General features: G+C 61.7%; 3 protein-coding genes and 1 long non-coding RNA gene across 4 annotated transcripts in view; all 4 read left to right on the forward strand.

Annotated features, from left to right (window-relative positions):
* The window catches only part of LOC126930582 (uncharacterized), a 2,813-nt gene extending 2,734 nt beyond the window's left edge, over positions 1–79 (forward strand). Inside the window, exon 4 of the long non-coding RNA XR_007717626.1 lies at positions 1–79. This exon is cut by the window's left edge and continues 108 nt beyond it. This is a non-coding gene — a long non-coding RNA (uncharacterized LOC126930582).
* Positions 80–15,478: 15,399 nt separating this feature from the next.
* Positions 15,479–111,372, forward strand: FBRSL1 (fibrosin like 1). Its single transcript, XM_050747734.1, is given in 20 exon segments — positions 15,479–15,769; positions 33,519–33,716; positions 51,749–51,838; positions 54,170–54,205; positions 73,300–73,329; positions 93,501–93,546; positions 95,937–96,267; positions 96,346–96,551; positions 97,315–97,532; positions 98,308–98,364; positions 98,564–98,659; positions 100,167–100,235; positions 100,395–100,424; positions 100,569–100,640; positions 101,916–102,048; positions 107,748–107,825; positions 108,049–108,132; positions 108,368–108,572; positions 109,177–109,717; positions 109,719–111,372. Coding segments are annotated over 20 exon segments (3,081 nt in total). The 3' UTR covers positions 109,989–111,372.
* On the forward strand, positions 73,390–83,409 carry LOC126930572 (uncharacterized). Its single transcript, XM_050747785.1, is given in 3 exon segments — positions 73,390–78,862; positions 78,865–78,947; positions 78,950–83,409. Coding segments are annotated over 3 exon segments (1,254 nt in total). The 5' UTR covers positions 73,390–77,799; the 3' UTR covers positions 79,058–83,409.
* LOC126930573 (uncharacterized) lies at positions 87,169–93,494 on the forward strand. Its single transcript, XM_050747786.1, has 2 exons — positions 87,169–91,271; positions 91,494–93,494. The coding sequence occupies exons 1-2, from the start codon at positions 90,250–90,252 to the stop codon at positions 91,591–91,593; spliced, it is 1,122 nt and encodes a 373-aa protein (XP_050603743.1). The 5' UTR covers positions 87,169–90,249; the 3' UTR covers positions 91,594–93,494.
* Positions 111,373–117,544: the final 6,172 nt, after the last annotated feature.

Genomic DNA, 117,544 nt, shown 5'->3' on the forward strand with positions numbered 1-117,544 from the left:
CTCTTCATATTGCATCACCCGTGGGACTGGATCAGGGTCCACCCCAACAACCTCGTTTTACCTTGACGGACTCATTAAAGACCCCTTTTCTGAATGCAGTCACATCCTGAGGTCGTGGGGCTGGGGCTTCAGCATGTGGATTTGTGGGGGACATAGCCCAGCCATCACAGCTCCCAAGCCCACATCTCCTCAGAGCCCCTGGTGGCCCCCCAGGAGTCTCCTCACCCATGTGCTCGGAACTGAACTGGGGACTTCTGCTCTATGTCCAGCAGAACCTGACTCCATCGCAGTCTCCAGTGCCCATGCCAGAGACCCCACAGCCCTCATCCTGCAATCGCAAACCTCACGGCTGCCACCCCCCACACTGACCATGCAGCTTCTGACCCCACAAGCCTTCCTGAAGAGGCCCTCAGACCCATAGCTATGCCGGCCAGGGTGTCCCCACGCCCTGCGCCCTGGCAGGAGCCCCCAGAGGCCAGGACGGCTGGAGTGCCCCCAGCTTCCATCATGGTGTCCAGCTCTCCCCAGCCCGCCCTCTCCTTCCTCCGACACGTTCTCCCCACGACACCTGGCCTGTTGGAAACAACCCCAGCCCTGAGCTCCCCTCGGTGCTTCCGGCGCTTCATGGGGTGCAGCCTCCCCACCGGCCCCCAGGCTGGACCGCACCCCTCCCACTGCTGGCCCCCAGGCTGGACCGCACCCCTCCCACTGCTGGCCCCCAGGCTGGACCGCACCCCTCTCACTGCTGGCCCCCAGGCTGGACCGCACCCCTCCCACTGCTGGCCCCCAGGCTGGGCCGTACCCCTCCCACTGCTGGCCCCCAGGCTGGACGGCACCCCTCTCACTGCTGGCCCCCAGGCTGGACCGCACCCCTCTGCTGGCCCCCAGGCTGGACCACACCCCTCTCACTGCTGGCCCCCAGGCTGGGCCGCACCCCTCCCACTGCTGGCCCCAAGGCTGGGCCGCACCCCTCTCACTGCTGGCCCCCAGGCTGGGCCGTACCCCTCCCACTGCTGGCCCCCAGGCTGGACCGCACCCCTCTCACTGCTGGCCCCCAGGCTGGGCCGCACCCCTCCCACTGCTGGCCCCCAGGCTGGGCCGTACCCCTCCCACCACCAGCCTGACTGCACCTTCCTCCTCCCTCCAGGTGGCTCCCGGCTCCACTGGCCTCCCCGGCTCTGGGCCTCCCTGCAGGGCCCCCTTCACCCCGAGTGCCTCTTCCAGTGGAAGCCCTGGAACGCACAGGTCAGATCGGCTCCTGCCCCTGAGCTTCCCTCCCCAGCCCTGCTGCAGCTGCTCCGGTTTGCTCAGGTGGGGCCTGTGCCCCTGGGTTAGCATCCACCCCCTGCACGCCACAGAGGCTCTCCAAGTCCCTGCAGAACTGAGGGCCGATTCCCAGCCTGACCACACTGCAGCTGTCACACAGCCTGGTGGAGCAGTGACGTTTGGGCTGACTGTGGTGGCTCCTCCCAGGTTGGGAGCCTGAAAGTGCCCTCCCATCCCCCGCCCCACCTCCCTACAGCTGAGGCACTAGGAGGTCCTCCCCAGTCATAATCACCAAGATGCATCCCCGACTCTCCTCTCACCCCACCTGCGTCTGTCTCCCCTGCCTCCTCAGTGGGCTAGTCTGGGCTCCTCCTGGAATCAGTGGGCTAGCCTGGGTGTGTCCTTTTGGGGCCAGTGGACTAGCCTGGGTGCATCCTCCTGACATCAGTGTCTGGAGTTGGGCTTGTGATAGGTTCACAATCACTTCCATCCCTTCTGTGAAGCACCACAGCTGGCCGGGCCCTGAGGTGGGGGTGAGAGAAGCCTAGGTGGGGGTGGGAGAGGCCGAGGTGGGGGCGGGAGAGGTGGGAGTGGGAGAGGCCGAGGTGGGAGTGGGAGAGGCCGAGGTGAGGGTGGGAGAGGCCAAGGTGAGGGTGGGAGAGGTGGGAGTGGGAGAGACCAAGGTGGGGGTGGGAGAGGTGGGAGTGGGAGAGGCCGAGGTGGGGGTGGGAGAGGCCGAGGTGAGGGTGGGAGAGGTGGGGGTGGGAGCGGCCGAGGTGAGGGTGGGAGAGGTGGGGGTGGGAGAGGCCGAGGTGAGAGTGGGAGAGGTGGGAGTGGGAGAGGCCAAGGTGGGGGTGGGAAAGGCCGAGGTGAGGGTGGGAGAGGTGGGGGTGGGAGAGGCCGAGGTGAGAGTGGGAGAGGTGGGAGTGGGAGAGGCCAAGGTGGGGGTGGGAGAGGCCGAGGTGAGGGTGGGAGAGGTGGGAATGGGAGAGGCCGAGGTGGGGGTGGGAGAGGCCAAGGTGAGGGTGGGAGAGGTGGGAGTGGGAGAGGCCGAGGTGGGGGTGGGAGAAGCCAAGGTGAGGGTGGGAGAGGTGGGAGTGGGAGAGGCCAAGGTGGGGGCAGGAGAGGCGGCCATCCCCAGCACCCTCCTGCTCCGCACCTGAGGATCCACCGGGCCGTGCACCTTGGGGGCCCTGGGCTCCATCCATGACACTTGGTGCTCGACCGGGGGCTGATTCCTGAGCTCTGGCCCTGGGGATTCCCCTTCTTGATACACGTTTTCTTCTCTCCTGACTGCACAACCCCACACAAGTCAGGGCATTCTGAGTTGTGACGGAAAAGGCAACACAAAGTGGTTGAAGCCAAGGGAGAATTTAGTGACTCACATAACCAGGAAGTTCTGGAGTGGGCGGCTTCGGTCTAGCTGGATCCAGGGGCTCAAAGGACATCATGGGGTCCTTGCTTCTGTCTCCCTCCCACCTTCACTCTTGGGGTCAACTCCACTCTCAGACCAGGTCACCCTTCCCGCACGATGCCCACAGGGGCCCAGTTCCTATCCTCCCAGGAAACGCTCTCCCCAGGAGCCTCCGGGAGGAACCCCCCTGCCCACACCTTGATCTGGGCCTCATGAGCACCTTTCAGAGGCCTCCCCCTTCGAGGTGTCCCACACACCATGTTCTCTGCTGGGAACTGTTTCCTTCATGACACTCACGTGAGCAGCTCCCTGTGCACTGGGCGATGTTCCAGCCACGGGGGTCAGCAGTGAAGGGACAGAGTCCCTGGGGCTCATGGTGTAGTGCGGGCAGCACTAAACCAGTGAAAGCCACCATTGGTCCCGTGGGCACCAGCGCGGGGCAAGGTGGCCTGGTGCCACCCTGAGGGGCCCGGCCACGCCCCTCTGAGAAGGCACGAGCGGAGGCTGCCAGCAAGGAGAGAACACGGGCAGAGGCCCCGAGGCAGGAGCCGCTATGAGGCCTGCATGCAGGGTGGGCAGGGGTGGAGAGAGTGCCCAGAGGTGGGGGGGGGTCCCAGGACTCAGGCCGCGTTGGGAGTCAGCATGTGCTTCTGAAGATGCCTGTCTGTCAGTGCAGGCCACAGGGCGCTGTCCAGCCCGGCAGGAGCATGCTCTCAGGAGGGAACCTGCATTGTGTGACTCACAACCTCCCAGACCCGCCTTAGGAACGAAATTCAGACCTCCAAACTGACCAGGACACGGGAAGGGTGGGAGTGGGCCAGAGTGGACTGTAGGAGGCCGGGGTGGGCCGCAGGAGGCCGGGGTGGGCCAGAGTGGACTGTAGGAGGCCAGAGTGGACTGTAGGAGGCCGGGGTGGGCCACAGGAGGCCGGAGTGGGCCAGAGTGGACTGTAGGAGGCCGGGGTGGGCCACAGGAGGCCGGAGTGGGCCACAGGAGGCCGGAGTGAGCCGCAGGAGACCGGAGTGGGCCAGAGTGGACTGTAGGAGGCTGGGGTGGGCCACAGGAGGCCAGAGTGGGCCAGAGTGGACTGTAGGAGGCCGGGGTGGGCCGCAGGAGGCCGGAGTGAGCCACAGGAGGCAGAAGTGGGCCGCAGGAGGCAGAAGTGGGCCGCAGGAGGCTGGAGTGGGCCAGAGTGGACTGTAGGAGGCCGGGGTGGGCCACAGGAGGCCAGAGTGAGCTGCAGGAGGCAGAAGTGGGCCGCAGGAGGCAGGAGTGGGCCACAGGAGGCAGGAGTGGGCCGCAGGAGGCCAGAGTGGGCCCTTCCTTGTGTTGCCTGCATGGTGGGCTGCTCTTCTCACCTACGCTCCTGACGCGGGGGGTTGCAGCCACCTGTCGCTGGGACACCATCTCCCTTCCTGCAGCTGCCATAAATGAACCACCACAGACTGGGTGGTTTAAAACCACACACTTACCCTCTCACAGCCTGAAGTCCCAGAGGGCCTCCTAGGGCTGACGTGGAGGTGTGGGAGGCCGGGTTCCTCTGCAGGCTGTGGGAGGGTCCCACCCTTGAATCTTCCAGCATCTGGAGGGTGCCGAGCCTCCCACAAGGATGCTTGTGAACAAGTCCAGGGCTGCCTGGACCACAGAGGGCTCCATCACCATCTCAAGATCCTCAGCTCAACCACATCCACCAAGTCTCCTTGCCACGGAAGGTGCCACATCACAGGCTCCCAGGACCGGGCATGGAGCTCCCAGAGCCCAAGGCTGGTCCCCACGGCCTCAGAATCCTCCCTCAATGCCCTGAACAGACTGGTGAGGGGTCAGGACTGCACCTCCGGCTGCGGCCATCAGCTCTGCCTCACTCCCCAAACAGCCGGGAACAAGTCCTGTGGGAAACACTCCCCTACTGCCCCGAAGTGAGGCCCCACGCCGGACAGGTACAGGCCACCGCCGCCTCTCCCTGGGCCCTGTAGCAGCCTCCTCAGCCCCTCAGCACTTCTACTTTTGGCCCCCGGCCCACGGTCCACAGAGCAGTGCAGAAACCCTTCTAAATACAAGTCAGATGTCGGCAGTCTCGCCCTAAACTCAGACTGGAGAAATGAGGAAAGGGCTCCAAGGGCCGTCCCGGGAGATTGTGTGGGCTGCACACTCCATGACGCTGGGAAGCGCATGGGGGAAAGAGGGAAGTGGGGAGATCAGCTTGGCCCCTCGCCCCACCCCTGACCTTGCCGGAGGATTGAACTCCGCAGGGGCAGCCCCTCCAGGGTCGCCAGCGGCCCTCACAGAGCCTCTGGGAGAGCCACAGGGATGCCTGGGCTGCCGTGGCATCTCCACCTCACGCACCCCAGGACACATGCCCGTGTCTCGCTGTGCTCCGAAGCTCACACTTTCGAGTGTGGCAGCAGGGGGGCACCTTCCAGACCTTTCTCCGCACTTTCAGACGCTCCCAGGGACCCTCAGGAAAGGCACAGCTCCGTCCCGCTGGGCTCCTCCCTCTCACACGAGCGGCTGCAGCCCTCCTGCTGCATGGCCTCTTCCCTCCGTGACATCACCTCCAGAGTGACCTCATGCCTTTGCCGCAGCAGCGTTTGCACTGAGGATGCTGCCGCGCCAGCCTTTTCCATAAGGAAGGCCACAGGGAGTGTTTCTAATGTTCTATCACAGACGGGGCTCTGAGGCAGCTGCTCTCCTCGGGGGTTTCTAATGAAACTCCCAGCTCTCAGCTGGGAGTGTCCCCTGTGTCCTCCAGGAAAGACACTGGCTTCAGGGGCCCGCCTCACCGGAGCTGCTGCGTCCAACACGCTGGTCAGCTTCTGTGGGTGAGGTTTGGGTTTGTGGGATCTTCGAAGGGCTGATTATGCATTCAGGAAAGAGAAACTTCCAGACCATCCATAAGGCCCCAGGCCTCTGTCATTTCCTCCTGGTGGCCCTGCCACCCTGGCCCTGGGGCATGGTGCATGTCCGGGGTGGCTGTCCATACCCTGTGTGCCCCAGGCTCCCCTGCAGCTGGGGTTCTAGGCAGCCCTGCCAAGTGGAAGGGAAGCCGTTCTGGCCTCCATGCCGGTGAGGTTGCACCCCCGGGGACCCAGCGGCCCCTCCCATCGGCAGCCCTGGCCCCTGTGCACTGTGGGCCTCCCTGAGGCTGTCCTGCTGGGCTCTCATCTGCATGGGGTAGAAGCTCCCCTTCTTGGGAGCACCCCATGGCCGTTTTCCAGGCTCCATAATAAAGTACAGCAGAAGGCTGGGTGCAGTGGTTCACGCCTGTAATCCTAACACTTTGGGAGGCAGGCAGATCACTTGAGATCAGGAGTTCGAGACCAGCCTGACCAACACGGTGAAACCCCGTCTCTACTAAAAATACAAAAATTAGCCGGGCTTGGTGGCAGGCGCCTGTAATCCCAGCTACTCGGGAGGCTGAGCCAGGAGAATTGTTTGAACCTGGGAGGTGGAGGTTGCAGTGAGCCAAGATCATACCACTGCACTCCAGCCTGAGTGACAGAGTAAGACTCCGTCTCGAAAAAGAAAAAAAAGAAAAGTACAGCTTAAAGCACAGAGACCCGATGTCCAGAATCAGTGTTAGCAGAGACACGCTGCCTCGGGAGGCTCCAGGGGAGGACCCGTGGCTTCTCCCGTTCCTGGTGGTTTTGGCCTTCCCGGCTGTGTGGATGCGTTGCCGCAGCCTCTGCTCCCATCCCCACGTGCTGTCTCCCCTAGGCCTGTGTCTCTTTTCACAAGGGGACCGATGTTTGGATGTAGAGCCAAATCTGCGAACTTCATTTTAAGATTTGCAATTACATCTGCAAAGACCCAATTTCCAAACAGGGTTACGTTCTGGGGTTCTGAGGGTTGGGACTTCAGTGAGTGATACTGAGGACACAAGGTAACCCGTAACACAGCCTCCTCACTTCCTTCACCTGCAGCGCATCTGCGTTAGTCAGGGGTCTCCAGAGAGACAGAGCCAGCAGGACACGGAGAGAGACGTGCGCGGGGTCTGTTAGGGGAACCGGACGATGGAGGTTGGGAAGTCCCACAACAGGCCGTCTGAAGGCTGGGCAACGCCGATGCTGCTAGCGTGGCTCAGCCCAAGTCAGAAGGCATCAGAACCCAGGGAGCTGAGGGTGCGACTCAGCCCCAGGCCACAGGCCTGAGACCCGGGAGCTGCCGGTGCAAGTCCTGGAGTCCAAAGGCTGGGGCGCCTGGAGTTCTGGTCGGAGGGAAGGAGAGGAGGCCCAAAGGCTGGGGCGCCTGGAGTTCTGGTCGGAGGGAGGAGAGGAGGCCCAAAGGCTGGGGCGCCTGGAGTTCTGGTCGGAGGGAGGAGAGGAGGCGTGCATCCCGGGGGGCTGCCGTGGGGAGATACGCATTCCCCTTTTCTGTTTCTGTTCTCTCCGGCCCCCGGCCCACCAGAAGGTGCCACCCACACTGAGGGCAGGTCATCCTCACCCCTGCCACTTGGACACACACTGCAGTCTCCTCTGGAAACACCTGCACAGAGGCAGCCAAGAGTCACACTCTGCAGGTCACCAGGAGCTCCCCATCCAGTCCCGTTGGCCCCGAGAGCGTCCCAGCCCCCTAGTGCCCGGGATGGCTGCACAGCCCTTCTAACGTTTATGCGCCTGACCCAGTGTCCCAGCCCCCTGCTGTCTGGTCTCATTGGCACCGAGAGCGTCCCAGCCCCCTAGTGCCCGGGATGGCTGCACAGCCCTTCTAACGTTTATGCGCCTGACCCAGTGTCCCAGCCCCCTGCTGTCTGGTCTCATTGGCACCGAGAGCGTCCCAGCCCCCTTGTGTCCGGGATGGCTGCACAGCTCTTCCGACATTTGTGTGCCCATCCCCATGTTAAATGCCTCTCTGCCTGAATACAGACATATTTTTGTTTCCCCAAACTGATGCTGCCAGATTGCAGCCAGAGGCCAAATCCAAACAGAACATCCAATGAAGAGCGGCTCAAACTGTACAGACAGCCACTTCCCGGATGAAATGTCTGGAGGCAACTGATCCAGGCCGCCCGCTCCCCATTCTGTTATCTCTCTTTCTGCCCCACTGTCTCAGCACGCTGGCTCTTCCTCCTGGAGCTCGCCGCCTCATGAGTGCAAAAAGGCTGCCGCAGCTCCAGGGAGTACCTGCTCACAGGGCAGCATTCAAAGCCAGGAGTGGGGCGAGTGGGCAGGATGACAAACGGATGACATCTTTGTGCGTCCTTCTCTCTTCATCACAGATGGCATCTTCCCCAGATGCCCTTGCAGACGTCGCCTTACATCTCACAGGCCTGGCTCACCCATCCCCTGGTCTCACATGGGGAAACACAGTCACCCAGGCTCCAGCCAGGCATGACTAGGGTGGATGGGAGCCTGCAGCTGACCCACAGAGCTGGGAGGGATATGAGCGCTCACGGCTGCAGACACTGAGATTTGCCTTCGCTGGGACGCAGCAATGACTGACAGATGTGCCCAGACATAACTGGGACCTAACCAGGACCTAACCCGGACATAACTGGGTCCTAACCAGGACATAACCCAGATATAACCCGGACATAACCAGGACATAACCCGGACCTAACCAGGACCTAACCGGGACATAACCCGGACATAACTGGGACATAACCAGGACCTGCTGGCCGTGGGAGGTGGGAACAGCTCGGGCCCAAAAACCAACAGTGCGGCACAAGCAGCACAAAGGTGTCCAGAGAGCTGCCCGGGCCCAAGAGAGCTGCGTGGGGTGGCTGGGACACCTGCAGGGAGGTGGGTAGGTGGGGTGTGGACTCGAGCCCCAGTGCTAGCCCAGTGAGGCAGGTGGGCCTCAGGTGGGGATCTGGCCCCCTACAGTGTCCGTTCCCATCTAGTTTTAGGGCCTGCCTCTGCCTCCTCAGTCTGTGGTCTGGGTAGACTGAGGCCTCTCAGTCACAGCTTCACACCCCCCAGCCATGGGGGCTCGGTGGCCTGAGATGAGCCTGTTCAGAGAGGACTCAGGACTTTGTTCAGAGCTTCATAAAACTCTATTTTTCCTGTTGACATTGAACCCCTTAACTCCCCACTTAAAGATGAAGCCACTGGAACCCCTGTCCCTGAATCCAGCCCTGCCTGAAGCTGGGGGCGTGTCTGGAACCCCACAGGGTATGGGCTACTTTGGGTTTGCATTTTTGCCATCTTCAAGGGAAACAGCCCACGCTCATCCCGGCTGCTTGTCCCTGGCCTCTCCCCCTTCCCGCAGCCTGATCCCACACCGGGCTGGGCACCCCACTGCAAGGGGCAGACTTGGGGGCCGGGGCCCAGCACAGGGACCCTCCTCCCGACCCACAACGTCCCTTTCTGGTGTGAGCACCTGTGCAAGCTTGTGCACTCTCACACTGCACACAGAGCGTGGCTGGCTGAAACACTCTCCAAGGAGAGCCAGGGAGTGGCCGCCAGGAGAGAAAGGTGAGTGTGGTAATGGGGAGAGCCAGGCGCACGGGAGCTCATGGAGATCACGGTGACGGTGACGCCATGTCCTGCGGAACTGACTTCCTCAGGGAGACTCCAGCGCTCCTGACCCAGACTGGGAGGGGCAGTGGCGGGCGGTGGCTGGAGCCCACGGTGCTGCAGGCCTGGAGTGGCCCAAACCCCCTGGGGTGCAGAGGACGGGGGTTTGCAGCAGTCTCACGATGGCAGGAGTGTAACAGGCCACTCCGTGTGGCTCCCTCTGCCCTCTGCATTCCACTCCTGCCTTCCAAATGCCTGCTGGTTTTCTGTGGTCAGCCCTAACCCAGAGCCGTCTGGCGAGGAAAATTCTAGGAAATTGTCTGCTGCTCAGCAGGGCCCACGTGGCACAAAGCCACCATCGGCGTCAGGAAGGAGTGGCATTGGGTTAGAGCTTGGGGGACAGAGAGGGCCCAGGGGAAGGGACGGCAGGTCTCAAGCCCCTGCGGAGAGAAGACACCTGCTCCACTGGGTGAACAGGGAGGGGGCGGCCCGCAGAGCTGCAGCAGGCTCAGAACCAGGCAATAGCATATCTTCAGGAGCAGGATGACTGCAAGGGGGCACGCTGGGGACCCCAAATTCTCAATTGCCTTGACACGTGGCTCAAGGCACATTCTAACTGCAATTCCAGGAAGAGGCCACCTGATTGGTGTCACCTGGGTCGCCTGCATGACAAACTGGGCCACCACACCCCATCAGAGCAGAAGGCACAATTTCTCTGCTCCATGGAGGCTGGTCCTAGCCTTGAAACTTCCTGGACAGACACAACATGAGGCTTCAAGCATGGGCTTCTCCTAGGCTTCTGTGGCTCTGCTCAGCCTCCTGAGCCATTGAGGGAGAATAAACGCCTGCATCCCACAGAAAGAGGCCTGTGGATTACAGCTGGGCCTGACAAAAGTCCGAATGAAGAAGCAAAGCCCCTGTTGTCACCCTGCAGCCCTGTGAGCAAGGCGTCGTCACTGAGAGCCCAGGGGCTGTTTGTTACACAGCATTCTCGAAGTGAGAGCTGACTGACATTCCTTTGTTCCTTTTCCAGGGGAGCATGGGGCCTTGGGACCTGCTGTGTCACCAGACGGCACCCACGAGAACAGACTATGCATCTAAAATCCACTGAGATGCCATTATGGGAAGCAAGAGGGGCGGATGCGGAGGGCTGGAGCCGACAGCTGGCTCAAAGGTGGGGCTGGGGGCTGCAAGAAATGGAACATACTTTCTGGCTGTCATCCCACAAGCAAGTTTGAAACCCAAAGGACAAATGGCTTAGCTGATTTATAGGGCCTAATTTGGATCTGTTGGAGCAAATTGAATTTTGAATACAATTTCATGTCAATTAACTTTGCACACAGCATTACAGACGGCAGTGAAGAAATCTCCAAAGCAAAGGCCAGTGGCTAAGACGGAGGAGCTGACGCGCCATGCCGGAGACACAGACGCTCATAGCACCACTCAGGGCTCTGCCAGAGGACGCTGTGCCAGGGAGCAAGGGCCGTGGATGGGTGAGGGTCTGGGCTGGGGGCTGTGGCTGGGTGAAGGCAGGGGCTGAGGGTCTGGGCTGGGAGGGCCATGGCCATGTGAGGGTTTGGGCTGGGAGGGCCGTGGCTGTGTGAGGGTCTGGGCTGGGGGCTGTAGCTGTGGCCGTGTAAGGGTCTGGGTTGGGGGCCAGGGCTATGGCTGGGTGAGGGTCTGGGCTGGGGGGCCAAGGCCATGGCTGGGTGAAGGTCTGGGTTGGGGGCCAGGGCTGTGGCTGGGTGAGGGTCTGGGCTGGGGGCCGTGGCCATGTGAGGGTCTGGGCTGGGAGGGCCATGGCTGTGTGAGGGTCTGGGCTGGGGGCCGTAGCTGTGGCCACGTGAGGGTCTGGGCTGGGGGCCGTAGCTGTGGCCGTGTGAGGGTCTGGGCTGGGGGCTGTAGCTGTGGCCGTGTAAGGGTCTGGGTTGGGGGCCAGGGCTATGGCTGGGTGAGGGTCTGGGCTGGGGGGCCAAGGCCATGGCTGGGTGAAGGTCTGGGTTGGGGGCCAGGGCTGTGGCTGGGTGAGGGTCTGGGCTGGGGGCCGTGGCCATGTGAGGGACTGGGCTGGGGGCAGTGGCCGTGGCCATGTGAGGGTCTGGGCTGCAGGAGGATGTACTCCAGTGAGCCTGTGCTTCCTGGCAGGCTGGGGTGGGAGACGCAGCTACGCTTTGCAGAACCCCTGCCTGCGAGTCGCTGTGCGTGGAGGATGGACCCCCTTCCTGGGTGACTGGAAGGATGAGTGCTAAGGGGTGTGATGTGAGCAGGAAAGGGACCTGGGCTGGTGGTGGGGCCAGAGAGCTGAGCCCCAGGGGCCGGGAAGGAGTTGTGGGCAGGATCTGTGGGCCTCCAGCAGTGCGGAAAGAGAAGGGGCTTCACTGGCAAGAGCTGGGGAAGAGAGAGTGAGGAGGGGGCTCGAGGGCTTGATGGGCGACGGTGCGGTAGGGACATGCCAGGCACTCACCTATGGCCCTGACTGTGCCCAGGGCCCTGACTGTGGCGCATTTAAACCCATAGTTCCCAAAGTGTGGTCCCAGACCAGCAGCCCCAGAGAACCTCAGACGTGAGGGGTGGGGAATCCTGGGGTGGGCTCAGACATGTGTGCTCACACCTCCCTCCCGTCACGGATCTGAGGCCTCTATTGACTCACACATGGATTCACACACACACCCAGGGGCTTTCAGACCCCCGACAGCGGGATGCCTCGTCACCACACCACCCCCACTTTATAGATGGGACAACGGAAACACAGAGATGTTAAATCATTTGCCCAAAGTATTCTGAGTGGGTGGCAGAGCTGAGGCTGGGGCTGAGGCAAGCCGGCTCTAGAACTTCCCGTCCAGCGTGGTAGCCATCAGCCCCACTGGCTATTATATTTTAAAGTCTATAAATAAAATTTATAATCCACTTCTTCAGTTGCACTTGCCACGTTACAAAGGCTTGAGCCACCTGTGGCTGGTGGCCACCATCAGAACAACCCAGCCGTTTCCCTCCACTTCCGAGCTCTGCAGGCTGCTGGTCTAGGGGTCTCCTAACCGCCGCAGTTTCTACCTTCCAAAGCACCCCATCCTGCCTGGGGCAAGAGAGGGCAGATGTGTGAGCACACAAACTGAAAACCAAACAAGCACAGGAGGTCCGCCCTGCACCGCACCAAGAAGTCAGTGGGAGTGGTGGGGGGGCTCGTGGTGCAAGCTCTGCCCAGGGCCCTGGCAAGCCCCGGGGAGGTTCGGAGTCCTGGGTGGGATGTCTGGTCACTGCGATGCGTGCTCCTGGAGACACACAGCCCGGTCCACAGGCAGGCAAATACGCATCTGTCAGAAACCACCCCCAGCCCGGCCTCCCTCCCAAGGGCTTCCCATCCAGCACGTAGCCCAGCTGCTTTCTCCTGGAAGAGAAGGTTCCCAGAGCAAGCCCTCTCTGGGGAGCACCTGAGCCCAGAACTCCAGAGATGGCGGCTGGTCCCTGGTTGGCCATCTGAACACCTGGAAATGGATCAAAGGAGAGAAGGCACCTGGGGACGCCTCCCCCAGGACAGCCAGGGAAACCCAGGGACAGTCCAAAAAGGAAGCCCCTGAGGAGGTCTACAGAGCCCCTGCCCTTCACTGGGGTCACGCATCTGAACGTCTTCAGAGACCAGATAAAGAAACAGCGTATTTCTATAATCAGAAACTTCCGGCTGGGCGTGGTGGTTCATGCCTGTAATCCCAGCACTTTGGGAAGCTGAGGCGGGCAGATCACCTGAGGTCAGGAGTTTGAGACCAGCCTGGCCAACATGGCGAAACCCTGTCTCTACTAAAAATACAAAAAAAATTAGTTAGACGTGGTGGCACGGGCCTGTAGTCCCAGGCACTCAGGAGGCTGAGACATGAGAATGGCTTGAACCCGGGAGGTGGAGGTTGCAGTGAGCCGAGATCACGCCACTGCACTCTAGTCTGGGTGACAGAGTGAGAACCTGTCTCAAAAAAAAAAAAAAAAGAAACTTCAAAACCAGAACCTCAGACCTTCCCAAGCAATTGTTCTGGGGAAATGGGGTGCCCACAGGATGCCCCCTGCAGTCTGACTGACCTCTGGGCCCAGCCTGGGGTGGGGTGGCCTCTGGGAGCCTCAGGAGCAGGTGAGGACTCCCAGGCTGCTCGGGAAGGGGTCTGTATCTAAACAAGAGCCTGAAATGCCATCTGGGTGACCCTCGCCCACATTTCCTGGCCTTCTGTCCAGGGAGGGGAATTCGGGAGCAGGCGTGCATGGAGAAACTGCTCCCGGTCCGCTTCTGTCTTCCTAATGAGGCTTTTAAAAATCAAAAGGGAGGATGCTGGAGGGTGAAACTACGGTTTAACAAAACCCGGAATGGGAAGAGGGGGAGGCGGGCCCTGCCCCCACCCTGGGGAGGCTTTGACGGGGAACCAGAGAGCGGCCTGGGTGGACAGGAGGAGGCTGGGTGAACAGGAAGTCCCCCCACACCAGTAAGCTACTTTCCCGACTGCCTCAGCCCAGCAAACAGCCCGTGATGCCCGGACCACACCCTTCCTGCCCCGCACAAAAGGCCGCCAGTCGCCTCTCCCAGAGGCATGGTAATGTGGACCCCGCAAAGTGGGCAGGGACCCCTTCCCACTAAGGGCAACCGAGGGCACCCTCCCTTCCGCCCTCCAGCAAACCACCATTCTCCTCCGAGGGCCTGTGCAGGGCTGTGGCCCCGAACTGAAGCAGAGTCCCCATGACTGCGTAGGGCTCGAAGTCGCCATTCCTCGGGGAGGCCCTCTGGACCAACCAATGCCCACTCTCTGTGACACCTCCCAGTTCGATTTTCTTAAGATTATCCCTGGCTGATATTCTACTTGGCCCTGTGTTCAGGGTCTCTCTCCCACTTCTAAGAGGGTCATCTGTCTCAGCCGCTGCGGGGTCACCAACAGCGCCTGGACACAGGAGGCATCCGGCGAATACGCGCTGCGTGAATCAATGACTCCAGTGCCCACGCGCAAGGGGCCCCGGGGCTCAGGAAACCCCACCGGGCAGGCCCCTCCGAGCTCGGCCTGTCCTGGGGGTGGAGGAGGAAGTTCGCCCCGCGCCTGCCTCGCAACCGCAGCCGCCCCCGTGCGCTTCCTGCCCGCGCCGCCCTCCGCACTGCGCTCCGTGCCAGGCAGCAGCCCCCGCCCCGCTGGGCGCGTTCCCGGGGGTCTCGGTGGCTGGAGTTGCTTTCTTGTGGGACTTGGGGGCACGTGGCGCGGGGCGGGGACGCGGGCAGACCCCTCCCGCATCCTAGGAAGCCCGGGCGGGTCCGCAGGGGCGCGGGGAGGGGGCACTGCCTGGCCGAGGACCCTCCCCCGGTCCTCCTCGCCCTTTCCCCGTCCCTTCCACGCTAGCCGAGGGCAGGACTTCGGTTCCGCAGGACCGGAGGCCCCTCGCCTTCCTCGGAAGCCGCCCGCGGCCGAGGACCCCCGCCCCGCAGAGGAGGCTGGCGCTGCCCCCGCCTCCCGCTTGGAGAGTACCGCCCGCAGGTGCCCGCGGAGGGGCTGGAGGGGCCGTGGACGCCCAGCGCCCTCCCCTGAAGGAGCTGTGCCGACCACCGCGGGCTGCAGGAGAGGTCGGGGCGCCGGGGCGGGGCGCGGCTAGGGGGCCAGGCCGAAGGGCGGGCACCTGCAGGCGGGGCGGGGCCTGAATGAACTAGCGCGGCCGGCCGGGGCGGGGCCGGGGTCTGCGTGAGCGGGTCGAGGAGGGGGCGGAGCCTGCGGGGCGGGTAGGGGCGGGGCCAGTGTGAAGGGGGCGGGAAGTGGCGGAGCCTCGTGAGCGGGGCAGGCCGCGTGAACGTGAAGGGGGCGGAGCCTGTGTGAGCGGGGCGTGGTCGGGGCGTGGTCGGGGCGGGGCGCGCGGGGGCCCGCGGCGGCCCTCACTTCCTCTGGCGAGCGCAGCCGGGCGGAAGTGCGTCAGTTGTTATCTGTTCGGGGCGCCGCCGCCGCCGCCTCACGAGCCCGGTGCCCAGGAACCCGGCCGCCTGCCCGCCTGCCGCCCGCCGCGCCCGCCCGGCCCCGCCCGCTCGGCTCGATAGCCGCGCCGCGCGCATGGGGCGCGCCCCCGGGGGGGCGGCCGAGGGCCGCTGAGCGCCGGGCCCGCCCCCGCCGATGCGCCCAACCGCCCGCGCCGGGGGTCCCAGGCCGCGCCGGGCCCGGGGCTGAGCCGCCCCCCGCGCCCGGCATGCCCGGCCCCCGGCCCGCCGCCCGCCGCCGCCCAGGCCCCGAGCCCGCGCGGCGCACACTCAGTCCGGCGGCGCCGCGTAGCCGAGGGAGCCCGCCTGCCGCGAGCCAGGCGCCAGGCGTCAAGGTCACCGGCCCGACGGGGCGCACGCGCCGCCATGGAGGCCAAGGTCCGCCCGAGCCGGCGCTCGCGCGCGCAGCGGGACCGTGGCCGGCGCCGGGAGGCCGCCCGCGACGCCCGCGCCCAGAGCCCGTCGTCGGGCGACGAGCCCGAGTCCAGTCCCGGCAAGGAGAACGCGGGCCTCCGCGGCGCGCCCCCCCGAGGCGCCGCCCCCGCGCCCCGCGCAGCGCGTCCCCCGCGCCGCCGCCGCCGCGAGTCCAGCTCCCAGGAGGAGGAGGTCATCGACGGCTTCGCCATCGCCAGCTTCAGCACCCTGGAGGCCCTAGAGGTAGGTGGACGGGCACAGCTTCGCCCGCGTCGGGGCGAGAACGGGGCCCGGAGTTGACGCGTTGGGCGGTCCCGGGACCCCTGGACTTGTGACCGCCCGCGCCGTGGGCACCCCTGAGGGAAGCCCCGGCCACTCGGCCCCCGTTCCAGGGACCCTGGGTGCTGACCGCTCTCCCAGACCGTCGCATCTGGAAGACACAGCAGCGTTGGGTGGGTTTAGGGACGTTTTGAATTTCAGAGGCAAAGAAATCCACGCTTAGAAATCGTGGGCTGTCTGACAGCACCGTCGGCCTTTTATCAGTTGTGTTTCTGTTGCCAGCGTATCGCTCTGCTTGGTTCAGGACGTGCTAGGGAGCAGTGCTGGATCTTAGGGAGGTGGTGATAAAATGGATACTCCGCGGGCCATCCCGTTCCCCCCTCCCTTCGAGGGCTCTGCTGAGAAGAGGAGAAGGAGGGTTAATCCCAAGACCCCTCTTGGTGACTGTTGCTTGCTGCATGGTTAATAGGTTGGCAAAAAATACTGCTTGTCTGGCTGATGGACAATATTTGCTGAGCAAATACTGCCCCTCTTGCGTGAACCCAGCTGAGCAGCGAAGGAAATTAAATGCTGTCCCAGAGTTGGGGCGGGCACTGTCTCCCCAGGACTGGCCTGGGCAGGAATGCTAGCCAGGTGCCCTCCAGCAGGGCAGAGACCCCCTCAGCGAGGTGTGTCTCGTGTGGCACTTACTTTGGGGGATCCTCATCTGCTGGACTTTGATTCCCAGAATCACCGTATTTCCAACCCCTCTCACTTTTCCAGGGGCTTGGGAGCCCATGGCCTGAGATCCCCCTGTCTCGGAAGCTGAGCTTTGGGAAAAGGGGAGATGGCTACTGCAGGCCCTTGAGGCAGCAAGTCCTCTTCAAGTTCTCATCCAAACTCTCCAAACTAGAGAGCCTTGGGTCAGGGCTGGTGTCCAGGGAAGTGGCCCCAGAACAGGTGCCGCTTCATGTCCCGAGTGCACGGGCAGAGCTGGGGCTTCGTGTCCCGAGTGCATGGGCAGAGCTGGGGCTTCGTGTCCCGAGTGCACGGCAGAGCTGGGGCTTCGTGTCCCGAGTGCACGGCAGAGCTGGGGCTCCTGTGGGCCCAGGACGCAGGGGTGGTGCTAGGCCCATCACACAGCCTGGCCATCCTCTGTCGTGCACACTGGGTGACTCCAGGGCTGGCACACGCCATGCTCTGTGCTGGGACGGGGTGGCCCTGGGGCTGTCTTCTGCTCTCTCAGTGGTGATAATGACATGGACTGCATGTGTACTGGGCACGTAATGCAAGCCAGGCCCTGCGCTCGGCTCCTGCACTGCGGCTGAGACCACGACGATGCCCACCTTCCGGAGCCGTCACTGCCCGCCCGCACCTCCTGGGTCCCTAACCGCGGCCTCCTTGCTGCTCCAAGCGGGTCAGCCCTTGTACCCTGCTGTTCTCTGCCTGCTTGATGTTTGGTGCCTTTGTGTCTCTGCAAAAATGTCACCTCGGACTCCTCTGAAGTGGTGCCCCCCACCCCCGTCAATGTTGCCCACCTTCTTCCTGTCATCCGCGCTCTGCGAAGCTGTTTTAGGATGTCTTTGCTCTCCATGTTTGTCTCCCGCAAGAACTTGTAAACTGAAGGAGAGCAGACACTGTCCTCTGTGTCTCCTATGGGGTCTGGTGCTGGGAAGAGCTCGGCGTGTAGAAAGTGCCCGGGAGACCCAGGGCCAATCCCAGGCCCATGTGCTTTGCCCGCAGTGGCTCTGACTGGCTGTCCACCTGCTCCAGCAGGGTCACGTGCCGCCGCCTGCAGGCAGTGGGTTCAGTGGGTTTTGGTGACTTCGACTTAGACCAGCGGTCCCCCAGGTCATAGTGAGACAAGTCTGTTTCTGCGTGGCATTAACACAGCCACGGCACCCCGGGGTGGTTTCATGCCCCTTCCTCTGCCCTTCGGAGCCTGCCTGGGAAAGTACGGGGCTTCTGCACAAGTCATAACCTCATGATCGTCCCACACGTGTCTCTTGGTTGACCACATTTTTTGTCAAAGTGTAGTGGTTTTTCCCCAAAGTTCAGATAAATCATAATCATGTAAATAGTAATGACTGATTAAGTAAGTATTCTCTCCACCTGAGCTTTTACTCCTGGCATCAACTCATTTACTCCTGGAGGAGCAGCCTGCCCTCGGCTCTGCCTCCTTCTCTCACAGTCTCTCTGTCCCCACCCACGTCTTGGGGGATCTTCCTACTCTGGGATGCTGGAGGATGGGACACTCAGGAGTCGGAGGAAGCCCTTGTAACCCCAGAGGCTGGCTCGTGCCCGCGGGACACTGCAGTGATGTAAACAACCAAACACAAGTGTAGACTTGCCGGGGAGGTGTAGCCTGCCTGCGGGAGTCCTGTTACCTCCTCCCAGACCCCACATGTGCTGGGACCAACTCCCAGCCCCGGCCCCTGGGGCAGGCCCCCCACTCACAGCCCCTTCTTCCCCCAGGCAGACCACCCTCCCTGCCTGTCTCAACAGGGCCCCCTCGCCCTGTGCCTGGGGCAGGTCTCTGTACCTCTTTTGTGCCCCATGCAGGTCCCTGCCCCTTTTCTGTGCCCTGGATGGGACACATAGGTCGTTCTGTGCCCGAGGCAGGCCCCCACACCCGTTCTGTGCCCTGGGCAAGCCCCCGCCCCCTTTCTGTACCCTGGGTGGGACCCACAGGCCATTCTGTGCCCGAGGCAGGCCCCCCACACCCGTTCTGTGCCCTGGGCAAGCCCCTGCCCCCTTTCTGTACCCTGGGTGGGACACACAGGCCATTCTGTGCCTGGGGCAGGCCCCCACCACCTGCACATTTATATGTGCTCCTGTAGCGGAGGAGGAGTCCCCCCTTGTCCTGTCCCTGTGTCTGTATGTGCTGTGAACACAGCAGGCACTCCCTAAATGTTGGCGGTGGTGGTTGTGGGCTGAGGAGGGCCAGGGTCTGGCCTGGCTCAGGGTGTGCTTGCAGCCCTGGAGACAGCATTAATGATTAACGGAGGATGGAGACAGGAGCCCTGTGGCAGGGCTGAGGACCTGCAGAGGGGCGTGCTGGACTGGGTGTGCTGGGGTGGGTGGGGCGGTATGGCTGACCTGAGCCAGCCGTCTTGATTTTCTACTCTCAAACCAGGGGCAGTGGTTTGTGGGGACAGGAGGCCTGAGGAAGCCCTGCTGGCCTCTCCCTTGCTCTTGCTCTTGCTCTGACCGGGGACTCTGGGTGCTTGGGAATATGGCTCTTGCTGTCCCTTTTGTATCCTGTGACGGCTCTGTCCCCTGGTTGTACTGACCAGAGGACACAGGAAGCCCCCTGCCCTTGAAGCAGTGCTGTGACCGTACGTGCCCGGTCAGTGCTGCTGTTCTCTGCCTGGGGTCCTTCCAAGAAGGCTGGGGTCTGAGAGGTGTATCCAGGGCTGCGTCAGACCGCGTCTTCCCAGATAGCAAAGGCCATCCTTATCTGGCCTCAGGCCACAGAACAGGTTGTGCTGGTCCCTATATCTCCCGGGAGATAGGCCAGGCCCGCTTAGCCCAGTGGGCTGCACCGCCCATTCCCGCATGCTGGCCACACAACCCCAGCGACGCTGGCCACGGTGCTCTGGGCTGGGCCTGGGCCACAGGGAGGTGGCAGAGTGCCCGGGAGTACATTGGCCACCAGCTTCAGGCGGACACCACCATTCTGGTTTGGTGTCTGTGAGTTTTTGTTGATTTGTATTTTTCAAACGACAAATCACTTTCACCTGGTGACTTTCACCTGGTTCACACATCAAGCTCCGTAAGAAGGTGTGTGCTGAAGCTTGAGCTGTTCCCTGACTGGCAGACAGCCACTCAGAAGGTCCACGTGTGTCCTGGGAATAAAGGCGGAAGGAAAGCACCCAGCATCCCAGCTTGGTGGCCAGCGGCCTCCTCTAACGCCTGTGCTTCCACATTCTCTGCTCAGTATAAACCACAGGACATCACCCAAAACGCTGCTGAACCTGCCGCTGCTGAACCATGCACAGACAGGCGGGAAACTTGTGCTCGAGAAACCCCAGGCTACTGATTGTGTGCGGCCCCCGGCCTCCCAGGGCTGTCCATGGGCTAGCTGTGACCCCTGCTGAAAATGGCCCAGAACGCTGGTGGGCTTAGGGTGTGAGCCTGGAGCCAGTGGGCCTTGGCCAAGGGGAGGGTACAGTTTTTTGGACACAGCCCGTGGTGGGGAATGTGAGAGTGTGAGGGACTGGCCCAGGCACCTTCCTGCCCTGCCCTGCATCCTGGAGGCTGAGCCAGGTGGTCTGTCTGTGAATCCCTAGTGGGCCTGGTGGGCTTCACAGAGTGGCCAGGATTCCAGGAGCAAAGGCCCAGGCATAGAATCTGGGCTGGCTCTTGGCTGCTTGGGGCCGGAAGTATGACCTGGCCATGTTGGGGCTGGGCCCGGCCCGCCGAGCACTGCATGTGGGGCCTGACAGTGTCACTTGGACCTCCGGGCACCGCTGAGACCACACTGTTGGTGGTGCCAGTGGGGGCTGAGTTTGTGCCGGGGGCGCTGTGAGTCCACACCTGGCTCAACTCTCAGACAGATGGGGGTGGGGCTGAGACCGCAGACATTTGGGCTCAGTGAGGAGAGCCAGGGAGAGGGCAGGCTTCGGCCCAGGGAACTCCTTGTGGCTGCTTCCTGGTCTCCAGGTGGGGAAACTGAGGCCCAGCGAGAGGAAGTGCTTTACCCACAGCCATGGGGCAGGGGTGCGGAGCTGAGCCAGGGCCCGCCCTGTGACAGTGAGGGGCTGCCTGGAAGCTGTGTGGATTCCTGTTCCTCCCAGAGAGTCTCACAGCCGTGGGCAGGGGCTGCTCCCTCAGGGGAGGTGGACGCAGGGGCCATGAAAACAGTCACTGGCCCCTCGGTCCACGTGGGTGCCCGCCACCTGTCCAGGCCCTGTCTGGGGGCCAGCAGCTCCCCAGGCCCTGCCATGGCTGTAGCGGGGCCTGCACCTGGCCGCTTTGGCTCTGAGAAGGGTTCTGCGTCCTTTGCCTGTGGCTCTGCCCCTCGCGGGCCCTGCCTGGTGGTTTGCTGGCCTCGGGGTCGGGGCTGTTACAGTAGGATGGTCCCCGGCCCTCTTCCCCATCCCCTCCCGCCTGGATCCCCTCCCGCCTGGCTGCTTGGCCCTGTCACTTCTTGGCTCAGGTTTCCAAGGCCTTCCCGTCCTTGCTGTGGCTACGCCACGTGCCTGTGCATCTGCACGTGCTGCGCACCTTTGCGGTCGGGGTCTCCCAGGGGTCCCTGTGACTCACTGCACAGTCCTCCAGCAGGGAGCCAGACCCACACCAGACCCGGGCTGGCCCCACCCCCTCTTTCCCGGACTAGACTCTCATGCCCCAGCTGCCCCAGCTGCCCCAGCTGTCCTGACGGGAGATCTGTCCCCAGATGTCCCCCATCTCCTGCCTTTGTGGGATTGCTTCTCTAGAGAAAGAGAAGTGCCCTGAACTGGCCCTGCTGTCTGTGGGTGGCAGTTTTAAGGCTCCTGATGGTCGTGAGGGCCTGTTCCCTGCCGAGGGGCCCGTGTTGGGTATTTACCCGGGCTTGTGTTTTTGTCACTCTGGAAGCCTCGTTTCGCTGTGTTTTCTGGCTGGTTGTTGCTGTTTGTCTAAGAAAACTTTTTCCCACCTGGCATCTCTACCTGGGCACTTTGTTGGATTCTCTCGTCAGCACAGACAGTTTCTAGGGGACTCTTGGGGGGTTCCCATAGGCCCTGCTGGCATCTGCACATGGCTGTGACGTTGCTGCTTCCCCGCATCTGTGTTGCGGGACTCTTCGCACCTTACTGCGTTTGTGTGTCCGGAGCGTGAGGATTGGTGTTGCTGTTTGCGGGTATCTGTGTCCCTCCCTCCTTCCCTGTTTCCCGGCATTCTGATGGGCGCCCTGTGTTTTGCGGGATGCGTCTCTGGTCCAGCATCAGGTAGGGGTGGCCCTGCTCACCCAGCTTATGCCGCCTCCCTGCGCTTTCTTCACAGGCCCCACGGCACCCGTGCTGCTGCTGTCGGTCTGCCCTTGAACTCCGGACGTGGCCCTGGTGTCTCCTGTGTTGGTGGAGTCTCATTTTGGGTTGCTTTGCCGATGGTTCAGAGTTTTGCCGCCCTGTTTCTAGTAGAGTTACTTCCGCTGGTTCTGCATTTTGGTTGGGAACTTTTCATCTTTTTCTGTAACGACAAAATGGCATAAGAATTAACCGCTTTCTCAGCACCTGGACAGAACATTTGGGTCCCAGTACTCCAGCCCATTTAATGGTGACCAGTTAGAGACCCTAAGTCAGCATGGTTTGGGGTGGGGACATGGGTAACGAGGGAGGGGCCACGGGACCACCTCATTAGAAGTGGAGGCTGGGGGAGAGGAGCCCGGGGTGCCCTGGCCAGGTCAGGAGGGCCTTCTAAGTAGGAGGACCACAGAGCTGGGCCAGGGTCCCGGGGCGGACCCAGCTTGGCTGCTCTGAGTCAGAGGCAGCCACAGGAGGAGCCCAGCCCACCTGAGTCCCCAGGAGCCCCCTGAGTCCTGCAGGAGGAGCCCAGCCCACCTGAGCCTCTAGGAGTCTGAGTGACCCCTGTGTCCCAGGCTGTCCTCTCCCTCCGGGCTCCCCCTCCATTCTCCCCTACCCAGATGGCACCAGGACCCCCTCTGGCCTCAGCTCCTGCATATTTCAGGAGCCCACAGGCGTGACCATCCTTCAGTGCTCCAGCCTCCTGCCCCTGTCAAGATGAGCTCAGTGAGTGGCCCCAGGCTAGAATCCAGGCTCTGGGCCTCGGGACCCCTGGGGCACCACCTTACCCCTGCTGAGGCAGTCCCGGGCTGGGGATCTAACCCTTCTCAGTGGCCCAGGGTCAGGCCCTGACTGCCCCTACGTGGCCCATGACAAAGCCATTTGTCCCTAAACAAGGGTCAGCATGTAAGCAGCCCCCAGGTCTCTGAGGGAGGGCCAGGGCTTGTGGCATGCGATGTGTGTGTTTGTGCCCTGCATGTGCCTCCCCGAGAAACCCCTCGGGCCTGATGTCCTCCCCGGCCCCACCCCAGGAGCATGTGGCATCTAGAGTGGTCGTGTGGAAGCAGCTGGGAGGCCCGTCGCTGAGCCTGGCCTGCACTCCCTGGGAGAGCTGGCCCACAGGGCCTCTGGGGAGGGTGCCTGCTGTTTCTTTGGGAACCTGGGGAGGTGGCCGGTGGGGAGAGCTGGCCATCCAGATCTGTCAAGCCCCACAGCTGCGTGCCCCCATGGGTGTGGGTCCCTCTCCGGGCCCCGCGCTCACGGTGAGGCCTGTGCGGGGGGGCACGGGGCCGGGGGCTGTGTCAGGATGTGACAGCAGTCAGAGTGTTCCAGTGGGGAGGCCTGCAGGACCCACAGGCCCCCAGCCACCCTCGCAGAGGCTCCACAGCGGCCACCTGCCTGTCAGACACCTTCTGGCCAATCTCTGGAGGTCCCAGCTGGAGGCTGAGCTACAGGCTGTCCAGGACTGCAGCAGAGTGGATCTGTGGCTGCCCACCCCTCCCGGCCCCTAGCCCTCCACTCTTGTCCTTCTCCAGACCCTCCAGGGAAATGAAGAGGATGGACCATCCCCACACACATGTCCTGGTCTGCCCCTACCAACCCCATGTGGGGATGTGGGTTGTGGAAGTCTGGGGTCTCCTGCTGTACAGCCTGGAACGTCCAGATCCCGTGGGAGCTGTGAGAGGTGCCGGGGCTCCTCGAGGCGCTACTGCACAGGGCCCCCCATCCTGGTCAGCAGGGTGGCCCTGGGTGGGACTTGGCTGTGCCCCTCCCTGGGTGGGCCTTGCAGAGCTGGGTGGGGCTGTGCTTGGATGGACACCTACCTGTTCTGGGGGAGGGAGGCTGGAAGCTGAAGAACCATCAGGTGTTGGTGTCCCTGTGGGCCAGGACATCTGGAGGTGCAGCTGCGGCTACCCTGTGTGATGGATGGAAACTGAGGCTTGGCCATGGTACTCAGCCCACTGTGGGCTGGGCAGAGAGGCCGACAACCCCAGCCAGGTCCTGTGGCCACCTGCTCATGCTCCCGTCCGCTCAGCAGGCTTCCTCCACCCTCACCACGGCAGGCTGGGCCCCTTCTGCCCGTGTATGTGACCAAGGGTACCTGCCACCTCTGCTGTCCCCCGGGACAGTGCTCTGTAAGGCCTCCAGGAGCCTGGGTGGCCAAACTGGTCCCTGGGACTGGTGGGCCTCATCCGGCCTCAGCAGCTGCCCCGCCCATTCCAGACCTCTGCCCAGGTCTTGCTGCTGCACAGTGGAGCCTCCAGGGCCAGCCCGGCAGAGTGGTGCTGGGCAGCAGTGGTGCTGGACCTCTGGGAAAGGCCAGGTGAGCTGCTGGCCAGCAGGGAAGAATTCTGAGCTGTTTTGCTTTCCCTGACGGACTCTACAAGCATTTATTGAGCCCTGGCTGTGTGCCAGGCCCTGGGCCAGCCCCCAGGATACACCCACAGGCCCCGTTGCCACTGAGTATTGGGATGGCAGTAAAGAGGCTGTCGTTGGAGTCACAGAGGAGACCGTGAGGGCTTCTGGGGAGGAGTGCAGGTGTGAGGGGCAGCACCGAGGGAGGAGTGCAGGTGTGAGGGGCAACACCGAGGGAGGAGTGCAGGTGTGAGGGGCAGCACCGAGGGAGGAGTGCAGGTGTGAGGGGCAGCACCGAGGGAGGAGTGCAGGTGTGAGGGGCAGCACTGTGGCATGGCGGTTCCTGAGATCCCGTCAGGAAGGGCACGGGTGGCAGGTGGTACTGGTTTGGGGTGCCTGTGGCAGGCTGTCTGGAGACGGCTGGGGGCTGTGGCTGGGGGACTGCAGGGCTGGGGGTGGGGCACTGCGCAGTACCTAAACTCCGTGAGATCAGGGCAAATGGGGCACTTGGTTCCACGTACCTGTAGAGGACGACAGGCGCCCTGAGGAGTGTGAGGGACAGAACAGCCACCGAGCCCCAACTCTCTTGGCGCAGCAGAGCTGTGCTGATCTGGTTTGTGTAGAAAGCTAGCCTGTGGGGTGGATGGGGTTCCCCAGAGCTGTGCTGATCTGGTTTGTGTAGAAAGCTGGCCTGTGGGGTGGATGGGGTTCCCCAGAGCTGTGCTGGCGTCAGAGAGCAGGCTGGGTGGGCTGCTGGTCCCTCTGCAGCCCAGACAGGCGTTGAAGTCTCCATGCCTGTCTTCTCAGCCCACGTGTGTACCGTGTGTGCACCCAGGACCCTCTGGCCAGAATCCGTGGTGTCTGGCTCAGGAGGCACAGGCACTGCCCTTTGGACTCTGCAGGAGCCATCAAGTGTCTGGGGCTGGGAGCCGCACGCTGTGACCCTGCCCCACTGAGGCCAGAGGGGTGCCTGCCCAGTCTGTGGCCACCACCTTCCCTCTGTTGAGAACTTGGTCCTGGCTGGGCGGCTGTAGATAGCAGAATAACTGAGTGTGTCCCAGGCTTACGCGCGGCCCCACCACCAAGCCTTGCTACTGAGCGGTGGTGACAGTGATGGAAAGGGCAGCAGTGCCCCGGCTCCAGGCTCAGGCACAGCTCCAGGACTTCGTGTGCGTCACGCCCACTCCCCTCGGCAGCCCCCATGGCGGGTGCTGTGCGGTCCCCATGCTACAGATGAGGAACCTGAGGCACAGCCATGCAGTCACTTCCTGCATCTACACTGCTGGCGAGTGGCTGAGCAGGATCAGAACTCAGGCATGGGCTGGAGGCTGGGGCTCCCCCTCTCTGGCCTGGGCCCATGGGGCTGGCCTCTCTGCTCCCTGTCCTCTGTCCCCCGTAGGGCCCTGGTCCTGCTGTGTGTCCAGACTGGCCTCCAGGGAGTCCTGGCCCTGTGGCTGTCCCCTGTCCTGGTCCCTCCACCCACCCAGTCTACAGTTTTCTTTTTTTTTTTTTTTTTTTTTTTTTTTTTTTTGAGACGGAGTCTCGCTCTGCCGCCCAGGCTGGAGTGCAGTGGCCGGATCTCAGCTCACTGCAAGCTCCGCCTCCCGGGTTCATGCCATTCTCCTGCCTCCACCTCCCGAGTAGCTGGGACTACAGGCGTCCGCCACCTCGGCCGGCTAGTTTTTTGTATTTTTTAGTAGAGACGGGGTTTCACCGTGTTAACCAGGATGGTCTCGATCTCCTGACCTCGTGATCCGCCCGTCTCGGCCTCCCAAAGTGCTGGGATTACAGGCTTGAGCCACCGCGCCCGGCCAACAGTCTACAGTTTTCTAAATCAGACGTCGTCTAACTGCTTCCCTGCCTGGGAGCCCAGAGCCCTGCAGACTCCGTCCAGCCCGGGACAGCCTGTTGACACTCTTACAGGGAGTCCAGGCCCTGCAGACTCTGTCCAGCCTGGAAGAGCCTGTTTGTGCCCTCACAGGGAGCCCAGGCCCTGCCACAACCCCACCCTCACTAACCTGTCCTGCTGTGGCATCCCCCACAGCCCTTGGCGCCTGCCCCAGTTGCTGCTGCTCGTACCACAGCAGGTCTCTGGCTGTCCTTGGCCAGACCCTAATCCCATGCCCCACTTACCTGCCTGCTACACCCTGTCCTATGGCCGGCATGGCTGCGTGCCTCTCCCCAGGGACCGTGTGGCTGGGAGCCGGTCGGGGAAAGAGCCCAAGGGGCCTGCAGCGACTGCCCAGGGAGGGGGACCGTGATGTGGACCAGGCCCCCGACGTGGACTGGACTGAGTGGGGGCTACATTGGTTCCCCTATGACTCTCTTCCCCGAGACCCTGAGGTCAGAAGTGGGTTGGCCTCTCAGTCCTGTTCATTCTTGGGGCTCAGCCCCTACCAGCCCCCAGCCCTGGGGGTCGTGAGTTCTGTGGGCGCAGCTGGACTGGAATCCCGGGATAAAGGTGGGGCCGAGCGGCGGCTGCCCCTGTGGTCCTCGTACCCCAGGCCTGTGGCTTTAGCGACACCTGGCTGGCGTGGGCCCGGGCCGCCCCCCCGTGGCTGAGGAAGAGGCTCTGTGTGTCCCAGGCTGCTGCGTGGGATCGCCTGTGGCAGCTGCCAGCAGGGGTGAGTGGCTGGGGGAGGGGCTCCCAGGGCCAGGAGCCTCAGAGACCAGTGTGGGCTGACAAAGCCCAGCCCCGGTGGTTGGTGCACTAGGTGCCCTTGCTGCTGTCGTGAGTTCACAGGGGCCAGAGTGAGCCACAGAAATGAAGCCTGAGCCTGCCTTCTGCTCGGGGCCAAGGCCTTGGACAGGAGTGAGAGAGGCTGCTGTGAGCAAATGCACGGCCCATTCCTGTGCAGGGGCCGGGACAGGGGTCTCTGGAGAGGTTGGGGCCCCAGCAGTGGACTCCTCGTCATCCCAGCAGTGGTGGCCACACAGCAGGGCCCAGCATGCAGGACGGCCCTGGAGCAGGACACCCAAGCTGGTGGCTCCTCCCCTTCCTTCGGCTGGCTGCCCACACGTCAGCTCACAGGGTCCTGCCCTGCATCCCCTCTTTGGGGACAGCCTCACCTGCCCGGTGTCTCCATCTCCTGGCTCCTTTCTGTTCTCTTCATCTAAATCTAAATCCAAAAGATCTCCCTTTCTTTTTATTCTTTTCGTTGTGAGGAAGTCCGTGTGTACAGAGAGTGCACGGACGGGATGTATGTTCGTTTTGAAGTGTTGACCTCCGAGGTCTGAGTGACGCGTCCCTCTCAGTGTGTTGACCACCATCCTGATGTGTCCTCATGCCCCAACCTGCGGCAGCCCCCCAGGTTCTTAGGGACAGAGGGGTCAGCTGCCTGCTTTCCCCCGCTGCCAGCATTGGTGTGGGCTGTCCCTCCAGGGGGCCTTTCTAGAATCCTTGGCAGACCCCACTGGTGGCCGGGACAGGCTCCAGCCCTTCGTCACCTCCCTCCTGGCAAACTGCCACCCTGGGCCATCTCCCTGGTGCTGCCTCAGCCCTCCATACCCGGCTCTCCATGCCTGGCCCTCATGGCCACCCAGAGGAATCCTGCAGAAGGCCTTTGGTTTGAAGGGCGAGGCTGCAGGCCACAGCCAGGTGTGATCCGTGGCCTTCCAGTAAATTGGAGCTGGAGGGAGGAATGCATCAGTGAGGCTCCGAGTTCACAGCGGGACTGACCTCCAGGCGTGGCACGTGACAGTGGCCTGCTGGTTGGGCTGGTCAGAGGGTAACTGGGCAACCTTGTTCACTCTCCAGGCTCAGCCCCTATCAGACGGTTCTCCAGGCGTGGCTGGACTGGAACCCTGGGATAAAACCAGGGCCAAACAGTGGCTCCACTGTGGTCCCCACACCAGCCTGCCCCTCACACCATCCCCCACTTCCCTGCTTCAGGCCTCACGTCCACTATCCCCATGCACGGAATGGGCTGTGCATTTGCTCATGGCAGCCCTTCTTACTCCTGTCCAAAGCCCTGGGCCCGGAGCGGAAGGCAGGCTCAGGCTTCATTTCCGTAGCCCACTCTGGCCCTGTGAACTCACAACAGCAGCGAGGGCACCTAGCGCACCAACAACCGGGGCTGGGCTTTGTCAGCCCACACTGGTCTCTGAGGCTTCTGGCCCTGGACCAGAGGACCCCTCCTATCCTCTCCCACTTCTGTCCCCACCCCCTCGTGTCTACTTGCCATGCACCCTGCATTCACACCTGTCCTGGCACCACTCCATCTCAGGCAGCACTGCTGTTCTCCCTGGCACCGTCACCAATGGCCTGGGTCTCCGACTTGTCTCCAGGTAGCTCTTCCCGGCCCACACAGGGCCAGGCCACAGCCTCCACAGCTCCCAAGGAGTGGGGTGCAGCAGTAACGGCCAAGCTGGGCCTCACAGCTCCCCACCTCCACCCCCCCCCCCCCCCGGGAGCCCTGACCCTGCCTCCCTGACCCTAGAGTGCAACCACGTGCCCTCACTGGGTGTTCGGGAATCTCAGCCGTCCCTGAGAGGCAGCAGCCACCATGCTTGTGGCGGTCCTGCAGGGGCAGCCCAGCTCCCAGCTGCTGGTCCCTTGCTAGGCGAGAGCCGCAAGCCCGCAGGACCACATCCTGGAGGCCATGGGAGCAGCTGGGCACAACCTGGAGGCCTCTGGAACAACTGAGGTGTCAGTGAGGCTTGCTGGGCAGTCCCCGTGGGTGCTCGATGTGGGGTCCCCATGAGAAAAAACCGGCCAAGGTGACATTGGGACACCCTGGGCAGGGGGGAGACGTGGGGGCTGTCGCCCACTGGGTGGGTGTGAGCCAAGGGAGAGAGAGGTCATGGTGGGAAAGGGTCCCATTCCCACCTTTGCAGCTGGAGGGGTGATAGACCCAGTCCCCACACGGGGCTGTGAGTGGGGCTCCCTGTAGGGTCTCCTGTGTCAGCTTCTGTTCAGCTTTTGACCCCAAGGCAGAGGGGATGGCGGGGCACAGGCCGCCACAGGACCTGGGTATGGGAGGCAGCCGTGCCAGCTGGGCGCTGAGCGGACGCTCACGTGCTCTGCAGAGAGAGCTGTGGGGTTTGCACCCAGACTGAACACAGTTGAGAGGCAGAGGCTCTGGGCTTTGGGCCTGAGCTCTTGGAATGACAGAGACAGACCTGACGAAGGTGTGAGCCAACAAGGTTCTGGGAGCCAAGCAGCTGCATCCTTCCTCAGCCTCCTGCCCCCAGTGGAGAGCAGCTTCCGACCCATCCGAGAAGATCCCTGGGGGCTCCCTCCCCATGGAGAGCAGCTTCCATCCCATCCGAGAAGATCCCTGGGGGTTCCAGGCCTGGCTTTACCTGGGGGAACGTGGTCATCACTCTGGGTGGGAAGCAGAGGGGCCTGCCAGGGAGGTGAGGTCTTGGGTAGGCGGTTCTCCAGAGCCTCCTGCCTGGTGACAAGGAGGGGAGAGGCCCCTGCTGTGGTTTCAGGAGCAGGGCGTGGCCACCTGGCTGCAGGGGGTAGGCCAAGCCTGGGCGGGAACAGGCAGCCCCGTCCCCAAGAGGGGGCAGCAGTGCTCTGTGTGTGCTGGGGTAGAATTATTTTATCTCTGTTTGCGTCATTGTAGTGTAGTTAGGAATGTTGATGGTGCTGTATAGTAATGACATTAAGAGAGCCAAAAGTAGTCACATAGAATTGCTACAGGAGAATCTGTCTAGCAGTGTCACATAAGCCTGCGCCCAGCCCTGGTGGTCCTCCCGGGAGGGGAGCAGGGAGGTCTGGGGCCCTAGCCACTACTGGGGGTACTGGAAGCCACTGCAGGGAGGGCCCCCACCGCGCTTTCCTGGAGGGCCCCTGTGTGGTGCCACGTGTGCTGACCCCGGTGTGCACTGCAGACCTATGGGGGGGTTCAGGGCCTCCACTGCCTCAGCCTAGCAGGGGTTCTTGCAGCTGGGACAGTGGCCTGAGGCGGCCGGCTGGCACCTCAGAGCTGGGCTGGGTGGTGGGTGGTGCTGGGGACACAGCTCCTGAAGCCTTTCCAGGCCTCTCGTCTGTGTCTTCATTCCACACTGGGGTGGTCACTGCGGCCAGCACGTGGGGTCCTGTGTGTGTGGATTAGATAATCAGGGCCCAGGCCTGGTGCGGTGGTGGCTCACACCTGTCATCCCAGCACTCTGGGAGGCTGAGGCGGGCAGATCACCTGAGGTCAGGAGATCGACACCAGCCTGGCCACGTGGTGAAATCCCATCTCTACTAAAAACACAAAAAAATTAGCTACACATGGTGACCTGTAATCCCAGCTACTCAGGAGGCTGAGGCAGGAGAATTGCTTGAACCTGGGAGGCAGAGGTTGCAGTGAGCCAAGATCGTGCCACTGCACTCCAGCCTAGGCAACACAATGAGTCTCCGTCTCAAAAACAAACAAACAAGAAGATAAGCAGGGCCTGACCCACCACTTAGCAGAGTGCCTGGCACAGCCTCACTGCGGAGAACACGACGAAGTGGGTGAGCGCGTGGCTGCTGCTGGTCTCCCTGGCTCCGTGCAGGGTCCCTACCCAGAGCTCATGTCACTTCCCGGTGCGAACCTTCTGGGCCTTTCTTCCGTGGAGCCCAGGCACCTTGGTGTGGTGGTTGGCGCCACCCATGGGGGTGGGGCCGTTGCCCAGTTTACAAATGAGGACCCTGGGGCTGCCCAGGGCACGCACTGTTCCTCAGTCCCTGGGGACTGCCCCCCATCTGGCCTGGACTCCTGTCCCAGCCCCACCCCCACCCGTGGTCTGCCCCAAGGGGGACTCCAGTCCTCACAGGAGCGGGGGTGGCCACGCTGCTGCCTGTCATGGTGGCCTTGGACGGGATGCTGTACGGTGTCTGAGCTGTACCACCAACCCCTCAGGTGTATGTGCAGTGACTGAGCCACTGGGCAGAGTGGGGTGTCAGGTGCAGTGGTGGGGCTGGCAAGGGTCCCTGCCTGGGCCTCCTTGGTCATGCCTCTCTCAGCAGCTGGGCAGGGCAGGGCAGTGCTGTGGCATTGCTGTGGGGCCTCTGAAACCTGCCAGGTGCAGCCCACAGGGCCGGCCTCACCCTGGAAAGCCCCGGAGTGGCCAGGAGAGGGGCCAGCCGCATGGCTATCCCAGGCCTGGGTACCTTTCCCACTGTCTCAGGGCAGCAGGCAGAGCGCTGGCTCACACCTCAGGAGTAGAGTCCTGGGACAGCCCTCCCAGAGCTTCCTGGGAATGGCCTCCGTTCTCTGCAGTGAGCGTGGCTGCAGCGCTGGCTGGGGGTTTGTGGGCACAGGGGCTGCGCCTGGAGCCGGAGACGTCGGAGGCCTCTCCTGCCCGGTGTGGGCACCCACTCCTGTGCTGTCTGTTCTCTAGAATGTTCACTCAGCAGCGCTTGTGAGCCCTGCCTGGGGCTAAGCAGGGGGCAGGACAGATGGACGTTCTGGTGCGCGTCAAACGGGACAGGAAACTCACTGCCTTGTGCTGGGTGTGGGGCCGGGGCCGGGAGGGAGCTGGAGGGTGGGTCTGTGGACGGGAGGAGGGGCAGGCAGGAATCTTTATATTTTTTTGAAAGCAAAGTAACACTAAAGCAGGTTTACAGAAAATGTGGTAAATGTAAACAATTTGCCCTTGACACATGCATCCTTCTGGGCAGCTGTGAACACTGGCGATGGAGAGAGGTGTGGAGCGGGCCTGGGGGAGCATCTGTGCCCTGAGGGCACCACTCGGTTGTGCCTTCTCATATCTGCCCTTTGCTTGTCTCCTCTGACTCTTTGCCCATTAGAAAGACAAATCCTAGCTCAGCGGTGCCCTGCATGGCAGGCTGCCCTTGCAGGTTTCATAGTTACTGTGAAAGGTAACACCTTGATTTGTTCCTACTTTTGATCCAGCGCTGTGACCAGCCGTTCTCTCGGCTGCAGCCTTTGATTTGTCCAGGCTTAGACCCTCAGAGCTCAGTGGGACTGGGATTGGATCCACAGCTGCCTGGGACGGGCAGCCCTGACGGATCCTGGGTGGATGAGCAGGAACTCTCGAGACCACGGGCTCTCGGGCTTGAACAGGCCGCTCACAGCAGGGCTGTGGGCCTTGAGTGGTGGCTCTGCAGAGAGCACATGGCAGGAGCTGGGTCTTGGGGAGACAAGGAGGCTTCCTGGAGCCGGAAACAGCGGAGTTGGAGTGACAGGATCAGCCCTCATGGGCAGGGGGCCTGGAAACGCTGCTGGGCCTCTCAGGGCCTCCAGCTCAGACTGGTGGGGGTGGTGCTTGTGTCATGGGGAGGGCTCCCAGCCGGGGAGGGCGTGGCCGGCAACGCCATGGCTGTGTCCCTGTCATCTGTCCTTACTGGAGGGACAGCCAAGGTCCTTCTCCCCAGGGACGCCGTGGCCCTCTGTGGGGGTGGGTCCTCCCCGGGGACACTGTGGCCCTCCTTGGGGGCGGGTCCTCCCCAGTGACTTCCCAGGGTCCTTGGCAGCAGCTCTGACGTGGGTCCTGTCCTGGGCTTCACTGCTGCTGTTTTTCTCACAGCCGTGCTCTCCCCGAGAGGATTCTATCCTTTCGTGGATGCTTGTCGCTGGCCAGCTGGCTCCTCTGTATCCTAGACTTGATGCACCGTGTATGTCTGCACCAGCCCTAGTGCTAGGAGCTGAGCCAGCATACAGAAGATGCTTACTAGTGGTTTACTAGTAAGTGTAAACCACTAGTAAGAGTGTGGGGGTGGGGACCCCAGAACCTGGGGCTGCCCGATGTCCACCGGCAGGGCGGGAGCTGGAGTGTCCTGGGGCTGTCCACAGGCTAGTTGGTGCTCTGAAGGGGTTGACATGGGACGAGAGGGACCAGGGGAGGCCAGCAGGTTTACAGGGGACCTGGGGGTGTCCCCAGGGTCTGATAGCCCAACGGTGAGCCCTGGGAAGCATCTCTGTCCCAAATCCACAGACCCATCTGGGAGCACTGGCCAGACCCCCTCAGGCCCTCTGGAATACAGTGTCACCTGGGGAAGCACTTCCCGTGGGCTGTCGCCTGGAGGAGCACTTCTTGTGGGGCCTGGGTGTCCCCTGGAGAGGCTCCTGTGGTCCCTGGCCCCCACTGCAGGGCACTCGCTCAGTGTTGAAAGACAGCCCTGGTCTCAGCAGGGCTCAGAGGGGGCAGTCCTGGGCCGCCCTGGGCTGGCCTCCTGTGAAACTTACTGGAGATTCCCTGCTGGGCTAAGCTTTGTCGGGCCCCTTTGCTGGCTGAGCCCTGGGAAACTCCCACCCCGGTCCCACTTCGGCATCTCACCTGCCGTCTTCCTTCCCCTCAGAGATGCCCTTCCCAAGTCTGGAGGCTCCTTCCCCTGAGAGCTGCTGAGGTGGGTGCTGTCCCAGGTGCTGTCCTGGGCCCAAGGCCCTGGGGTCCCGCCAATTAACTGGCGTTTCCCTGTCTCCCTGCAGAAGGATATGGCCCTGAAGCCACATGAGCGGAAGGAGAAGTGGGAGCGTCGCCTCATCAAGAAGCCCCGGGAGTCGGAAACCTGCCCCCCTGCGGAGCCGAGTGAGAACAGGCGGCCCCTGGAGGCAGGCAGCCCCGGGCAGGACCTCGAGCCCGCCTGCGATGGGGCGAGGAAGGTCCCACTGCAACCCTCCAAGCAGGTGAGCAGGTCCCTCCCCGACCGGGAGCTCTGCGTCGGGTCAGTGCTCACCGCCCCGGGGCCACGCCAGCACCTGGACACCACCCCATGTGGCCCCCGGGCCTGCCTGGCAGCGCGTCCATCGTTGTCAGGCTTGGGGTGCAGGACACGTGGACAGGGCTGGGCTGAGCAGAGGCAGGAGCCCGCTGGGTCACAGAGGGGTCGTGACGTGCCTAGGGTCACAGCAGGAGAGGTGCCTATCTGGGGCAGCAAGGCGTGCGTGCCGGGCTGGGGCGCCAAACTGATAGGCCGGCCCCGTTTCCCTGCCGTGTCCATCAGGCTCCGCCGACTACAGGTGTCCAGCGTGTCTATAAGGAGGGTCCAGGCGCATTGCCGAGGGCTGTCCTGTCCACACGCAGCGCCATCTGCTCACGTGTGCGGCGTGGGGAGGGGAAGCTTGGTCCCGGCGGTGGCTGCAGGCACGTGACTGTGGTCAGTGGTCAGGTGCGTGGCCCAGCTGGGAACAGGGCTCTGCCTGCCCTGCCCAGGGGCCTCCTGCCCAGGAGGGGCTGTCAGAGCAGGTGGGGGCTTCCCTGGCGCGTGGGGCTCTGTCCTGGGTGCGGCTCAGCCTGCAGCTGCTTCCTCTGCAGGGGGTCCACTGGTGTGCGCCTTCCTTCCTTCCAGGGTGGGGCTCTGCGCGGTGTCCTCGGCTCCCCTCGGCCCCCTTGGGAATTGGGCTGCTGGAGAAGGACAGCATGCCTCCTGGGCCCGGGCTGGACGGGGGTTCCGCGGGCGGTGACACCTGCCCAGGTGGACACGTGCTCTTTCTTCCATGCAGGTGTGCTCCCCAGAAGGGGGGCCGCTCCCAGCCAGCCACTGGGACCAGAACGGCCCGGCCCAGCGCCAGCAACAGCTCCAGCCCAGCCAGCCCAGCCAGCCCCAGGGGTCCCTCCCAGCCCCGTCGGCACTCCCGGACCCCGGGCAGCCCTGCCAGCCCTCCCAGCGGCCACTCCTGGGTCAGCGCAGCTGGCCCCAGCGGTCACTTCTGGGCCTGAAACAGCCCTGCCAGCCCCGGCGGTCACTTCTGGGCCCCGGTCAGCCCTGCCGGCCCCAGCGGCTCCTTCCAGCCCCAGATCAGCTCTGCCAGCCCCAGCGGTCACGCCTGGCCCAGCCCTGCCGGCCGCATTGGGCACTCCCAGGCCCCAGGCAGTGCTGCCGGCGCCTGCGGTCACTGCTGACCCCGTGTCACCACTGCCGGCGCCTGCGGTCCCTCCTGGCCCCACGGTCCCTTCTGGTCCCCTGCCTGTACTGCCGGCGCCTGCGGTCCCTCCTGGCCCCAAGGCACCGCTGCAGGCGCCTGCGGTCCCTGCTGACCCTGTGGCACCGCTGCCGGCCCCTGCGGCCGTGGGCCAACCCGTGTCACTGTGGCCAGCCCGGCAGGGCATCCTCAGGACAGCGCAGCCGGCCCCTGTGGTCGCTGCTAGCCCAATGCCAGCGATACCAGCCCCCACGGCCACTCCTCACCCTCCGACCACGCCGACGGCCCGCCAGCTTCCTCCCAGGACAGTGCTGCTGCCCCCGGCGGGCCTTCCTAGCCCCGTGTCAGTACGGCCAGCCCCGAAGGTCCCTGCTGGGCCAGCCCAGCCGTCCCCGGCGGTCACTGCTGCGCCCCAGGCAGCCCCAGCGGTTAGTGGAAGCCCCAGAGCAGCCTGGCCCACTCACGCCTTCACTCTTGGGCCCGGGACGGCCAAGGCAGCAGAAGCAGCCGCTCATGGGCCCGGAGCAGCCCTGCCCACCCAAGCGGCCGCTCATGGGCCCGGAGCAGCCCTGCCAGCCCCTGCGGCCGCTCATGGGCCCCAACAAGCCCTGCAAACCCCAGCCGTTGCTCCCCATTCCCGATCGCCCTTCACTCCTGGGGCAGCCAGGCCCACCCTGCCGGCCTCTCCTGGGGCTTCTCTGCCAGCCGCGGCGGTCCCTGTTGGATCTGGTGCCAGCCCGTCAGCCGCGGCTCTCGCTTCTGGCCCTGGGCCATCCCTGCCGGCCCCTGAGGTCACGGTGGACCCGATCCTGTGCCCCCGGGGTGGCCCGTCAGGCCCCATCTGTGAGCCCTGGAGCCTGATGCCTGCAGGCACCTCTCCATATGGGTTTTCCAGCCCACTCCAGTGTGAGCTGCACCCTGGCAGGGCCCTGAGGGCCAAGGCTGCCTTGCCCTTCGGGCCGGAGATGCTTTGCTGGACTAGCCTGAGGCCTTCTCTAGATAGGGCTGGGCTGTTTGTCATTGGAAATTGAGGCTCGGCTGGAGGCGGGAGCCCCTGCAGGGCCGTGATCAGGCTGAGGCCCACCACACCAGGAGGAAAGATGAACCGGCATCTGCGTGCTGCCCCGCCATGCTCCCTCTCCCCCCACTGGTGTCACAGTGCCCCCACCCGCGTTGCTGCCTGTGGTGTGCGTGCCCTGGGAGGGGAACACAGCCCCCGAGGGCGGGGAGCTTGCAGGGGGCCCCTCAGCGTCTTTCTGTGCCTCTGAATTGACAATACTGTCCTTGCATCTCTGAGTCTGCGTGCACGCTTGCCCCAGGCGTGCCACCTGTGCAGAGCGCGTGAGCCTGGTGTGTGCGTGCTGTGTGCGCATGCGCGCTGTGTGCACGTGCGTGCGAGAGAGGGCGTGAGTGAGTGGTGTGCTGGGCAGGAAGGATCTGTGGGGTGCTGCAGTTCCTGCAGAATAGCCCAGTGGTGAATGGTGAAGGTGTGGGTTTCAGTTCAGGCCCTCCCCCTGGTAGGAGGTGCTGGTGTCCACCTCCAGGGCCCCCAAGCTGCAGGGGGCACATGGGCCTATCTGGTGGGTCAGGAGCTGCAGGGGACCCGGAGGCTCCCACCCCCACCTCTCAGGACTCTGCCTCTACCACCCCCGTGGGCATGTACCGATGGGTTGCCCGCAGGGTCTGCAGGTGAGGGGGAGCCCATAGGGTGGGCAGCGCCTTCTCCTGGCTTCCCCACAGTCCCCCGCAGTGTCCCGTCTGACTGTTGACCTGCATGCAGTCGGGCACACTTCACACTACAAGGCTACCCCTGGGCCCATCCCTGCCCCTTCCACGGCCCCCACCTGTGGTCAGGGGTTTCCACCCCCTCAGGACTTGGTCTCGAGGCAGCCCCACTCGAGTCTTCTGGAATCTGAGGCACGCCACTGGCCCAAAAGGGAGGGGGTGTTTGAGGGGGCTCTGACTGTCTCCAGACCTTAGGGGAGCTGGGCAGGCTGTAGCCAGTGGCCCTCCAGAGAGCAGCGTTGACCACCTGGACGCCTGCGCCAAGTGACAGGAGACCCTGGTCCCGCAGGCCTGGTCTCGCCCAGCTGGGCGGCCTCGGGTGTCAGAAAGGGGGGTGGGTGTCCCTGGCTCCCAGGCCAGGCAGCTGCTGACCCCCAGTTCCCTGCACTTGCTCATGAGGACTCCACACCCGCAGGCCCTCCCGGGTCCTGACCAGCCTCTGGTGCAGCATCTGCTTTGGCCTGTGGGCCCCCTCGCTCCCCACCCACGCAGGCCCCTTCCTCCGGTGCTCACTTGGGGCCTCCATCCCAGAAGCGCAGGGCTTATTTTTCTGATTAAAGAAAATAAAAAGTGCCGTGCCACTATTTTTTATAACAGCATCAGCGTTTGTAATTTAAACAGACGAGCTTGTGTCTTACGTGATTTATTCCCACAAACGGCTTTTGTGCTGGGCTTGGCTCGGGGTTCATTGCACTCTGACCAAACAGGGGAGACCTGGAGCATCTGTTCTGGCCTTCCTGCCCACCCATCTGAGGCCTGGAGTGGGGGTCTGTACTGTGCTCGGCATGCAGGGTGCTGGCCTCCAGATCCCCCCACCGCAAGGCTACTGTGTGGGCCAGTGTGGCAGGGGTCGAGATCCCCCTCTCAGCTCGTGCCTGGGGGACACCCATCCCCGGGGTAGGTGCCCTGGGCACTGGTGAGGGAGGGTGGTTCAGCCCAGCGTCCTCTGCGCGGCCTGTCAGATGCTTGTGTTCTCACAGAAGGCCGGGTCATGGAGGGGCCGAGTCCTGGCTGCGGCACCCTGGCTGAGCTCCGGGCTAGACCTGGCACACTTGGGGTGCGGGCTTGGAGGGCGGTGCCATCTCAGTCACCCACACAAGCCATTGTCTCGCAAAGGGGCTGGAGTTGCCTTCAGACGTCTCTGTTGTTATGCATGGGGGACAGTGGTGATTTAAACAGCCTCCTGCCCTCCTTCCACGCTCGGGCCCCCGCCCCCACTGCCAGGCTCCTGAGAGTACAGAGGGGGCCGAGTGAGTAGAGTCATGTCTGGGGCAGGCCCCAACGGCTTGAGGGAGTGGGGAGGGGCCATTCGTGCTGGAGCTGAGCAGTGGCACTTGGCTGCCCCTTAATGGGGAAGGCCAGGCTGCCAGGGAGGGCTGAGGAGGGCTGGAAACTGCAGCCTGGCTCCCCGTGACCAGCAGCTGGGGGTGCAGAGGACACCTGTGGAGGAAACATTCAGGACCCAGAGGGGCTCCCAAGGCCTGGCCATGATTCTGCAGCCTCCAGCTTGAACCCATTGTCTGCACTGGCCTGGGGTCAGGGTGCCACCATGGGGAGGGCAGAGACACCAGAGCCCTACGGGGCTGGACATCTGTGTTGTGTCCTGAGGCCTGCACCCTGGTGGGGACACTGCTGCCAGGTGTTGCCCTGGGAAATGCAGATTCTGTGTGGCCAGATCTTTGATGTTTCTGAAGAGCTGGAAATCCAGGTTTCTCTGGATTTGGCAATGTTGAAATGTTGGTGGTCAGTTCTAATTTTTATGATTGACTTTGCTGACCAGAAGACACAGCTGCGGGCCTGCCAGGCCTCCAGCAAGTGGGATTTGGCTCCCATCGCAGGCAGCAGATCGGAGCCTGAGGCCTGGGTGGGACGTGGCTTGTTCTCTTGTTTCTGGAAGGGGTCAGTACTCAGTGGGAAGGTGGGCTTGGGTCCTGGCTGCTGTGGAGAGGGTGGGGGCAGCGCAGCCTGAAGGTTGAGGATGGAGGTGTCTTCCGGGGGGTGACTGGGGATATGGGGGAGGCTGTCCGCTGCCTGACTACAGAGACCCTGTTGCTGCCTCAGGAACCCCTCTGGAGACTGGGGCCTGGGTGCAGTGCTTTAGTGACCGTCAGCCTTCTGGTCACCTCTGCGGGGGCCTCTGCCCACCTTGCTGTTGTTGGCACAGGCAGGCTGGTCCCCTCCCATCTGCAGAAGGGGTGTGGGGAGGGCGTGAGCCTTCTGGGAGAGGCCGAGGCATGTTCCTGCAGAGCCCGTGGCAGGTGAGGGCAGTGGTGGTTTTGTTGGGGGCGGAGAAGGGGAGATCGGGGTGGATTCCTGGAAGGTGGGTGACACTGAGGCTGTGGCAGTGGGGCCAACCCCACGAGGGGCCTGGAGCTCTAAGGCCCTCAGGTCCTCCCCAGGTCAGGCCAAGTCCATGAGCCATCGCTGAGCAGCCCCCAGGGAGGGCGGGGTTGAGCGTGGGTGACCTCCCGGCAGCTGGCCCAGCATTCGCGCCTGGTGTGTGGGCCTCTGCCTGCCAGCCCTCTTCTGAGGGCCCTGTCTCTCTGACTGAACCCCTCACTGCAGGTGAACAGCCGCAGTCCCACCCCCAGGCCCCGCCCTGCGTGTTAGAAACGCCACCTGCTGGGCCTTCCCCATTTGCTCATTCAGGACCCTTATCTAGGCACCTAGGACGATGAGCTCCGCCTCTTCTAGCGTCATGGCTCGGCTCCTCCGTGTGTGGGGAGACAGGCTGGGATAGCGTGCTGGGCGACTGTGGTGAGGGCAGAGACGCAGAGGGGATGGTGGGGTGGGGGGGTACCTGGATGTGCAGAGGCCGGAAGGCAGGACCACCCACAGGTGCCCAAGGGAGACCCAGGGCCACCCAGAAGTCCAGGGGGAGTCCTGGGGCCTCGGAGGGATCTGAACAGGGCCGCGACCTGACCCGGGATCTCCCTGGCTGCCCTGGCGTCCTCCCAGGTGGCCCGTACCAGACTGAACTGGACTGGCATTGACCGGGCCGAGGCCACCAGCCATCCTCCTCTAGCCAGAAGCTGCAGTGATAGGGGACATCCCTAGCAGTTCACAAAGCTGTGGGAAGACTCTGAGGGAGAAGGGTTTCCATGCGGAGCCATAGGCCCGGCCACGGTGCAGGGATTTGGTAAGAAGCCTCTCTGAGGGCTGGTACACGCCCTGCAGGGCTCCCTCGGGGTACCCTGGGACCTGGCAGAGGGCAGCTTCTCATCCAGCAGGGGTGGGCAGGGCCCTGGACTCTCCTAGGGCAGCACTGTTTAATAGGAGTATTGTGTGAGCCACATACAGAATTAAAAAATAAAGTAAAATTCATTTTAATAGAATACTGCGTTTCACTCCATGTACTTTAAAAGTAGTAGTTCAACAACGTGATCCATATAAAAATTATCAGATCTTTGTTACTCTTTTTTTTTTTTTTATACTGAGTCTAGGAAAGCCAGTAGGTGTCTTACATTTACAACACTTTTGAGTTTAGACTGGTGGCTTCTGTGCGCAGTGACCACAGGGCTGACAGCAGGGAGGTGTGGGGGGCCCAGAACGATGTGCCCTCTGTGAGTGCTTATCTCATGCCCGTGCTGTTCCCAGGCGCCTGCTGTCATCTCCTCATCCTCTACCTCATCGGCTGTATGGTTTGAGTGTCCTCATGCATTAGCCCAGAGTGTCCCGCCGGGACCCAGGATGCCCCCCTCACTTGGCACGGACAAACCAGACGCACCAGCTTCTGTCTTTCCCCATTTCAGTGGGTGAACCTGGAACCGCCCAGATGACGGGCTAGAAGTTGACAGGCATTCTCCTCTCCTCACTCCCCTGTCCTCCCACCCAGCACACCCAGCCAGGCAGGTTCTTAGCTTCCACCTCCTGAATCTCCCTCTGAGCTGAATTTCACTGGAAAATAAGGAATACTACGTCAAAATGTATGGGATGCAGCTAAAGCAATGCTTAAAGGAAAACTAGCTTGTGCTTATAATAGAAAAGAAGAGCTCAAGCCTGTAATCCCAGCACTTTGGGAGGCCGAGACGGATGGATCACGAGGTCAGGAGATCGAGACCATCCTGGCTAACACGGTGAAACCCCGTCTTTACTAAAAAATACAAAAACTAGCCAGGCGAGGTGGTGGCCGCCTGTAGTCCCAGCTACTCGGGAGGCTGAGGCAGGAGAATGGCGTGAACCCGGGAGGCGGAGCTTGCAGTGAGCTGAGATCCGGCCACTGCACTCCAGCCTGGGCGACAGAGCGAGACTCCGTCTCAAAACAAAAAACAAAAAAAAGAAAAGAAAGATCTAGAGTCTTAAGATTTTGCCTTAAGAAACAAAACAAAAACAAAAAAAAGGAAGTAAACCTATAAAGGAAAGCTGTAGTATAGACAAGAACGGAAATGCAGAAATTAATGAGGCAGGCCGGGCGTGGTGGCTCACGCCTGTCATCCCAGCACTTTGGGACCCCAAGGAGGGTGGATCACCTGAGGTCAGGAGTTCAAGACCAGCCTGGCCAACATGGTGAAACCCGTCTCTACTAAAAATACAAAAAATTAGCCGGGTGAGGTGGCGGGCATCTATAGTCCCAGCTGCTTGGGATGCTGAGGCAGGAGAATGGCGTGAACCCAGGAGGCGGAGCTTGCAGTGAGCTGAGATGGCGCCACTGCACTCCAGCCCAGGCAACGGAGTGATAATCCATCTCAAAAAAAAAAGAAAAAGAAAAATTAATAAGGTGGGAAACACGATAGAGGAAATAAAGCCAAAAGTTGTTCTCTGAAAACATTAACAAAGTTGAGAAGTCCCTAGCTAGATGAACCAGAAAAAGAAAACACAAATTACGAATATTAGGAACAAAAGAGGAAATACCATTATAGGCACTGTAGACACGAAAAAGGTGACATGGGGACAGTTTTATTCCAACAAATTAGGTGAAATGGGAAAATTACTTGGAAAACAAAACTGATGCAAGATGAAATAGATGATCCGAATAGTTTTTTTTTTTTTTTTTTTTTTTTTTTTTTGGAGACGGAGTCTCACTCTATCACCCAGGTTGGAGTGCAGTGGCATGATGTTGTACAAGCTCCGCCTCCCGGGTTCAAGCAGTTCTGCTTCAGCCTCCTGAGTAGCTGTGATCACAGGCATGCGCCACCACACCCAGCTAGTTTTTATATTTTTAGTAGAGATGGGATTTCACCATGTTGGCCAGGCTGGTCTTGAACTCCTGACCTCAGGTGATCCACTCGCCTCAGCCTCCCAAAGTGCTGGGAACAGGTGTGAACTACCATGCCCGGCGTAGGTAATCTGAAGAGTCTTACATCTGTTCGATGGAGTTTCTGGATGTCCACATTTACTGTCTTCAGTGCCACCTCCCCCAGCCCGCTCAGCATCCTATCACCAGCCTAACACATGAAGTCTTTTCTGATTGTCCCAGGCACGTTTCCACCGGTTAACACGCGTCAGCTTGTTTAACTGCAGCCCCGTAACTATTCCCATTTGCCGGATGAGGATGCCGAAGGAAAAAAGCCGCCTCTAAATAACTTGCCCAAGGTCCACGCGGTGAGCAGCTGGACTGGGATTCAACCCCAGCGGCTTGGCTTTGTTGTGGAATCTGCACCCGTGGCCATTCCCTGGAGGGCAGCTTTCTGGGCCTCAGTTTTCTTCTCTGTAAAGTGGGGATGTTACTAAATAGTCCATTTGTTTTCGGGTGGTTGAGATGATAAAATGAGCTAACATGCAAGGTGTGTGCTGTCTGCATAGCTGCGATTATGATACCGGTTCTTGCTTTTATTACTATGAATTCTCAGAGTAATTTCTCCCGCCTCCTGGGCCCGGCCTGGCTGGTTTGAGGCCCAGACGCCAGAGGCTCGTCTTTGTCCTGGTTGCCGGGCGGGCGAGGGTCTTCCCGTGCGGGGCCTGTGGAGAGAGGCCCTCGGTTAATCAGTGCCTTAGACTCTGGGCCTGGACCTGCCACCTGCAGGGAGCAGCAGGCTGGGTCACAGGGTCCTAGAGCCTCCTCCCACCCGACAGGGCCCTCCTGCAGACCAAGAGTCGGCCCAGGGGAAGGGGCCGCCCGGGAGGCTGGGGGCCTTGCCAGCCAGGGTGCTGTCAGGTGGGAGTGGAAGAGGAAGGCTGAGCACCTGGGCCTGGCAGGCACTGCTCCCCACAGCCTGGGGAGAGCCAGTCCGGGGTGGGTGTGGCCACCTCTGCTTTCCCAGCCTCACTCTGTTCGGGAAGGCGCTTCCGTTCCGCATCCACTTTGTACTTTTGGTTATTCAGCCCCTGTTCTGGGCCCGGGGCTGCAGCGACAGACAAGACAAGTAACCGTGCGGCCCTCGGGAAGTTGAATGATAACTGGGACGATGGCAGAGCAAGTGGAGACTGTTCTGAGTGTGAGCACAGCCGTGCCTGGGAAGGAGAGCAGGACCGTTCGACCAGGCGGTCAGGGAAGAGCGCTCTGGGTCTGAGTGTGAGCACAGCCGTGCCTGGGAAGGAGAGCAGGACCATTAGACCAGGCAGTCAGGGAAGAGCGCTCTGGGTCTGAGTGAGAGCACAGCCGTGCCTGGGAAGGAGAGAAGGCACTGTTCAACCAGGTGGTCAGGGAAGAGCGCTCTGGGTAGATAGCACAGCCGCCCAGGCCTCTGGTGGCGTGTGCCTGAGGAGCCGAGCGGGCATGGGGTGGGCAGATAGGGCTAAGGAGGGACCTGGTCTCATGCAGAGGGAAACCACTGAGGGTTTTAAGCCAGGGAACAACGTGAGCTTGTGTGTTGCTAGAAACTCATGGTGGAGGCAGCACGGTTGTGGAGGCGTCGGCGCCAGTGGGCGGGCTGCTGCAGCTGTTCAGGAGAGTGGCAGTGGCTCGAATTAGGTCATTCATCTGTCGGACAGATGGGGCGTAGTTGAGCAAGACCAGGTGATGCAGCCCAGGTGGCCCTGGCAGAAGCGGTGCAGCCCGGGAGTCCAGAGGGGCCAACTCCAGACCTGGCGACACACACCTGCTGGAGTCCACTCTGACACGGAGCATAGCTGCTGCTCCCACCCCTCCTCCAGCACACAGGACTGCACGGGCAGGGCCTTGCAGACACTCACATGCACTCACCCAGACACACTAGTGTCCCCAAGAGCCTGCTGGCAATGTGTCTCCTAGGCCTTAACTCGCCAGCATCCCTCATATCATCTGTAGTGTATCTCATCCATTCATCTACCTGTCTCTCCATCCATCCACCCATACGTCCATCATCCATCCATCTGTCCATCCATCCACCATGCATGCATGCATCCATCCATCCATCCACCCATGTATGCATGCATGCAGCCATCCATCCATCCACTCGTGCATCCATCCATCTACCCATCTGTCCATCCATCCACCCATCTACCCATCTGTCCATGCATCCACCCATGCATCCATCCATCCATCCACCCATCTGTCCATCCACCCATGCATCCATCCATCCACCCATTTGTCCATCCACCCACCCGTCTGTCCATCCATCCACCTGTCTGTCCATCCATCCACCCATGTGTCCACCCATCTACCTGTCCATCCAACCACCCATGCATCCATCCACCCACCCGTCTCTCCATCCATCCACCTGTCTATCTGTCCACCCATGCACCCATTCATCTACCCGTCTGTCCATCCGTCCACCCATACGTCCATCATCCATCCATCCACCAGTCCATCCATCCACCCATGTATGCATGCATGCAGCCATCCATCCGTCCACTTGTGCATCCATCCATCTACCCATCTGTCCATCCATCCACCCGTCTGTCCATGCATCCACCCATGCATCCATCCATCCATCTACCCATCTGTCCATCCATCTACCCATCTCTCCATCCATCTACCCATCTGTCCATCCACCTGTGCATCCATCTATCCACCCATCTGTCCATCCATTGACCCGTCTGTCCATCCATCCACCCATGCATCCATCATTCATCTGTGCATCCATCCACCCATGCATCCACCCATGCATCTATCCATCTACCCATGCATCCATCCGTCTACCTATCCACCCGTCTGTCCATGCATCCACCCATGCATCCATCCATCCATCTACCCATCTCTCCATCCATCTACCCATCTGTCCATCCACCTGTGCATCCATCTATCCACCCATCTGTCCATCCATCGACCCGTCTGTCCATCCATCCACCCATGCATCCATCATTCATCTGTGCATCCATCCACCCATGCATCCACCCATGCATCTATCCATCTACCCATGCATCCATCCGTCTACCTATCCACCTGTCTATCCATCCATCCACCCATGCATCCACCCATCTACCTGTCCATCCAACCACCCATGCATCCATCCATCCACCCATGCATCCATCCACCCACCCACCTGTCCATCCATCCACCTGTCTGTCCATCTGTCCACCCATGCACCCATTCATCTACCCATTTGTCCATCCATCCACCCATGCATCCATCCATCCATCCACCCATCTGAATCACAACAGAAGAAGGTGGAGCAGCATACTGGAGTGTCCCATACTTTGGGGGCAGTACCTTGCTCCCCTGACACTGTGCTGACTCAGGGAACGCTTGGTCTCTCCTAAACATTGCCTGAGTCCCTCTTTACTGTACCTGCCTGTGCTAGGTAGGCAAGGATAAAAGACAGCCCCTGCCCACTGGGTGCTCATAGTCTACTGAAGAGAGACACAGAAACAAATACTTAGGGGACTGTGGGAGCGTGGAGGAGCTCTTTACCCAGCCTGGTTGGCATGTGGAGTGAACAGAGTGTCAGGAACAGTTTCTGGAAGCAGCAGGGCCACAACAACACTGTGTGGTGTTAGCCTGGAGGAGGGGAAGGCATGCTTTGCTAATACCAGGGTCCTGGAGACAGACAACAGAGTTTCCCTCATTCTGGAGCTTCTGACTCCCCACTCCCAACTCTGAGAGTCGTTCTTCCCATAGGCTATGCAGTCTCATACAGCTGGGCTGCAGTGCCAGATCTCACCAGTAGGTGCTGCCCTCAGCTCAGTGTGACTCCAGCCTGAGCTTCGAGCTGTGGGTGCTAAGAAGTGGCTACCCCTGGCCGGGCACGGTGGCTTATACCTGTAATCCCAGCACTTTGGGAGGTTGAGGCAAGTGGATCACGAAGTCAGGAGTTCAAGACCAGTCTGGCCAAGATGGTGAAACCCCGTCTCTACTAAAAGTATAAAACTTAGCTGGATGTGGTGGCAAGTGCCTGTAATCCCAGCTACTAGAGAGGCTGAGGCAGAGAATCGCTTGAACCCGGGAGGCAGAGGTTGCAGTGAGCCGAGATCTCACCACTGCACTCCAGCCTGGTGATAGAGCAAGACTCTGTCTCAAAAAAACAAAAAACAAACAAACAAACAAAAAAAAGTGGCTACTCCTCCAGTCCGAGGGTTGTAGGTTGAGTATGTGTGGAAGAGAGCCCAGAGGCTGTGCAGGTAGCATGGATGAGTGGTGAGGAAGTTGGGCCCCCCTTTCCAGTGCCCCCACCAGCAGGTACACAGCCCTCCTTATACCTCTTCAGCACACCCTCCCAGCAGCTGTGGGAAAGCTCCCTTTCCCTGGCTGCTTGTGCTGTCTGGGATGCTCCCCAGGGCTCTCCCATCTCTTTCTTTGCAGATGGCGATTTTCCTGAGGCAGCCCCTGCTTAGGTTGACCCTGGAACTGGGTCACTTCCTTTCCCCATCAGGCTCACCTTGGGAGTACAAGTTCCGGAGCAGCACCAGTGACCGCCACAAAGCCCCTGCCCTCCGAGCTCCCGAGGGTGGGGACAACAGTCCACAAAACAGAGCAGGATGCAGTCGCTGGTGTCACGTGCTGTGGGTGTGGCATCAGCTCCTCCCGACCAGGGACGTGAGCCCAGCCCCCAGGAGGCAGCGGCAGGGGCCTGTGGTAGGGCCGAGGGCAGGACAGGACGTAGCGTCTGCCTGCACGTCACCTGTGGCCCGGGCAGATTCGGGACGGAGGGGCCCCAGAGTCGGGCTCTTCCCTTGCTAAATATGAGGGGCCCATAGTCGTCATTCATAGCTCAACAAGGCGTAGAGACACTGTGAGGGATCCGGGGCTGTCCCGTTGGGAGCGAAGGCAGCGGAGAGAGGTACCACCCACCCACAGTGGTGCCAGGCACCTGCTCTCAGGATTCAGGGACGGCTTTGGGGGCTCATAAAACACAGAAAACCTGGACCAGCTGGGAGCTGGTAGGGACTGTGGGAGGTGGGGAAATGGAGCGTTATGGACGATAGCAGCCACACCCTCTTAGCTCTGCCCTGCCCTGAGCCAGGGAGCGGGACACCCGCTGTAGTCCCCTGAGGCTTCTCAACCTTGGCGGGTGGGGAGCTTGGAAAGTCTGAAGTCCAGGCCCATGACGTCCAGTCCCTGGGGGAGGCCCAGGGGTCCTGAAAGCTCCCTGAGGGAGCACTGTTTGCACCAGGCCAGGAGCCTTGTTCTGAGGGGCTCAGCTCCTTAGGAGGAAGCAGGGACTGCGAGGAGGAGGGAGCACAGGCTGCGGGGCTGGGGCAGGGGTGTGCTGGGTCCACACACATTTCCACTAGGACACGGGATGGTGGCAGTTCCGCCTCTGCGTATCTGTGCTCCGTTTCTTCAGGGGCGTCACGTTCCCGTCTTCTGCTGGAACTGTGGCCCAGCCCAGCTAGCGGGTGTGGGGGCCTGACCTCTGCCCCATCTCCCAGGAGGCCTGCCCTTGGCCTGGCAGGTCTGAGGAGGCCACAGGACCCTTCTCAGGGTTCTCCAGGGTCCACATTAGAACAGCAGCCCAGGCGGCCCCTGACTCCTACCCTCCCTCCCAGGCCTGCGGGTGCAGAGGCTGGAGCCATTGTCGCCGGCCAGTCTGAGATCATGCACCTGTAGGATAGCCCTTGTCTGAATGTGACACCGTGGGATGGGGTGTGAGAGTCCCCCGGGTGTGATCCGATTGGTGTGAGGCTCACCAGGGCTGCAGAGTGTAGCTGTCGGAGTTGTGCACTGCACCGCTCCAAGGCTGCCATTCCCGCCGTGCCGTATGTGGTGCGCGCATTTGCCCTGACCATTGCACGTTCCCAGGGAGGGCACCTTCTGCTCAGTATGTACACAGGGATACGGGGGCTGGTGTGGGGCCTCTTGGGTGCTCCACTTTGGGCAGGGCCTGTGCAGGACAGTGTGTGCTTAGAGCCTTGGGGCGGGTCTGGGGAGTAGGTGGGACGATGAATCAGTGAGCCATGTGCATGGGACACGGTGTGTACAGGGCCAGTGTGACTGCCGTGGTGGAGAGGGGCGTGGGTGCGTGTATGCGGCCGGTGCATCCCCTCAGCCTGGGGCGGTGTGTGTGCCTGCCAGTACCTGTGGGTCTGTGTGGGTCTCTGTGCGCCCCAGAGGGTTTCCTGGCTGCTTCATGATGGGACCTCTGCTGGCTCCTGTCTCTCTGGCCCCTTCCCAGCAACAGGACAGCTCAAGGGCACTAGTCCTGGACAGGCCAGGCTGCACCTGAGCCCCTGACTGAGCCTGAGCCTCCCAGTGGAACCACGTTTCTGTGGCCAACCCAGAGGCAGTGATTTTTGGACGTGCAGCCTAGAGCTGGGGGACGGTGTGGAGGGAGGGGGTTGGTGAGGGGAGGGGACCCTGGGGGAGGAGCTCTCTATGCCTGGAGCCACCATGTTCCTGCGGTTACTGCCAGAACCCTCAGGGCCCCAGTGCTCTTGGGACACGGTCCTGGCCCCACCAGCAGCTGGTCTGTGGCTGCCCAGTGGAGTGCAGCTTGCAGGAGCAGGTTACTGAGGGTTCAGGAAATTTGAAGCCGGCTGTTAAACTGTTAGTGGCTTCCATCAACTGTGGTTTGGGTACTAAAGTTGCAGAAACTGACAGGCGCTCCACGCTGGCCCGCTAGGAGCTGTTCCTCACACTCTGCTCCTGCCACACACCCCACCTGCTGACACAACTGGACAGACTCAGCCTTCCTCCCCCTACCCTAGGAAGCACAGGCTCAGTGGGGCAGCAGGGCGCACTGTGAGGAGGGCAACTTGGGGCTGCAGTGTGTGTGCCGGGCCTGCTGGGCTGTTGGCTGTTGGCGCCATCAGTGAACTGCGTCCGGGGCCCTACCCGGCCTGCGCTGCCTGTCCCCGAGCACCTGCCACCTGGCAGATGGAGCCACCTTCTGTGTGCACCAGGAACGGTTGCTCCTTTGTCACTCTGGGAGGGCAGGGGCTTGGGTCTGCTCTGCTAACTGCCCAGAGTAGTACCTGACTCGTCGGGGCTCCACGGGCGTTGGTTGGATGAGTGGACAGATAGGTGGGCACACTTCAAGGCTGGGGTGGGCACAGGTGCAGTAGCTCCTGCCCACCCTCCACGGCAAAGGGGGCACCCTCTGGCCCCAGACATGGACGTGTCTCCAGGGACTGTGATCTTGTCTCTCCAGCTCCTCGAGGAATGGACGTGTGGCCTCCCTGGCCCCTGGCGTGGCTGGTGGGCAGCACTGAGAAGCGGCTGGACTGAGGGCAGCCCCCTTGGCTGTTTGGGGTCCTGCCTGGGGACAGAGTGGGGTGACCAGCCGTGCCCTATGTCCAGGACACAGGTTCCCAGTTCTACAGGGTTTTTCGAGACTTGGGACTTTCAGAGCTAAAACGGGCCACCCGAGGAAGGGGAAGAGACCCCACCCCACGACCTGCCTGGCCACCTCTCAGGGCCTCCAGCTGTGGGAGGAGCACACGCAGGGCAGCCCGCTGAGCCCCTCTGCGGGCGTGGGGGTGAAGCATTCCGTCTGTGCCCAGCCCTGACCGGAGATGGCTTTTGTGTTGGTGTGAAGTGTGGAGAGGTGCCCTACTCCTCACGGCTCCGCTGTGTGGGTGTATCTTAGCCCCGCCTCCCCTCCCACCGGCTGGGTGTCCTTGGGCAGTGAGCAGCCTGCACCACTGTACTCAGCAGCCCTGTGGCAGCCTTTCCTGTCGCCGCCAGGTCCTGCCCTGAATCGCTCTCCCTAGCAGTGAGTGCAGGGCTCATGGGGCCGTTGCCAATGGCCAGACCCCCAGCGGGCCGGTGACACACGGTTCCTGGAGCGGGCCTGGAGACTCCTTCCTGACAGGCTCTGGGGACGGTGATGCTGCATTTCCAGGACCCCACTTTGAGAACCACTAGGAGTGGGACCCTTGGCTCCCTGTGGAGGTGAACGGAACTCTTGACGGCCCCAGCAGGGCAGCACGTGTGGGACGCGGCGGGCAGGGCTGCCCGACTGAGACCGTGATGCCAGCTCCAGGGGTGAGAAAGGAGGGGTCGTGAGAGTCCAGCTGGTGACAACAGTGACACCTGGTGGCCTGGAAGGTGCCGGCCCCAGGATCCGCTGCACTGGCCATGCCACCACCTAAACCTCATTGCACCGAGGGGCCCTGCCAGGATTCCGGAATGTTACAGTTACAGACGCTGAAACTGAGGCTGGGGGAGGCCAGTCCCTTGCCCAAGGCCACAGTGCCGGGAAGAGCCGGGCAGCCTGGACAGGGTCTGTGAGGGCTACTGCGCAGCCAAGCAGGTCACTAGCCCGCCACCCTGCCCCCAGCGCCTGCCCAGTAGGCTCAGACTGCTCGGGGGCTGCGTCCCCACCCAGCCGGGGCCTCCTCCAGTGCGGGCTCCTGCTACTGTGCGGCCTGATGGACCTCATGGGCCCGGGGCATTGGACCTCAGGGCCCTGGGTGACATCCCTTAATTGGTACTGGCACTGTCTGCCTTGTGTGCACCGTCAGCCACACAGGGAAGGGGTGCGGGACCCCGGAGGCCTGTTGCTGCAGGAGGTGCACGGAGCGGGCTCTGGCTGCGCCCGAGGTCGGCGGGGAGCCAGGCTCATGGCTGTAGCGAGCCACACCAGCCGGTCCTGGGACAGGTTTCCCCAGGCTGGGGTGCGCTTCTGCCCAGGATGACTCAATGTAAAGGGCCTCACTGGGGCCCTGGGATGCGAGGCCTGGGGGCCCAGACGTGCTGGGGCATGTCGCCACAAGGTGCAGAATTGTTCTAGATCCAAGGTGGCCAGAGAGAGAGACTGCTGGGCCTCCACGGGAGGCTGGGAGCTGGCTGTGCGGGGCGTCCCTGCTGGGTGCTGGCCAGCAGGAGCTCTGGCCTCTCACTTCCCTCAGCGTTGTACAGATTTGAAATTATTTCCAAGTAGGAAAATTAAATACATGCAGGGCTCTGGGTTTGGTCCCTGTGTGGCCACTTAACCTGTCTGCACGTCTGTTTGCTCATCCGCGAAACGTAAAGGAAAATAGTTTCTACTCGGGGCCACTGTGTGAGCAAACGTGTGAGTGCGTGCAAAGCGCCTGGGCCAGGCCCTGGCATGCAGCGGTGCCCATGCTGGATGGTGTCAGAGGTGGTGGCAGTGGGCAGTGAGTGTGGCCGCTCCCTTCTGCAGGTGATGAAACCGAGGCATGGGGAGGCTGAGCAGTGGCCCAAGGGCACATGGCCAGAGACAGGCAGGTCCCACCACCACCTTGCTGCTTACCCCGGGATGGTGCCGACCGAAGGGAGTGGAGTGGGCACAGCCAAGGGACAGTGGGTGGTACTGAGGCTTGGCCTGGAGGTCGTAGCCCTGTACAGCCAGATGGGGTGGTGCTAACCAGCCGGCGGGCGGCTTGGCTGTTGAGGCCGAGAAGAGCCCAGGGTGTGGGAGAAGGCCCCACCCGTGGTCCCCAGCACCCCCAGGATGTCTTCAAAGTCAGTGGCTTGTGGAAGGGGCGGCTCCGAGCACATGGCGGTTCTCATGTCACTGAGCCGGCGGGTCCTGGGTGGGTCCTCCCCATCCTGGTAGAGTGTGTTGTCAGTGTGTGAGCCGTCAGCCGGGATGGCATTCCTGGCTCTGCAGAGCTCTGTCCTGCTGCTGCTCCCGTCCCCAGACCAGGACCCGGCCCACCACAGCACGTCACATCCCAGAGCGCCCAGTGGCTGTTGGGGCCCCCGGGGCCAGGGTGCCGGGAGCAGGCACGTAGCCCTAGCTAGCGGGCCCCGATGCGGACATGGTGAGGTGGAGTTTTGCCTGAGACAGTGTCTCTCTCTGTCCCAGATGAAGGTCACCGTGTCCAAAGGGGGCGACCGGGACAGTGACGACGACAGCGTCCTCGAAGCCACCAGCTCCCGGGACCCGCTCAGCGATGTGAGTACCCACAGCTGCCTGCGCCTGGAGGCTCCCTGAGTCTGGGCCGCCTGCCCGCTGCGTCCTGCACAAGGGCATCCAGGAAGCCGCTGGTTAGGGCCCGGTTTCCCATGAAGGCGTTGTCTTAGCAATTAGCATTTTGCTTTCATTAAAGCATGATTTTTTACTCATTAGGACTTTCCCCATTAGGAGAGATTTAAATGAAGAAACGGTGAGCGAGCTAGCAGGAGCCCAGAGCCCAAAACGTTCAGCATGCCTTGGACGCTGCGCCTGCACTGCTGGCCCTGGGGGTAGAGGGCAGGCGGATGGCGGCCGAGCCTCGAGATGGGCACCCCTGGGCCACCGCTGGGGACGCCTGGGCTGCCGTGGGTCCTGCCCCGCTGCTGGGGACACCCACCTGCCTCGTGGGCTGGGGCAGGAGACAGGTGGAGTGTGGAGGCAGCAGGGGCCGGGGTTTGTTAAACGTCAGCGGAAGGTGCTTCTTTCACCCTGATCAGGTCTGGGCCGAGCGTCCCAGGCTCCCGACGTGCCCGTGCCAGGCAGAGGCACACACTGACCTGGGTCAGGACACGCCTTTGGTGTCCCTGAGAGAGGCCCCTAGGCCCCAGGTCCCCGGGGGGCCGGGACCCCCCACACTTAGGCTCTCATGCTGGATTTGGCCAGTGACAGGGCTGGACCCTGAGAGCGCGGCTGTGGGAGCACCGGGCTGGGGCCTGGAAGAGGCCGGAGGCGTTGACACCTTTTCCCCAGCTCCTGCAGGTGTGGGGGTGGGCGGTGGGAGGAGTTCCGATGAATGGAACCTGAGGCATCTCATTATCACTTAAATGAAGGCCTCATTGCCCGTCTCCCCATCTTGTTGCCACAAGTTAGGAAAATAGACTGGGAATTACCTGGGGTCGCCGCTGCCCTGGTTCTTCCTCTGATTGCCAGCCCATGGTGAATGAAGTCACATTCTGGGCACAACACAGCAGCTGGGACTGAGGCTCAAACCCGGGGCGACAAAGGCCCCTCACCCCTCTGACAGCCGGGAGCTGGCGGGTGGGCCCATCGGGACCCAGGGCCTTGGGCTCTGTCCCCTGACACCCTGGGGCCCTTCAGGAGCTGACCTGGCCCTGGCAAGGGTCTGTCTGGGGAAGGGGAGGGGGTTTCCTCCCCAACTTTGTAGTGGGGGTCTTGGATTGGTTTGGGAGAGTGGGGGGCTGCTCTCAGCTGGCCCCATAGCCCCCCTTTTCCTCCTCTGCCCTGCCCCTCGGGGTGTTGGATCTTTGCATCTGCCCCCTGCTCCCCAGGCTGCTCTGGACCCTCTCCGTGAGCCCCACCCTGCCTGGCTCAGTGACCCACCCCATCCACTACAGCAACCCTGAGCCTGCTTCCCCTCTACTCCGGCTGGGGGAGGCCCTGGTGGTCCGAGTGTGTAGCTGGTGTGATCCACACCTCTGTCCTGAAGACCTCACAACACCCACTCAAGCCAGAGGGATCCAAGGGTATGGGGGCCCCCAGCAGCCCCTGCAGACCAGAGGGATCCCCATGAAGGGTGTGGGGGGCCCCCAGCAGCCCCTGCAGACCAGAGGGATCCCCACCAAGAGTATGGGGGACCCCAGCAGCCCCTGCAGACCAGAGGGATCCCCACCAAGAGTATGGGGGACCCCAGCAGCCCCTGCATACCAGAGTGTGCCCTGATGTCTGAGGGGCTCCCAGCTGCCATCCCCCAGCCCCGACCCCTTCACCTGTCAGGCCCCTGTGGTAAACCCTCCTTTGAGGGCTCCATCTGGCACCTTCTCCAGGAAGCCTTCCATGACTAGCCAGGGCACCCTCCCCGAAGTCCTGCAACTGTGGACCCCTCTGGTGGGTGGGCACGGAGGGAGGTCAGCAGAAGCTGGGGCCCTGGGCCGGCCTCCCCTAGGTCTTCCTGCCTCCTCTGAGGAGCGTTTCTGGTGGGGCCTTCCCTCTTGGGGACAGGGAGCTAGCCAAGGGTGTCTCTGTGGGAGCCTCCTCGGGTTTGGATCCCAGAGCTGCTGCAGGGGAGCCTCAGACTGGCTGGGCCAGGAGGACACAGCCCCGGGGAGGACCCCACCACGGCACCCCCATGACGCTGAACTCTGTCCTCCTCCCCGTGGCCTCAGCCCTCGTGCCCCCTGCCTGTGAGGACGTCTCGCTGGCGGTCTTGGGCCTGGGCATCTGGACCTGTCCCCACCCGGGAGAGGTGCTCAGCCGGGTTATGGGCTGTGGGGCTGCGGGGCTGCGGGGCTGCGGGGCAGGTGGCCGGGTGCGTCCCTAGGAGTTTGGGTCAGAGCCGCAGCCTCACTGACTGTCCCCTCTTCCTTCCTGCAGAGCTCTGCGCAGGCGGTCTCAGGGAGAGGCTACTCTGTAAGTCCCCCAGCACCCCCCCAACCATCTTTGTCCCCTTGGGGCCTTAGGACCGGGCCCCCACCTCACCTGTCCGAGGCCCCACAACCTAGCTCACCCGTCTTGTGCCCGCTTTCCCTCTGAAGCCCCAGACTGGTTCTGGCCTCAAGCACCATGGGGCTGGCGGGGAGCGGGCAAGCTCCGGAGTGAAGATTCGGGGGAGTCCTGCTCGCGGTTTGCCAGAGGCCCCCAGGCTGACGTGCTGCCCCAGGGGGATGGGCTGGCCCTGTGGCTGTGGCCCTGCCAGGAGCCTCGGAGTGGTCAGCCTGCACAGACCCCAGCTGCGGCTAAGGCTGCCGGGATCCGCGGGACCATGGCCGGGCTGCTTCCTGGGGTCCTACTGGGGGCCTGGGACATTTGGTGTGGAGGTGTCCGTGGTGTCAGCAGCCGCCTCCAATGCCCCAACCGGTACCTGCTTCAGCCCGGACAGAGAGGACTGGGCCCAGGTTGGGCACTGCAGAGCAGCACCCAGGGAGCCAGCACCCCGTGGCGGGCAGGGGGAAGGAGACCCGTGTGCAGCCTTCATGATGGGTGTGTGTCCGGGGGGGAGCGGGTGTATGCCCAGGGGGAGCGGGTGTATGCCCGGGGGGGAGCGGGTGTATGCCCAGGGGGAGCGGGTGTGTTTCGGTGTGCCGTGCCTCCCTATGGGTGCACATGGCACGGCGAAGGTCTCCTTGCACACGTGCCTGGACTTACTGTGGGAATGGCCTGGGAGGCCAGGCGCCGACCCTTGTCCCCCAGACCTGGAGGCCCAGCCCCATCTCCCCGACCCCCATCACCGCTGTCCCCTGCTCTCCTCATGACTGTGTTTCATTTTCCCGTAAGTATCAGGAGGAACATTAATGACATCATAAAACCCAGAGCTCCATAAAAGCCATTTCTACAGATTGACGGCCTGCTCGGCTCGTGGGAGGGTGGGGGCCTGGACTCCGCCCGCCCCGTCCCTGCAGCCCCCGCAATTTCCAGGCCGGAGAGGCTCCCTCACTAAACCACAGCAGCTTTTTATAGGGTGTGTAATTAACCATCAGTGACCCAGTGTGGCCAGGCCAGAGGGGATGCGGACTGGTGGGGACACGCCCCACTGTGTCTGTCCCACAGCTTCTGCTGGTGGCAGAGCAGGAGGCGGTGAGGGGGCGGCATGGGCGGCGCAGCCACAGGCCTGGAGTGGACACCATGCTCCCTGGACCCAGGATCATGGGCAGGAATTGGCCACTTGACTGGGTCACGGCAGGGGCTCAGCTGGGCCCTTCGCACCCCCACCCCAGCTCCCCTGAGGCTGCCCTTTCACCTGAGGGTCTGTGTAAAGCCCTGGGCTCGGCTCTGCCACCCCGGGCTCGGCTCTGCCACCCCGGGCTCGGCTCTGCCACCCCGGGCTCGGCTCTGCCACCCCGGGCTCGGCTCTGCCACCCCGGGTTCTGCCTTTGGCCTCTCACCTGGTTTGGCCCAGAGTCCATGAGCCGTTGACCTGGGGTGGCCGGAGCTCACTTCTGGGCAATGGTTCCTGGAGCGTCCACCCGCCCAAGGGACCTCTTCCTGGGGCTTTCCTTCCTCCTGTGCTGCGTGGGGCCTCGGCGAGCTTTGGGCACTCTTGCTGTTGTCGTCTGTGCGCGGGGGGCAGCCCCTCAGAGGTGGCTGTGGTTGTCCTGACAGCCATCGTCATGAGTGTGACGACGCTCCCCCACCCTTCTCTGGGCGGTGTACTGGGCAGGCCCTCAGCCATATCCCGACAGGCCGGCTCCTGGTGTGCATGTTCGGGGTCAGCGTGTGGAAATAGGCTAAAGCCACCTGGCCCTGGCTGCTGGGAGGCACCTGGGCCAAGGGGGGTGCCCTGATGCCGACTCCATGGGCAGGAGGAGGGCTGCGGCCCCTGCGTAGGTGCTAGACTGTGAGTGTCGGTGACATCGAGTGCCGGGCAGGGCTCCTGCCGGCTTACTGTGGGTCAGGGGGAGGGCCAGGTCTTAAGCTCCGGAAGGTGGGCTCTGCCCCCTGTTACTGGTGAGGTGTGCACATGGTCACCTCCTGTGGCCACCCCAGCTGGTCTGAGGCCCCCAGGGCACCTGGGCCTCTCTGCCCTGAGCCACTGGGTGCCCTTCTGCTTCTTAGTCTCCATTCGTTATTCAGGTCTTCTCTCCAGAGCACTCTCTGTGTTTCCTGAGAAAGCCCGTCATTAACTTGCCAGCTGCTTGCAGCTTAACCCCCACAGCCGAGGCACAGAAGTGACAGATGGTGGGGTGGGGGGAGGGGGAAGGCAGGGGAGGAGCCGGCCTGCTGCCCAGGGGATGGGGTTCCCCTCCAAGCCGCAGGAGCCCGGGAGGACCCTGAGGGCTGCAGACGGTCCTGTGTGTGTGCCCTGGGCCCCGGCGCACACAGACCTGTGTTTCAGACCCTGGTGCGTACAGATGGGCCCTGCCATGTGCAGGTGTGCACCCGGGGCCCTGGTCCGGTGTAGCCCTCAGTTGCCCACGCTGTCAGCCCTGGGGGCCCCTTGTGTCCAGTGTGTGGGGGGGTACAGGTGAGAGCCCAGGCTCCAGGCAGACAGCAGGGAGGTGCCCGGCCTCCTTGAAAGTGCTCCTCCCCGGCACCGAGGACTGGAGGCAGGTGGAGGCCAGACCACCTCAGGGGCAGAGGACCCAGAAACAGCCCCACAGTCCCCGGGGCAGAGGACCCAGAACCGGCCCCATGGGACACGTGCCCAGGAACAGGACAGGCAGGACCCAGGAGCAGGCAGGGGGCCTGGGTGAGGGTCTGGATTGTGCTGGAGCCTGGGACCCACTAGTGGGGGTTCGGTACTTCCCTGAGGCCCTCAGACTCCTGGGGTGCTCCCTAGGCTGGGGCTGCCGTATGTGTGTGGGCGTGTGTGCATGTGCATGTGTGTGTGTGTATGTGCACTTGTGCCCGTGTGCACCTCGTGTCCGCGGCACCCCCGTGTGGTGGGCTGTGTGGGGCTGTGTGTTGCCTTGTCGAGCAGTGTCACGGGTTCCTCGCTGGGCCTCTGCGTGTGTGTGCGCGCCGCGCGTGCACCCGCGCGTGTGACTGTGTGTGTGTTGTGCACGTGGTGTTGCGTGTTGCGAACTTGGCATTGTGTGTTGTGAACTTGGCGTGTGTTGCGCATGTGGCATTGTGTATTGTGAATTTGGCGTTGCGTGTTGTGCACGTGGTGTGTGTTGTGAACTACTTGGCGTTGTGTTGCTCACGTGGCACGGTGTGTTGTGCATGTGGCGTTGCGTGTTGTGCATGTGGTGTTGCGTGTTGCTCACGTGTGCACCCCTTGCTGCCTGCCTCTCTGTGACTGGCTGCCTATCTGTGACTGAGGAGCCACAGCCAGGCCGGCAGCCTCCCGTGTTGCTGAGCGGCACGGGCATTCTTCACCTGGTCTGGTGTTATGAACCGTCCTGAAAGTGGTGTAATTTTGTCCACATCGGTGGCCAGCAAAGCCCCAGCTATTGCTCATCCACAGCAGCTGCTGCCCCGAGTGTGTGGTTTGGCCTCCTTGGCCACCGTCAGCACTGTAAGGTCGAGCTGCTTCCACCTGAGGATGTGGTGACTGACGGCAGCGTGGCAGGGGCAGCGTGGCAGGGGCAGTGTGGCAGGGGCAGTGTGGCAGGGGCTGGCGGATTCGTTAGACAGAATGAGGATCCACAAGAGCCTGCTGGGGTTGGAGCCATTCCTGCCGGCACAGGAGCCTGGCTTGCCCTCCCACACCCGTGCACAGAATGTTCTGGAAGGGCCCGTGGCCAGCAGGGGGCGTGCAGGGGCCAGGGTGAGGGGCCGGATGAGCTGCAGGGTATCAGTGGCAGCCCATGGTGAGGCCCAGGCCTCAGGGACCCATCTCACCCTGCACGCGGCATTTAGTTACCAGATCATCGTGTTCTCCAGACAGGGTGGCAGGCCCAGAGAGGCCAATGGGGCCACCCATGGGCACCCACCTCAGTGACTGGGAACTGAGACCCTCAGACCTCCCTCACCACTCAGCTCCGCCCGTCCAGGATTGTCCTCCATGCGGCTGCCCGGCCCCTTGTGCCCGCCAAGAAGGGCCACCTGCGTGGCTATGCCCACACGTCCTCCTCTGCCCCCAGTAGCGCCCTCTTGGCCGCAGCCCCACAGACCCTTCCTGTCCCCACTGGCGAGGCCGTCCATCAGGGTCACAGACACCTGCCCTGCACAAACTGAGGTGTGGAGAAATCGGTCCCCTTGCCTCCCCTCTAGCCCGTGTGTGCGGAGCGTGGCCGTGGCCAGGGCATGCCTGTGGGGAGACAGACGGGAAAGGCCCTGGTAAGGGAAGCCAGGGAGCTGCCGCCCCAGTTGGGATGTTAAGCACAGCGCAGACGGGTGGGAAGGGGAGCCAGGTCGGCGGGGACAGGGACAGGGAGGTCTGGAAGTGGGCGGGAGGAGGGGCCAGGCCGACTGAAGCAGGCGCAGGTTTGAACAGCGGGGCCGGTGGGAGGCTCTGAGGCCCCCGAGGAGGGAGCCCACCGCGTGCTTGGGGGCAGGCCTGGGACAGGGAGGCTGGAGGTGGGCGGGAGGGGCAGAGACCCTGGTGGGACTCTGTGCCCAGGTGGGACACTGCAGATGCCACCAGCCGCCTAGGCCCTGCCGCCCTCGCTCTGCACCAGGCCCGATACAGGCGCTGTCTTCACTAGGCAGGTTTATGACACTCATTACGTGGCTCCTTGGGCCTCTTCTGAGCAGCCACAATTTGTACAAAAGCAATAAAACCCATCAGCCTCCGCCTGGAGTCAGAGAGCCTCAGTCTCCTCCCAACCTCTGAGCACAGGAGGGTCTTTCAGGCTGGCTGCTGTGTGGGGACTGCAGAGGTGGGGGCTGAGCCATGTCCTCACCCGTGGTGGCCACAGCCCGTGCCCATCTGCCCACCCATTTGTTCATCTTCACGCACCCACATCCATGCATTTACCCACCACCTATCCCTATCGGCCACCCATCTGTCCGTCCATGCCACGGTGATCGTGTGCCCGAGGGCAGTGGCCTCAGCACAGCCTGACTCTGGGCTGGTCTCCGTGCTGGGCATGTCACACAGGGTCCCTGCCCTCAGGCAGCTGCTGTTCCAGTGGGGAGAGGAGCCAGTCGGTACAGAGAGCAGCAGCTGCCAGCTGGGAGGGAAGGTGGGCCGGGGTCAGGGCAGCATCTCAGAAGGGGCAGGCCTGTGTGTGCAGGACCTGAGACGGGCGGGCGCCGCTGCGGGAGGAAACAGGGAGGGGTGCGGGGGAGCTGGGTCGTGGAGGATGGGAGGCTGTGCAGATAGTGCCACCGTCCCCCACCACCCCAGGCTAAATGACGGAGGGGCTGACCCACCCAGTACTGAGAGGGGCAGGGTCCAGGCCGGGCTTGTTCCAGCAGCCCAGGCACCACCACTCAGCCCTGGGAGGTCGGCACGGGGGCAGCAGGGACTTGGGGTCCTGGGAGGTGGCCGTTCTGCCGTCCACCCCCACTCGGGGCCTGGCCTCTGTGGGCTGTGGGAGGGCGTGCGTTGTCGGGCCCCAGGTGAAGAGAGTGTCTGCGTGTGAGAACACCTTCATCTCCATGGCATATAGATCATCTGACTTCTCCACCTGTGGTATTTGATTGCAAACGGGTGATGTCCATGAAGAGGCCTCACCTCCGTCTGCAGATGCAGAAGCCGAGGCCCAGGCGTCAGCTGCACCTGTCGCACCCTCTACCAGGACAGCGTCCAGATGGGGCCAATGGATTTGGTCCCCTCCCTGTCCACCCTTTTCACCTCGCCGCCTCCCTGCCCACTTGTGCCCATGCAGGACTCACTCCCCGCGGCTGGCATGTGCTCTTTTATCTTCCGTTTCATGGGTGAGAATTGAGCAAGGCTCAGCCTGGCTGGCTCCTCTGTGCTACACTGTGCTCACTGGGGTCTCCTGGGGACGGTGGCTGGTGGCTGGGCTGGGTGGAGGGTTCAGGGTGGCTTTGCTTACGTGCCTGGCTTCTGGGCCTCAGTGGCTCAAGGCCCAGGCAGCTGTGGCCAGCCCTCCCAGAGCCTCAGCCAGGCTGGCGGCACCATTCCAGCACATTCTGCAGGTCAGAGCCCCCCAGCCCAGCCCAGGTTCCAGGGGAGGGGTTGGACCCTGGCCTGGGGGGGCCTCGTAAGTGCCGCCCTTCACCCCGCCCACAGCTCCTTGCAGCACTCCCAGGAACGGGGACCACAGCCGTCCACCAGGCAGGGCAGCCCCACAGGGCAGGGAGGTGCCCGACCAAGGAGGGCGGCACAGACAGTGAAGGTGGCGGTGCACAGCCCTGCTGGAGAGGGCCAGGCTGGAGTCCAGGGTGTCCGTCAAGCTGAAATCCAATTATGGGAACAGGCTGGGCTGCTGTGACACGGGGGTTAGGAATTAATGTTAACACTGTTTCTGGTTAAGACTTTTTGTGTTGATAAATAATTCATGAGGCAGTTAGCACTTTGAGCCTGACAACACGAGAATATATTAATACGATCGGCTCCAAGAAAGGTCAGCCACGTGCTCGGGGCCGGGGGGCCATCTTTTATTCATTCCCTGACACAGGCTTATTAATTATTCTGGTCCAGCCAGGGCTGTGCTGGGAGGGACGCGAATGAGAAAAAGGAGAGTGAATTTGAGATCCACACTCCATCCACTGTGGGGACGCAGAGAGATGGAAGGAAACCCCATTGAGGCCTTTGAGGCAGGATGGGAGCTGCAGCCTGGCCCCCTGACAGTGCTGGTTGGGTGTGAAGAGGTGAGCAGAGCTGATCTGCAGGTATGTGGGTCAGTGGCTGCCAGATCCCAGCTCTCCCAGCCAGATGAGGAACAGGAGCAAATGCAGCCAGTATCAGAGAGCGGGAGGTGCATGGGGAAGTGAGGCTGAGGCTGAGGCTGTGGGTGCCCCAAGCACACTAGGCCCAGGGGGTGCAGGAACCCCCCGAGAAGCAGCTGGGCAGAGACCCAGAGGGGAGGTTTGTGGGGCCAGGGGTTAGGAGTCCTGTGTGTGTGCATGTGTGTACATGACAGTGTGAGTGCACATGTCCATGATGGTGTGAGTGCACGTGTGTCCATGACAGTGTGAGTGAACGTGTGTACATGATGGTGTGAGTGCACATGTGTACGTGACAGTGTAAGTGCACTGTGTACATGATGGTGTGTGTGAGTGCACGTGTGTACGTGACAGTGTGAGTACACATGTCCATGATGGTGTGAGTGCATGTGTGTACATGATGGTGTGAGTGCACATGTGTACGTGACAGTGTGAGTGCTCGTGTCCATGACAGTGTGAGTGCACGTGCATCCATGATGATGTGAGTGCACGTGTGTCCATGATAGTGCATGTGAGTGCACATGTGTCCATGACGGTGTGTGTGAGTGCACGTGTCCATGACGGTGTGTGAGAGTGCACGTGTGTCCATGATGGTGTGTGTGAGGGCACTGTGTACATGATGGTGTGAGTGCACGTGAGTCCATGATGGTGTGAGTGCATGTGTGTCCATGATGGCATGAGTGCACGTGTGTCCATGATGGTATGAGTGCACATGTGTACATGATGGTGTGTGTGAGTGCATGTGTACATGATGTGAGTGCACATGCGTACGTGACAGTGTGAGTGCACGTGCGTACATGACGGTGTGAGTGCACATGCATACGTGACGGTGTGAGTGCACGTGCATCCATGATGGTGTGAGTGCACGTGTGTACATGATGGTGTGTGTGAGTGCACGTGTGTACATGGTGTCAGTGCACATGTGTACATGACAGTGTGAGTGCACGTGTGTACATGACAGTGTGAGTGCATGTGTGTACATGGTGTGTGTGAGTGCATGTGTGTCCATGATGGTGTGAGTGCACGTGTATATGATTGCACGTGTGTCCATGATAGTGTGAGCGCACATGTGTACATGATTGCACGTGTGTCCATGACAGTGTGAGTGCATGTGTGTCCATGATGGTGTGAGTGCATGTTACATGATAGTGTGCGTGAGTGCACGTGTGTACATGGTGTGAGTGCACGTTACATGATGGTGTGTGTGTGCACATGTGTACATGACAGTTTGAGGGCACATGTGTACATGATGGTGTGAGTGCATGTGTGTCCATGACACTGTGAGTGCAGATGTGTCCATGATGGTGTGAGTGCATGTGTGTACATGACTGTGGGTGAGTGCATGTGTACATGACAGTGCACATATGTGTACATGTGTGTGGATGTGTGTACATGATGTGTGTACATGTACTTGACTGTGTATGTGCCATGTGTACATGACAGTGTTCTACGTGTACATGGTGTGTGAGTGCACATGTACATGATGGTGTGTGTGCCATGTGTACATGATGGTGTGAGTGCACGTGTGCATGGTGTATGTGTGAGTGGATGTGTACATGAAAGTGTGTGCCATGTGTACATGACGGTGTTTGTGAGTGCCCATGTACATGATGGTGTGTGAGTGCAGGTGTACATGACTGTGTGCCATGTGTACATGATGGTGTGAGTGCACATGTACATGACGGTGTGAGTGCATGTGTACATGACCTTGTGCCATGTGTACATGATGGTGTGTGCATGAGTCCACATGTACATGACGGTGTGTGTGCCATGTGTACGTGATAGTGAGTGCATGTGTACATGACAGCATGTGTGAATGCACATGTACATGACGTGTGCCATGTGTGCATGATGGTGTGAGTGCACGTGTACATGAAGGTGTGTGTGCCATGTGTACATGACAGTGTGTGTGAGTGCATGTGTACATGATTGTGTGAGTGCACATGTACATGAAGGTATGTGTGCCATGTGTATGTGATGGTGTGAGTGCCATGTGTATGTGATGGTGTGAGTGCCATGTGTATGTGACGATGTGTGTGAGTGCATGTGTACATGACGGTGTGAATGCTATGTGTACATGACGGTGTGAGTGCACATGTGTATGTGAAAGTGTATTATGTGCATATGTGTACATATAACTGCACATGCATGCATAACTGTGTGTGCATGTGTGTACATAAAAATGTATGTGGCTGTGCACATGTGTGTATGTAACGGTGTCTTTGCACATGTGTATATATGATCGTGTTGTGCACGTGCCTGTGTGGTAATGACCATGGTGAGGCCAGGGGCTCTGGTGGCATGCCGGGGTCTTCAGGCTGGCGTGGGGTGGGGTGGAGTGGAAGCGGCTGGTGTCCAGCTCTTGTCGCCAGGAACCCCCTTGCTGTGTGGAGACAGCTGGAAGGCTAGAGCACAGGGGCTCCAGGTGGCCATGCTCAGCAGGACATGAGGGCTGAGGGTTAGGGATGTGCTGCATGGCCACCCTGTCGTGTGATGGGTGCCCTCTGCTGTGGGTGTGAAGCCCACAGAGCGTGTGGCCAGGGACACGTACTTAATGGGAAGAGGTGCACTTGGGTGGAGAATGGAAAGCTGTTCTGAGTGAGACGGTTCCTGTCCGGTGTGTGAGTCGGGCCGAGCCCGGAGGTGGCTGAGGTGGGCCCTCCCCGGCCCGTATCCCAGGACGTCACAGCGCGAATGCCGGTGTGTGAGTCGGGCTGAGCCTGCAGGTGGCTGAGGTGGGCCCTCCCCATCCGCGTCCCAGGGTGTCACAGAGCAAATGCTGGTCCAGATTTTCCGTTTGTGGCAGTCGCGACTTGAGAAAATTAAAGGTGATTTTGTGCATTTTAGAGCATTTAGGTCCAAGGCTCAGGCGGTGCTAAGCAGGTTTCTAGTACTGCAGATGTCTGGTGGAATGTTCTGGAATTGCACTGGGGCTGGGCAGTGCTCCCTCGGGGACTGGCCCCAGCACCTAGTGCCCCAATCTTTGTGACAGTTGGGAGCCCCCAGGAGGACAGTTTTGTCCTCTCCAAGTGCAGCGTGGGGCTGCAGGTAGTGCAGACTTTGGAGCCCAGGCCGCTCACGTGTGTGCCTGCCATGTCTCCAGCTGAGCGGACCCTGTCGACCCTCGGGAACAGGATCCGTGTTCTCAACAGACAAGACCATGGATCAGCAAGCAGCTGGTCGGAGATCCTCGCTGGGTGGGATCAGGGCCCTGAGCAGAGGGGCTGGCCGCACTCGTGTGGAGGGGCAGGGTTGCCACTGCATGGAGAACTCGGAGGGGGGCCACAGAGCCCTGAGTGCCAGGAGGAGCCTAACCCTAACCCAGACCCCTGGTCAGAGTGAGCTTGGCTGTGGCTGGGCTGAGTCCCTCGGGGCAGGGAAGAGCGTTGGGGGAACGGCTCACCCAGATCCCTGGTCAGAGCGAGCTTGGCTGTGGCTGGGCTGAGTCCCTCGGGGCAGGCCTGGGAGGGAGTTAGTTCGATTCATAGGAGGTCCTGAGAATAGGAGGTCCTGAGATGGAAGGGGCCTGGGAGGGTGCGTTCTCCAGCTGTCTCTCCTCCTAACCAGGGCTCCAGCCCCACATTCTTGCTGACGCGTGGCTCGCCAGGCCCCTCAAGTGGTCTCCCTTGGCAGCTCTCAGGGAGAGTTCAGAAATGCCTCCAGAGATCCTGGGGCCAGAGGCAGGGGTGCCAGCCCCACAGCCCCACCTCTCCCCTTTCCTATCCCCAGCTGTCTCTTCACGGGCCTAGACTGGAGGTCAAGGGCTGCCCGAGTCCTGCAGGGCCTGAGGCAAGCGTGGGCTGTGCTGGGTGCACTAAGTGGGGGCCTCCAGTGGGCGCTGCAGAGCCCAGAGCTTTCCCTGGTAGTGATGGCCACGGGGCCGCCGCGTGGCACAGCCTTTCCTGGGGGCTTGAGCCCCAACCGGAAGGCAGCCTCGCAGGCGGGCGCACAGCCCATGGGGCCTCGGCGCTGTGGGGAGGGTGCACAGGCAAGCCCAGCTCTGGCGTGTGTGCTCCAGGGCCTCACCTGCAGCTCCCGGTGGCTGTGGCTGTTGGCTGCAGTGACTTGATTGCTTGTTAATTGCTCATTAATTGGGTAATTGGTGTTTGAAGCCTAAACACTCATAAAAGCTGAATTTGCTGAGTAAGCAAGCATGGCATTTTTCAGGACCCGCCGCCCGATTATTTTGTGTAACCAGGTGCAAGGGTACCTCCACCTCCCAGGACAGCGAGAGGAACTCTGGTGGGCCTCAGTGCGGCGGGGCCCTGAGCAGAGGGTGAGCGTGGCCTCCGCGGCTTCTGCCACAGATTCAGAGCCTGGATTCAGGACTCAGAATCCACCCAGCCCCACCGCCAGGCTGCACCCTGGTGGCTCCCATGCACTCGGTCCTCAGTGTCCCCACCGGGCAGCAGGTGGGTCTGTGGCAACTTGCGAGTGAGCCCAGTATGAGCCACATCCCCACACATTGCCCAGCCCCCACCCCTTGGACCCCACAGCAGCTCCTTCCAGGCACCCGCTCTTCCAGTCTCCAGAGAAGAAAGGCCCGGGGAACGGGCGGGAGGCGTCAATGCCAGGATCAAGGTCAGGGAGGGAGGAGCTGGCTGTCAGGTGGGCCAGGAAGCCCCAGCCCCGTGCTCCGGCCCACCCAGTCCTGCCCTCCAGCCTCATGCCCACCCAGTCCAGTCTCCCAGCTCCGTTCCCCCACCCACCCAGTCCTGCCCCCCAGCCCTCTCTCAGTTGACCCCAGGTCCCTCCCGCCAGGTGCCGCCTTCCCTTAGCCTTGGGCCCCATTCCCTGTGGGTCACCCTGAGAGTGTGCTCAGCTGGTCCTGGCCACCTACCCACTCTGGTCCCTGGCACACCTCCGTCTGGCCTGGTGCAGCAGCAGAGCCCAGCCCCACACTGTCTCCTGCACCCAACCCTGCCAGAATGGAGGCCAGACATCCCCTCTCAGTGGGCTCCACACGCCCCCTGACCCGCGTACCACGCACTGTCCCTGCCGGCCATCCTGTGGGCTTCCGAGCCACCTGCAGTGTATATGGTGCCTGCTCTGGGCTCACCACATCAGCACTTGGAAAAAGGCTCCAGGGCAAGCCCACTGTTCGCTGTACCTGCCTCACCCAGCGGGGGATGCTCCCCGATGTCAGGAGAGCTCCTGGCCTCACACCTATGGCCCCACAAGCCCAGATCCCCAGCTCTGAGTCCTGGGCTCAGCTCCAGGCCCTTGCTGAGTGACCATGCAGCTGAAGAAAGTGCTTTTCCTCTGAACCTCTACTTCCTCACCTATGAAATGGGCTGATACTGCTGTGACCCTGGGGGCACAGCCCCACACCACACCCCTACCCCGAGGCACATCAGGAGCAAATCCACTCAATGGGCCCCACCCATCCCATTCCATGCCAGTACTGTGGGAGGCCAAAGGCACCTCACCCTCAAGTGCCAGAGTTGGGCCCTGCGGCTCCAGGCTCCAGTACCCACACCCGTAACCCCCTGCCTATGAGGAGCCAGCAGCCCCCCAGTGGTCATGCACCCCCCACCCCGGAGGTAGCTGCCTGGCTGCGTGGGGTGAGTGCACATGTGCCCCCCACCTGGCCGCGCCCTGCCCCCCCCCAGGCAGCCCAGTTCTGCCCATGGAGGGGAAGGGAAGTGGAGCCCGCGCTGAGCCCGCATGGTGCAGGAGTACGGATTCACAGGACTGAGGCAGCCGAAAGGGGCTTTCCAATGATGAGACGTTTCACACAGTGTGAAGCTCAACTCGAAACCTTCCCAGCTGCTCCTAGCCCTGGGGGCCACCGGCACCACGCCAACCCCTGCCCCTTATTTCAGCCAAATCACTTGATTGGAATACATTCTGTATCCCGCCCGAGTGTGCAGCCCAAATGAAGGCGGGCCCCTTGGCACTGCCATCTGGGAAGATGGGGTCCCACAGGGCAGGGCACGGGGCCCACAGCCACTCATGCTCCTGCCCCATCCCTTCCAGAGCTGCTCCCCAGACCGCCCCGAGCCATCCAGGGAACTGGAGTTTCCAGGCTGCAGGTTCAGACAGAATAGATCAAGCAAGCGAGCCGCCGTCTGCCCCACAAGGGCCCAGCACAGGCGGCACAGGTGGCCCTTTTCCCCACTCAGTGGCATGCGGCTCTGTGGCAGGTCCTGAGGTGCCCACATGCCACATACAGACATTGGGACACGTGGCAGGACACTGAGGGCAGAAGCCACCAAGGGCAGGATGACCAGATGGTACAGGGAGGGGTCGGGAACTGGCACACGCAGGATGCACCATGGCACACGTGCACACGGCAGATGCTCCTCGTGTCCCCGGGTACCTGGGTGTGCACACACGGCTTACCAGGCCCCATGGAGGACACGTGTGCACACTCAGGCCGCACACACTCAGCCAGGTGGGGCTTCTGCACCGGCATTCCCAGCAGCTTGGCCTCTCACTGACGCTCAGGCCAGGCCTTTCCACTCCGTCCCGCCCACGCCTTGCTACTGTTCGAGGCACCTCGGGTCGGTGCAGGCGCCCATGTTGTGGGGGCATTTTTTCTGCCGGTGAGGAGGGGTCAGGGCCCCCTGCCCCAGGTAGTTGTGTTCAGGAACCTTCATGCAGTGCCTCGGGGCAGAAACCCGGCCCTCACTGGCCCTGCCGGAGCAGCCTTGGCCCTGCCTCAGCCTCTCTCCCACCCACTGGGCCCAGGCAGCTCGCCTGGATGAGAAGCCGAGGAGGTGGAAGCAGAGGCTGGCAGTGTTTCCAGCACCTTCGTCCAGTGCAGGGCCCAGACCCTCCCCAGGACAGCCCCTTGGCCCCTCTGTCTCCTGTCTCCTCCCCATCCTGCCTGGTCGGGGCCCAGACACCGAGGGACCCCTGGGAGCGGCGACCTCAATGCTGGGTCCCTGCTCATGAATTTTTCATGCCTTTGTTTGAGCAGTGGGATCAGACGGCCCCTGAGCGCAGCGAAGCCGTAATTAACGCTCGCGCTGAGAAGGGAAGGCGTCCTTTGCTGCTTAATAGCCGTGCTGATTGGTGTCTCCCCGTGTGCGGGGCTGACAGGCAGCCCCGACCCCAGCCCGTAGCCGCCCAGGGTCTGGAAGGGGTGCAGGGAGGCCTGGGTGATGGGGGCCAAGCTCGCTCCAGGCTCTTCGGGTAGCAGCGGTGCACTGCCAACTGGCAGGGCCCATGCCTGGCTGTGGGGTGGGCTCAGATGCCTCTGAGGGATGGGGGAAGGGGGAGAGGTTGGTGGCAGTGGTGGTGACAGTGACAGTGAAGGTGACACTGATGGCAGCTCCCATTTATGAAGCCTGGATGCCAGCAGCTGCTGTCCCGAGCCTGCCACGCATGTTGCCGCCTCCAACTCAGAAGCCCCATGAAGGTGCCGCTGTCTCTGCAGATGAGGAAACCGAGGCTTGGAGAAGTGAAGAGACCTCTGCCACGGTGTCCAGTGTCCATGAAGCAGTGGGGCCAGGACCTGCCCAGACCGGGTTCTGCGAGGCAGTGGGGCCAGGACCGGCCCCCAGCCCAGGTTCCACGAAGCAGTGGGGCCAGGACCCGCCCAGACCGGGTTCCGCGAAGCAGTGGGGCCAGGACCGGCGCCCAGACCAGGTTCCGCGAAGCAGTGGGGCCAGGACCGGCCCAGACCAGGTTCTGTGAAGCAGTGGGGCCAGGACCGGCCCAGACCGGGCTCCAGGGTACACGTTAACTCTGGGCTGTGCCCAGCATTCGACACCCCAGGGCCGGGGCCCAGAAGCTGGGGGAGGTGTCAGGAGCCCACAGGGAGCTGGCAGGCGGGGATGCAGTTTCCTGTTTTCAGCAGGAAGCAGCTGTTGGTGCTCATGAGAAGTCTCCAGGTGTTCAAATGTTGGCAGCCAATTTTTAAAAAATAAATCAGGCCAAACCAAACCAGTTTGTGGCTTTAAAAGCCACGTCTCAAGGCCATTGTCCACCCACGGGTGAGGGTCTGGGAAGGCCGCTAATTAAAAGCCATGTCTCGAGGCCGTTGTCCACCCACATGTGAGGGTCTGGGAAGGCCGTTAATGGAGCCTGGAGGTGCTAGGCATCCCCACCTCACAGCCACATCTGTGAATATGGTGATACGCAGTGGTCCCTGGGGTGGTCGAGGAACCCACTGTCATGGAGGAAGAAACAGGTGCCTGAGCTTCTCAGTCCCACCGCAGCTCTCACACCCAGCTTGGGATAGAGGTGGGGCAGATAGAGCTGCCCAGGCAGGGCCTGGGGGAGCTGAGCTGTGGGCTTAGGGTGGGGAGCCCTGGCTCACACCTGGCCTCCGACCCTCGCTGCTGAGTGGTCTGGAACCCCTGGCAGGTGCCTCCCTCTGGCTGCCCCACACCTTAGGCGTGAGGGCCAGAGCCCTGGGCAGGAGGAAGGAAGGGAGTCCAGTGTTTCGGGGGCAGAGGCTGTCCCCATGGCCACTCACCAGAATCACCCGACTGCTACTTCCCATCCCAGGCACCCGGGTTTAAGTGGTCTAGGGGCCCCGAGCCTTGGCACAGTTTAAAACCGGACTGACTGAGGGCATGGGTGGAGAGAACAAGCACTGACAAGTGGTCTCGAGGGCCATTATTGGATGGTGAGGCCAGACAGACTCAGAGGGGCCTTGTAGGCTGGCAGACCATGGTACAGGGAGCTGCTGCCTGCTGGCTGCCGTTGGAGCTCAGGACGAGTAGAGAAGGAAAGACTTGATGTCAGGGTCTCCTTGTGGCTGCAGGAGGGCTCACCTTTCCAGCCTTGGCCGTCAGGATCATAGACAAGCATGAGCACTGCCAGGGCTGAGAGACTCTAAAACTCCCAGACTAAGACTTCATCTACTCCAGGGTAGAGGGCATCTTCTCGGTCTTGGCTTTGTGGGCAGACGATGATGGTGACGATGATGGTGATGGTGACGATGGTGATGGTGACGGTGGTGAGGATGGTGATGATGATGATAGGATGGTGACAATGGTGATGGTGGTGAGGATGGTGACGAATGTGAGGATAGTGACGGTGATGGTGAGGATGGTGACAATGATGGTTGACAATGGTGAGGATGGTGACGGTGACAATGATGGTAATGAGGATGAGGGTGATGTGATGGTGACTGGTGAAGATGGTGGTGAGGATGATGTGATGGTAATGATGGTGATCATGGTGATGGTGGTGAAGATAATTGTGATGGTAGTGCTGTTGAGGATGGTGACACGATGACGATCGTGATGATAATGGTGGTGGTAATGAGGATGGTGATGGTGGTGGTGTGAAGATGGTGATGACAGTGGTGATGGTGATAGTTGTGACAATGGTGATAGTGATTATGGTGATGGTGATGGTGAGGATGGTGGTGATGGTGATGGTGAGGATGGTGGTGATGGTGGTGATGAGAGTAATGGTGATGGCAACGAGGATGATGATGGTGGTGATGATACCGTCGTATGTGTGTAATGTACTATATATTAAGCACTGCCTTAGTGCTTTGCACATATTCACTTATTTAAGTCACACAATAACCCGATGAGCTGTAAGGGAGAACCCTGTAAGTTGTTCCTATTTACAGAAGCATAAACTGAGACACAGAGAGCTCAAGGCCTTGCCCAGTGTGGGGCAGTGAAGCATGGAGCCAGCGTCTTCTTTGGAGCCTGAGTCTTGGCCTCCTGACCATGCCCAGCATGTCCCTTCGGGGCCTGGGGTCTGTCCTCTGCCCCCAGGCATTCCTGCCTATCCCAAACCCACACAGGGTGATGTTCCCTGGGCCACTGAGCCCAGCCCCAGCCCCGTGAAAGGTCGCCTCACTCAGGCAGCTCCCAAGAGACAGATGTGTCTCTCCTTTTCCTCCTTGCCCTGATTAATTGCCTCATTCCATGCCGACTCCACTGCAGTTAAACATTAATTCAGTAGGACTTAATAACATGAATTAATTCACGCCCCGCCTGCGCCTGTCTGACAATGCCGTGCTGTTTGGTTAATTAGAGGATTCATGCACTTGCTGGAAAGCTTGTTGGAAAGCACCCCTCACTGCCTCCTTGCTGTTGGATACATTAAACCCTCGCCTGTGCGGTCAGCCTGGCTGGGTCCAGTCACAGACCTGAAACCCATGGGGAGATCTGTAACTAGGTGTGGGCTTGTGGGAGCTGCTGGCTCCAGCCCATGGGTCTCAGGGCCAACCCAGGCTTAAGCAGGGATCTGGGTGCAGGGACAAGAGCAGAGGCCAGACTGGGCAGGTGGCCCCTAGGCCACGGGTGCACCCGTGTGGCCCCAAGTGTCAAGCTGCTCTCAAGTCCTGATTGGCCGAAACCCGACAGTCTGGTGGGATTGCCGTTTCCAAGTTGAAGGCTCTGCAGCGCAAATTAAACAGGGAGAGGCCTTCCTGGGGTCCCCAGAAGTCCCATTGTGAGGTCAGAGGGCACCTGACGCCCCCATAGGCCTCCGAATGCTGGAGGGGCTGCCTCCTGTCCCGCCTCCAGGACCCACTCCCTCTCTGCCCTCCCCAGGCTCCCCGTGTGCAGAGGGCACCCTCGGCACAGTCTTGGCTCCTGCTTTGCCCTCTTCTGGCCCTCTCAGCCCTGGCGTGTTCTGGCATGTTCTGGCATGTTCCGGCATGTTCCTCCCCTCCCCTGCGCTCCCTGCAGGAGCTTGTGTGCCTGGTCTGGGCCTTCCCCTGCCCCACCTCCTGGTCTTTGCTTGCTTTGCTCCTGGCTGAGCCTGGGCAGTTCCATTTCATACTTTCCTCAGCAGACACCAAGGCCCGCCCATATCACAGCAGGGGAGATGGAGGCCTCCAGGGGCCCAGGGCCACCAGCAAAGCTGGTCCACATGTCGGGGTCCTGTGCCCAGCCCTTGGCAAGCTCCGCACCTGCAGCCTCCGGGGCGGGACGGGCCTGGTTCTGACTTGGAGCCCTCAGTACTTGTGTGGTGGGCCGGGCTGGACGGGTGCGGGTGGGACTGAGGCCCTTCTCCTCTGCCTCTCATCCTAAAGGCCAGACCAAGGGAGACCCTAGGAGAGGGCTTGGCCATGGCGGAAAGGCCACACCAAGAGGGACCCTAGGAGAGGGCTTGGCCACGGCTGTGTAGCCAGAAGAGGCTCCCACCTTCCTCTCTGTGTGGGAAAGAACACGCGCCGTGGGGGTCCTGGCCCAGCCCACCAGGGCAGCGCACAGCCGGGACAGACAGCCTGGGGGAGCCTGTCAGCCTCAGGAGACCCCCCCACAGGCCCACCCCAGCTGCTCGGGGTCCCACCAGTAGGAGTCACCTGGAGTGTGACTTGTCACGCGCTGGGAGCGGCCCTTTCTGGCTGCAGAGTGTCTGCTAAAGCGCGTTTCACACCATGCCGTGAACTCCGTCACCAAAAACTCTGCAGCTGCAGCTGGACATGGAGGGCGGCCACGCGTTCGATGACCTGCATTAATCCAGGGGGCTCCACACAGGGGGGTGCCGCCCACACGTCAGGCTGGCACTCGCCACCCTCCATGCACTGGGGGGTTTATCTTCCACCATGTCATTCGTTCGACGTGAATACCTCGTAATTGCAGTTGTCAGGAAGGGATTTTTCCTCTTTCGATTCTTTTAGGGGACGCTGCAGTCAGTGTGTGCTTGGTAAAGCTCTGCTCACTGAAAATGGAAAGCGGATTTTTTTTCGGGATTATCACACCCCCACCCTAACCAGCCAAACTGACAGACGGTGCTGGCATCCAGTGTCTAACCCTGAGCGGCCGTGACCCTCTGTGCGCTGCCAGCCCCTCCCCAGCCCCCGGCTGTCCTGACCCCAAAGGCTCCCAGGCTCTGCCCACCATGAGGAGCTGGGGTGCCTGGATCTCCCAGCCCATGTGGTGCCATCGATCCCCTCGGGGGTCACTGGGGACAGTAGGGCTGTCCTGGGCCAGAGGCTGCCCTCCTTCCTGGCTGTGCGGAAGGCTCTGGCTGGCCTGGGATGGGGGTCTTCATGGCCGCCCTGCTTTGAGGGTCTGACCAGTGAGGGCTCCTCTCAGGCTGCAGGGGCGGTCTTGTCCCCGCCGCTGGTGAGTTGGCCTGGCTGTGCCCCGTTGTCCATCGCACCCAAGGGGGCTGTGATCCAGGTCTGTCTGGTGCAGCGCCGGGCCCTGGCCCACGTTCCTCCTAACCGCCCCGACCACCGGGGCCTGCTGGCACCTCCCTCTCCTGGCAGCAGCCAGGGCGGCCCCCCCCCCCCCCCCGTGCCCCTGCAGCCTGGCTGCTACCATGCCCCGAGCGGGTGACACCAGTTGGTGCGGCTCTGACTCACTTCTGTCTCTCTGTTCCTGCAGTGCGACAGCGAGAGCGGCCCGGACGACAAGGTAAGCCCAGCGTCTTCCTCCTGGGCTCGGCTGACGGCCCTGCCCTCCCCTGCTGACTCTGGCCCTGCGAGGTGGGCCCTGGAGACCAGGCAGAAGGTCGGGCACTGGGGGGATCCCCCTGCCCGGTGGGTGCAGGGAGCTTGTGGCCTCCCAGTTGTGGTGGTGTTGGGGGGTGCTGGCCTCTCCTGGCTGTGGAAGAGCCTGTCCAGGGCTGGGGCCAGTACCATAGCTGGTGGGACACAGGCCCAGGTGGGCATCCGTGCTGCCCCAGCCAGGAGGGTGCCCTGGGCAGGGCTGCCATGGGGTCGGGCACACCAGCGCCAGCTCCTGGGCAGCAGAGGGCAGCTGGGCCCGTGCCCCGGGACTGGCCCCGTCAGTCCTGAGGGAGCAGGGGCAGAGCCCAGCCCCCACCTTAAACCCAGTAGCCCCCAGAACCAGGCGGTAGGTGCCCAGCCTGTGACCACATCACAGTCCCCTCAGTGTGCAGGAGCAACACGGTCCCCACTAGTGCAGGATTCCTGCAGCCTGAGCCAGGAATGAAGTCCCTGGAGCAGCCCCTGAGCCGTGTCCCCTCAGAGCCTTGAAGCAGCCTCCATGGGGCTCTCCTTCTGCCCCAGGGCAGCTCCCAGGCCCGGGCCTGCCCCACTTATCCCAAAGCCTCTCAGGGAGGAACCGTCACCTCCTGTGGCCGAGGAGCATCAGGCCCAGGAGGGTGAGGAGGCCGGGCACGCGGCGTGAGGCCCTGGCCCGTCACCACTGCGCCTCACTGTCCCCCTGTGACTGCCAAGGGCCACTCAGGGACACCTGGATAGGGGTGAGGGCCCTGCCAGGTGTGCCAGGGAAGTGGACACCCCGGCCTCAGAGACGGCCCTGCAGAGGCCCAAGGCGGACTGCATGTGTGCGACGATTCTCACTTGGGCCAGGGAGACACTGCCCTGGGTTTCCAGGCAGGCTTTTATGAATGGAACAGTTCCACGAGGGGTCTGCACGGGGGTTAGGGGACGCCCACAGTGGCCTGTGTCCCGGCAGGAGCTGTCTGGGCTGTGGGGTCTCACAGTTGAGGGCCTGGTGGGGGTCCAGATATTGGAGCCAGAGCGGTGGTGGCTGGGAGAGGAAAGCTGGGTGGTTCAGTTGGTGATGCCCCAAGAAGTCAAGGTAAGTCGCCACGGAAGCCAGAGGCTGGGCTGTGCTGGCTCCTTCGGTGGCTGCGGCCTGGGCTCTGGGGCAGGCGCCACGTGGGCCGCGGTGTCGGGCTCAGCCACGTCTGGGGCTCCAGCTTCCTGGGCTGCTTCCAGCCACAGTGTTCCTGCGCCACGCACCTCTCCTCGCCCGTCCATGGATGGACAGTGTTGGGGACGTGTCCTGGTGGTCACAAAGCCCACACGAGTGGCCTCACCCGGGACCCTGCGTGGCTCCGCGTGGCCCTCAGCCCCTGCCCACAGCGCCTGCGCTCAAACCCAGACAGGCCTAACATTTCACCGGAGTGACGTTCGTCCTGATCTCAGGAATGAAATGAGGTCACGGGCACCTGGGAAAGAGCCGCTCACCCCCTCCCCACCTCCTTTCATTTAAAAGCAGTTTTGGGGAAGACACTCCACAGCCAAGGGCTGCTCTGAGGAAGGCAGGAAGGAGAGGATTTCTGGAGCCTGGGGCCTGCTGGGGGCTCCCTCTCCCCTCCTCGCCTGCCTTACAGAGGTGAGGCAAAGCCACCTGCGGCCCAGAGGCCAGGTCCACGTGGAGTAGGTGATGCTGGCGGGGAAGGCTGATGGCCACCCCTATAACCGCACACCCTCAGTGTCCAGCAACCAAGGGTAACGCCAGCCTCTGGGACCTGACCGGTGTCTGTGCAGGCTGTGCCTGCAGTGATGCGGCCCCTGCCCGGGCCTGGGCTGGAGGCTGAGGGGTCCATGGGAGAGCACGGGCTGAAAGAGGGTTCTAGAATGGGGTCAGGTAGAGTCCGCGTTTGTCTCTGAGACGCCTGAGCAGCCCCAGGGGAGATGACCAGCTCTGGGCGGTGTCCGGGAGGGAGTCCAGGCCAGGGCTCCACACACAGAGGGTCCTGGCAGTCAGGTGAGGCCGGCGTTCCTGCACACAGGATTCTGGCAGGCAAGGTTGGCATTCCGTGCTGTTGGGGCCGTGTTGGGTCTTCCTGAGGCTGTGGTGGCCACGGGTCCTGAGGAGGACGGCAGGGGAGGGAGGCCACGGGTCCTGAGGAGGATGGCAGGGGAGGGAGGCCACGGGTCCTGAGGAGGATGGCAGGAGAGGGAGGCCACGGGTCCTGAGGAGGACGGCAGGGGAGGGGGAGGGGCTGCCAACCTTTCTCCAGGGCAGTGCTTCAGGTCACACCCACTCTGGGGAGAGCAGCGAGGCCTGGCGGGGCGGGAGCGGAGAAGGCAGCTCCACCAAACACTGAGTCCCGGCGATGGTGGCTCCTTCTGGCTGCTGCAAGGTCTGAGCGCCAGCGGACGTGGGGCAGGGTGCTGGCAGAGTGGGTGGGACCCGCCTGCGGCCCTGTTTGCTTCTGTTGGGGGGCAGCTCCCGGAGGCCGGGCAGAGCAGCAGAGTGGGCCAGGAAAACCTCAGGGGCCTCTTCTATTGACCCGTCAGCCTGTCCATCTCTTGTGACCTTGGGGCGTGCTCTGAGGGGGGTCCCAGGCTGACTTGACAGAAGCCGAGGTGGGGACAACCCTCGTGCGTTCTGGGAGCCGGCAGCGCGTCTCCTGCAGCAGAGCGAGAGGGAGGAGCCCAGAGCATGCAGCAGGAGTCTCTGTTTCCTTCCGAGTGCGTGGGATGCTGCACCATAGGACCCCCCGTCCAGACGTCTCCACGTCTCTGTGGCATCCAGCCTGAGGCTCGGAAGTCAGCTCTCTGAGTTGGGGAGAGTTGGGAGGGTAGGAGGCCTCAGTCCCTCCTGGTCTTCTCTGCCCGGTGCTGGGTTCAGGTGGTCAGGAACTTTCTCTGGGCGGAGGGTGTGTGTGGAGCCCATCCAGACGCACACAGAGGCATAAGCAGGTGTAAGAAGTCAGCCAGCGCCCCACTGGCCGTGACCAGCCCTCCTCGCTACCCACTGGGAGCAGAGTCATCCAGATCTCTGTCTCTGGGCACTGCTGTGCAAGGCCGGCACCCCTGCCAGGGAGCAGGAGGCAGAGGCAGGAGGGACAGAGCCCTGCAGGCTCCAGATGGCAGAATTCCTGGCTCTGAGACGGGAACATGGGGGTGCATCAGCAGTGCCCAGAGCCCCCTCCGCAGCCCCGGGCCTGTGTGGAACCCATCTGTGAACTGGCTGTGGAAGGAAGGTCCCCGAGTGCCCACGTTTACAGGGACCCTCGGAGACCCTCACTCAGACCTGGGAAGCCCATTGCTCACGTGGCCTGGCCGCTTCCAGTGGGCAGGAGATGGAGAAGCCACAGACAGCATCCTGGGTGGGGTCTGTGGTGGTGACCCAGCAGACATGCAGGGAACAGCCCTGCCCGCAAAGGCAGATGCCGGGGCAGGTGGCAGTGCACCTCGAGGAGCCTCCTGGACGCGGTGGTGGGGAGGGCGAGGGTGCACGTCTCAGGCCAGTGTGCTTCCATGTCTTATCCCACATCTGTGGGCTTGAGCTCAGTCTGGGGTGCCAGCTCCCACCAGGCCAGCCACCCCTTGGGGACTCACCCTGGGCTCTCCTGCCACTCAAGGTGGAGACTCTGGGACAGCCCTCCTCCATGTGAACAGACTGACGGAGACACCTCTCCACCACCTCCCTCACGCTGTGCCCGCTCAGCCCCCCCTCCCCAGAGGCCACCCGCCCTGCGAAGCCCCTCCTGGCCCTTGGCAGCTGATGGGAGACTCCGGTGCTGCCAGAAGGCCCCTTCGCAAGTCTGTGGTTTGTGTCTAACCGCATTTTCCTTGGAAAAGTGTGGGGTGAAGAGCGATATGGGGCTCCATAGGCAGCTGCCAGGTGGTGGTGGCCTCGCTCCTCCTGCTGCTGGTGGCCGCCACGGCCGCCTCAAGGGACAGCTGTCGGGCCTGTCCGCAGAAGCCCACCAGGAAACACCCCCAGTGCTGGGCCTCGGCCAAGAGCACCGGCCTGGAAGGGGCAGGGCTGGGGGACAGCGGCATGAGGTCAGACATAGCGTGGGGTAGACCCACCATCCACAGCCTCCATGTTCTGTCTGCAAAATGGGGCCACAGTGGAGCCTGGGCAGAGGGGAAAGCTGCCCACCACCCCGAGGCCAGACCCCAGAGGGCAGGAGGCCAGCCAGTCCCCCATACCCAGCCCCTCCCCAGCAGACCCTTCTTCCGGTGGGGCGCTGGGCCTGACTGGGTCCCCGCTGAACCTCTGCCGTCTCGTCGCTGAAGTTCGTAGGTTCTTGTTCTTGGGAACTGCGAGTTCAGGCACTACCAGCGGGACAGACAGAGGGACGGCTGGACGGCTGGACAGGCTGGAGGCCCCTGCCATGGGCACTCACCCCACAGGACGGAGGGACGGATGGACGGCTGGACAGGCTGGAGGTCCTCTGCCATGGGCACTCACCCTGCAGGACGGACAGAGGGATGGATGGATGGCTGGACAGGCTGGAGGCCCCTGCCATGGGGCACTCACCCCGCGGGACAGACAGAAGGGCGGATGGACGGCTGTGCAGGCTGGAGGCCCCTGCCATGGGGCACTCACCCCGCGGGATGGACAGAAGGGCGGATGGCTGGCTGGACAGGCTGGAGGCCCCTGCCATGGGGCACTCACCCTGCAGGACGGACAGAAGGGCAGTGGATGGCTGGACAGGCTGGAGGCCCCTGCCATGGGGCACTCACCCTGCAGGACGGACAGAAGGGCAGTGGATGGATGGACAGGCTGGAGGCCCCTGCCATGGGGCACTCACCCTGCGGGACGGACAGAAGGGCGGATGGACGGTTGCACAGACTGGAGGCCCCTGCCATGGGGCACTCACCCCGTGGGACGGACCGAAGGGCGGATGGACGGCTGGACAGACTGGAGGCCCCTGCCGTGGACACTCACCCCACAGGACAGACAGAGGATGGATGGACGGCTGGACAGGCTGGAGGCCCCTGCCATGGGGCACTCACCCCGTGGGACGGACAGAAGAATGGATGGATGGCTGGACAGGCTGGAGGCCCCTGCCATGGGGCACTCACCCCACGGGATGGACAGAAGGACGGATGGGTGGCTGGACAGACTGGAGACCCCTGCCATGGGGCACTCACCCCACAGGACAGACAGAGGATGGATGGACGGCTGGACAGACTGGAGGCCCCTGCCGTAGACACTCACCCCACAGGACAGACAGAGGATGGATGGATGGCTGGACAGGCTGGAGGCCCCTGCCATGGGTACTCATCCTGCAGGATGGACAGAAGGGTGGTGGACATCTGGACAGGCCAGAGGCCCCTGCCATGGGTACTCACCCCACTGGACAGACAGAGGATAGATGGACGGCTGGTCAGGATGGACAGAAGGGCAGTGGATGGCTGGACAGGCTGGAGGCCCCTGCCGTGGGCACCCCGCAGTTGCTCGGCTTCCACAGGGTCCTGGGAAATTTCCAGTGTGTGGGTTACGCCTTTGTTATATCCAGCCGCTGGCAGGCCGGGCAGGCACCTTCTGAGGAAGGGTTGCTGCATGTATCTGCGGCTCACGGAGGCCTTCCTCTGTGTGTGACTCACACCCACCCACCCCAGCCCACTCCTGGGAGCTCCGTTCTGGGGGCTTTGGAGGCCCATCCATCCTTCCCTAGGGACAGAAGTGCAGGGAGCGGCGTCCCTGGCACTGCTGTCTCTGGTGAACTTGGGCCAGGATTCCCTTTGCTGGACATAGATCCTACCCACACCAGGTGACCATGGGGTGACCTCACAGGGTGTGCGGGGTTCTGAAGCCGCCACCCTCCTGCCTGAGTCCTGCACTTTGACTTGGGGCTGCTGAGCCCAGAAGGGCCTTGAGAGGGTTGGCTCAGTGGGGCGTGGGGGCCTTGGGTGGTTGGGTCCCCAAGACAGGCCATCTGTGCTCTCTGTATAGCAGGCTGCGGGGCCCTGCTTGCCTGGGTCCCACGTGGTAGAACTCGGCGTTTGGTGGGGGCCTGCTGGGGGCAGGAAGGGGTGGCGCCCCACCCTGAGCTGGTATCCGTGCTTCGCTGGAGCCAGGCTGAGGGCATGGGCAGAAGGTGCGGACCTGTCCGTCCCTTTGAGGACCAAGATCATGACCACCGCAGAGCGAGCACCCGGGTCCTCAGATCAAAGGCCCAACAGCCAGCGAGGCTTCCGCACCGGTCCCAGCAGAAGCGGGGCCTGGCTGAGGCAGTGACATCACAGACTGGGGGCAACACGGGCGGAAGGGGGTCTCAGCGTCCCACAGCTGCTGTAACAAGTCCCCGTAAACACAGTCACTCAGAATGGCACAAGCTGGTGGCAGCGGTGGAGCTGGAGGTCCAGGGCGGGTCTCACCAGACTGAAGTCAAGGTACCGACCTCAGGGGAATTGGTTTCCTGCTTTTCCCAGCCTCAGAGGCCCCACTTGGCTGTACCTGGGCAGCTGCTCCGCCCCACAGGCCTGGCCTCGCTCACGGGGCTCCAAGAACAGAGCCTGGATTGTCCTGAGGGTCCCGTGGTGTCCCCGTCGGGGCAAAGGAAGATTTAGGATGCACTGGAAGCCCAGAAGTCCAGAGAAGGGGCTCAGAGCCATCAGTCACCACGGGGCACCTCGGGGGTCCCACGAACACCACAGCGGGCATCAGACCCTGAAGCGTCGGGAAGGGCCTCGCCGCCTTGGGAGGGGTCAGCAATTAGTGGAGGACCCTGGGCAGCGGCAGGGAGCAGTGACAAGGGCCCCCATTCAGGCCTTCACCCCTGGCACGTGGAGGAGGTGCTGCCCTGCCCCAGAAGCCTCGAGGGCAACCCACACCCTCAGGAGGCCCAGCTGGGGGTGTCATTGCAGGGCACCAGCAGAAACGGGGGTCCGAAAACAGCGGCCCAGAGTGGATTTGGAACAGACCAGGGTGTCTCAGAAAGGATGTTTCATAAGGTGGGTTTTGATTAGTATGTTTAAATAAATGTAACTCAATTGATGTTAAACATGCATCTTAATGCTTTTCTAAAATGTGCAATTGGGCCAGTTGCGGTGGCTCACGCCTGTAATCCCAGCACTTCGGGAGGCTGAGGCGGGCAGATCACTTGAAGTCAGGAATTCGAGACCAGCCTGGCCACATGGCAAAACCCCGTCTCTACTGAAAATACAAAAATTAGCCGGGTGTGGTGGCGGGTGCCTGTACTCCCAGCATTTTGGGAGGCCGAGGCGGGTGGATCACCTGAGGTCAGGAGTTTAAGACCAGCCTGGCCAAAAAGGTGAAACCCTGTCTCTACAAAAAATACAAAATTAGCTGGGTGTGGTGGTGCGTGCCTGTAGTCTCAGCTACTCGGGAGGCTGAGGAGGGAGGGTCACCTAACCCGGGAGGTCAAGGCTGCAGTGAGCTGAGATCGTGCCATTGCACTTCAGCCTGGGTGACAAAGTGAGACTCTGTCTCCAAAAAATTGAAAAATAAAATGTGCAGTTGGAACTATATCTCGAAACCGGAAACCAAACATTCTGAAGACAAGCTTGTGTGGCCTTTGGCCCCATCCTGCCCCCTGCTGGGGGCGACCTCCACCGCAGACCTTCTGAGCCCTGGTTTCCTTGCCTGTAAAATGGAGTCGCGCCGGCCCGGGCGGCTGTGGGGATGGCTGAATTCGATGCGTTTGGGGGAGGTACGCGTTTCTTGTGATTTAATATTTAACAAATGTTAAACCTGCGCTGTGCACAGCTCTGCTCGGTTGGGAATGCAGCCGTAGTGTATCTCCGGAGGGGGTCACGGCTTTCCCCGGCAGGCAGCCCCGGGCCATGGTGTCCCGTGGCCTTCACAGTAGCCGCCCCACCCGAGCGTGAGCATGGGGGCCACGGTAGCCGCCCCACCCCATCGTGAGCATGGGGGCCACGGTAGCCGCCCCACCAGACCGTGAGCGTGGGGGCCACACCCACAAGTCCAGCATCATGGTGTCAGTTTCACGCTTCCTCCAGAGGCCCCAGAGGAGGATCCTTCCTGCCTCTTCCCACTCCTGGTGACCCCGGCATCCCTGGCTGGTGGCCGCATTGCTCCTGTCTCTGCCGCTGTCCGTCCTCACGTGGCCCCTCCTCTGTGTGTGTTTTTGTGTCTCCTCTCCTCAAAATGATGGCAGTCCTCGGATTTAGGTTCACCTGGATAACCTGGGACAGCCCCATCTGAGGATCAGGATGGGTGGGGGCTTGGGGCCTGCAGGTGGCCCCACCTTTCTCCCGGAGGGCACTCCTGCCTGCGTACCAGCCTGCAGGGCCGGTTGTGGCCTTAGGGTTCGGGAAGGCGCTGCCATCCCTGGCTCAGCACAGCATCCCTGGGCTCTTCCCCCAGCCCCTGGGATCCTCTCTGCTCAGAGGCTTTTCCTGGTTCTGCGTTTCCGCGAAGTTCCGGCGCCTTCTGCCCTTTCCCCAGGAGCTGAAATTCGCCAGGATTTGCATTTCCAGGCCGGCAGCCTCTGAGCATCTCTATAGGTGGTTCTGGCTTTTGCTTTTCTCCTGACATTCTGGATGGAGATGGTGAACGCAGGGTTCTCCGGGCTCCCCATGAAACCGCCCTCGGGCCTGGGGAGCCTGGCCTACCCCTCACCTATGCACCACAGCCCTGCTCAGAGAGCGCACACCTCTGTGGCAGGCAGAACCAAAGAGTCATTCCATGGCAAAGCCACACTGCTAGCATGGCCGTGGCCTGCAATAGCAGGCGCAGGCCTAGGCCCAACCCCCCAGGCCAGAGCCTGCTAGGCGTGTCTGAGTGTTCATCCTGTGGGATGCTCCTCTCCAGGCCTTTCTGCTGCCCCCACCACCCACCCCTGTCCTGTGGGACGCCCCTCGCCAGGCCTTCCTGCTGCCCCCACCACCCACCCCTGTCCTGTGGGATGCCCCTCTCCAGGCCTTCCTGCTGCCCCCACCACCCACCCCTGTCCTGTGGGACGCCCCTCTCCAGGCCTTCCTGCTGCCCCCACCACCCACCCCTGTCCTGTGGGATGCCCCTCTCCAGGCCTTGCCTGCCGCCCCCCACCCCTGTCGGACCTGCTGGCATCATGGTCACTGGGCCACACGGCCCAATTCAAGGATATGTGCCCCACAGAGTGGCAGCCTTGAGGAAGCAGTCTTGTGGTCTCCCGGCCCCAGCACTCAGCTAACCATGGCCAATTGGAGGCTGGGTGCACCCCAGGGCGGTTCCCAGGGTGATCTGGTGTCCCGGGGTGGCTGGGGCAGCATGGCTGAGAGGACCCTATGTGCCCTGCACTCCTGGCAACGGTTGGGGTCTCCAGCACCTTCCCATGATGATGACCCCCCCCGCCCCTCCCTGCTGCATAACGATGACAGACAGTTACAGTGTTGGTTGCTGAGCCATAAACTCTGGATAAATGTGCCTCTGAACACCACCCTCAAGTCCCTAAGTGGATTATGTATATTTGGCCTGGAAGCCTGATATTTAATATCAGCGTGCTCTCCCGTGAATGCCTTTCTTTCTCCAGATAATCTATTCCCACTCTGCTTCCTTCTAGACTTCTAACCTCGTTACATCTTTCATATCAGAGCTACTCTCCTTTCTAAACAAAACACAGACCTGCCCCGGGTTCTCAGGGTCTAGTTTCACTCCCAAACTGGGGCGCAGGGCTGTGGGGCAGGGCTCGAGGCTGGGTTTTCGACCCCATTGACCCAGGCCAGGATCTCTACCTGTTCCAGGACAGTCAGTGCTGAAGGCAGCCTCGGGACTGAGGTTGGAAAGTGGGGTTGGAAGCCTCGTAGGAGGGAGGAAGATGGCTTCTCCTGTGATTGGAGTGGTGAGGTCCCAAGAGAGAAGCTGGCCACATTGAGACTGTGGCTGTAGCCCAATTGGAGCTGGCTAGTTGCTGCCCCTCAATTCCTTATTTCTGATCCCCCAACTCCCCGGACCCCAGGCCCCCGTGCTCTATACTCGGAGAAGGAGCCGATGGCAGCACAGCTTCTCGGGGCTGAGGATACACTGGCCCCATCTATGCAGGGACCCCAGAGCAGGGCCCGGGGATGGCATCCCTCCCAGGGCCAGGCATGCAGGAAGGGGCTGAGCTAGGGTTGTGCCTGAGTCTGTCTTCTCTCCTGCCCTCCCGCTGCCCGTTCCCTCTCTGTGGGCCTCGCCATCCAGACTCCTGATAGACAGAAATGACCTCGGCACAGGGCCCCTTCATGGCCTGTCCTCACGGCCCCTCTTGGCTGGCTTTGCCCAGGCCAGCACCCTGGGCCTGACTCTAACTCTGGCATCTCCCTGAGGGCTCCACGCATCTCAAATGGAACAGCCGCATCCCCATCTCAGGAGTGGCCCGCCACCTTCCTGGAGGAGTGTCCCTGCTGAGCCATGAGCCCTGCAGCCAGCCTGCCGGTTCAGCCCAGCTCTGCCCCAGACCAGCCACGCCAGCAGCACGTCTGTTTGCTGGTCAGTGAGACGAGTGGTGACCTGTCCAAGTCCTGAGAGTACAGGCTTCAGGGCCCTATGGCTTGCGGCACGCGGTACATCTGGAAGTGCACAAGTGCATGCTGTTTTCATGGCAGGAAACAGCAGGACTTTGGGGGCCACTTGTTGCTAAAGGGAATACGTATATTTGGTTAAACAGTTCAAATAGAACCTGAGGGCTGGAACTCCCTGGCTGAGGCCGACCTTGGCGATTCCTTCTATACCATTGGAGGTGTCCTGCGCATGTTGGCGCCTTTGGGAGCAGAAAGTGCTGGTCCAGCTTGCAGAGGGCTCCATCGAACCCGTGTGGGAGCCGCTCCTGCGGTTTGAATGGCTGCAGCTTCCCCCATGGATGGGCCCTGCCTGGGCCAGGCCTTCCAAGCCCAGAAGTAGAAACGTGGCCCCAGCTCCCACCTCAGTCCCCAAACCTGTGCCCAAGTCGTCTGTCCCTGGCCCGACCAGAGCTGGCCTCCCTGTGTGCGCCCAGCCAGCAGCAGCTTGGAGGGACCCGACCTTAAACACTTCCCGACTGCCCGGTCCGGAGTTAGGCCCACCCTCACTTACTCGCAGTTGGTGTCCTGGTTTTCTGCCTGAGTGGGCGCTGGGATGGAAGGTCCCGCCCCGGTGTCTGGGTCGGCCAGGCGCACATAAGCGGCCTTTGCAGGAAGGCCTTCCTGGGTCTGGATCCGAATTCAAGCGCCCCACCCTAAGGGAGAGCCGGGTGCTTCCTGTCCCTCCCGGGGGGTTCAGGGCGGTGGTCTTGGGGGGTGCGCTGTGCAGCCGTTTGCAGCTACAGCAGCTGCTTGGAGCCGTCTCCGACTTTGCACCCGGGTTTCACAGAGGGAGAAACCGAGGCCCAGGGAGGGCGGGACTTGGCAGCGGGTGGTTGGGGGGAGGGCTTCTCTCTTAAGGTCCCAGCTCTCCACAGTGGCAATGAGGTCGCTCTTTTTTCCTTTTATTGAGACTGGGTCTTGCTCTGTCACCCAGGCTGGAGTGCAATGGTGAAATCTCGGCTCACTGCAGCCTCCACCTCCCGGGCTCAATTGATCCTCCCACCTCAGCCTCCCGAGTAGCGGGGGCCACAGTCTTGCGCCGCCAACTCCGGCTAATTTTTTATTTTGTAGAGACGGGGGTCTCCCTATGTTGGTCAGGCTGGTCTCGAACTCCTGGGCGCAAGTGATCCGCCCACGTCGGCCGCCCAAAGTGCTGGGGTTACAGGCGCCCGCCACCGCGCCTGGCTGTCGCCCCTTCAGACTCAGTTTCCCCTTCTGGGAGCGGAGTGGCAGCTGTCCACAACTTTTTGTTGTGAGGACCGGAGGAGCGGCGCCCACACAGCGCTTAGTGCGGCCGGCGCTGCGCGCGCTTCCCCGGGTGGCCGCGATCGGAGGCAGCGCGTTCGGACCCCGGGCCGGCGGCGGGCGCGGGTAGATCGGCGCCTCGGGGCTGGATTAGTCGGGTCTGCCCGCGCCCCGCCCCCGCCCCGCCCGCGCTCCCGCCTCCCGCGCGCCCAGCTCCGCGCCCGCCGCCTCGGGTCCCGCGCCGCGCCCAACGTCCGCCCGGGGGCCGAGAGCGCACCGAGTGCCGCCCAGAGCGCGCAGAGCTGGCGCGGCGGACATGCGCGTCCCCGGCCCGAGCTCCGGCTGAGCAGGGCACGCGGGGAGAGGGGTCGCCTGGACGGGCCGGGGCCACCCGGGGCCCGCGCTCCACGCCCGCTTCCATGCACCCCGGTTCCGGCCCCGGGACTAGTGGCGATCGCCTGGGGCGCCGGCGAGGTGAGTGCGCGCTGCGGACTCCGGAGAGGGATCGGGACTTTGGGGGACAGGGGAGAGGGAGAGACCGCCCCCAGAAGAGCGGGACGCCCGAGATCCCCGGGCCTTCTGCCCATCCCGCCTCTCCCGGAGCCGAGCGCGGAGACCGCGTCCTCCCGGGGGCGCACGTGGCGGCCGGCGGACAGGGGTGCGGCGCGGCCGAGGGTCCCAGGCCCGGGTCGGGCACCTGGGATCCGGCGGTGTAGGCGGGGCCGAGCGTTGTGGGGGGCGCGCGCCTTTGTCTGCGCCCCGGTGCGGAATCGGCCACCCGGGTTCCCGGTGCCGCGCTCACCTGCCCCGAGTTGGAGTTCTTTGTCTGGGGCGGGGCGCGGCTAGCCCAGGCTGCGCCGCGTGTCTGGCCGAGGCTGCTCCGCGGGTCGGGTCCTAGCAGACAAAGCGCGTCCTGACCTCCGCCCGCCACCGGGATTGTGCACCTCGCGGGGGCTGAGGCTCGCCCGGGCGTCCCCTCTGCCTCTCCGCAGGGACCCTGAGCCTGCGGGCCCGGAGTCCTCCCACCTGTATCCCGGGCTGGAGTGACCCCCTTCCCTCCACCCCACGCGGGCTCAGCGCCGGGATAGGAGGCGAAGGCGGCTGCTCGCGCCTGGGTCACGTTCCTGGAGATCATGGCTGGGAAGTTAACGCGGGTCTGGTGGCCCCTGGGGCTGCCCCCCCCCCCGTTAGGTCAGCTGGCCAGCGCCAGAAGCCCTGTCCTAGAAGGGAAAGAGCTGAGGGACCGCGTGGGAGAACGAGCCCCACAAGGTGCAGCTCCTGTGTGGTCTAGGAAGGGGCTGGAGCCTGGGCCAGGCCCCCAGAGGGCCGGCCCCGGGTCTGCTCTCAGCCCTCCAGAATGGGCGTGGCTGCACCTGGCCAGGTGTCCAGGTTCTCACTGTGAGGTGGAGGCCAGCTGCGTTCCGGGGCCTCTCCTAGGGCCGAGGACCCCTGGAGCACCCATTCTCAACTTCCCCGAGCAAACTTGTCTGCTAAGTGTAGGGCCCACTGTGGTGTGACCAGAGTGGGTGCTGGATGGCCCCAGTCGCGCGGCCGGTGCGGAGGACCCTCCCCTCCCCTGCAGCCCTCTTGGCTTTGCTGGTGTCTGGGGCGCCCCCTTGTGGCCTTGGGGAGCTTGTGCTCGAGCCTGGGACGTGGAGCGGAACCCACTAGAGTGTTTGAGTCCCAGTGAGGGAGGACAGCAGCAGAGCCCCAGCCAGGGCTCCAACCTGTGGTTACCCTAGAGACGAGGGCCAGCTTTGGGGGCTGTGCTTTGGTGTCTCCCTTTTGGGTTGGCCGTCAAACTGTAGGCTGAGCTGGCTTTTCCTCCCTCTGCCCACTTGGGAGGCCTCAGCACCCACCTTTCTGGCCCCTGGAGAGTCCTGGCAGCGTGGTGGGGCCTGCTGCCCCACCCGCAGAGGAGGCAGTTAACAGGTGGGCCACCTGGTGAAGAGGCCGCTCAAACCCGGACGCCAGCCAAGAAGAGGGCCCGTGTGGGTGCCAGAGACGGGGCAGCCCCTCAGATGAGGGTCCGGAAGGCCTCCCAGGAGGATGGTGCAGGCCCAGGCGAGACCCCAGGGGGCTGTGGCAGGCCTGGGCGTTCAGTGCCTGGTTTCTGGCTGGCGTGGAGCAGCACTGGGGTGCATCATCCCCATCCTTGCTGTGTGAGGGGCCCAGATTTGGGGGCCTGGCCCAAGGGAGCGCTTGGTGCTGTCACTGCTGGGGGATGGGCACGGCCAAGGAAGTGACAAGCTCTTTCTGGGGAGCCCCGAGCCCCCTGGAGGCCCAAAAGCTGGTCTGGACTCCTCCCTGCCCACCTGCGCAGACCCCTTCACTGTTCCTCCTCTTTCTCTCGGAGTCCTTCCCGTTTCTGATGCTGGATGGTCACTGCGCAGCCTGGGTCACCAGCAGTGGCTGGATGGGGCAGGGAGGTGGAGGCAGACCCCATGGGAGCCACACTTCTGGGGGATGGTGTTGAGGTGAGCAGAGGGGAGAAAGGCACACGCCCCAACCTCCGGGCCCCCAACTTCCCAGGGGTGAGAGGTTCCTGTCCTTCTTTCTTTATAATAAGCCAGGATTCGAGGGGTGGTGGCTGCAAGGCTGGGGAAGGGAGAGGGTCATCGGGGCCCTGGGCCGGGGCTGGGAGGGTCCCTGCATGGGGTGCCAGGATCTCCTAGCTTCCATCTGACCCAGCCGCTGCATGGTTGAGCTGGGTCTGAGCAGCGGCCCCCTCGTCTCAGAAGCACATTCTACATCACTGCCTGGGGGTTGGTGGCTGGGGACATTGGACACAGAGTTGGTGTTTCACCCAGCGGGAGGCTGGGCTGCAGGACCCCCGCCACTGCCGGCCCTCAGCAGGTGGATGAACCCCTCAGCCCCGCCAGGAACTGCACAGGGCGAGTAGACCATGTAGCGTCAGTGCCAGGAGCTCCGCGTCCCCTCACACCAGCTGTACCGCAGCCCTTTAACACGTGCACGTGCGGGGCCCAACCACTGCCCCCTTCCAAGGGGCCCACCTTCCTCCTGTGCAAGGGCCTTTTGGGCGCGTGTGGGTGTGGCAGGCCCTGTTCGGCTCTTGCCATCTCACAGGCATGGACCCACTGGTCTTCTCTGTGGTTTGGGCTCTTGCAATATGACTAGGAAGGGCTTCCCATTCCAGCAAGAAGGTGGAATCCACACCTGGTTTTCTCTGATACATTTGATGGTTTTTCACTTTTATGTCTGTGATCTGTCTGGAATTATTTCGAGAAGGGGGTGAAACAGGAGCTTGCTCTGAAGGACCTACGCCACGCCTGGCCCCCACAGCCTGCACCCCACGCCTGGCCCCCACAGCCTGTACCCCACGCCTGGCCCCCACAGCCTGCAGCGTGCACCCCACGCCTGGCCCCCACAGCCTGCACCCCACGCCTGGTCCCCACAGCCTGCACCCCACGCCTGGTCCCCACAGCCTGCACCCCACGCCTGGTCCCCACAGCCTGCAGCCCACGCCTGGTCCCCACAGCCTGCAGCCCACGCCTGGCCCCCACAGCCTGCACCACATCTGGGGCTCCTCATTCTGCTCTGTGGTTCTCCGTCCGTCCCGGCATCCGTGGGAACTTTGGGGGTTCTCATCCCACTCTTGGATCTCCGTCCGTCTGTCCGTCCATCCCAGCATCGTGTTGCGTCGTTTCGTTGGTTTCCAGTGCCGTCATTTACTGATGGTAAAATGCACCTATTTATTTCTGCGGTAAATGAAGCTATTTTCAGTGTGCAGTTTTCTTTTTGACATATACCTACAACTTTACACCCACCACGGTCTCCCCTGAACCCCCGAGCTCCTGTCCACCCCCAGCACCCCTCCGGCTGCTGTGGCTGGGGCTGCACTCACGGTCACACGGCTGTGTACTCTTTGTGGTCTGGCTTTAGCTCCTGTGATGTTTCTGAGGCTCACGGAGCGTGTGTCAACAGCTCCTCCATGTGCATGTGTGGCTGAGGCAGGCACTGTCTCGCCACACGCTCACCATTGACCCGTCTGCTAGTTGCTGGACACGGGTGTCCCTGCCCTCTGGGCAGCTGGGCCTGGCTTCACCCAAGCCCCACGTCAGGCCCCAGTGGACCCTGAGCCACCTCCTCTCCTCCCTGGACAGCAGCGCAGCTCCCTTGGCTGGGTCGTGCGGGATTCAGGGGAAGCAGCTCCCGTAGTAAGGACCTAGTAATGCATGTGTTCCAGATCCCTGCTTGGGATTTTGATGGGGGTGATGGGAAACGTGCACTGTGGCACGGGGACAGCAGGCCTCTTCCCAACACCCAGTGCCCCTCTGGGCTGGCTCACGCCCTGGCGAGCTTCCTGGCTCTGGGAGGGCCCCTGCCCTCGCCCTCCAAGGTTTTTTTTTTTTCTTTTGAGATGGAGTTTCGCTCTGTCACCTAGGCTGGAGTGCAGTGGCGCGATCTCGGCTCACTGCAAGCTCCGCCTCCTGGGTTCACGCCATTCTCCTGCCTCAGCCTCCCAAGTAGCTGGGACCCAGCTAGTTTTTTGTATTTTTAGTAGAGATGGGGTTTCACCATGTTAACCGGGATGGTCTCGATCTCCTGACCTCGTGAACTGCCCGCCTCGGCCTTCCAAAGTGCTGGGATTACAGGTGTGAGCCACCGCGTCTGGCTGCCCTCCCAGATTTTAGCAAGTTAGAGAGCTGTGGGTCTTGTGCACTTTTCACCAGCCGGCTTCCTAAATCCCTTTTTATTGTTTTAGCCCTAAGAGTCACAGATCATGTTACAGATTGGGGGACAGACAAGCATGGAGCCCCTGTCTCCCAGCACCCAGCCTCCGAGTCAGATGCTCCCCACGCCCTGGTCTCTCACAGCCGTGCTTGCTCGGCAAGCCTGGCTGGCCCCTCCCTGGTAGCGAAGCCGTTTATTTTGTTACCTTTGTCACTATTACGTTTCAGCTACACAAGTATTACCAGAAAGCAGTCTCCTTCCTAAAAACTTAAAATACAAGAGTTTAAGCCGAGTCTCTTGTGCCCCCCACCCCAACCATCCCAAGAGGGGACTGCTCTCTCCTGGTGGACACGAGCTCGAAACCTGTTCTACAGTTTCACCAAGATGGACGTCGACACTCGCGCACCTGTGTACACACGTGATGCTCATGGACACAAACATCTATGCACACACTGCCACCCAGCTACACACGTACCCGAGTGCGCCCACGTACACGTACCTGAGAGTGCCCACGTACACATACCCGAGAGCGCCCACATACACATACCCGAGAGTGTGTGCCCACGTACACGTACCTGAGAGTGCTCATGTACACGTACCCGAGAGTGTGCCCACGTACACGTACCCGAGAGCGCCCATGTACATGTACCCGAGAGTGAGTGTGCCCACGTACACGTACCCAAGAGCGCCCACGTACATGTACCCGAGAGCACCCACGTACACGTACCCGAGAGTGAGTGTGCCCCCGTACATGTACCCGAGAGCACCCACGTACACGTACCCGTGTGCCCATGTACATGTACCCGAGTGTGCCCACGTACACGTACCCGAGTGTGCCCATGTACACGTACCCGAGAGCGCCCACGTACACATACGCGAGAGCACCCATGTACACGTACCCGAGAGCGCCCACGTACACGTACCCGAGAGTGCTCACATACGCGTACCCGAGAGTGCCCACGTACACATACCCGAGAGAGTGCTCACATACGCGTACCCGAGAGCGCCCATGTACACGTACCCGAGAGTGTGCCCATGTACACGTACCCAAGAGCACCCACGTACGCGTACCCGAGAGCACCCACGTACACGTACCCAAGAGAGCGCCCACGTACACGTACCCGAGAGTGCCCACGTACACGTACCTGAGAGTGCCCACGTACATGTATCCGAGAGTCCAAGAGTGAGTGTGCCCACGTACACATACCCGAGAGTGCTCACGTTCACGTACCTGAGAGTGCCCACATACACGTACCCAAGAGCACCCACCTACATGTACCCGAGAGCGCCCACCTACACGTACCCGAGTGTGCTCATGTACACGTACTCGAGAGTGCCCACATACACGTACCCAAGTGCCCACCTACATGTACCTGAGAGCGCCCACCTACATGTACCCGAGTGTGCTCACGTACACGTACCTGAGTGCCCATGTACATGTACCTGAGAATGTGCCCACATACACATACCCGTGTGCCCACGTACACGTACCCGAGAGTGTGCCCACGTACACGTACCCGAGAGTACCCACGTACACGTACCCGAGAGCGCCCACGTACACGTACCCGAGATCGCCCACGTACATGTACCCGAGAGCGCCCACGTACACGTACCCGAGTGCCCACGTACATGTACCCGAGAGTGAGTGTGCCCACGTACATGTACCCGAGAATGTGCCCACATACACGTACCCGAGTGTGCCCACGTACACGTACCTGAGTGCCCACGTACACATACCCGAGAGTGCCCATGTACACATACCTGAGAATGTGCCCATGTACCCGTACCCGAGTGTGCCCATGTACATGTACCTGAGTGTGTGTATATGCCCGAGTGTGTGTACGTGCCCAAGCACAGGCACATTGTCCGGATGCCACATAACACTTCTTTGCAGTTGCTTCCCCCACACACACAGTGTCCCCGATCTCTCCAGGGTACACACTGCAGTGTGTGTGAACATCAAAAGCCATGCAGTGAGAGAAGCCAATCACAGCAGGTCCGTGTCGCCTGACGGCGTTCACATGGAAGTTCAGAAAGAACAGCTCTGCAGGGACAGAAAGATTTGTGGTTTCCCAGGGTTGGGGTGACAGTTATGGGTCAGGGTTTCTTTTTGGGGTGATGACGATGTTCTGTAATTGATCGTGGTGACAGGTGCATCACCGTGAACATACTAAACGCCAGTGAATTGTAAGCGTTAGACGGTGAGTTGGATGGTATGTGAATTACATCTCAAGTCTTTAGTCCATGCGGGCTGCTCTGGCCCAGTACCCCAGCAGGTGCCTTGTCCACAGCAGACATGCACAGCTCACAGTGCTGGAGGCCACAAGTAGGTCAAGGCATGGTAGAGTCCCTGTGAGGGTTTCCTGGTTCACAGAGGGTGCCTTCTCGCTGCGTCCTGGCGTGGTGGAAGGGGCTAGGTTGCTCTCTGGGGCCCTTTATAAGGCACTGATCCCGTTCGTGAGGCTCCATCCACACTCAATACCTCATGACCTCATCACCCTCCACCTCCTGATCCCATCACCTGGGGGGTGAATTCAACGTGTGAATTCCAGGTGTACAGAAATGTTCAGTCCACAACTCAATGAAGCTGTCTAATCAAAACAAAAACAAAAAAGAAGAAACTAGGGGGGAAATATCTATTTAAGGTCATTCTTAACCAAGCTCATTCCTGAAAACTGCTGTGAAGTCCCCCAGAGCGTGGGACCCTCCATCCACCCCTCCCTATCAGTGGCTACAGGCTCATGCTCTCGCCCTGACAGGCCCACGCTCTTGCCACCCGCTTGTGGCGGGTGGTTGGGTGAGTTTCTCTGGAAGAGATGGAGGAGTGGGGCTGCGCAATTTCTGCGATTGACCCTCTGAGAGGCTCCCCCACATGGCCCAGGACACTCAGCTGCCTCTCAGCAACACTGGGCACCAGGCCTGGAGCTCGGCCAGCCTGGGAGCATAGTGTGGTGTCCACGGGTGCTGGGAGCTCGGCCGGCCCCCAGCATGTAGTGCGGTGTTCTGTGGGTGCTGGGAGCTCGGCCGGCCCCAGGCACAGAGCACAGTGTCCTGTGGGTGCTGGGAGCTCAAATGGCCCCAGGCACATAGCGCAGTGTCCTGTGGGCGCTGGGCACCAGGCCTGGAGCTCAGCCAGCTCGGGAGCATAGCGAGGTGTCCTATGGCCTTGTGGACCCAGATGTCCAGCCTGGTCGGTATCCTGGTTCTCTCACTTTTGCCAAGGCGCCTGTGCTGGGCCGTGGTTGGGAACAGGACGTGTGTCCTGGGGTTCTCCATCATCCACCTCTGGCCTGACAGGTGGGGGTCCACACAGCTCCTGGTGCTGGTTCTCCTGGGAGGGATGCAGATTTGCCAAATGCCAGTGCTCCCCCAGGGCACGCCAGCAGCAGCCTTGGTTCCCGATCCCCCCTCAAACCCCGTCTTCACTCAGACCCCCTCTAGGAAGCCTGCTGCTCTGAGCAGAGAGGGGCCCGTGTGCCGCCGGTGTGAGCACATGTGCACACGTGTGGAGCTCAGGACTAAGCATGTTCACCTCATACATGGGGCATCCACAAGGGCACATCCTGCCTGGCTCTGCTGGAAACCCACCCAGACTTGTGTGTGGGCATCGGGCGCAGGGTCCACGAGGATGAGAACCACCTGACTGCCCCTGACCCCCTTCTCTCTCTCCAGGCATCCGTGGGCTCCGAGAAGCTCTTTGCCCCAGGAACCGATAAAGGTAAGTGGGTCCCCCTCAGCTCAGCTCCTGGGCCTCTGAAGGCACATGGTGCGCCCTGCGTCTTGGTGGCAGGACATCCCCCTGAAGTCTGGGGAGAGATGGCCTAGGGGCCTGGGGTGCAGAACTGGGTCGAACTAGGGTGCTGGGATTGCTGGGAAGCCCCCAGGAGCAGGGGAGAGTAGAGGAAGCCACTGAGCCGTAGGCAGGGCCTGGGCTCCGCTCTCAGCAGCAGCTCCCAAGGTGGAACCGTTAGGAACGCCTGCTCTCAGGCCCTCCCCAGGCTCGTGGGGTCAGACACTTGGGACCAGCTGGCACTGGAGGCCCCCCCACCACAGGCATCACAAGCACCTGTGGCTGCCGAGTGAAAGAGAAACAGGACTCAGACTCACGTCCCTGGCTTTGCAGCCTGCGAGGCCCTGTGGTGCAGTAGAGGGGCCTGGATAGCGTTTCCAGGCCAGGCCGTCGTACCCTGTGGCCGTGAGCTGTGGGGTGGGGTGTCTACGGTCCAGCAACCCTCTCCAGAGGGGGTAGCCCCAGCGTCTTCTTAAGGCCTCCTTGGTGCTGGGATCCTGGGATTCCCACGCCAGGGCCTAGGCGGGCAGCATCTCTGGCAGGACCATGGGGTCTCGGCTCCCGCCTCTCTGGGTTTCCAGCTGGAACTGCCCTTTTGCTGGGACAGCTTCACCTGGATGTGATTAGACAGGACAGGCCCTGCCAACACCGGCAGGGATGGGCCCTACTGCCCTGTAGCAGTCATGGCCTTCACCTGCCTTCAAGTTGGAAGCCTGTTCACATCAGAGCATCTCAGCAAAGCAGGTGCAGATGGAGTGGTGTCGGAAGGGGTGTGCATGGGACGGGCCCCAACAGGAGAGGCAGGTGGCTTCGCAGACAGAGTGTCACGCAGGGCTGCTGAATGCTCAGCTCGCTGCCGCTGCCGCTGCTGCATCTGGACGGACAATGTGCCAGTGAGGGCTGGAGGCGCTAGAAGGGCACAGGAGGCCCGCAGCCTAAGCCTCTTTCCATCCTGAGCACGGCTCTTACTGTGCGCGGGGCTGGCTTGGAGCTGGGGAGAGGAGGAGAGGCCCGGTGGGGCTGACCCAGGGGGCTGGGAAAACTGGTGGGGACAGTGCCGTGGGCTCCCTCTCTCCTGGCCTCTCTGCGGCCACTGGGTGGTGGCTGCTGTGGAAGGCCTGACCCCAGGTGAAGAGTGAAGATGGGGCTGCTTCCTGCTGCCTGTTTTTGCCTGGGAGGAGCTCCCTGAGGCCCCAACAGACCAGGCTCCATGGTCACATGGGCAGGGGGGGCTGCAGCTGTCCCCATGGGCCATGGCTCCACCATCCCAAGGCCTCGGGAAGGAAGCAGGGTCTGCCAGGGACGCGAACAGGAGGCATGTCGCATTTGGAACCTGGTTTTGCTTCTGCAAAACTGGCCCCCTGACTGTGACAGCTCCTGAGCCCCCTGACTGTGACAGCTCCTGGCCCCCTGACTGTGACAGCTCCTGGCCCCCTGACTGTGACAGCTCCTGAGCCCCCTGACTGTGACAGCTCCTGAGCCCCCTGACTGTGACAGCTCCTGGCCCCCTGACTGTGACAGCTCCTGAGCCCAGGCAACAGGAGCTCCGCTGCATGGACACTGCCCTCTCCTGGCTCCTGGGGACTTGATCTGAGACCTGCCTGAAGGGGCCTCAAAAGGAGGGTTTGGGGTATGCAGGGGTGGGGGGGCAGGCCCCAGAGGCTCAAATGGGCCCACAGGACCTGCGGGGGACATGCCTAGGTGGGCAGAAGGGTGGCGGGTGACGGGCAGTCACGGGGGGGGCAGCCTCCCACCCAGTCCCTGCCCAAGTTTCCGGGAAGTGGTCAAGCCTTCCACGAGGGGGTTCCAGAAAGAAAAGGTGGGCACCAGCCGTGGGCGCTGCTGCTGGGGTGGGATGGACCCATGCCCTGGGCTGGGGGCACATCCAGGGGCGGTGAACATGAGGCATAGGCACACAGGTCCTAGCTCCTGCATTCAAATCCAGCTCCCCTCTTGGGCCAAGTCCTTGATGTATCTTGGTTTTGTCTGTTAAATGAGGTCATAGCAGCCCCTGCCCAGGGACTGACTCCTGCAGGTCCTGTCCTGTCCCTGCATGCACCTTCAGGCAGGTGGGCTACCCACCCCGACCCCCAACCCAGGCCCAGGCTCCCAAGCCAGCTCCCTCCGCTGGGCAGGGCCTGGAGCCTCGGTGAGATCCAGCTGGCTGCGTGGCCTCCGTGACTGCCTCATCTGAAATGGGGGCACAGCAGGAGACCAGACGTGGCCTGGGCACCGGGCATCTTCCAGGGCTCTCTGGGCCACCGGAGGGGCAGGGACGAGGCCCTGCTGGTCTGAACGCAGCCACCCTCTCTCTGCAGGCCCAGCGCTTGAGAAGTCGGAGGCCAAGGCCGGGGCGGTGCCCAAGGTGTCAGGCCTGGAGCGCAGCCGTGAGCTCAGCGCCGAGAGCTTCCTGCCCGCGGCCAGCCCCGCGCCCCACGCCGCGCCCTGCCCGGGGCCCCCGCCCGGCTCCCGCGCCAGCCCCCTGGTGAAGAAGGAGCCCCCTGCCCCGCCCCGCCACACCCCGCAGCCGCCACCCCCGCAGCCGCCACCCCCGCAGCCCCGCGGCCTGCTCCCGACACACGTGCCTGCATCCCTGGGCGCCTTCGCGGGCCACGGCCAGGCGGCAGCCAACGGCCTGCACGGCCTCAGGTGGGGTCCCCGCGGGGGCGGGGCCTGGGGGGCTCTGCAGGGGCCGGGCTGGCAGGCACTGAGCCCCGTGTCCCGCAGCAGGAGCAGCAGCGCCCCCCTGGGCCTGGGGAAGCACGTGTCGCTGTCGCCTCACGGGCCGGGCCCCCACCTGTCTACCTCACACCTGGCGCTCCGGTCCCAGGCGCAGCACCAGCTCCACGCGGCCATGTTTGCCGCGCCCCCAACACTGCCCCCGCCCCCGGCGCTGCCGGCCAGCAGCCTGGTCCTCCCAGGACACCCGGCCGGTAGGTGTCTCGGCCGCGATCTCACCCAGGGCAGGGGTAGGGGGTGTGGGGACACAGCCACCGGGGAGGGGCGCACAGCCGGGCCCCCCACCTGCTGCGGGCTCCGCGGATCCTGGGCACCTCTGAATGGTCCCTCCAGGTGTGCCTTTCCCCAGGGGTCCCTGCTGGGCCACGGGCCGTGTCTGCGTGCGGGGACAGGCAGGACACATGTGCGCACACGTACAGACGTGTTCACGTTGAGACAGGCCCACGGGCCTCCCCTGCTGGGGCCAGGCCTCCCCCGCAGCCTGCTGGGTCCTGAGCCCTGGGAGGAGGGGACCGCACATCAAGCAGGCGCCATCCCAATGGAACCCCAACCGCGAAGGCTTCCTCCCTCGGCCCCCAGGCGCTTCCTCAGGCTCCGAGTCAGCCTGGCCCAGGCTGGGGATGACCGTGTGTCCCGGGATGGGACCAGGACGCTGGCCTGGGGGTGGCTGGACCCTGGCTCCTGGGGAGGGGCTCACCGTGTTCTCTCTTGCCTCTAGATGCCAGCCTGTCGGTCTCATTCAGCCAGCCAATCATGTATTGCCAGCCTCATTCGGGGATTCTGATTGGTACTTGGTCACAGGCTCCTCTCTTACCTGCACCCCTGGGCCCGCACGTGGCGAGCGGCCACCCCGGCTTGGCCTGCCGACCCCGGGAGTGCCAGGTGACTATCTGCCTCGCCCCACCGGGAGCCCGCGGCCAACGTGCCTCTCTGTCTCTCTCTCTTTTTCTCTTGTAGATCACGAGCTGCTCAGGCAAGAGCTGAACACGCGGTTTCTGGTGCAGAGCGCCGAGCGGCCTGGCGCCTCCCTGGGCCCGGGGGCTCTGCTGCGGGCGGAGTTCCATCAGCACCAGCACACACACCAGCACACGCACCAACACACACACCAGCACCAACACACATTCGCCCCCTTCCCCGCAGGGCTGCCCCCGACGCCGCCCGCCGCACCCCCGCCGGTGCGTAGGCCCGCGTGCTGGCAGGGGGCGGGGGCGGGGGCGGGTGTGGGGCAGGGACACGCAGCAGGCACACGCAGACACACGCTCGCACGCACACCAGCCCAGGAGGAGGTGGGGGGCCGGCGGCACCTCTCTGTCATCCGTCCGTCTGTCCGGTCCCCAGCGTGCCCTCTGGTGTCCCCACCCCAAGCTGTGCCATGAGGTCCCCACCCTGGGCCGTGTTCCTGGACTTAGGCAGGCATCCCGTGCCCACGTGCATGGGACACCCTCACACCCGCACTAGATCCCAGTGCCAGGGCTGGAGGCCCAGACAGGCCTGAGGGACACAGGGACCAGGACTCAGGGTGCCTCCCATGTGCCCCGACCCGGAGGCCTAGTCTCAGCAGGGAGCTGCTGGGGGCTCGAGTTTCATCCACTCTCGAGTTTTTTTTGGAAACTGGCCAGTTTGTCAGTTACCGGGTGTGTCCCCAGCGCGGCCCAGCAGCCAGGGCTTCATGCCCTAGGCCTCAGCCAGGCACACAGACTGCCTGAGTGACCCAAGTTCCCACCCCATGCAAGGGGAGCCTTAGAATGGAGGGGCCACCCTGGCCTGAGACTGAGTTCAGAGCCGTGGGGCTGGCGCTCTAGAGAAACCTGGGACGGCTGGCCGCAGCCACCAGCCTGGGGAAGCACAGCGCCGTCCTGTCACTGCCCAGCCCGGCCAGGTGGGCGGGGGCCGGGGCCCAGCGAGGGTGTTGTGTGTGCGGGGCCTCACCTTCCCCTCCTTCCCTTCCAGTTTGACAAGTACGCGCCCAAGCTGGACAGCCCCTACTTCCGACATTCCAGCGTGAGTGTGAGTGTCCCCAAGGGGCCCGGTGCGTGTCGCTGTGCACGCAGGCCCTGGCTGCGGGCGGGCAGGTGGGGCTGTGGGTGGATGGGGCCGTACCTCGCCTGGCCTTGCCCCTGCTGCGTTGGTCCCACCTCCTGGTTACAGGCAGAGGGTGAGGTGGGGACTTGGGCCTCCCACTCCATCCGCTCTCCTTCTCTTACAGTTCTTCCCGTCCTTCCCTTCTGCCATCCCGGGACTGCCCAGCCTGCTCCCACACCCCGGCCCCTTCGGGTCCCTGCAGGGTGCTTTTCAGCCCAAGGTACCGCTGCCCCAGCAGGTGGGGCAGACACAGTGGGTGGGGGGATTTTGGAGGGAGTGCATGACAACCTCGCCAAACTCTGTGCCCACAACCACGACCACTTCCCTCCCTTGTACCTGTCGTCATCTGGGTGCTGGCATGAGCAGCCCTGGCTAGGGTGGGTGGCCCTGTGGTCTGTGTGTGGCCACCGTGGGAGGAGCAGGGGGTCTGACCTGGGGGCAGCCCTGGGAGGTGGTGGGACCGTGCAGAGGGCACACTGTGGAAGCCTCGATGGAGAACGTTCCAGTCCTTGGCAGGAGGCCCCAGTGTGGACGGCAGCCTCACCGGCTGTCCACACCACAAGGAACTTGGTTCTCACAGGGCCGTCCACACTGCAGGGAACCCAGGCCTTACGGGGCCGCCCACACCACAGGGGACCCAGGCCTTATGGGACCATCCACACCGCAGGGGACCTGGGCCTTATGGGACCGTCCGCACCTCGGGGGACCTGGGCAGCAGGAGGTTGTGTGCCACCTCAGCCAGGGGAGAGGGAACCCTCCTCACTGTCCCCGGCCTTGTGCTGTAACCCCACCCTCCACGGAGTGGCACACACCTCAGTCCTGAAGCCTCCTCACCTGTGGGCCTTGGGTTCTGAAGACGGGGCCTGGGCCATCCCCAGTAGCTGCCAAGCCCTTGACCTCATAGGACCCTGCAGCCCCCAACTCATTGCCCACAGCTGCCCTGAAGGCCCCAGCGTGCACACCTGGGCTCACCTGGGGCACCACCCTCCCGTGGATAGGCAGATAGTGTTTCCGAGGACCAGGCACCCCCAGGCACCAGAGGGTCTTGGGCCCCCAGACCCCGTGGTTGAGGAATTCGGAGGAATGGAGAAGAGGGGATGCATGTGGTTCACCCGCAGATGTCGAGCAGGGACCCCCAGACTGGGACTCTTGGGGGCACTGCCCTGAGCCCAGACAGCCAGGACACTGAGGCCCTGAGTCTGGGAGGGAAGGAATCTGTCCCGGCGTCACCCTGAGCACAGCTGCTCCTGGGCAGGGCGGGAGCCCAGAGGGAAGGGGTAGTCGAGCCAGTCTGGGCAGGAAAGGAGTGTGGTGTGACGGCCAGTCTTTGCTTTGGGACCTCTCTTTCCCTGGCATCCCTAGTGGGAAACGACCATCTTCCCTTGGCCCATCCAGGCTCACAGCAGCTCCTCCTGGGCTGGAGACTAGGTTGGCACCACTCCCGTCCAGGTGGGGCTGACTCGGCCCTGGAAGCAGGTGGCTCCCCGGGGAGGGTCACCCACCTTCTCTGGCAAGAGCACCTTCTTCCCACCTTTGCAGAAACTGGCAGGCTAAAGGTGTGGTGGTCCTGCGAGGGAGGCCAGGCTGCCCCTGGGTGACAGCGTGTGGGGCCCCACAGCAAGGCAAAGCAGGGCACAGGCCCATGCCAGACCCAGGAAGCCCTGAGGTGTCCTCCTGCCTGGGCTGCCCCACGCACACACAAGTTCTCTCTCTCTTTCTCCCCTCAGACTTCAAACCCCATTGAGGTGGCCCGCCGGGCTGGTGCGGTTCACACACTCCTGCAGAAAGCGCCTGGGGTAGGTGTCAGTGGGCACCCGTCCCCACCCCGGTGATGGCCTGCCCCGGCCCGGCCCTGGGTGGGCTGGTGGCCACAGCAAAGGGGCCGTGTCCCCTGCACCCCCAGGACTCGGCCTCCTGAGGGGCCTGGACCTAACACTCCTTTCCTGTCTCCACAGGTGTCTGACCCGTACCGGGCGGTGGTCAAGGTGAGTGTGCGTTGGGAAGGCCTGTGGCAGGGGAAGACTCTGGTGCCTCCGGGGTGGCCTCGGGGGGCCCGTGACAGGAGGAGTCTGCGGAAGACATGGGTGGGGGTGATGCCAGCCCCGCTGAGTGCTTCCGTCCTGTCTCAGAAGCCGGGAAGGTGGTGTGCCGTGCACGTGCAGATCGCCTGGCAGATCTATCGCCACCAGCAGAAGATGAAGGTGAGACCACTTGGGCTGGTGTGGGGTGCTGCCCTGTCTCCAGCCTGGTTGGGCCCTGGAAGGCCAGGCGTGAGGCGGGTATGTTCACACGCATGTGCACGAGTGTGATCCTCACGCATGAGCCACCTCCCCCTTCGTCTGGGCACTGGGCTCTTACTCTAAGCAGGTCAGCGAGGCCACAAGGCAGTGCTGGGTGCCCGGGTGCTGCAAGGCCCTCCCCTTGGCGTGGTGTGCCGGCTGGGTCATGGGGAGCAGACCAGGGGCACGGGGTGCCGCACCAGTTCCCCACGTCACTGGGGTGCCTCTAGGGTCCTCTGCCCTGCCCCCACTCCCTGCAGCGATGGAGTGCCTGCTGTATTCCTCGGTCTTCAGCAGTGACCTAGGTGGACCCTGGGCGCTCACAACTGATGTGCACCTGGGAAGGCTGAGGAAGGAGGGCCCTGTGGGCAGCTTGGTGCTGGACCCATCAGGCTAGGAGCCGTGGGGGCAGCATAGAGTCCTGGGAGGCCAGGACAGCGGGACTGTGGCCTCAACCCCGTGGGACCCTGTGCCTCTGCTGTGCCTGTGCTGTTCTCGATGACACACATGACCTGCGCACACAGCTCTTAAAAATCGTTGTGTCCTAAATGCCCTTTGGGAGAGGTATCAGCAGGACGGGACTCAGAGGAGAATGCTGTGTTTTGTTTTTTTTTCTTTGGCCTTGCTCTGTCGCCCAGGCTGGAGTGCAGTGGTGCAATCTCGGCTCACTGCAAGCTCCGCCTCCCGGGTTCACGCCATTCTCCTGCCTCAGCCTTCTGGTAGCTGGGACTACAGGTGCCTGCCACCGCGCCCGGCTAATTTTTTGTATTTTTAGTAGAGATGGAGTTTCACTGTGTTGGCCAGGATGGTCTCGATCTCCTGACCTCGTGATCCGCCCGCCTCAGCCTCCCAAAGTGCTGGGATTATAGGCGTGAGCCACCGCACCTGGCCTTAACTTTTAAAAGAATCTAAATACAGAAAAAGTAAGTTGTTTTCCATGACCACATAGCATACCAGCTGAGATGTGCTAAGTACATACCACAGTTCAGAGTATGTGAGCTCTCCCGTTCACCTTTTTTGCTGATCACGGTAACATTTCTGTCATTCTGAGTTGGAGAATACATCCTTGAAATTCATCCCACCTGCTCTCCTTTCTGGACTGACTCACACCCAGTCCCTGCGACCCCCCAGGCCTGGGCTTCCTGTGGTCGGGGCTGGTCGCCGGGCAGGCAGCCCTCACACGCTCTGTCCTCCCAGGAGATGCAGCTGGACCCCCACAAGCTGGAGGTGGGTGCCAAGCTGGACCTGTTCGGCAGACCCCCCGCCCCGGGCGTGTTTGCTGGCTTCCACTACCCACAGGACCTGGCCCGGCCCCTCTTCCCCAGCACAGGTGAGAGATGGAATCGGGGGCCGGGTGGGGGACACGGAAACCTCCTGCTCCTGCCCGGCCGAGCCTGCCTTCCTGTGCCAGGAGTGAGAACGTTCTCTGGACCTCAGTACCAGTTTTTGCTTTTTGATGCTCACCACTTACTCAGGTCAAAGCCTGGCAACTCCCTCACCTCACCTTTCCTCCCGACCAAGTCCTGCCCAGTGTGTCCTGGGGGGCCTTCAGCCCACACACGCAGCTCTGAGGCAGCTGGTCCTGGCCACTCCTCCTCTCTGGGGCTCCCTGTTCTGGCCCCACCAGAGGCAAAGGAGTGGCAGGGACCCAGGCCCCCGCCAGGCTACCCCCTTCTGTCTCCCAGCGCCCGCTGTCCCAGGAGGAGTTTGGCCTCTCACTGAACAGCAGGAAGCTGCTCCTGAGGCCGGGCTGGGCCCACACCCCAGTGCCCCTTCCTGATGTGCACGGCTGCTCCGGGGGTCCCAGGACTGGCCCAGCTGTGGTGGTTTCCTAGGGAGGGTCCCAGGACTTGGCCTGTATTGTTCTCAGTGGCACAGCCCAGGTTGGGGTCTGCCGGGAGCAGCGAGGACCTCCCTGCCCTTCGCAGTCACCCGCTCCCCCAAGTCACCCCCTCCCCCAAGTCACCCCCTCCCCCAAGTCACCCCCTCCCCCAAGTCACCCCCTCCCCCAAGTCACCCCCTCCCCCGAGTCACCCGCTCTCCTGGGTCACCCCCTCCCCTGGGTCACGCCCTCCTCCAAGTCACCCGCTCCCCAGGGTCACGCCCTCCCCCGAGTCACCCGCTCCCCCAAGTCACCCCCTCCCCCGAGTCACCCCCTCCCCCGAGTCACCCGCTCCCCCAAGTCACCCCCTCCCCCGAGTCACCCCCTCCCCCAAGTCACCCGCTCTCCTGGGTCACCCCCTCCCCTGGGTCATGCCCTCCCCCGAGTCACCCGCTCCCCAGGGTCACGCCCTCCCCCGAGTCACCCGCTCCCCCAGGCCATGCCCTTCCCCAAGTCACCCCCTCCCCCGGCAATGCAACGTGACCACATGCAAGTGTCCTCCAGGCACACAGAGGCACCCAGGCTCTGGGGTGCTGGTCCGTGGGCACCACTGCCTGGCACAAGTCCACATTCCAGGCCCCCGGGAGGAAAGTGGGCTTGAAGCTCAACCATAGTGTGGGATAGACACAGTCTGGGCGCCCAGAGGCCGGCTGAGGCCTTTCCAAAGATGGTGTCTCAGCCTGTGCAGTACACGCCTTTCTACACATACACAGTTCCACACAGTTCCACACACACATCCATGCATGTGCACACACGTGAAGCATGCACATCCACATACAGCTGAGCCTTGAACCACAGAGAGGCTGGGTCACTCCCCGCCACACAGTTGAAAATCCAGGTATAACTTTTGACTCCCCCAAAACTTAACTCAGCCTACGGTTGACAGGAATCCTTACGATGGCATGAACACTTGCTGAACGCCTGTTTTGTGTGTTACATGTATGATGGACTGTATTCTTACAGTAACATCCACTAGAGAAAAGAAAACCTTATGAGACAGATCATGGCCAGGCGTGGTGGGCGCCTGTGGTCCCAGCTACTCAGGAGGCTGAGGCAGGAGGGTTACTTGAGCCCAGGAGGTCAAGGTTGCAGTGAGCCATGATTGCGCCACTGCTCACCAGCCTGGGCAACAGAGCAAGACCCTGTCACCAAAAAAAAAAAAAAAAAAATCATAGGGAAGAGTAAAGATATTTGCTATTCACTGCGTGGAAGTGGATCATCCTAAAGGTCTTCGTCCTTGTCCTCACGCTAAGTGGGGCTGAGGAGGAGGAGGGACTGGTCTTGCTGTCTCAGGTGGCAGGGGTGAAAGAAAATCTGTGTCCAAGTCCACCCGCACACTTCAAACCCGTATTGTTCAAGGGTCAGCTACATGCACACGCACAGGCACACGTATACACACATGCACAGGCACATGTACACGCACAGGCACACACATACGTGCATATGCACAGGCACACACGTACACGCACAGGCACATACGTACATGCTCACGTACACGCACAGGCACATGTACACGCACAGGCACACACATACGTGCACAGGCACGTGTACATGCACAGGCACACACGTACATACACAGGCGCAGGCACAGGCACACACGTACACGTACACACATACATGCAGAGGCAGACACAGGCACACACGTATGCACACAGGCACATGTACATGCACAGGCACACATACGTGCACAGGCACATGCACAGGCACACACATACACGTACACGCACAGGCACACGTACGTGCACAGGCACACGCACACAGGCACATGCACAGGCACACACGTACACGCACAGGCACATGTACGTGCACAGGCACACACGCACACAGGCACATGCACAGGCACACACGTACACATACACGCACAGGCACATGTACGTGCACAGGCACACGCACACAGGCACATGCACAGGCACACACGTACGTGCACAGGCACACACGCACACAGGCACATGCACAGGCACACACGTACACATACACGCACAGGCACACACATGGGCTCTGCGTTGCCCACTTGTCCTCCTGTTGGAACCTTCCCCAGCCACCAGGTCCTTGAGGCCTGTCCCTTCCTCAGAGCTCCCAACCCCCGCTGCAGCCCCCCTCACTCTCTCCTCACCGTGCTCAGTCTCTTCCGCGTTCGTGACCATTTGATGCCACATTGCACGTGGACATGCGAGGGCAGAGCCCTGTCCACACAAGGGTGATGAGTGTGCCCAGCGGCCACCTGAGGCTGGCTTCACAAGCATGGTGGCCTCTGGGCCATGGAGCTTCCCGGTAGTCTGGGTTTCTCAGAAAGCAAAAGTCCAGGCTGCAGTTTCTGGCTGTCCGCAGTCTGGCTCAAGCCCCCAGGACACCTGCTCAGTGTGGAGCCCAGTTCTGGGCCCTCCACACTGCCCACCCCACCGACCCTGCTCCTTCCCTGCCTCCCTTTCCCTCCTCTGGACACCCGGTGGCTGTCCCTCAATGCTCTGCCATTTGTCCTGCAAGACTGGGCCCCCTCCGTCCTTGGGGCCAGTGCTGCCTCCTCCTCCATCTCCTTGGCAGGTCTTGATATCTGGCTGGCAGGGGCAGGATGATTCCTTGTTGCTCTTTTTTCTCTTCCATATAAACTTTCCATCTGCCTGTTAGGTTCTGGTTTTCACTGGAATTGGGTTAAAGGTGTACATCAACCTAAGAGGAATTCATACGTCGTCTCTGGTATCATTTTCCTATCCCTGATCATGGAGTATCTCATTCATTTAGGTCTTAGTAGAATTATTCATAGATGCTTTATATTTTACTAATATTACGATTGGAATTTGTAAGTTACATTTCTTTAGCTGTTGCTAGAAAACAAGTGCATATTTGGCCGGGCGCGGTGGCTCAAGCCTGTAATCCCAGCACTTTGGGAGGCCGAGACGGGCGGATCACGAGGTCAGGAGATCGAGACCGTCCTGGCTAACACGGTGAAACCCCGTCTCTACTAAAAAATACAAAAAAAACTAGCCGGGTGAGGTGGTGGGCGCCTGTAGTCCCAGCTACTTGGGAGGCTGAGGCAGGAGAATGGCGTGAACCCGGGAGGCGGAGCTTGCAGTGAGCTGAGATCCGGCCACTGCACTCCAGCCTGGGTGACAGAGCAAGACTCCGTCTCAAAAAAAAAAAAAAAAGGAAAACAAGTGCATATCTGTTTTGAAGATTCGTGTGCCATCTCTTGATTTTGTAACTAGCAATCTTGCTAAATTTTTACAAATGCAAAGACATTTGCCTGTCAATTCCTTTACCTTTTCTGTGTAGAAAGTCGTATCTACGAGTGGATGGTTTTACATTTACAGAAATGTGGTTGATACATTTCTGCAGCCACTTTTCCAGTGCTTTGTTTCAGATGAGTTTCCCTGAGTAAGCCTGGCCTGTAGTTTCCCTTCCTGTACTGCATCTGTCAGGTTTTGTCATGAGGGCTGTTTGCCTTCTTCAGCGAGTTAAGGAGCTTTCCTTTTTTCTGTTGTCTGGAAGAGCTCTTGTGAGGTCCAGCCATCACTTCCTTCAAGGCTTGGCAGGCTCACACTCAGGTTCCAGGTACTGATTGTTTTTCCCCGTTGGGTGTGGTATTCCTCAAGCTGTTTCTTCTTGAATTGGTTTCAGTAACTCGAGTGTTTCTAGTAAGTTGATTTGGGGCAGGCTCCATAGCTGTCCATCTGTCACGCCTGAACTCCGCAGGCCCTGGTAATTCTTCATATTGCTTGGCTGTGCCATCTTCTCTTTTTTTCTTCATTAATCTCACCAGAAGTTCGTCCATTTCACCGGTATTTTATTTTATTTTTATTTATTTGTTTATTTATTTTGAGACGAAGTCTTGCTGTGTCGCCAGGCTGGAGTGCAGTGGTGTGATCTTGGCTCACTGCAACCTCTACCTCCCGGGTTCAAGTGATTCTCCTGCCTCAGCCTCCCAAGTAGCTGGGATTACAGGCAAGCGACGCTACACCTGGCTCATTTTTGTATTTTTAGTAGAGACGGGGTTTCACCATGTTGGCCAAGCTAGTCTCAAACTCCTGACTTCAAGTGATCCTCCTGTCTCGGCCTCCCAAAGTGCTGGGATTACAGGCGTGAGCCCCTGCGCCTGACCAATTTCACCCGTATTTTTAAAGGAGCAGCTTTGACCTTGTTGCCTTCTCTGTGTTTTCTTGTGTGTTGCTCACTTTTCTGGCCTCTTCTTGCTTGATCTGGAGGTTGAGAATATTAATTCCTCAGCGTCTCACAGTGCAGGCATTTGAGGCAGTGTGCTTCCTTCCACCTCTTGCTGCACACACTTTGACAAGCTGTGTTTTCATGGCGTGGGGCAGGCTGTCTTCCTCTCTAGTTTAGAGGAGTGGCATTAGCTTTCATGCCAGAGCTCAGTGGAGATCAGAAGCTCTGAACACAACCCACTGCGTCCTACATGGGAGGTGTGAGCACCCCGTCTTTGGGGTCCCCAGGATTAGGGCTGGGAGGGAGCTGGAGTAACCTAAAGATGTCGCCCTGCTGGTCTTTACTAGAAACCTGCCCCCTGGACCCATGTGCAGGATGGCCCCTGGCCCAACAGCACTGAGTCCCCTGCAGCAGCCGCTTACCGGGCCAGGGCCTCACATGGTTGCTCTCCCAGGTTGTTGGGGGGCCAGGGCTGATGTTGACATGGTGCTGTGGGCTGGGCCTGTGCCCAGGAATGCCACGAGGGGCTGCGACGTGCAGCCTCCAAGACAGCACCATGTCCATCCGGGCCTGAGGCCCAGCACCACATTAAGAAGTGAGGACCATTTATCAGCTCCCAGGTGAAAGCTCTGGGATAAGGGCTTCAGGAGTGGAGTGGTCCAATCAAGGCACATGTTACTTGGACTTTGTCTCTGCCCAAGTTGCGGCCCCTTTGCTCTGAGGGCTGTACTGCACTCAGCACCTCCCTCGCTGCCCCGCTTGGGTTTCCAGGATGGCTGCCACTGCAGCCCCAAGTCAAACCTCCTCCGAATTGTGGGGTAAATTCCACCTCTTACTCTGACTGGACACACTTCACCCCTCAGGGCATGCGAGAGAATGGGAGGTGAAGGTTCACAGAGGAAACTGGGGTGCCCCCTGTGAACAGAGCTGCAGATGGGAGGCCCTGGTGCTCTCTCCTGGCCTCTGTCAAACCTGGCTGCCCCCCCCAGGTGCCGCCCATCCTGCCTCCAACCCATTTGGAGCCTCAGCCCATCCCAGCAGCTTCCTGCCCGCTGGCTCCCTGACAGGTGGGTGCTTCTGAATTTAGCCCACACAGCCTGGCTGGTTCCTCAGCAGCCTTGGGGTGGGGGAAGTAGGTGGGCAAGAAGGTGGCCCCAAGCCCCAGGGAGCCCCTTGGGTCATGCAGGCAGCACCCACCAGGCTGGAAGCCTCTGCAGCAGCCCCACTGGGCCAGGTGGGAGCCGTAGCCCACACCTCACAGACGTCTGGGGCTTGCGGTTGCCCCCACAGACCCTTTCAGCAGACCGAGCACCTTTGGGGGCCTGGGGAGCCTGAGCAGCCACGCCTTTGGGGGCCTGGGCAGCCACGCACTGGGTGAGTGACCCAGCCTGTGCCCCCTCCCCTGATGCCCGCGTCCCTCCCCCATGCCTGTGTCCTCTGCAGGAACCCTGATGCCTGGCTGACCTCCCTCCTCTGTGGGCTGAGCCCCCTGGGGACACCCCCTTTTCAGTGTCAGCCTGGGACCCTCCTAAAGCCCCTCCCGGGTTCTCCTGGGGTGTGGCTGGGGAGGGACAGACCCAACCTCACGCTCCGTGGCCTCTGCCCCCAGCTCCTGGCGGCAGCATCTTTGCCCCGAAGGAGGGCTCCTCTGTGCACGGCCTGCCCAGCCCCCACGAGGCCTGGAACCGACTGCACCGGGCACCGCCCTCCTTCCCCGCTCCACCCCCGTGGCCCAAGTCCGTGGAGGTGGAGCGGGTGTCAGCCCTGACCAACCATGACCGAGAGCCGGACAATGGCAAGGAGGAGCAGGAACGGTGAGTGGCCCTCTTGTTCCCTATCCCCACACCGTGCCCCCCCAGTCCCCATTCTCTCTCCCCCTCCCCCTCTCTCCCTCCTCACCGCACTGCTGCCCACTCATGCTCTGTCCAGCTCTGTGCTGAGCCCCGGGGTATGGGGACCAAAGTTCTGCTCCCTGGCGACTCCTCTCTGCAATGGGGAGTGAAGGCCGTGCCCTGGGGCGGGGAAGGGTGAGGAGGGTGAAGACCCATCCCCACCACAGGCACCCACACCTGCCATCAGGGAGACCTCCAGGTCGGCCTGACTCGCAGAGTTTGAGGGAGGATTTCGGGGGTGCGGCTGCCGGCAGGCCCCCCGTCCTAACAGGGAGGGGCCTGTGGGGAGCTGAAGTCGCTGCTGGCGGCTCATCTGCTTCGTCTCTCGGCCGAGGTTTCCAGGCCGCCCAGCGCAGAGAGGACGCGTAGGTTTTGGGAGCCTGTGGGGGTGCGGGAGCCGTGGGTGCTGAGGGGTCACCGGTCACCCAGGAGCTGGAGGCCCCGCCAGGCAATGGGAGCAGCCTGGGCTGTGCCGCTCGGCGGGACGGAGGTCTCGGGAGTGACGGGTCCGCCCTGCCGCCTCCAGGGATCTCCTGGAGAAGACGCGCCTGCTGAGCCGGGCCTCGCCCGCCACCCCCGCCGGCCACCCCGTCAGCGGACTCCTGCTCCGGGGCCAGAGCGAGCTGGGCCGGCCCGGGGCCTCTGCGGAGCGCGAGTCCGAACCTCGGGTCAAGGAGAGCCGCTCCCCAGCCAAGGAGGAGGCCACCAAGATGTCCGCGCGCGCGTCCCCGCCCCACAGCAAGGCGGCTCCGGGAAACGTGAAGGTCAAGGAGGAGCGCGGGGAGGACGAGGCTTCCGAACCCCCGGGGGGCGCCCTGCACCCCGTGCCCCTGCAGCTGGGCCTGGGCCGCGAGCGCCTGGGCGCGCCGGGCTTCGCGTGGGAGCCTTTCCGCGGCCTGGAGCTGCCCCGCCGCGCCTTCCCCGGTGCCGCCGCCGCCCCGGGCCCCGCTGCCCTCCTGGAGCCTCCGGAGCGCCCCTACCGCGACCGTGAGCCCCACGGCTACAGCCCCGAGCGCCTGCAGGGGGAGCTGGAGCGCGCGCGGGCCCCGCACCTGCCGCCCGCCGCCCCCCGCCCTGGACGGCGCGCTGCTGCCCTCGCTGGGCGCCCTGCACTTCCCTCGCCTCGCGCCCGGCTCGCTGCACAACGGGCTCCTGGCGCGGACCCCGCCGGCCGCCGCCGCCGCCCTCGGCGCACCGCCCCCACTGGTGACCGCGGCCGGGCCTCCCACGCCCCCCGGGCCGCCGCGGAGCCGGACTACGCCGCTGGGGGGCCTCGGGCCGGGCGAGGCGCGCGACTACTCCCCGTCCCGAAACCCCCCGGAGGTGGAGGCGCGGTAGCCCCGGGGCCGCAGACGCCTCTCCGAGCGCACCGCTGTCCGATTCTCCATCAGTTCCTAGAACTCAAGCACAGCTCCCGCCGATCCTGGGGCGGCGCCGCCTCTCCACCCGCAGCCTGTGGAGGCGGGGACTTGGGTGTCGGCTTTTCTGAGGGTGATCTTTTGTTTTCCGAGTTTGGGATTCGGCTGTTGGGAAAAAAAAATCGCGTTTGTACTTTTTCCCCCCACAAATGAGAAGTGTTTGTAATGGATTTGTATTTTTCTTAATTTTATGCTATTTAGACGTTTAAAAGAACCAAAAAAGAAACTTTTGCTTCTTCGTTTTCGGTTGGGATTTGCAGTTTAATGGCCTCAGATCCTTCTCCAGATCCCCAGGGTTTCTTTGTCTTATTTATGGAGAAAAACCGGTCACTTTGTCCAGCGCACTGTGAGGCCCCCACTCAGGCCAGCCCTGGCCCCCCCTTGGTACTTGGAACCGAAGTTACAGATCTATATTAAAATAATAATAATGTACAAAACTTTGTTTTTTGCCTTATTATGCAGAAGTGTAAGAGAATTTCTTTTTTGGTTTGTTTTTTAAAAAGCAAACGAAACGTGTAAATAGTCTGTTGATATAAATATATGACGTTATTAAATTCTTAATCTAGATAGACTTTATAAATCGGTTTCCAGAAAGCCCTCTAGTGGTTTGTCTAACACGGTCACAAAAACCCAGGCGCTGCCGGTTGTAAACATTCTCAGAAGTTTAATGGCAGCAACTTTCCTTCAACTATGCAAGCGCTCCCGCCGCTGGTGGGGGGAGGAAGGTTCCGCCAGCGACGTCCCAGCCCCTGGGTCCGTGGAGAGGTTGGGTACCCCCATCAGGGCCCCTGGGCCAGCAGAACAGCACTCCTGGGCGGCTCCTGTGGGCTTCAGGACTGGCCAGCTCCAGCCGCAAGGGCGATTCTGTGGACGTTTGTGTGGATGGTGCAGGGTTCTTGGAATCTGTAGACCAGATCGGTGGAGGTTTAGAAGTGCAAGAGTCTAAAGGCTGAGTACAAAAAAAAAAAAAAATCACTGTTGTGTGTTTTCTTTCGCGTGAGGCATCAGCGTCACCTTGGTGTGGTCGTTGCCTCCCGGGCCCTTGGTCTGGCCTCCTCTCGGTTTGGGTTTTGCTCTCACCCACATGAGCCCCCCATGCCCTGCCCTTCTTGAGGCCTTTTGTGTTCCCCTACGTCTGGGCTGTGTCCCTACCAGGCTTCCCAGCCTTCAGGGTCAGCCATTGAGCCACATGCTTTGCTCAGTTCTGTGTTTCAGCCACGTTTCCACGGTGGACCCCGTTTGTTTGGAATATTCTGTTCCCATATCAATCAGTGATGATAAATACAGCCTTGATTTGGATGAAACTGTGGTCGTGTGTTCTGTGTGGCGTTGGGGGGCCGGGCTCACCCAGGCTGACCCCCTACAGGCGTGCGTCCCTCCTGCAGGAGCCTTGGGATGCTGGGTACCTCGGTGGCCCCACGCTGTCGGGTGCCATCACCCAGGAAGTGAAGCACAGCAGGTCCTAGCTTCCCAGCCCTGCTGCCACCCCAGCTCTGCCCAGCCCCCCATGGAAACCCCAGCCCCCGGCTCTGCCCAGCCCCCTCCCCCAGCGCCACCTCTCCCCATGGAAACCCCAGTTCTTGGCTCTGCCAGATGCCCCATTGTGTCGCTTCGTTCTTGGGAATGTCACATGGCCCCCTGTCGTCCCACCCCCAGTGACCCCATGGCCACCTTCCCTCACATCCACAGGGTTTTGTGCATAGAAGATGCTCTTAGTTCCGCCTTCATGCCAGAGAGTTCTGGCCCTGCAGGGACTTGTGGGATTGACCTTGCCTTGGCTGTGCCCAAATGAACAGGAGCTCAGAGGGCAGGAGCCAGGTGCAGAGGTGGCAGCCCCCACCCTCCTGTGCAGTGAGCACCAGGCCCACCTGCCTTGAGTGATGTTCAGGAAAGCTCCAGGTGCACACCTGGCCTTGACCTGAGCATCACCTCCACACCGGCCCTGCCAATTAACTCCTCACTGAGGGGCCCCAGGGCTGCAACCTAAGAAGGAGGCCTCGTGGGCCCACTGTGCACCCAGTAAGGAGTGCCCTGTGTCCCATAAGACCCTTCCAGGGTGGCAGGAGGGGCAGCTCCCACTCCACACCCCACCGGGTTATTGTCTGGGGCCTGGACCATCTGCCATGTGGGGCTTCTATGAAATGTGTTGCGCAATTTTGCCACTGTGTGAATATCAGCATGTGGCACATGCCTGGACGGGCCGGCCTGTTGCTTCTGGACTGCACACCTGCACCCCATGTGACTCCTGAATCCTGTCGGCAGCTGTAACATGGTGGTAGGTGTTTGTGCATGAAAAGGTACAGTAAGAATGCAGCATTCTGGCCAGACGTGATGGCTCACACCTGGAATCCCAGCACTTCGGGAGGCTGAGGTGGGCAGATCACCTGAGGTCAGGAGTTTGAGACTAGCCTGACCAACATGGTGAAACCCCATCTCTACTAAAAATAAAAAAAATTAGCCAGGCGTGGTGGCATTCGCCTGTAATCCCAGCTACTCTGGAGGCTGAGGCAAGAGAATCACTTTAACCCAGGAGGCAGAGGTTGCAGTGAGCTGTGATCACGCCACTGTACTTCCAGCCTGGGAGACAGAGCAAGACTCCATCTCAAAAAAAAAAAAAAAAGAATCCCGCATTCTAATCTTCTAGGGTTGCCCCTGCCTATGCAGCCTGCCCTTTCCCACAGCGAGGCTGGATGGCACGTGACTGTGCTTCACATCCCCTTGTCTTGGTTATTCCAACCTGTGCAGCACATCTTCAGGAAGACTCCAGCGCTGCATATTCTGCCCTGAGTGAGCTGATTGTGTTAGTCATCCACACAGGCCTGCTCTGCCCCAAGTCCCCTGCAGGGCAGCCCAGCAGTGAGGAGGAGGCAAGGCCAAGGCCCAGTCCTGTGGCTCCAGGGATCTGGGAACGCACCTGTAAGGCAGAGCTGGAGGGAGGGAGGCAGCTGGAGGGTGGACAGCAGTAGAGCTGGAGGGAGGACAGCAGTGCGGCTGCAGGGTGGACAGCAGTGCAGCTGGAGGGAGGACGACAGTGCACCTGGAGGGAGAGCAACAATGTGGCTGGAGGGAGGGTGGCAGTGAGGCTGGAGGGTGGACGGCAGTGTGGCTGGAGGGCGGATGGCAGTGCGGCTGGAGGGAGGACGGCAGTGTGGGTGGAGGTAGGGCGACAGTGGGACTGGAGGGAGGATGGCAGCTGGCGGGTGGGCGGCACTCCAGGGCCATCCCCTGGCCAGAACTACCTGCGAGCCTAGGGATGCCATGTGAAGGAGTGAAATGGTGAAATGTCTGCCTATAAGTCAAAGCACAGAGCCTGCTTTGAAATGCAGAGAAAGGGGGAGGGGACCCCATCCAGGCAGGGTCCCTCTGGGACTGCCTTCCACTGTAGGGCCAGCCCTGGCACTGAGGCAGCCATCCCTCCCCACGCATCATCTTTAAGGGGAGTGATCTCTGATGGTGCAGAATCCAGGGTGGACTTCTTCCCAGGAGCACTCTGTGAGGGGGCACGTTCCTGAGAGCACTCTGTGACTAGAGCACCCTCCCGGGAGCACTCTGATGGAGCAGCCTCCTGCGAGCACTCAGTGAAATGGGAGCACCTTCCTGGGAATACTCTGTGAGGGAGCACGCTCCTGGGAGCACTCTTTTAGAGGGAGCACACTCCTGAGAGCACTCTGATGAAAGCACTCTCCTGGGAGCACTCTGTGAGGTAGCAGCCTCCTGGGAGCATTCTGTGGGGGAGCACCCTCCTGGGAGCACTTGGTGAGGGAGCACCCTCCTGGGAGCACTCTGTGAGGAGGGACACCTTCTTGGGAGCACCCTATGAGGGTACACGCTCCTGGAAACACTCTCTGTGAGGGGGCACATCGCTCAGGTCAGCAGTCCAAGTGACCCTCCCCTGTCCCCGGAGGATTTTGGTGAGGCTATTTCCATCTCACCTGGTAACTTAGAACTTGGGCTAAATTACCTTGATATAAAACTTGGAACCTGGGTAAATTAGAACCTGGGTAAGATAGACCCTGCTATACAAATCAGGAGTTGAAATTCTATTTTATTTCAGCAAGACCTGAAAGATGCAGTCAGGCAAATGGAAGCACATCTGATGCTAACAGAAAAATAAAGGTTTTGATATATGTTTTAATATTCTATCCTTCATAGAATAGATACAGGGTTTTAAAAACACTCAACCTGGGTGACATTTGTCAAGCAGCTACAGTGACTCCTGGCCATCCCAGGAGGGAGAGGAACAGCATCAAAGTCCGTCCTGTTACTACCAGACTCAGGGCCTGGCACGCAGCAGGGGCCAGGTGTGTCTTGGACGGGCGAAGGCATCGAAGAAGGGGGAAGCCTCCCAGATGCCCTGCTGGGCTCCTCCTGGCAATGCCTGGACCCCTCACCAGCAAGGGAGTGGAGTCCCAGGACAGGCATGAACACTGGAATGCCCTGGGTGCCCAAACGAGCCCGTTCTCCATGTCTCGCCCTCACGTGGCCACCTCTATGTTGAGGCTTCCCCAGCTCTCTCGTGAGGACTAGTCTGCGTTTACACTCTACCTGGGTAATCCAGGAAAGCCGCAACACCTCCACATCCTGACTCTAATCACATTTGCTCAGACATGGCCTTCTAGGTGACGTACTCGCAGATTCCAGAGATTGTGCCATGGAGATCTTCCCACCGCTGATGGGAACCTGGAATCCAAGGATCTTGACGCAGACTGTAAGTATTCATGACTGACAACACTGAACTCTCTGCAGTGTCAGCTGGGGTCCTATCCACAGCCTGAGGGCATGTGGTGCTGCTGGGAGAGGCCAGGGGCCAGTGCTCCTGTGTCCAACAGGCTCTACCCGCTGGGGAAGGCTCAGAGAGAAAGGAGTGTGCCTGCAAGTACAGGATCCGTGACCGTGACGCCATCAACGGAGTTTTCCATATGACATGTGCTCTGGAGGCAGAGGTTCGGGAGGTGCTGCAGGAGCTTGAGTCAGGCCTGGCATTTTTGTGATTCTCTTGGCCTTTCCATGTTCATTGCCTCATAGTAATGAAATAGCTGCTGTAGCTCCAGGCATTACATCCACCTGCCAGGGAGAGAGATCAGCGAAGGGGAGACAGTGAGTGTCAACCTTATCTGGAAAGACAGGGCCTCCCCAGGGTTCCCCCTCACCACCAGAGGGTCTCTGCCGAGGTGTCATCAGCTGACACTGGGGGGCCTGCACCCTTGTCAACAGGGCAGGGGACGTGGACCATGCCCGGCCTGCTGGCTGAGGGTCCAGGTTCTCAGTGGGAGCCAGACTAACCCAGGGGCCTTTGGGAAACCTGAAGGTCGTTTTGCATCTGGCATCCGCACACCTGAGCCTTCACGGACTTGAAATCCACAACATTTTGCTATAAATTATTTTTATTTTTCTGTTATACCACAGTTTGGGGCTTATATATTTTGGGGCCTTAGATATTTTTTCCCTAAAATTATATGTGAAGCTTATAAGAACTGAATTTCATTTCTAGATAGAAAAGGAAGCATCATAAAATATTTACCATGAAGGCTTCAGACCCACTGGCTCACACCGACCCTGATTCCTTCCTTCCTGCGTGGGCCTGGGGCTACTCGGAGCTGAACTGGGTCCTCTTCGACAGGATGTCGGGGGATGGACGTGGCCTTGCTGAACATGGCAGCAAACAGGAAAAGAGGCCTTGCGGAGACAGCTGAGCCCGTGTGGCCTCCAGGAAACCTCACCCCAGCCCCACGCCCCACAAGAGGCTCAGCATCCAGCCGCCAGGCCGGGGGCGGGGGTTCTGGGGGCAGGGAGGGTCAGAACCACATCTAGTAATCCTGCAATGGCTTGCGGCTGAGGATTGTGACCGCCTGTCCTCACCCACTAGAGAGACCACCAGGACACGGCTGCCTCCTAGTCAGGAAGAGGCCCGAGGGCTGAGTTGACCAAGCAGGGGCCAGGTGCGTGCACCTGGGTGGCCGAGAGGCTGCATGGTCCCCGGGCCTGCCACGCACGGCTCCTGTTCTGCCCCAGAGAAGCAGATCTGACACCCCTGCTCATCAAGTTCAACGTGTAAACGGAAACAGCAACTCGACTATTGGAATTTCCCTCCTTTACATTTTTGTTCTAAAATTTTTTTTTTTTTTGGAGACAGAATCTCGCTCTGTCACCCAGGCTGGAGTGCAGGGGCACGATCTCAGCTCACTGCAACCTCCGCCTCCCACATTCAAGCAATTCTCCTGCCTCAGGCTCCTAAGTAGCTGAGATTACAGGCTTCTGCCACCACACCCGGCTACTTTTTTGTATTTTATTAAAGACGGGGTTTTGCCATGTTGGCCAGGCTGGTCTCGATCTCCTGACCTCGTGATCTGCCCACCTGGACCTCCCTAAGTGCTGGGATTACAGGCATGAGCCACCGCACCCGGCCTAATTTTGTATTTTTTTAATAGAGACAGGGTTTTGCCATGTTGCCCAGGCTGGTCTCAAACTTCTGACCTCAGGTGATCCACCCACCCTGGCCTCCCAAAGTCCTGGGATTACAGGTGTGAGCCACCACGCCAGCCTAGATTTTAGAAAAAGAAATTACAGGATTGACTCATGCTCCTTGTTACAAGCAAAAGAATACACGGGTGATCAGGAAAGGCAGCTGCTCCCTCTGGGGATGCCACCTGTGCTCTCGAACCGTCCTGGGGAGCTGGACTCCTCATGCTCCAGGAAGAACCACGGGTGCTCCGTGATGCCAGCTCCTGGCACTGTGTCTGGTTTGTGGATTAAGTCTTGTCTATCAAACTGCACTTTCTGGGACAAACATTTTTGTGGGATTTGATTCTCCAATGTGGAACTGTGGGTTCAGAAACGGTGCTTATCTGTAACTGGTATTTGTTATTTTAAACATTTCCAGCTTGAAAAGTTGCAAGTGCCATTCAAATAACTCTTTCCTGACCTCAGAGTGAGCTGGCAACCCTCTGCCTTCCCTCTCGGCACCCTCCGTCTGTTCCGGCAGGCGGGCTGTCTGTTCCAGTCCACACCGCAGCCCCCAGGATCAGCGAGCAGCACGGCTCCCTGCCTGGTGCAGGGCCTCAGCGTTCATGCTCCTTCCTCCTAGGAGAGCCCCCTGCCTCTCAGAGACTTTCACAACCTTGGTGTGCAGAAGGTTCTGGACAGCGATTGGGGGACGCCCTCACTGGGCTTCTCCGGAGCGTGGGCATTGGACTGGAAAACACACAGAACTGCTGGGGATCCTTGAAGCCGCCGGCAGCACCCAATGCCAGTTTGTCCCATCAGGCGTTGGTCCTGACCTGCACTTGGCCACCTGCCCCCCACTTTGTAATTGAGCGTTGAGGGGAAGACGCTTGAACCCATGTGAAACCTCTTTCTCCTGAAACTTTCCCTGCATGCATCAATTACATCATTGCAGCTGGGCCTTCCCCTGAGCGTGACGCCCTGGGGCGAGGCCGGTGGCTTCCCACGTGTGACTGTCCCCACCCGCAGCCCCTG

The sequence above is a fragment of the Macaca thibetana genome, chromosome 11 (assembly GCF_024542745.1).
Source record: "Macaca thibetana thibetana isolate TM-01 chromosome 11, ASM2454274v1, whole genome shotgun sequence".
Classification (NCBI taxonomy): domain Eukaryota; kingdom Metazoa; phylum Chordata; class Mammalia; order Primates; family Cercopithecidae; genus Macaca; species Macaca thibetana.

What these genes read in the sequence shown, in the direction of transcription:
- LOC126930573 (XM_050747786.1), top strand. Translation starts at nt 90,250, where the DNA reads ATGCTCATGGACACAAACATCTATGCACACACTGCCACCCAGCTACAC. An exon ending in GAGTGCCCATGTACATGTAC is followed by an intron (nt 91,272 to 91,493) that starts CTGAGAATGTGC and finishes ACGTACATGTAC; the next exon opens with CCGAGAATGTGCCCACATAC.